Consider the following 140,812-nt stretch of genomic DNA (forward strand, 5'->3'; position numbering starts at 1 on the left):
TTTATTTATTTATTTATTGTTGTTTTTGGATTTGGTTTTTTCGCGACAGGGTTTCTCTGTATAGCCCTGGCTGTCCTGGAACTCACTCTGTAGACCAGGCTGGCCTCGAACTCAGAAATCCGCCTGTCTCTGCCTCCCAGCGTGCTGGGATTATAGGCATGCGCCACCACCGCCCGGCTAACTTTTTTGCTGTTGTTGTTGTTGTTGTTGCTTTGTTTTGTTTTTTTGTTTTTTGTTTTTTCGAGACAGAGTTTCTCTGTGTAGCCCTGGCTGTGCTGGAACTCACTTTGTAGACCAGGCTGGCCTCAAACTCAGAAATCCACCTGCCTCTGCCTCCCAAGTGCTGGGATTAAAGACGTGTGCCACCCGGAAGAACTATTTAAATCCAAAGGGAGGTGCTGACCAGCTCATAACGGTCTCACGGAACATCAGGTTTTACTCTTGGAAGGCTCAGCTGTTCAAATAAAAATCTACTTCCTTAACCCTGTTACCTTCCTCTGAGAAGAAGGTAAGTCCAAACATGAGGCTGGACAGATGGATCAGCAGGGTGAGAGTTTTTGTTGCTCTTGCAGAGGACCTGGGCACAGTGCCCAGCACCCCCTTGGTGGATCCCATCTGTCTATAACTCTAGTTCAGGATAGCCGGTGCCCTGTCTGATCTCCATGAGCACCAGGCACTCACAGCATGTTGTGCACATGCATATATGCAAGCAAAACTGTCATACACATAAAATAATAAATAAATTTATTATAACAAAGAAAGGAGGAAAGAAGGAAGAGAGAAAGAAAGAAAGAAGAAGAAAGGAAGGAAGGAAGGAAGAAGAAAAAAGAAAGATGGAGGGAGCGAGGGAGGAGGAAAGGAAGAGCAAGCCAGGCAGTAGCGCACACGCCTTTCTTTAATCCCAGCACTTGGGAGGCAAAGGTAGGCGCATCTCTAAGGTCAAGGCTGGCCTGGTCTACAGAATGAGTTCCAGAACAGCCAGGGCTACACAGAGAGACTGTCTTAACAACAAAACCACAAATAAGTAAGTAAGTAAATAATAAAATTTGAAAAAGAAATAAACACGCACACACATACACACACACAGACATGCAATCACACAAAACTAATAAATGCAAAAAAATAAAATAAAAAATTCAAAGTCCTGCTGGGCGGTGGTGGCACACGCCTTTAATCCCAGCACTCAGGAGGCAGAGGCAGGTGGATTTCTGAGTTCGAGGCCAGCCTGGTCTACAGAGTGAGTTCCAGGACAGCCGGGGCTATACAGAGAAACCCTGTCTCAAAAAACCTAAAAAAAAAAAGTTGTAGATGGAACTGTCACATTAGCTTGATTCTACAGATTGCTTCTTCCAGCCTCAGATAGATAGGAAAATGAACTTATTTAATGTGTGTGTTTTTGTGTCTGTGCACCGTGTACATGCAATTCCAGGAGAGGCCAGAAGAGGGCAGCAGATCCCAGGGACTAGAGTTATTGATAGTATTGAGCTACCAAGTTGGTGCTGGGAATCAAACCACAGTGCTCTTCACCACTGAGCCAAATCTTCTGCTCCAGAGGGAAAAAACAAAGGATCTTCCATTGGGCTTTTCATCTGGGCAAGGATGGGCGCATACAGTTTCCAAAAAGAGGATTTGTATTATGGAAGCCATCAACCAGATAGTGCTGGTAACATACCAGTAAATAATCCTGACACTGTGGCAGAGCTCTCCAAAATACAAAAGACAAGATTCCCCACCAACATGCCCTAAAGTTGGGACATCCACTTCCCCTCAGTGTGGGCAGACGCTGTCCCCTGTAGGACAGACAGAGAAGGTCTCTGAGGTAGTGTAAGCCTTTTGGTTTTTATAGATTATTTTATTTTATTAGGTATGGGGGTGTTTGACCTGCATTATATCGGTGTATTTTATACATGCAGTGCCCATAGAGGCCAAAAGAGGCCATTGGATCTCTGGAACTGGACTTGACAGTTGTGAGCTGCCAGGTGGGTGCTGGGAATTGAACCTGAGTCCCCTGGGAGAACAACCAGTGAGTGTTCTTAACCACTGAGCCAACTCTCTTGACTAGACAGAGATCCTCCTGTCTCTGCCTCCCAAGTGCTGGGATTAAAGTTGTACACCCACTATGCTCAGCCCATGGCACAGTCCAAATCTTAGTTCATAAAATTGTCCAGAAGTGTGTGAACTGCTTACAGAGCATTCAAAGTAATAATGGGTGGGCCTTCAAGGCCTCACTGATGGAAGAGGAGGTATCAATTGCCCTAGAAATTCAACTGAATCTCTGTGGTGTCTGGAGGGCAAGACAGAGGGAGGGAATAGCTCCTTTAATTTTAAATCAATCAATCAATCGAAGGATGCTATCTCAAGAAATTGGCCTCCTAAATTTCTTTTCCCCTGAATGTCTCTTTTTTCCTTGGCCTTGGTCTGAATTAGAAATGTTCCTTAATACCCAGTTCTCAAGTCTTACAGGATCCTCTATGGATCCCTTCCTTAGTAAAGACTTCACTTTAGACACAATTTATGTGCTGGGTTGTGGTAACGCATGCTTCTGATTCCAGGCAGGTAGATCTCTGAGTTAGAGGTCAACCTGGTCCTCATAGTGAGTTCCGGGACAGCCAGGGCTAGACAGAGAAACCCATCTTGGAAAAACAACAAACAAAAAGCAAAGCACAACAAAACCAAACCTATATCAACCCCACCCCACCCCCCAAAAAAGAATTTTTTTTCTTACCTGTCATCTTCACTACACTTCACAGCCTCGCCCAAGTCCCTCGGTCCACCCAGGCTCTCTATTCAGACTTCTGAAGCTCGACCTCTGAGCCTAAATGTGGTCCTTCCTGGCATAGGTCACTCAGTGACAAAAGGCGACATTAATCTTCTTCCTCAAAGGGTTGCAAAGGTCAGACAAAGTGGTCACTTCATTTGATGGACGCCCAACCCTCCCCTGCCACGTTTGTTTTCCCTCCATCGCCTGGGTCAGGAAGAAACCGTTGGAGAGGGGATGTTTCCCAGGGAGAGGTGCAGGTACACAGATCTCTAAACTCTGAAGTCACCGGGAAGGGAGGCTTGGGGTTTCAGATTGCCTTCCCCCAGGGCAAGGTCACCCCCAGATAACCCTTGAGGAATTCTTTGGCCTAGGGGTTGCAGGATAGAATAACAAACCCATTGCTGGGTTAAAGTAAAACTTGGCAGACTTCAGTTCAGGAGATTGTGACTTCTTTGAAGCTGGGGCCGAACCAGTCACACCCAGGCAATTCTGTCTTTGCTCAGTCTACCCCCTAAATGCCCAGGAGAGGGAGGATGTCAGGGAGGATGCAAAGATCTCAGCCCTGACTGTTGCTCCCATGCTGGGAGAGGCCTTGAAGTACTGAGAGAGCAAGAGTTGCACTCAGAACACGCAGGGCAGAGCCTAGGGTCCTACTTGTGGTTGGAAGTCAGCAGAAGAGAATGGACACCCCTCTTCTCCCCACAGCTGGTGCACTGGGGATCCTCCTCCCTATCACAGGCCTTCCCTCAGCCAGCCTGCTGAGTCTGGAATGAGAGGAATCTGAACTACAAACAGACCTCTTGGCGGCTTCCCCAACTTTTCTCCAGCCACTCCTAGGCTGCTGACTTCCAGGCAAGACTGAAAGGGGCCTAGGTGGGAAGACCCCACACAGAGACTCTAGAGGAACAGGGGTGCAGAAGTAAGACTCGGGAGGGCAGAGAGACAGGCGGTACAAGCTTTGTAGGTTGGGTCTCCCTTTAAGATCTAAACAGCCTGGAACTCACAATTCTTGGCAATCCTCCTGTCTCGGCTTTCCCAAGTCCTGGAGTTGTAGATGTGAACCAGCTTGAAGAAAGAATTCACATTTTCCAAACCAAAAATCAAAACCATTACAAGTCAACGTGCTGGAGTCATAGGATTAGGGATTTGAAACCAAGCCCACTCTAGAACGATTCAAGCTGTCAAGTCTCCATCCCAGGGTTGACAAGCAATTAGTATTACATCCTAGAAAGAAAGGACCTTTGTCCCAGATCTTGCCACCCCTCTGCCTGGCTCCTTTTCTCCCAAAGGCTGAGCTCTCCTGGTGCTATCTGGACAGCATTATGGCCTGCGAATACCCTGATAAGGATGGAAGAACCAGAAAAAGTGAAGATTGGTCTTTTAAAACCATAAAAGAGCCAGAGGCCGCTTCTGCCTGCTACTCATCCCCAGACCCCAGGGTCTTCCCACAGTCTCTGTTGTTTCCTCTCTGAACCACGTGGAACTTTGGTGCGATTTAGCCAGGGCTATCTGCGCCATGAGATGCCCAGGCATCGCACTAGAAGGGTGACCCTGGGGAGAGGACCCGGGAACAGAAGAGAGGCAGCCAGCCAGCCCGGAGCAGGAAGCCGCTAGAGGCAAGGTGACCTCTTTCCAAGGGCAGTTCTCTCCAGCTTGTATAACATAGCTCCTGCCAAGGGTGGTATAGAAAGGCTCAGAGCCCACAGCAGGCCGGGGAAGGCCATTGAAAAGGGAGCTTAAGGGCTTCCTGCTGCGTGAGATGGATTAGAGGCCTGCGGGGAGTGAGTCCAGCAGGGAGAAAAGGCACTGGCCAGATGCCAGAGCCCCTTGGCCAAAGACACTCTGAGACGGAAGAATCCCTGGGTTTCTGGCGGGCTGGAAGTCCGCATCTTCCACCTGGCAGAGGGGCCCAGACGGAGTGACATATGGTGATGAGGAGACCGACCAAAGGGCACCAAAATTGAGGAAGGAAAAGGAGCCCTGCTTGAGTGAACTAGTGGGCATCACACAGGAAAATAAACAACCTCCCCAGTGATTTAATCCCAGTCTCCCTGAGCAATTGAACTGCGTCTATTCTCCAGGGCTGGTTCCCTCCCGGCCTCTGCTTCTCTGGTCCATAGGATGGGAGCTGAGGCCGCACTGGGAGCAGGATAAGAGATGGAATCCTGTTTTGTATTATTTTGTTTGGAGACTGGGCTTCTCTATGTAGACCAGGCTGGCCTGAAACTCACTCTGCAGGCCAGGTCGGCTTTGAATTCACAAAGCTCCCCAGGGATTCTCCTAAAGCTGGACTTAAAGGGACGCGCCGCCATTCCTGACGCGCCGCCGTTCCTGGTTCTGTGTGGTGCTGGAGAGCAAACTTGGAGATTTATGAGTGCCGGGCAAGCACTGACCAACTGAGCTACACTGGCACCCTGTGTACCTTTCTATCTTCACAAGAGTCTCACTGGGTTGCCCTGGCTAACCTAGAACTCATGCAGACCATGCAAGCCATGAACTCACAGAGATCCTTCTGTCTCTACCTCCTGAGTTCCCGACTGCTACAGCTATGGACTATGATCTTAACAACGCATGGGGTAGGCTTCTAACAAGCAGATAAAGCAAGAGAATCAGAAATTAGAGGCTACACGGTGAGAACCTAACGCAGAACAAAAATTGAACCATCAATCATTTGGAAGGCTATATGGCCCCAGGGCCAGGGACCGGAAGCCTCAGTATCGCGGTTATTATTTTTTTGATTGTTATTTTTTAGTGAGACTAGGGTCTCACTAAGTTGCCTCGGCAGGCCTCTGTCTACTAGGCCAAAGGATCCTTTTGCTCCAGTCCTCCTAGTATCTGGGATTTATGTGTTTGCAGCTCAAGTCCAGTGTTTAGAGCAAAGATATCTCCTCTGATAAGCTGTTAGGAAGCCGGGCTAAAATCCTGTCCCCGCCCCATCTCCCGGGGACAAACAGGGAGAGTCTACTTCTCGGAGGAGAAAGACTCAGGCAACTAGATAACACGTGGGCGACCCCTGAGGACATCCTTCGGGGAGAAGGGGCTTCGGTGATGAATCCTCCAAGCGCAGGATGTCCCGGGATCAGAGCTGCCCTGTCTCCCAACTCACTGGGCCAGCCCCTTCCTTTGTGCTCAGTTCTTTCCCACAGTCCAGCAAGGGGGGTGCTAGGATCCCAGGCCCACCCCTCCTGCTGGGCAGCACCCCACCAACCCCCACATAAAAAAGCTTGAGGGGGGCGGGGAGGAGGGGGCGTCCTCACTCCGAGGAGGCCTCGGCACCCTTCTCCCTTTCTGGGGAACAAGAAACTTGCCAAAGGCTTGGGCCCCTTCCCCAGCCCCGGCCCCAGCTCTGCTTCCCCCAGACAAAAAGCTGCTTTACATGAGAAGAGCAGGCTGGCCGGGCCTTACCCGGGCACTCAAAGAGGCGGCAGGCCCGGACAGCCCGGGCTGCCCCTTCCCCCACGCCGAGGGCCTCGTTTAGTTGTAATTAGCAATTCTTTGCATACGCCCCTCAAGGCTGGAAGGGCGCGGGGTCCTCACCCCCTAATTCCAGCCTTCAACCTTCCGGAGTCTCTCTGGACCTCTCCTCTTCTCTTCCCTGCCCTGCTCTTTCATGGCGAGACACGGGTCTTCCTAGGAGTTCTCCAAAGAAGGGAGCACGCAGAGGAGTCAAATCGAGAACTGGGGTGAGGGGTGGGGAAGATGAGGGAGGGCCGGGCTGGCTCAAGCTGGAGGACCCCAAAGCAAACCCCACACTGCAGCAACCCTCCTCCCTCGTGAGGCCAATCCCCTCTCCAAATCAGCTTTTGGATGTGGTGGAAGAAACCACCCAAGGAAAAGAGGTTTTTAGTAAGAGACCCAGTGGGGAGGTGGTGGGGAGGAGGGAGGGTGGGGAGGAGGGAGGAGGCCGCCCGTGGGAGAAGCTGGGGACTCATCAGCTTTTCTCTCCTCCTTCTGTGCTTGAAAGACAGGGTAGGGTGGGCCAGGCTGGGAGGATGAAAGCAGACGATAGGATCCCGCATCCTTTTTAGGCTCACGCCCAATCTAGCGGGAGGAGAGCGAGGACGAGGGACTGTCTCGCTGGGTGGGTCTGCAAGCCTTGGACACACACCGCTGCCTCCCTTCTAGGTTTTTCCCCTCTTGCCCTCCAAGTCCCTGATCGGTTTCTCTTGTCTCCACTAGGGGGAGCCCGCGGCACGGTGGGAACTTCGCAGGCCTGCAGGAGGGCGTCCGTAGTCGCTGGGGCAGAGACGGTGTCCGCTGGGAGGGGGAATCCTTCCTGTGTTCTCAGGGAATTCTCAGGCCTTCAAGGTCTTTGTGAGGAGTGGAGCGAGGTATACAACACTCTGTGGTCCTGTTGGTCAGTTAAGGGGTGTGTCGGGACGGGACGGGGGGGGGGGCGGGCGGGGGCGGGGCTGAGCCTCCGTGAGTTCATATCAGCCTGCAGTACAGTTTTGTGGGAGAAGTCAGGGGTTCCTGGTTGAGGTCCTTCCAAAGGGTTCTTAGAATTTATAATAGGAATAAGGGCAGGGCTGACTTTGAGGCCCAGCAGGAACCCCATGGAGATGGGATGGCCTATTTTGGTGGGCATCGTGTAGGTTCAGGAAACAAAAAAGAGAGGTCTGGCTGCTTTGGGGAAGAGGGCTTTTTTTGTTTGTTTGTTTTTTTGTTTTTTGTTTTTTGTTTGTTTCGAGACAGGGTTTCTCTGTGTATCCCTGGCTGTCCTGGAACTCACTCTATAGACCAGACTGGCCTGGAACTCAGAGATCCGCCTGCCTCTGCCTCCTAAGTGCTGGGATTAAAGGCCTGCGCCACCACTACCCAGCATGCTGTCAAATTTGATGATTAGAAGTTGATCCAGCTGGGCAGTGGTGGCGCACACCTGTAATCCCAGCACTTGGGAGGCAGAGGCAGGCAGATTTCTGAGTTCGAGGCCAGCCTGGTCTACAGAGTGAGCTCCAGGACAGCCAGGGCTATACAAGCCAAAAAAAAAAAAAGAAGAAGTTGATCCCCTGAACCCACACAGTAGGAAAGAACCAGCTCCCACAAGTGTCCTTCAATCTCCATATGTGTGCAGTCGTACACACATGTACCACACATGCACACACACACAAACACACACACACACACACACAAGCCTTTGGGACCTGGTCTCCCATATCAGAAACAACACAACTGCAGCTCTACTCGCAGAGAAGAGGTGGGTGAGGCCCCAGGAAGCCCTTGGAATTCTTTCCTATGTGCTTTAAAGACTCCCTTTCTCTTCAGAAATTCCCAAGCATTGTCTGGGGAAAGAGCTGCGTTGGAAAAAGAAGGAAGATGAGCTCCTAAGAGGTTAGAGTGAGCAGGGGTGAGGGTGGGCAGGGGTGAGGATGGGCAGAGGTAGGGGTGGGCAGAGGTGAGGATGGGCAGAGGTAGGGGTGGGCAGAGGTGAGGGTGGGAAGAGGTGAGGGTGAGCAGGAGTGAGGGTGGGCAAGGGGTGAGGATGGGCAGGGGTGAGGGTGAGCAGAGGTGAGGGTGGGCAGAGGTAGGGGTGGGCAGGGGTGAGGATGGGCAGGCGTGAGGGTGGGCAGAGGTGAGGGTGGGCAGAGGTGAGGGTGGGCAGAGGTGAGGGTGGGCAGAGGTAGGGGTGGGCAGGGGTGAGGATGGGCAGGGGTGAGGGTGAGCAGAGGTGAGGGTGGGCAGAGGTAGGGGTGGGCAGGGGTGAGGATGGGCAGGGGTGAGGGTGGGCAGGGGTGAGGATGGGCAGAGGTAGGGGTGGGAAGAGGCGAGGGTGAGCAGGGGTGAGGGTGGGCAAGGGTGAGGGTGGGCAGGGGTGAGAGTGGGTAGGGGTGAGGATGGGCAGGGATGAGGGTGGGCAGAGGTAAGGGTGAGCAGAGGTGAGGGTGGGCAGAGGTAGGGGTGGGCAGGGGTGAGGATGGGCAGGGGTGAGGGTGGGCAGGGGTGAGGATGGGCAGAGGTAGGGGTGGGAAGAGGCGAGGGTGAGCAGGGGTGAGGGTGGGCAAGGGTGAGGGTGGGCAAGGGTGAGGGTGGGCAGGGGTGAGGATGGGCAGAGGTGAGGATGGGCAGAGGTAGGGGTGGGCAGGGGTGAGGGTGGGCATAGGTCAGGGGTGGTCAGAGGTGAGGAGGTGGAGGAGGAAACCTGTGGAATGGAAGGAAGGCATGCTGGGACTGACGCCCTCACCTTAGGGTGACGGTGAAGCTTCAGTTCCTTCCTTCACACCTGCCCGGGGAGCCCACAGATGTCAGTGCCCCCCTCAGAAGGCCTCGGGGCTTGGGAAACCTCCGTGGCCCCCTGACTCCCCAGAAAGGAGGGGATTTAACGGGGTCGAGCGTGGGGAGCTTTGGGCAGGAAGCAGCTGTAAGGCTACAGGAAGTGCTGTCTGGGGGCTGCTCTCGGGGCTCCTAGGACAGCGCACCCCTCAGCTGCAGTCCCTGCAGGCTGGAAGAAGGACCTGAGGCGGCAGGCCAGCGCTGTCATTCACTGACCTAGTGCGGTGGCCCAGCCTGTCGCTCCCCAGTCCGTGCTGCCAAGACCGGCTAAGGCTGTGTGGCCTCACCAAGTGCCCGGGCATCCAGCTGGCTTTGCTCCTCTCCTTCCTCTGATTCACCACTGCTCTTCTGCGCAGAGCCATATTTGGACTTCTAGAACACCGTGACCTTCGGACAGCGACAGTAGTGTCCTTCCCAGGAGTTCTCTGGTTTTAATATGACATCCTTTCTTTCCTGGTTATTACTCTGTGAACAGCAATGGTTATCTACACAGCACTTACAGGAAGGAGGCACTGACTGTCACTTTCCAAGATCTGCATAGGCTGTACAATAGCACATCGTTTTGATAGAAAGGATTTTAGCACTTGAAGATGTTGATACCCACTTAGTTGCTGGAAGCAGTGATTCTGGATTCCAAGGGATGCCCATATTTGAGTCATCCAGACCTACACTGAGCAGACAGCTCCCAGAGCAACGTTGACTCAGAGAGAAAGAATTCAAGTCACCCGGGACATCTAAAAGATTCTAGTAGCCACATATTCTAACAGAAAAAAGTTAAAACAAGTGAGATGAATCTTAATAATATTTAATCCAGCCGGGCGGTGGTGGCGCACGCCTTTAATCCCAGCACTTGGGAGGCAGAGGCAGGAGGATTTCTGAGTTCGAGGCCAGCCTGGTCTACAGAGTGAGTTCCAGGACAGCCAGGACTACACAGAAAAACTAAATAAATAAATAAATAGTGCTAAATTTGCTTCTTTTTCCCCCTTTTTCCTTCTTTAAACTGTCGTTGGAATTTGGGTTTGCCTCTACGGCACCTCTGTTTGGTCAGTTGTGAACTCATGACTCACATACGACAAGTGGGTAAGATACTGGGCAGCCACTGGTGAGGTGGTGCAGGCCTCTGGTCCCAGCACTGGGGAGGCAGAGGAGGCTTATGAGTTTGAGGTCAGCCTGATCTACATAGACAGTTCCAGGACAGCCAGGGCTACATGGTGGTACCCAATCTCAAAAACAAAACACTATAACAAACAAACAAACAAACAAACCCCTAAGATCTCGTCCAGGGCAACCAGGGCTCGGTGGGGGTGGGGCCGCACTTAGCATTACACAGCAAAGGACCAATCCTCAGCTCCGAGTAAAAGGAGGAGCTGATACAGGAAGCTGTCGGCTAACCTTTGCCCACGTGCTATGACATGTGCACACCTAAGCACATACATTACATATGCAAGGTAATAATAACGTTAAAAAGGGATATTGAGGGAGCTGGAGAGATGGCTCAGGGGTTAAGAGCACACTGACTGCTCTTCCAGAGGTCCTGAGTTCAAATCCCAGCAACCGACCATCCATAATGAGATCTGACTCCCTCTTCTGGAGTGCCTGAAGATAGCTACAGTGTCCTTACATATAATAAATAAATAAATCTTTAAAAAAAAAAAGGGATATTGAGCCAGGCAGTGGTGGCGCATGCCTGTAATCCCAGCACTCTGGGAAGCAGAGGCAGGCGGATTTCTGAGTTCGAGGCCAGCCTGGTCTACAGAGTGAGTTCCAGGACAGCCAGGGCTACACAGAGAAACCCTGTCTTGAAAAAAACAAAAACAAACAAACAAACAAAGGGATATTGAACAATGCGTAGGGCTCATTTGGGTCCGACAAGTCCAGGTACGGAAAATTGTGGGAGGAGCTGGAGAGATGGGTCAGCGGTAAAGAGCATTGGCTGCTCTTTTGAGTATCTGAGCTCACAACCGTCTGCCACTCCAGCTCCAGGGAATCCAATGCCTCTGGCCTCCAAAGATGCCTGCACTTGTGTGTGTGTGTGTGTGTGTGTGTGTGTGTGTGTGTGTGTGCCACATGCAGACACACACAAACACATAATTAAAACTAATAATAAATAAAATATTTTTATTATTGTTTTTTTGTTAGGCTGTGCATACGGTACACACCTTTGATCCCAGCACTTAGGAGGCAGACAGGCAGATCTCTATGATTCTAGGCAAACCTGGTCTAAATAACAAGTCCGGGCTGGCCAAGGCTACATAGTGTGACCCTGCGCCAATAAAATGAAATAACATCAAATCAATTGTTAGGGGCTAGAGAGCTGGTTGAGCAATGAGGAGCACTCTGGCTGCTCTTCCAGAGAACCTGGGCTCCATTCCCAGTATCCACACGGCGGCTCACACCTGTCTGTAACTCCAGTTCCAGAGAATTCGTGTCCTCTTCTGACTTCTGTGATCACTGCAAAAACACAGTACACAGACAAAAACTCACACACATAAAATACTTTTTTGTTGTTTTAAATTAGTGGGCTGGTGAGATGGTTCAGTAGGTAGAGATGTTTGACACCAAGCCTGATGACCTGCTTGCAATCCCTGAGACCCACACAGCAGCAGAAAAGCAATTTCTGGAAGTTGTCCTCTGACCTCCACGCATCCTCTATGGTGTGCATATTCCCCCGTCTCACAAGTAAATGTAATTAAAAAAGAAAAAACTTGTTGGGGGCTGGAGAGATGGCCCAGTGCTTAAGAGCACTGACTGCTCTTCCAGAGATCTTGAGTTCAATTCCCAGCAACCACATGGTGGCTCACAACCATCTGTAATGAGATCTGATGCTCTCTTCTGGTGTACAAAAAGACATGCAAAACACATTTGTACATAAAATACACAAATAAGCCGGGCGGTGGTGGCGCACGCCTGTAATCCCAGCAGTCTGGGAGGCAGAGGCAGACGGATTTCTGAGTTTGAGGCCAGCCTGATCTACAGAGTGTGTTCCAGGATAGCCAGGGCTACCCAGAGAAACCCTCTCTGGAAACAAACAAACAAACAAACAAACAAACAGAAAAACAAACAAATGTTATTGAAAAGCTGGGGCTATATCTTACTGGTATAGTATTTGCCTGAATTTAATCCACAATGCACACAGTGGAAGAAGAAATCGGGCCGTGCAGAACAGTGTTCTGAACATGATAGGCATTTGTGTGTGTGCAGTGCAACACAATAAATTAATTAATTTAAAACACTTAGTGCATATGTGTGTCCGTTGCTGAAGGAGGCCAGTGATGTGTTTTATAAAAAGAGAAAAAGAGCCGGGCAGTGTTGGCGCACACCTGTAATCTCAGCACTCTGGGAGGCAGAGGCAGACGGATTTCTGAGTTCGAGGCCAGCCTGGTTTACAGAGTGAATTTCAGGACAGCCAGGGCTACACAGAGAAACCCTGTCTCTCAAAAAAAAACAAAAACAAAAACAAAAAAAGGGGGGGGTATGGGGAGGGGAGTTTAGAGGGTAGTAGAGGCAGAGAAAGGCAGAGAAAGGCAGAGAGAGAGAGAATGGAAAAGAAGAACAGAGGCCGGGCCATGAGCATGTGGAGAGAGGTGGGGAGGGAGTGGGGAGAGGGGAAAAGCAAGAAAGGAGGAATGCGAGAGGGAGGAGGGGGCAAGCAGCCCTTTTTATAGTGGAGCCACACCTGGCTGTTGCCAGGTAACTGTGGGGCGGAGCTTACCTGGTTATTGCCAGGTAACGGGTGGGGGTGGAGTTTAGACAAGGCTGTAACAGCCAGAGGTGTGAAATCTTCTGTAAGCGATGTAAGGAAAGATATAAGGGGGGCTGGAGAGATGGCTTAGCGGTTAAGAGCACTGACTGCTTTTCCAAAGGTCATAAGTTCAAATACAAGCAACCACATGGTGGCTAACAACCATCTGTAATGAGATCTGATGCCCTCCTCTGGGGTGTCTAAAGATAGCTACAGTGTACTTATATATAATAAATAAATAAATCTTTAAAAAAAAAAAAAAAGGAAAGATATAAGGTAAGTATGGACAGATGTGAGTTGCCATGAGGGAGCTTGAGACCAAACCTGGCTCCTCTTGTAAAAGCAACCAGTACTCTTAACTGCTGAGCCATCTAATAATTAAAATTATTAAATTAAAATTATTAAATAATTTAAAAATTATTTAAAATTTTGTTTAAAAAAAAAAGACTCCACACTGCGTGGCGTTAGAATGTCCCTTAGCTACTCTGTGGCCTTGGAATTTTTTTTTTTTTTTTTGGTTTTTTCGAGACAGGGTTTCTCTGTATAACCCTGGCTATCCTGGAACTCACTCTGTAGACCAGGCTGGCCTCGAACTCAGAAATCCGCCTGCCTCTGCCTCCCGAGTGCTGGGATTACAGGCGTGCGCCACCACCGCCCAGCCTCTGCAGCCTTAACTATGTCGCTTATTAAATGGGCCAGAAACCTCTCAGAGTAATTGAGAGGATAATGTCAAGTGCTTGACGCACAGTATGCGCTCAATAAAGGTTAACTCTCTTCAACTCTGCACGATGGTAATCTCGGTCCCAAAGAACTGTTTGATGAAAGACTGGGAGAAGAGGCTCTTTGTCTTCCAGCAAAGTGAAACCGGAGTAGGCTGGAGGGTGAGCTTGTTCGGAGGAGGGGTAAAGATGGCTGCGCAGAAGGCTGAGACGGAGGTTGAGCCTTGGAAGTTGGAACAGACAGAGAGCAGCATAAGGCTGATGATTCACTGCTGGAATGAGGCTTCTGCGCTTACGAAGAAAGAAGAGAAGAGAAGAGAAGAGAAGAGAAAAGAAAAGAAAAGAAAAGAAAAAAGAAAAATCTAGAAAGCTGAAAACTCCAGCGATCCATCCCTTCACTAAGTGAGGGAGGTGATGTTCACTCCGTAGCAAGCTGCGCGGCGGGGGAAGTTGTTTGCTGAGTGCTTGGAGTAAGAAGTTGGTTGGGACAAAGCGTCTGAAGGGAACGCAGCCCAAGTGCCCCCTCCCCTGGGTTCCCGCCTTCCCTCTCCGCACGCCTCGGAAAAAGGCAGGCTGAGAACCGCATTTTGAGGCCACAGTGCCCTCTGCTGGACTGAGGTCCTAGAGGGCCCCAGCTAGAGCGACGTGGTGCGGGGTGATTCATTCGGGTCCTCATGTGGTCCTTCCCACCCCGCACTCTCTGGGACACCACGCACAATAAATGTGTGCTAAGTAACAGCGGGGCGTGGTGGTGCACGCCGGTGATTTCCTGTACTGGAAGGTGGAGGCAGGAGGCTATATTGGGAATGAGACTTTAAAACACACACACACACACAAAACAACTGAGGCTGGAGAGATGGCTTAGGGGTTAAGAGCGCTGACTGTTTGTCTAGAGGACCTGGATTCGATTCCTAGCAACCACACGGCGGCTCACAACTGTCTAACTCCAAGATCTGACATCCTCACACAGATGTACACACAAGCAAAACACCAACATATATAAAGTAAAAGTAAAGAAATTATTAAAAAAATTAGAAACGCAAGAAATTTGTTCAGCAGATGGTTATTTTTTTGTAATTACTCACAGTTGGTGTCTGTAAATGTAAGCTGTATGACATGCACTTTCCCTTACAGCCTCTTGGAGTTCTGGGGCTGTAGATTAAAGACAATTAGTGGGGCTGGAGAGATGGCTCAGTGGTTAAGAACACTGACTGCTCTGCCAGAGGTCCTGAGTTCAATTCAAGGATCCAAAGACAGCTTCTGAACCGGTGCTCCGGATTCGCCAGGAGCCAAAGCGGTGTGGCCCAAACTCACCGCTCCCTATACTCAATACCATTCTCTTCTACCTGAGGCTAAGTGAACGCTGATGTTCATGAATCTAAACTTTTTACTTCTGGTTCTGACTTTCAAACCATTGGTTTTTGTTGTTGCTGCTGTTGTTGTTGTTTTGGTTTTTTTTTTTTTTTTTTTTTTCTTCGAGACTGGGTTTCTCTGTGTAGCCCTGGATGCCCTGGAACTCACTCTGTACACCAGGCTGGCCTCGAACTCAGAAATCCGCCTGCCTCTGCCTCCCAGAGTGCTGGGATTACAGGCATGTGCCACCACCGCCCAGCTTTTTTTTTAAATGATTAATTAATTAATTAATTAATTTATTTATTTATTTAATGTGAGTAGCTTTAATGTCTGTAGCTGTCTTCAGACACCCCAGAAGAGGGCACCAGATCCCATTACAGATGATTGGGAGCCACCATGTGGTTGCTGGGAATTGAACTCAGGACCTTTGAAAGAACAGTCAGTGCTCTTAACCACTGAGCCATCTCTCCAGCCCTTTTTCTAATTTTTAGGGTTGTTTTTTTAATTATTATTACATTGCTACTGTGTGTGTGTGTGTGTGTGTTGGGGTGTGTGTGCTTGCCACAGCTTATCAGTGGGAGGTCAGAGGACAATTTGTAGGAGTCAGTTCTTTCCTCCCATCATGTGGGTTACAGGGATTAATATATATTAATATAAACAGGGATTACATATATATGTGTATATGTAATGAGTACATATATATAATAAATATATAATATACAATAATATATTATTAATATGTTATATATGTGAGTACATTGTAGCTGTCTTCACACACACCAAAAAAGGGCATCAGGCATCAGATCTCATTACAGATGGTTGTGAGTCACAATGTGGTTGCTGGGAATATGAACTTGGGACCTCTGGAAGAACAGTCAGTGCTTTTAACCCCCTGAGCCGTCTCTCCAGCCTTCCTTTAAACATATCTATGTACAGTATAATTTTGGAAAAAGGTTTCCTGGTCCCAATTACCTTGATGCTGGTGTACAAGAAAACTTATGGCGTGACCATATCGAAACTCTTGCAAAGTCCATGTGACATCTCCCCTGTGGGGGATTATTGACTGAAAAGCAATATTCAAGATGAAGAAGGTCTAGGGAGGAAAAAATTTGGAATAAACACAATAATGTAGGGTATTCGGGTGTGACTCTTCCCTATAGGTAGCAAAGAACGCCACGCTAGTGAACAACACCCACTCCAGCCTTCCGGAAAACAGAGACTCCCCTTCTGTAGAAGAGGCAAGCCTCCGTGCTGAACATTTCTGGTTTTCCTAGTGCCTATCCGTGAGCACAAGGACCTTGCATGCTCTACAAAATTTTATTTGTTTATTTATTTATTCATTCACTCCGTTATTATTATTATTATTTTTTTGAGGCAGCGTCTCACTTTGTACCCCCAGCTGATCTGGAACTCGGTGCAGACTAAACTAGCATCCAACTCAAAGGGAGACACCAGCGTCTGTGCCAGGATTAAAGGTGGGCATCACCACATCCATCTCGCACACACAAACAAAACGCAAGAACAAGAAAACAAAACAAAAACAAAGAACACAGACGCTGGCGGCTCGACTGCTGCGGTACTTGTTAGCGTGTTCTACGGCAGAAGAATTAGAACAGGAAATCCCTGTTTCACACATCAGCCGGGGCAGAAAAGGAGCCGCGAAGGTGACTACACTGCCTCTGGATGGCCAGCAGGAGGCAGCAGCGGGCCCCGGCAGGGCCCTGGGGTCGCGTTTTGGGGTCAGGCCAGAATGTGACTCCCCCAAGCAGAACCCTTTTGGTTCCCCACATCCGAAGCAGAACATGTGGAGGACCTCTCCAACCTTCTCCCTGCATGCAGCTGAGGCAGCAGGCACCTTGTCAAAGCCCAGTTTCCCATCCGGTGGAGCATCTCCAGGCCGCATTCCTTTACCACGGCGTACCAGATTTGAAAGGCCCTCTCAAGACAGTACGCTGGGCGCTTGTGGCTCAAAAATATTAAATTAGTAAAAGAAAACAATAATTTTAAAAAGGAGGCAGGATCTTAGTCTTACAATGACCATACTCCCCTAGGGTAGCCTGACACCCAGGGTGCTGGCCTTGAACTCTCAAGCACAACCCTGCCCCAGCCTCCCAAGCTACTGGGACTACAGGCGTGCGCCACCACGCCCGGCCGACTGGTGCTGCTTATAAGGCGTTCTTAAAGTTCAGACAGGCGCCATAACAGGCGCCAGTTACGTTGTCACGTCCAGATTGATCCTGGAATTGAGTTCTAGGCTGGCCGTGGCCCACATAGCCAGATTGCACAGTGGGTAAATGCTTGCTTCGAAGGTCAGATGACTCAAGAGTTCTGTCCTCCGAGTTCACCAAGGACTCTAGTTCGATCCCAGGGAGCTACATAGTGGTGTGAGAGACCTACAGACAACCACAGACTCCGTAACACCCCACTGTACCCCCACTCCACCCCTGCCCTGCAGGGGACACCCAACCTTAGGAGCGCCGAGATTTATCTCCGAGTTCGAGGCCAGCCTGCTTACAGGACAGCACTGTGCTAGTAAGGGAAACAGTCTCAAAATAAGTAAGAAAAGGGGGTTTTGTTTGTTTGTTTGGTTTTGTTTGGTTTTTCGAGACAGGCTTTCTCTGTATAGCCCTGAACTCAGATATATTCCTGCCTCTGCCTCCCAAGAGATGGGATTAAAGGCCACCACTGCCCAGCTGTTTTTTGTGGGGTTTTTTGTTTTTTTGTTTTTGTTTTTGGTTTTTTTGTTTTTTTTGTTTTTTGTTTTTTGTTTTTTTTTTTTTTTTTGGTTTTTGGATTTGGTTTTTTCGAGACAGGGTTTGTCTGTGTAGCCCTGGCTGTCCTGGAACTCACTCTGTAGACCAGGCTGGCCTCGAACTCAGAAATCCACCTGCCTCTGCCTCCCAGAGTGCTGGGATTACAGGTGTGTGCCACCACTGCCCAGCTTTTTTTTTAAAAAACTAAGAAAGAGGCCAGATGTGGTGTAGTGATGCATGCCTTTAATTTCAGCACTGAGGAGACTGAGGTAGGCAGATCGGATCTCTGTGAATTCAAGACCAGCGTAATCTACAAAGCGAGTTCAGGGACAGCCAGGGCTGTTACACAGAGAAACCCAGTTTTGGGGGTGGGAGGGGAATTATAAATAAATAAGTAGATAAATGAATGATGATGAATAAATAAATAAATAAAATTTATAAAAAATTTGGGGGGTGCAGCTGTTACACAGGAAACTGTCTCCGAAAAAAATGTTTAAGCAAACAAAAAAATTAATCTGGGCTGGAGAGATGGCTCAGCGTTTAAGAGCGGCTGCTTTTCCAGAGGTCCTGAGTTCAATTCCCAGCAACCACATGGCAGTTCACAACCATCTGTAATGGGATCTGATGCCCTCTTCTGGTGTGTCTGAAGACGGTGACAGTATACTCACATACATGAAATAAATAAGTAAAATTTTTTTAAATTAATCTTTTTGTGTTGTTTTGTTTTGTTTTTCAAGACAGGGTTTCTCTGTGTAGCCCTCGCTGTCCTGGAACTCACTCTATAGACCAGGCTGGCCTCGAACTCAGAAATCTGCCTGCCTCTGCCTCTCAAGTGCTGAGATTAAAGGTGTGTGCCACCATTGCCTGGCTCTAAAAAAATTTTTTGCGACAGAATTTCACTGGGGGTCCTGAGGTGTTAGTGTTGGGATCTAAACTCTAGCCCTCTGGAAGAAGAGCAAGCGAGTGCTCTTACCTCCTGAGCCTTCTCCCCAGCCTGAGGAGCTTTCTTAGCTTTTCCTCAGCTGCCAACATCTAATCTATTATCCTCTTGACAAGTTTTTACTGGATCTCCAAGGTAGTATGAATCCTTTAATCCAAGCACTCAGAGGCAGAGGCAGACAGATCTCTGAGGGTCCGAGGCCAGCCTAGTTTCCATAATGAGTTCCAGGGCAGCCAGAGCTACACAGTAAGATCCTGTCTTGAAACAAACAACAAGAACACAGGAGAGAGAGAATCCACACGAGGATTTCTGTGTGGTGGCGCCTTAAGTATATAAAGTGAGCGCAGGCGCTGCTGAGCACGTCACTCCTTCTGAAGGGCCAGGCCACAGTGGCTCTGCTGAGTCTCTGACTGGGAGCATTCAACCCCACTTTATACTCCTAGCTCTCAGTTCAAAATGGCACCTTCTCTGCAATGATCTGGCTGAATTTAAAGCAGGGTCATCTAGTCTTCATCACAAAGCCTGTGTCAGTCTGTCTGTCTGTCTGTCTCTCTCTCTGTGTTTTTTGTTTTTTGTTTTTTGTTTTTGTTTTTACTTTTCCAAGAAAGAATTTCTCTGTGTAGCACCAGCTGTCCTGGGCTCTGTAGACCAGGCTGGCTTTGAACTCACAGAGATCTGCCTCCCTCTGCCTCCCCAGAGCATGGGCCAATAGTAGTCAAGTACTTTTTTTTTTAAGATTTATTTTATTTATATGAGTACGCTGTAGCTGTCTTCAGACACAGCAGAAGAAGGCATTACAGAAGATCCCACTACAGATGGTTGTGAGCCATCATGTGGTTGCTAGGAATTGAACTCAAGACCTCTAGAAGAATAGTTAGTGCTCTTAACCACTGAGCTATCTCTCCAGCCCCCAGCCAAGTACTCTTAACAACTGAGCCATTTCTCTGGCCCCCAACTATCAGGTTAATTTGTCTTATAATATGTTGTTATTGTTGCTGTTATTCCTATTCCTATTCGTGTGTGTGTGTGTGTGTGTGTGTGTGTGTGTGTGTGTGTGTGTGTGTTTTGAGACCAGAAGAGGGTGCTAACTAGAGTTGCAGACATCTATGAGATGCTTCGCTTGTTATATAAATGCTGGGATTGGAACTTTGGTCCTCATGATTGTGCCGCAAGCTACTCTTAGCCACTAAGCCATCTCTCTAGACCTCTCTCCTTTGAGACAGGGTCTTACTATACAGTAAGGGTATAGTCCTGGGTAGCCTGGAACTATGTAAATTAAGATGACATCAAATTCACCAGAGATACACCTGCTTTTGACTTCTGAGATTAAAGCTATGTGCATTACACCCGGAAATGAAAAAATATACATTTTTTCTTTATTTTTCCCCTTCCTTTTTTTGGGGGGGGGGGAGGAGGGATCACAGGGGAGGAAGACTAACATGGAGGACTGGGAGGTGAGCAAGACCGGGTGCATGATGTAAGGTTCCCAAATAGTCAATAAATATAGATAGATGATAGATAGACAGACAGATAGAGATAGAGATAGATAGATAGATAGATAGATAGATAGATAGATAGATAGATAGATAGATCTGGCTGGGCAGTGGTAGTGTAGATTTTATCTCAGCACTCTAGAGACAGATCTTTGAGTGCACAGCCAGCCTGATCTATAGAGCAAGTCCAGGACAGCCAGGGCTACACAGAGAAACCCTGTCTTAAAAACCAAACAAACAAAAAAGATTTACTGGTTCTTTTTTCATGTCTGTCTGCCTGCCTGCCTGCCTGTCTGTCTGTCTGTTTGTGTGGTATATGTGTGCGCGTAAGTGCGGTTGTTTGTGGAGGCCAACAGGAGAGGACAACATATCCTCTGAACAATCATGGCGCTGTTAACCACAGAGCCATTTTATTGGGCCCCTGCCTTCTCTCTTTGGATAAGCGAGATTATTATGGGTAGTTCCAGAGGGTGCTTTTGACAGGATTATATTCTGACACAGTAAAACTGGGAGCCACTAGGTTAGTTCAAGGAGTTTAGGACACTGGTTTTGTTTTCTACAAAGGGGCTTTGGTGAGATTCTTAGAATACAGAAGGTTTACAGCTGAGAGAGGAGAAAGATATTAAGCAAGAAGTTTTAGTTTAGTTTTGGTTTTGAAAAAAGGTTTCTCTATGTAGCCCCAGCCACCCCGGAACCCTGGTCATCCTGGAACTCTCTATGTAGACCAGGCTGGCCTTGAACACTCAGAGATCCACCTGCCTTTGCCTCCCTAGGGCTAGGAGTAAACGCATGAGCCACCGTGCCTGGCTGGCATTAAGCAGATATTAATAAATAGGAATTCTTCATTCACAGTTTGCAAGAGGCTTCAATTAGACCATGAAGTACGGGACCAGGACTACTCTGCCTTTGCAAGCCCCCATAATTTTTTTCTAGTTCTTTTTGTTTTTTGATTTTTGGATTTGGGTTTTTGTTGTTGTTTGTTTGTTTGTTGCCTCCTTAAGACCACCCTGAAGGAGAGTGTACCACTCAGACAATGATAGCTTATTATGTATTAAAAAATGCGGAGGCCTTATGTTAGGCCACACCATGATCCTCAGTACTTTGTTACTTTGTTATATGCGCCTCTTGTCTTCTGTTTAAAGTGAAAGCCTGTCAGGACCCTGGAGACTAACTTCCAGCAGGTGCTGGAACTCTTTACTCCTTCATCTTCCAATGTGGCCACACTGAGTTAATCTTCCTTTTAACTGTGACTGTTTTCTTGACTCAGTGTCTTAATGACCAAACCTAGCTCGTTAGGGGTAGCAGGTCTCACAGTATAGCTGTCCTTATCAGAGGAAAGTTCCAGAGGAAGGTGTCTTCTTATTTTTACCTGGAGGAGTAATGAGAGGAGGCCACCAGAGGCGATGGGTCACCAGGACAGGACCTTCACACGGCTATCAATACTGGAACTGTGGGCTTTTCCACTCATGCCCCAATTCCAGGACTCGGAGGCTTATAATTTATTTAAAAAATGCCTAGGCCATAAGCTAGGCCTGTTCGCATAGCTTGTAACTCATATTAACCTCTGTATACTACTCTATGTCTGCCTCATGGCTGGTTACCTCTCCTCAGTTTCATATGTCTAACTTCCTCTGAGTCTGGGCAGGGAATCTCCATCTTTTCTTTTTAAAGATTGTATTTATTTATTATATGTAAGTACACTGTAGCTGTCTTCAGACACTCCAGAAGAGGGCATCAGATCTTATTACGGATAGTTGTGAGCCACCATGTGGTTGCTGGGATTTGAACTCAGGACCTTCGGAAGAGCAGGCTCTTAACCACTGAGCCATCTCTCCAGCCCCCAGGGGAATCTCCATCTTGACTCTTTCCCAGAATCCTCCTCTCTTGCTGGATATCCCACATTCTAATCCTGCCTCAGTTTATTGGCCATTAACCTTTTATTGACAGGTAATCCTTCCACACAGTACCCAAGAGACTCTCTACCAGGACTTTGCCTGAGGATCTTGGGCCAGTTAATTTTGTTTTTGTTTTGTTTTTCCATCTTGACTGTGGGAAGAAGGATTAACATCAAGGTCAAGGAGAGGATCCTCAATGGAGACCCTGCTTCCCTCACAGTTGTCCATAGGTAAGCAAGTGGGGCATTTCTTTTTTTGATTGATGATTGGTGGATCTGGGCAAGCGGTCCTGGGTTGTATAAGAAAGCAGGCTGAGCAAGCCACAGGCAGCAAGCCAGTAAGCAGCACCCCTCCAAGGCCTCTGTACCAGCCCCCGCCTCCAAGTTTTAGCCTTGAGTTCTTGCCCTGACTCCCTTGCTTGAAGTACGCTGTAAAATGAAATTAACTCTTTCTTCCCCGAGTTGCTTTGGTCGTGGTGTTTATCACAGCAATAGAGACCCAACTCAAAGAGAAGCCAAGGAACACTGCTGAATACACAGGGCCCTGGAAGACAGACAGAGCTTGGGTCCACCATCTCTTCCCTGCTCCCCATAATAAGAAAAAAACAAATGAAAGTTTGAGTCCATAGATATGCGAGACATTTCTACTCCTCTGTCTACAAAACAGTAAAAAAAAAAAAAAAAGTTACCCTTTTATTGTTTTGATTGTCTTTTAAATGTGCATTGGTGAGTTTGCCTGCACGTATGTCTGTGTGAGAGTGTCCCGTGCCCTGCAACTGAAATTATAGATGAGTGCGAGCTGCCTTGTGGGTGCTGGGAGTTGAACCTGGGTCCTCTGCAAGAGCAGCCAGTGCTTTTGACCACTGAGCCATCTATCTCTCCCAGCCACACAATTAAAAGAACTTTAAAAGTAATCTTGAGTTCTAAGTTTCTTCCCATACTTACTGGCCTTCAACTGTTTGGTTTGGTTTGGTTTTAGAGAAAGTCTTACTCTGTAGCCCAGGCTAGCCTGCCTGGAAGTCAGTACTTGTTTCAATGTACAGCGATCTTCCCGCCTCAGTGGGATGTGCTTGCCACAAGACTTGATTAATTCAAGTTCTACTCCCTTTCTTTCTTTTTCTTTTCTTTTTTCTTTCTTCTTTTTCTTTCTTTCTTCTTCTCTTTCTTTCTTTCTTTTCTTTTCTTTTTTTTTTCTTTTTTTGATTTCTTGAGACAGGGTTTCTCTGTGTAGCCCTGGCTGTCCTGGAACTCCCTCTGTAGACCAGGCTGGCCTCAAATTCAGAAATCTGCCTGCCTCTGCCTCCCAAGTGCTGGGATTAAAGGCGCGTGCCACCACTGCTCAGCTTTTTCTTTCTTTCTAAGACAAGGTCTCACCTATGTAGCTCTGGCTAGACTGAAACTTGTTATGTAGACCAGGCTGGACTTAAATTCACAGAGATATGTCTGCTTTTGCTTTCTGGCTGCTAAGACTAAAGCTGTGAGCTACCACAGGCTACAGGCTCTGTTTGTTTTTTTTTTTGTTTTGTTTTTTTTTTTTTTGTTTTTTTTTGTCACTAGCAAATTACTGAGTCCTATAAAATATTTCCTTATGTGGAAAATGTATGAAAACAATTGTTGTCCCTACCTCTGGGTGGCTGTCTTAGTTAGGGTTTTACTGCTGTGAGCAGACACCATGACCAAGGCAACTCTTATAAGCACATTTTTTTTCAGGTTTATTTATTTTTATTTATATTTGTACACTGTAGCCATCTCCAGGCACACTCCAGAAGAGTGCACTGGATCGTCGGATCTCATTACAGATGGTTGTGAGCCACCATGTGGTTGCTGGGATTTGAACTCAGGACCTCTGGAAGATCAGTCAGTGCTCTTAACCCCTGAGCCATCTCACCAGCCCCTAAGGGCAACATTTAATTGGGGCTGGCTTACAGGTTCACAGGTTCAGCCCAGTATCATCAAGGCAGGAACACGGCAGCATCCAGGCAGGCATGGTGCTGAAGGAGCTGAGAGTTCTACATCTTCAACTGAAGGCTGCTAGCAGAATACAGAGTTCTAGGCAGCTAGGGTGAGTCTTAAAGGCAAGGACCACAGTGACACACCTACTCCAACAAGGCCACAACTCCAAATAGTGCCACTCCCTGGGCCAAGCATATTCAAACCATGGCAGTGGCCATAGTCTTTGAGTAGGATAATTCAAGTAAAAAAGCATGAGGGCCAAAGTGATAGCTCAGTGGTTACCAACATCTGCTGCTTTTACAGAGGACTGGGGTTTGGTTCCCAGCACCGCCAATAGTGGCTTGCAATTGCCTGCACTTCCAGTTGCAGTAGATCAGAAGCCCTCTTCTGGCACCCTCCCATTCTACAGACATACGTACTTGGGGGCAAAAACTAACACACATAAAATAAAACAAATCTAACAAATGAGTAGTTGTCTTTCTTTCTTTCTTTCTTTCTTTCTTTCTTTCTTTCTTTCTTCTTAAGCATGGTATCTGGCATAGAGAATAGCGTAGGGGGGTTATTGTGGGGCTGAGTTCATGGTCATCCTTAGCTCCACACTTCCATGTTCTGAGCTGGAGCTTAGCCTGGGATATTCCGGACCCCATCTATACCGAGACAAAAACAAAGACAAAAAGCAAACAGTTAGGCCAGGCGTTGGTGGCGCACGCCTGTAATCCCAGCACTTGGGAGGCAGAGGCAGGTGGATTTCTGAGTTCGAGGCTAACCTGGTCTACAGAGTGATCTCCAGGACAGCCAGAGCTACACAGAGAAACCCTGTCTCGAAAAAAAACCAAATCCAAAAAACCAAAAAAAAAAAAAAAAAAAAAAAAAGTTTAACAGTTGTTCTTTCGGTCAAGTGTGGGGCAATCTGAGTATCAAAATGAATAATAGTGGTGGGTTTGGTTCTTCATTTGCTTGTTGTCTTGAGACAGGGTTTCGCTGAGTAAATCTGGCTGTCCTGGAACTCATTCTGTAGAGTGGGCTGCCCTCGATTTTCAGAGATGTGTTATCTGCCTCTGCCTCCCATGGGCTGGGACTAAAGGTGTGCACCACCACCATCTGGCTCAATGAAATGAGTTGAAATGGCTCTTTTAGTGCCAGCACTTGGAAGGCAGAAGCATAAGATCTCTGTGAGTTCGATGCCAGCTTGGTTTATGTAGTGAGTTCCAGAAGAGTCAAGGCTAGACAGTAAGACCCTATTTCAAAGAAAAACCAACCCCCCCCCCCAAAAAAAAAGATAAGGAAAGGGCCTGGGCATCTGGTGACGCATACCTATAATACCGGCATTGGGGAAGCCGAGAAATTTGAGGCCAGCTGGGGTTATTAGAGAGTACAAGACTAGTCTGGGCTACACAATAAGACTCTTGTCTCAAAAAAAACAAAACCAAACAAAAGCATACAGTGTACCAAAGCCAAACAAAAGAGGACTGGATATGAGCATCTGCAGGTCCACATGATACCCCCCCCCCTCCCCACGAGTTCCTACTGATGAATGTATCAGAATCAGAGTATCTATTTATTTACTGATTGAGATAAGGTCTCATTATGATGCTTCCAAGGCTTGACTGGAATTCCCAGTGTACCCCAGCCCAGCCTTGACTAGTTGTAATCCTCCTGTCTCAGCCTTCCAAAACCAACCAGATTAAAAAGGATAATGAAAGCGGGTCTGCTGATGCATGCCTGGCATCCTGGCATTGGGGAAGCAGAGGATTTGGAGGCCAGCTGGGTGGGGTTAGAGCTGGCTTCGACTCGACTCATCGCTTCATAAGCTTTGCTTATAGTAAATGGTTCATATGAAGGTCATCAATGAATAGCAAAAAACAGGGAGTGAAAAAAGCTGGAAGGGGCTGGGTACGCAGCTCAATCTGCACAGCGCTTGCCGGTGTGTGTGAACGCTTGGGTTTGATTTCCAGCACTACACAAAAGAGGTGTGGTGGGGCACACTCCCAGCTCCCGGGGGGAGATCAGAAGCTTAATATAAACTCACTACATAATGAATTGGAGGCTAGCCTGGGATAGAGGAAATCTTATCTTAAAACATAGCGGACATGAGAGAAGAGAGCACTGGTTCCTCTTCCAGAGGAGCCCAGGTTCAATTCCCAGTGCCCACACAGAGGCTTACAACTGTCTGGGATTCCAATTCCAGGGTATCTGATACCCTCTCTGGCCTCCTTTGGTACCAGGCATGAACGTGGTGCAGAGACATATGTAAGGCAAAACATCCACACACATAAAATAAACATTTTAACTTTTATTTATTTATTTTTTTGAGATAGGGTTTCTCTGTGTAACCTTGGCTGTCCTGGAACTCACTCTGTAGACCAGGCTGGCCTTGAACTCAGAAATCCACCTGCCTCTGCCTCCCAAGTGCTGGGATTAAAGTAACTTTTAAAATTTTTATTTATTTTATATATGTGAGTACACTGTCATCGGATCCCATTACAGATGGTTGTGAGCCACCATGTGGTTGCTGGGAACTGAACTCAGGACCTCAGGAAGAGTAGTCGGTGCTCTTAACCACTGAGCCATCTTTCCAGCCCCCAAATTTTATCTTTAAAATAAGCTGTCAGTGTTGGGGCAGGCATGGTGGTGCATGCCTGTGAGCCTAGCAATTGGACAGGAGGATTGTAGGGAATTCAAGGTCATTCTTGTCTACATAGTGACTTTGACATCAATCTAGGGTACAGGAGATCCTATTTCAAAACAAAACATTAACACCAGGAGAGGTAACCAAAGTGAATGGAATAAAATATTTTAATGCCAAAAGTTGTCTTTCTTTCTCTCTCTCTCTTTTTTTAAAGATTCATTTATTTTATTTTATGTCAGGAGGGCTGGAGAAATAGCTCAGCAGTTACAAGCACTGAGTGTTCTTCCAGAAGTCCTGAGTTCAATTCCCAGCAATCACATAGTGACTCACAATCGTCTATAATAGGATCTGATACCCTCTGATACCCTCTTCTGGTGTATGTGGAGACAGCTAATGTACTCATATAAATATTTTATGTCATGACGGCTTGCCTGTGTGCGTCTCTATGTACTTTTCCTCTTTTTTTTTTTTTTTTTTTTGGTTTTTTTTCGAGACAGAGTTTTTCTGTGTAGCCCTGACTGTCCTAGAACTCACTCTGTAGACCAGGCTGGCCTCGAACTCAGAAATCTGCCTGCCTCTGCCTCCCAGAGTGCTGGGATTACAGGCGTTCGTCACCACTGCCCAGCTTCTATATACTTTTGAATAGCAATTTCCTCTGAAAGCCTTCAACCCTTCAGGGAAGCTCCAACAGCTCATGTTGTGAACCGCTGATAAGCTTCAGGAAGTCCCTGAAATGGATGGGTTCACCTCTCTTCCTACAAGCATATATAAGCAGTCAGAACTGCTGAGCATGCTAAGACTGGACCAGATACCTCTTCAGATAGCTGGAAGAGTCCAGGCAAGGCAACCACGTAAATGAGGCTGGGACTGGCCGAGCTGCCTGCATATTATGCAGTGTGCTCCAGGTACCCAGCTTTTGTGACCTGTCAGCCTTACTGGGATAGGCTTGCTTTCAGTATTGCAGCTGTGTACAGTTACCCCTTACCCATACTCCAGTAACTAACCGCAATAAAAAAAAAATCTCATGTATTCACCAAGTTAGACTTGGGAGGTACCTGTACTTTGGTCTGTTCTTGGCTCCTTATCTGGAGTAAGATGCTTATTCATGTCTCCTGAGGAAAAGTGTCACACAGTATGTACAACATGCCTGCAGTCCCTATAGAGGCCAGAAGAGGGCGTCAGATTTCCCGGAACCAGAATCACAGGCTATGTGAGTGCTGGGAATCAAACCTCGGTCTTCTGCAAGAACAGAAAGCGCTCTTAACTGCTAAGCCTTCTTTGCATCCTCTAATATTTCTGTCTTAATCTTCAAATATTCTTTGTGAATGGGGCTACCAGAATGGCAACCTTTCCTATGGGGTATTTGGTCAGAACTGTGATTTTGTGTTGGGGTAATACTCCTTCCATCCCTTTGTGGATAAGGAAGACCTTGCTTCTGTAAGCCAGCTTCCCACTGAGGGCACCTATGATGGTTTGCAGGGAAAATCTGACTCTGACTAGAATACCGGTGTGGTGGTTTGAATAAGAATGGTCCCCATAGCTTTCTCATCGCCCTCGCCTCTTGGCACTCTCCCCTCTCTGCCCCTTGGGCTCTCCTCCCCTCCCCGCCTCCACGTGGTCATGGCCAGCCTCCACTCCTCCACTTCTCTACTCTCTCTCTCTCTTTCTCTCTCTCTCTGCCTTTCTCTCCCTCCACTACACCATTAATTTCCATCCTTTGCCCTGAATAAACTCTATTCTATACCAAAAAAAAAAAAAAAAAAAAAAAAAAAAAAAAAAGAATGGTCCCCATAGCCTCATATATTTGAATGCTTGGCTACCAGGGAGCTGAGCTGGTTGAAAGGATTAGAAGGATTAGGAGGTGTGGTCTTGTCAGAGGGAGTGTGTCACTGGAGGTGGTGTTGAGGTTTCAAAAGCCCAGGTCAGGTCCAGTCTTACCCCCATCTCCCGCCTCCTGCCGTGAGTCAGGATACTGACTCCAGCCTGCGTGGGTTCTCAGATACTGCTCCCGTGCCCACCACCTGCACTCTGTCATGCTTCCTGCCATGATAACAGACTAAACCTCCGCAATTGTAAGCCCCCAATTAAATGCTTTCTAAGAGTTGCCTTAGTTATGGTGTCTCTTCACAACACTAAAACAGTGACTAAGACAGTTGGTTTTCCACAGATCCTCTCATTTCAGTAAATTATCTTCTTCTTGATTAGAGCCGGCGCCTTTAAAATCCATGATCTGCTTGGTGAGCATTTCTAGAGAAAACCTCCAGCTGCTACCTGAGTGAAGAAAATGATTTAGGATCCGACTGCTGTCTCGACTGCCTTGTGACTAGTCCCTTGGACTTTTAGCTCTGTCCACACCTTCACCTTCTCTGGTGCCAGGTGCTAATCCCTGAGGCTTGCTGACTAGGGAGAGCTCCAGAGACCTCATCTTAAAATAAGGTGGAGGGCGCTAGAGTGACGGCTCAGTTGTTTAGATCTGATACATGTACACACACATTCATGCAGGCAAAGCAGTCTCACAAGTTAAACAAGCCCCGCCCGCCTGCCCGCCCCACCGCCCTGAGAAAACATTAAAGAAATAAGATCTGGAGAGATGGCTAAGCAGTTAAAAGCACTTGTTCACATGCAGAGCCCCTGGAATTGTTTCTAGCACGGACATGGTGGTTCTTCATTGTCAGTAACTCTGGTTTCAGGGGATCCAACGACTCCAAACGTTAACATATTTATGGGGGTGGGGGTGAGGAGGAAAACAGTAAGAAAAAATGTCAAGCTCTTGGTAGCCACGTGTTTAAGGTTCTCTCTTCTCCAAGGGTGTGGATCCTTTGTTATGCCTCGATTTATTGGTAGCATTAAGATAGGTCGTTCTTTTCATTAGTTTTCCCCCTCTTGTAGTTTCACTTAATTTTGTTGTTTGAAGCAAGGTCTTATTTAGCCCAGGCTAGCTTTGAACTCCCTATGTAGCCAAGGATAAGCTTGACTTAATCGTCCCTCAGCCTCAAGCAGGGCTATACCTAGGTTTAGACACTCGTTAATAGTTACAGTTACAACTATTAGGTCATTTTATTGGTCATCTGACTTCCTGCCTGAAATGGAAGCCTTTTGAGAAAAGAGATTTTTTTTTCTTTTCTTTTCTTTTTTGCTACCTCATAAGTAATGCTATTATGTTTCAATTTTTAAAATACCCTCCTTGGACTTCGGAGGCGATCCTCTACTACACAGAGAGCTACAGGAAACCCTGTCAACAAAACAAAAAGAAACAAAAAAGCCACTTAAAAGTACTCTCGTTGTAAAGTCACATCTCACGCTACTGTATAGTATTATACTGTATATTATTACAAGTACAGGATGGGCTTGACCGTAAATAAGAGCATAAGAAAGAAAGACTTCTAAACACTGTTAAGGGAGCAAGTGGACACTCCCCAGCTCCACACATGCCCTGCCCTGCAGATATTTCCCTCCGGAAGCGCTTGCAGTGCTCCAGCACAAGGGCGCATGCGCGGCCCGTTGGGGTCGCTCGGGGCCGGGCCTGAAACCGAGCGGTGAGGGGAAGGTTCCGCTTCCAGGCCTGCAAGGCGCCTGCGCCTTCGGGATTCCCGTCGCACGCATTCTTGTTCCCTCCTTCCCATCACCCCCGCTCCAACATCCTCATCCCCCCCCCCCCACTGCCAGCTGCGCGCGCCCGGTGGGCGTGGGAGGAGGCGTGGAAACAGGGAGGGGGCGGGTGTCGCGGGAGGGAAGGAGCGAACCGGAGAGCGTCGTCCTTAGGAGGAGTGAAGGCGGCAAAATGGCGGACCGCTTCTCCCGCTTCAACGAGGACAGAGACTTTCAGGTAAACACGGGCGTCGCCGAGGACCCCCCCACCCCCGGAGACCTCGCAGCGAGCCCGGGGCCGCCTCCCTCCGGTTCTCCCCGCTCTCTTTCCTTCTGCTCTGCGCTCCGCCTTGCAAGCCGGTTCTCTTTTCTGCCTCCCATTTCTCTAGGGGCCTCCCGGGCTGAGATGAGGCCGCGTCTCCGGCTTCATCCCTATTCACGTCGCCTCTTAAACTCGGGGTTCCTCCTAGTTGCCTCTGGCTTTCCGCTCCCCAGCCTGGCGCTTTGTGGGGGCTGCGCTTTGGTTGTCTCGGGGCCTGTGCAGGCGCAGGGCTGGCCCCCAGGGGAGAGGGCTAGGTTGGGAGGGCTTGGGCCAGCGGTTTTCTGGCCAGGGCTATGGAACCCTTGGATTTTGCTCGTCCCGATCATCCTGGGAATCTTCTCTCCGTTTTCTCATTGTGATGAACAAACCCTTTATCGCCAGTCTAGCCTAGTCTTCACCCTGGAAAAGGGTACCCATACTTATCAAAGACGCCTTTTTGTTGAGGCGAGCCATTGAGCTTTCTCTGTGCATAAATAACTGCTGTTGTTTACTGGCTGTTAATTGGGTTGGGAAACTGTAAGGTCTAGGTCTGTGGACTGGTGTAAACTTAACTTCGAGACCTACCGAGATTTATAAAGAAGCATAATCGTGGCCTTTCCTAGCCGGAGATAACATGTCCCTAAACCTTGATTATTTTCTTCATTTGCAAATGTTGATCTGGGATGTCCTTGGGATGGCGGGCATTAAAGAAAAAAAAAACAAACAACAGCAACAAAAACAAAAAACAACAAAGGCGGAATTAGAATAATTCGGCTTTTAGTCTTTGAAATTGTTACTGCAGAAATAGTTGGAGACAATAAAGGATTTAGTAGCCTTTGGCCATTTCTAGATAAAATACATCCTCTGTTGAAAATCACTGCATTACTACCGCATCTCCTGGCAACAGCAATTTAGGTCAAGGGATGAGGCTCAGAACTCAAGTTTTTATATTCCTTTGAGCTTACTCAAGGCAATTAGAAGGGTTTGAATTCTTGAAGATGATTGGGTTGATAAATAGACAAAGCAATTTCAACTGGTTTAAAATCAACACTATTTTTAATAATCTTATGTGTAAATGCTATGAGAAGTTTTGCAGCAGTAAGGGATTTGGGAGTTAAAAGCCTTGTGGTCATGTGTCTGCTGTGTATGTAAGCTGCAGCGCGACACAGCATCCCAAGGTGTTTTAAGGATTTACCTCAGGTCCACCCAAGTTTGAGGGTTTGGAGTTTCAGTTTGGACGTTTGATCCTGAGAAGGAAGGCTGTCTGTCTTTCTCTCTTTCCCTTTCTTCTTCCTTCCTTTTTCTTTCTGTTTTTTCTTTTTTCCTATAGCAAGCCCTATGAAGCACATATAAAGTATGTAAGCTTTTTTACTAATTTTTATTAATTTAAAATTATTTAGGAGAGATACTGATGATGAAAACCTTGGAATGCTTTTCAGAGAATTTCAAGGTGACCTAATAAAATTAAAAACAGACAGTTTTGAGGAAAAATGACCCTCAACTATTTCAGCAGGCTCAAATGGGATTTTGAATGAAGATATTGAAAAATGGCCATTAGGATGTGAGTGTTGTCTTTTGGAAACTAAGCAGGGAAACTCTTTGATGCTTTAGTTGAGGTAATATAAAATCTGATTTATACGCTAATGAAATGGCTCAGTGGGTAAAAAGCCTTTGGCCCACAAGCCTGAGAACCTCAGTTTGATCCCTGGAAGGTAGAAGAAAAGATCCAACTCCAAAAAGTTGTCTTCTGACCCCAATGTGTATGTCCCTCACATAATATACACAATAATAAAAAATTAAAAAAAAATAATAAAAGTAACATCCTTAGAGGTAGCTTAGGGAGTTTGCCATCAAATCTGACCTGAGTTAGCTCCTGGGGATCCACAAGGTGGAAGGAAAAAACCAAATCAGTTCCCCAGAGTTGGCCTCTGGCAGCCCCCATGAAGTAAATATAATAAAAAGTTTTTAAAACCAAAAATAGATCCTTTGAGCTCTTTGATGTTAGTGCGTGCATTTTAATTGCATTTTCTGCACTTGCTCTGACATAACCCACTTAAAATTCTGAATGCCCTAGTATTTTGCATAAAGGGCATTGGAAATGGAAAAATTGTTTTGAAAGCATGTCTTAATATATTCCATACTAGCTAGCACTAGCCTCAAGTCTGCAATATAGCCAGCGATGACTTTGAATGTCTGATTCCCTTCCTCAGCCTCCAAGGTCTGATTGCAGGTGTGGTCTTTCATAACCAGGAGTTTGCAGATGACACTATCTAGCACTCTTAACCCACTGAGTTAAATCACCAATTCAGAAGTGGAATTACTATATTTTGAATTATGTTCTATTTACTTATGTATTAATTTCTGTTTGTGTGTAGGTAGGTGTGTGGCAGGTTCTCAACTACTAGTTACGTTCCCAGTCCCTTTTATAAATTATTGTGTTATCGTTTCTAAAAAACATGCCTTTAAAAATATTTAAGATGGGCTGGAGAGATGGCTCAGTGGTTAAGAGCACTGACTGCTCTTCTAAAGATCCTGAGTTCAAATCCCAGCAACCACATGGTGGTTCACAACCATCTGTAATGAGATCTGATGCCCTCTTCTGGGGTTGTTTGAAGATAGCTACAGTGTACTTACATATAATAAATAAATAAATCTTTAAAAAAATTATTTAAGGGCTGAAGCTATAATATGTTCAGTGGTAGAGTAGTCCCCTAATATGTGAAGGATTTGATCCTTAGCATCATGGTAGTAATAATAGTAACAAAAAATAATAAAATGGGAATAGTTAATATATTTATCTCTAGATGGTTTAATTAAAGAAAAAGAAAATACTGATCAACTGTCAGAACTGTCCTTTGGTTTAGAGCCAGCCATTGACTAGGGAATGAAACTGGAAGATGCTCTTTGAGTAATATATCTGTATGTTTTCAAGTTTAGATTACTGAATTTAAATGTAGCGCATGCTTGCTACAGTGCATGTGTGAAGGTAAGGTCAGGTCCGGACTTTATAGTTAGTGATCTTCCACCTTTCTGAGAACTTTGGGGTTGAACTCAGGGAGTCTAGCTTGCCTGGCCAGTGCCTTTACCTGCTCAACTATCTTGCTGCCTGGTGGTTTTTGTTTGTTTGTTTGTTTGTTTGTTTTTGTTTTTTGTTTTTTTGACTCACTAGCAGTCATATCTGTTGTTTGTTTGTTTATTTATCGTGGCTTCAGACTCACTAGCTGAGTAGTATTGAACGTCTAATTCTTCTACCTGTCAAATGCTGGGATTATAGGCACGTGCCACTGTGGCCCCTTGTTCAGATTGAACCCTGGGCCTTGTTTGAGCAAGACTAACACTACCAGCTGAGCTGTATCTCTAGCCCGGATTTTATATTTTATACAAGTATAATTGAATCATGAATTATGAAGGGTAGATTTCTAGGCCACACAAATAAGTGGCCTTTTTGACAGGCAATACAATTACAATTTTTCTCTGTTCTGTTTTCCAGATCTGTATCTTGTTTTTCAAGGGCTTATGCACAGGCTTCTGACCAAGTTTCACTTATCATAAAGGATACATTGTTATGTTTCAGTTTTAGACATTTTCCCCTCTGCTCTCTTCCATTGACTGTGTTTCCCACCCCCCAGGATCAGGGCCTGGATCTCAAGTAGCAAAAACTGGCCTCAAATACACTGTAGCCCAGGATGGCCTTGAACTAATTCTGCCTATGCTGCCAGAGTGCTGGGATTACAGATGGCCAGCATGCGCCACTACCCCCAACCCTCTTTATTTTTTATTTTCAGACCGGGTCTTACCTAGGCTAGCCTTTAATTGTTCTGTTGTCTCAGCGGGTCCTGTTTGAATTTGCAGTCCTCCTGCCTCAGCCTCCAAATGACTGGGATTGCAGGCCCGCACTACAATCCTTGGTTTTAGGTGGGCAGTGTTGGGAACTGAGGCAAGTGCTGCACAACTGTAGCTTTTCACAGTGGCATTTTATCTTTGGAAGCCTTGGTGATCTAGACTGATATGTGTTTGTCTAATAGAACAACCTTTAATGACCTCACCTTCTTTTTCTTTTTTTTCTTTTTTTTTTTTTTGGTTTTTTGGTTTTTTGAAACAGGGTTTCTCTGTGTAGCCCTGGCTGTCCTGGAACTCACTCTGTAGTGAGGTCCAGTCTGGCTTCGAACTCAGAAATCCGCCTGCCTCTGCCTCCCAAGTGCAGGGACTAAAGGCTTGCACCACCACTGCCCAGCATGACCTTACTTTCTGAGTGAGACATCACCTCTTTCTGCATTTACAAAATAAGACATTTGTTCACAGATCCAAGTTTTACATAAATTAATGAAAAATATATAATTTAATTTACAATAAGATAACATTTTGGATTTAAGATTCATTAAAATTTTAGCTATACATGATATGCAGCTGTAAAGTGCTGTTAAGCTTAGCATTTTGTGGTTGTGCAACTTTTAATGGTGATGTGGCTAAATACTAGTGATCAAGTATTCTTTAGTATTTGTATCCAAGAAGACTAATGGTTCTTGTTATGTGCATTAGATTTTTAATGAAAAAAAGGTTACAGCAATAGATAGGAAGGTGAAAATAAAATACCTTTTTTTTTTTTTTTATTAAGTTTGGGGCCTTACTTTGTAGTCTACCCTTGCTTGAGACTCTTGGCATCTCCTCAAGTGCTGGGATTGTAGCAGGAGATGCCATATTTGGCTCATAAGATTTTATTTATTTTATGTATGTGAGTGCACTGTCTCTGTCTTCAGACACACCATGAGGCGGCATTGGATCACCATTACTGATGGTTGTGAGCCATTATGTGGTTGCTGGGAATTAAACTCAGGACCCCCTAGTCATATTTCTTAAAGATTAGAATCATTTATTTTTGAGTTTTTTTAGAGACAGGGTTTCACTTTGTAGCCTTGGCTGGACTGAAACTCAATAGAAATGTGCCTGCCTTCCTCTGCCTCAAGTGGTGAAATTAAAGGTATGTGGCAGGCCTCATAAGAATAATTTTTATTAAAAAATTTTTTTGTGTAAGATTACTGACTGGTCACAAATATCCTCCCCCCCCTTTTTTTTTTAAATCCAAATAGATCCTGGTTTCTCTACTTTGGATAAACTGATTATATAAGTGCATGTGTTTAGGGCGTGTGTGTGTGTGTGTGTGTGTGTGTGTGTGTGTGTAGGTCAGAAGTCAATTTGTTAGAGTTTAGTTCTCTCTACCACGCACGGTAATTAATGAAATCTTATTTGATTTCCTTGGTTTTTTAAGACTAGTAAGGACTTGTAGCCCTGGCTGACCTTGAACTTGCAGCTGTCCCTTGCCTCTGCCTTAGGAATGTGGGGTTACACATTCCTATGCCACATGAGACTTGTAGTGTCTTGAATTGTGGATCTGGTGTATATAGAGGTTTTTGTCTTCCCCCCCCTCCCCCCCCCCAGACAGGGTTTCTCTGTGTAGCCCTGGCTGTCCTGGAACTCACTCTGTAGACCAGGCTGGCCTCGAACTCAGAAATCCGCCTGCCTCTGCCTCCCGAGTGCTGGGATTACAGGCGTGCGCCACCACCACCCGGCTTGGTTTTTGTCTTTTTCTTGTGATTTAATCAATTCTAATATTACTAATGAAAATTGATTCTAGCCTGAGGTATATTTCTGTTTCTTGAGTTCTGCTACAGTTTCTTCCTGGAAACACTGAGGCACTTTTGCTTGTGTGTCTGCCCTACTGCCCTTACTGTGCCAGCATTGCCATTTAGAATTAAGTGACAGAGACTTATAGGGGTCACCAAAGGAATTATAAATGACTGTACAGATACTGAAAGAGGTCATTGAGATTACAGCGAATGCCAGTAGGTGTGGTGTTGATTTTTCCTCTGATAAAAAGCAAATTGACCGTTTGATTGTGGAACTGTAACCAAATATGCTCATTGCATATTGTATTAGAGTAGAAGGTTCAATATGCTCACGATAAAAAAACAGTGGCGCACACCTTTAGTTTCAGCATTCGCATTTGGTAGGCAGGCGAGTGGATCTTTTAGTTTGAGGCCAGCCTGGTCTATAGAGCAAGTTCCAGGACAGCCAGGGTTATACAGAGAAACACTGTCTTCAACATACACACACACACACACACACACACACACACACAGAAAAACGAAAAAATACAGTATACCGTATTTTACTAGTTTTGTTTGGTTCTGATGGTTTGTTTGTTTGTTTGGAGATTGGAGACAGGGTCTCAATGTATAGCCCCAGTTGTTCTGCAACTTGTTTTGTAGACCAGGCTGACCTAAAGTTTCCAGAGATCTGTCTGGGGCCTTCCAGGTGCTGGAATTAAAAGCAACACACTTGGCCTTTTTTTTTTTTAAATGACTTATTATTGTTGCTGTTGTTTGTTTATTTTGGTTTTCTGAGACAAGACCTCTCTGTGTAGTCCTGGCTGTCCTGGAACGTGCTCTGTAGACTATGGTGGCCTCAAACTCAGAGATCTCCCTACTTCTGCCTCTGGAATGATGGAAGTAAAGGCATGTGCCACTTCCTGGCTTCTGTTTGCTTTTTAAATTGCAATAGACTTTATACTCTAATACTCTTTATACTTTAATAACAATGCCATTAATATCCAGAATGTCTAGTTTCGTTTTTCTTTTTCTCTTTCTCTCACTTTCTTTCTTTCTTTTTTTATTTTTCTTTCTTTTTCCCCAGAAACAGTTTGTATAGCCCACCGTTGTTTGGCTTAGTTTTTTTAATTTTTATTTTAATTTTTTAAAGGTTTATTTATTTATTTTATGTGAGTACACTGATGCTGTCTTCAGACACACCAGAAGAGGGCATCAGATCCCATTACAGATCATTGTGAGCCACCATGTGGGTGCTGGGAATTGAACTCAGGAACTTTGGAAGAGCAGTCAGTGCTCTTAACCGCTGAGCCATCTCTCCAGCCCTGTTTTCTTCTTTTTGAGACATTCTTCCTCACTGTCTTAGTAGTAAAATGTATTTACTTAGAATGTGTAAAGAAGAGACAATCAGTAAAGCCTTACTTATTTGGTGACAAAGGAGGGGACCAGGTTTGTTCATAGCTTAAATATGAAGTTGCCTTGTGTGATTCTGTTTTGTGCCACTTTTTTAAAATTTGAGGTTTTAGCCAGCTGTGGCGGTACGTGTATTTAATCCTAACACTCAGGAAGCAGAGGCAGGTGGATCTTTTGGGGTTCAAGGCCAGCCTGGTCTATGTAATGATACTGGCTTTAAAAAAAAAAGACTTTTTAAAAAAGAAAATTGTTTTAGTATGGATGAATGTGGGCTTTGAGTGCCATGTGTGCTTACGGAGGTCAGAGGACTACTGGGGTAGGCCGTTCTCTGTTAGCTCATGGGTTATGAAAATCAAACTTGCTTTCTCTCCTGCTTTTTCTCCCCCCCCCCTTCCTTTTTTGTCTATGGAAAGCAGAATCAAAATCATTATATATATTTTTTCCTTCTTGAGACAGTCTCTAACCCTGACTGGCCTTGAACTTGCTGTGTAGCAAAGGATGATTTTGAATTTTCGATACTCCTGCCTCTGACTCCCAAGCGCTAAGATCTAAGATTACTGGTGTCTCCCACCACACTTATTCTGTGTGGTGTTGGAGATTGAGCCAGAGCTTTGTGCATATTTGGCAAACATTGCTTTCAACTGATCTGTGTCTCTACCCCTGATATCATTATATGGTTTAGATTTAGGAAGTCTAAATTAGGGTCAGCAAATAGTTCTGTGGGTAAAGATGCTTGCCACCAGCCTCACAACCCAAGTTAGATCTACAGGATGCGCATAGAGAAAACTGACTCACGCAAGTTGTCCTCTTACACACATATACATACCAATAAATGTAATAGTAATTTAAAAAGTTCAAATTATAGATCATTATGTTATTTGAATTATGAGGTAGTGCTACAGCTACTATGTTAGGTATTAGACAGTTTCTAAGCAGTGTTGCTAAATGGAGTAGGAAAGGCAAAGCTGGGTGTGACAGCCTTTGTCAGTGGCCCCAGCTCTTGAAAGAAACATGGGTACAGGAAGGTCAGAAGTTCAGCGTCACCCTCAGCTCCTTAGAGTGAGTGCAAGGACAGTGTGGGCTATAGGAGGCCTTCTCTCAAGAAGCAAACAAACAAACAAGAAATATTAGTTGGTGAGAGCAGAGAAAGACAGAGACATCTATGTAAATATATTTACTAGCCAGAGTCATGTCAAAGGTAGACTGAGGGATGTGTCAAAGATAAAATCACTTCAGACTTGGCATAGACCTCATCCAGATGGAGAAAGTCAGATGTTTACGGCTTTGTTAATGATTGATACGATCATTCATCAGAAACTTAGAATCTGGGCCAGCAACATGGTTTAGCCAGTGCATTGCACTTGCTGGGAAGCTTGACGGCCTGGCTTTGATTGCCAGAACCTACAGGGAGTGGAAAGAAAGACCCAGCTTCCCAGCGATCCTCCGACATGGTCCTCACATGAGGACCGTGGGTATTTTGCTCCTTGTCATACCTTGGAGTGAGTGCTCCTGCAAGCGCACACACAAATAAATAAAATGAACTAAAAATAAATTGCTAAAGCTTTAATTTAGTAATAAAAACTACATTGAGGGAGCTCGGTATTGGCTCAACTCTCTACTCAGAAGGCAGAGGCAGAGGCAGCTCTGGGAGTTGGAGGCCAACCTGGTCTACTGAGCTGCAACTGGTTAGCTCAGTAGCCTAAATAGAGAGACCCTGTCTCATAAAACAAAAACAAAACAAACCTACTTGAATCTTCTACCTTTGCTTATAAGCAACATTTTCATTACTGATTTTCATTTGTTTATTGTGTGAGGACACATGTGCCCCAGTGGGTACTCAGAAGTTAGGGTGACAACTTTTTGTCAGGTGGTTCTCATTTCACTGTATGTTCCTGGAAATGAAGTCAGGCTATCAGTGTTGTGCACCAAGTGCTTTTGCTTTATAAGCCAGCGGTTTTCAACCTTCCTAATGCTGTGACCCTTTAATACAGTTCCTCATGTTGTGGGGACCCTCCAACCATACAATTATTTTTGTTGTTACTTCATAACTGTAATTTTGCTGTTATAAGTTATGATATAAATATGTTTTCCAAAGGTCTTAGGTGACTTCACCCCTGTGAAAAAGTCATTTGACCCCCCTCCAAAAAAAAGGGTTGTGACCCACATGTTGAGAATACTGTTCTGAACCATCAAGACAGCCCTTATTAGTGTTTTTAGGGGTGTGTCTTGCTTAGAATTTAAAAGGCTCTGGGTTTAATTTCCTTAGAACCATGACAGAACATTCCTTCCTTCCTTCCTTCCTTCCTTCCTTCCTTCCTTCCTTCCTTCCTTCCTTTCTTTCTTTCTTTCTTTCTTTCTTTTCTTTTTTTTTTTTCTTTTTCCGAGACAGGGTTTCTCTGTGTAGCTCTGGCTGTCCTAGAACTCACTCTGTAGACCAGGCTGGCCTCAAACTCAGAAATCTGCCTGCCTCTGCCTCCCGAGTGCTGGGATTAAAGGCTTGTGCCACCACCGCCCGGCATTGTCTTGCCTTTTGAAAAGTGTTTTACTGTGTAACCCAGTCAAGGATGATGGGGTGGAATTATCAGTCCTTCTCTCTGCCTCCCAGAATTACAGGTATATTCCACCATATCTAAATATGACTTTCTACAGGGTAAAGACAAATGAAGTAGGACTAGAGAGACGGCTCCATGGTTAAGAGTGTGCTCTGCTCTTGCAGAACACTCAACAGAGTTCAGTTCCCACAGCCACATCAGGCAGCTCACAACTCTAAGAAGATTAAGTACCCCTGGCCTCCTTGGGCACCTATACTCACACACACATAATTAAAATAATAATAATAATAATACCACCCCCTTTCCCCCAGGGTATCACTGTGTATCTTGGCTGTCCTGGAACTCACTCTGTAATCCAGACTGGCCTTGAACTCAGTGCCTCTGCCCCTAAAATTAGAGGAGCATGCCCTCTCCCCATAATGATACATCTTAACAAAGAAAAAGCCAACACAATGGCTCTTGCAGACAGGCCTGATCACCTGAGTTTGATCCCTAGAACCCACATAGTGAAATAAAGACCCAACTCCTAGAAGTTGGCCTCTGACCTCCACACATGCAGCATGGCACATTCATCAATGCACAAGCACACGCATATGATAAGGAAACATAAAATTTTGTTTGAAAGAAATACTGTTTATGAAAGTAAAAGGGTGGGCTGGAGAGATGGCTAAGAGGTTAAGAGCACTGGCTACTCTTCCGCAGGTACCAGGTTCAGTTCCCAGCATCTGCATGACAGAGTAACTGTCTGTATGTCCAAGAACATACATGTAGACAAAACACTAATGCACATAAAATTGAAGAAGGAGGAGTAGGAGGAGGAAGAGAAGAAGGGAAGAAGGAGAAGGAGGAGAAGAGGAGGAAGGAGGAGGACACAAGTGAATCAGTTTAAGCACAGGTGTCACAAGTGGTTGATAATGGTTTTAGTTAACAATTAGGCAGTTGTTAAAAGAGGTTCAGAATTCTAGATTTAGTCTCTCTCTCTTTTTTTTTTTTTTTTTTTTTTAATTTCAGGACTTGTGATTGAATGTAGCACCTCCAGCATTCTGGGCAAATACTTAATCTCTGAGCAGCATCTCCAGACACAGACTCTTTTTAAGTTTTTATTGTATTTATTAAGTTTGTTTGAATATTTTTTCTGTCTATATGTATATGTACTGTGTACATGTCTAGTGCCTAAGGAGGCCAGAAGAGGATGCTGGATCCCTGGAACTGGGATTACAGATGTTTGTGAGCTGCCATGAGGGTGTTGGGAACTGAACACCTCTAGAAGAACAGCCAGTGCTCTTAACCATTGAGCCATCTATGTCTCCAGCCTAAGACAGACTCTTACAGTTTTTGTTTTATGTTACTTGCTTGCCTGCCTGCCTTTGACAGTTTCTTCCTTCCTTTTGGTTACTTTCCTGTCCGTGCTAGTGGTTGCACTTGGGGTCTTGTGTGTACTAGGCAACCTTTCCCCTGGAAACAGGTAGCTCTGGGTATCCTGGAACTAACTCACTTTGGCTTTGAAATCAGAGAACTGTCTCTTCTCTGCCTCCCGAGTGTTGGGATCAAAGGTGTGTGCCAGGCTTACTAGGCAGTCCTTTACATGGGTTCTGGGGATAAAACCGGGTCATCAGGCTTGTAACTTTGGGCAACAAGACTTACCTTCGGAGCCATCCTTCCTCTCCTCATCTGTTTTTGTGGGTGACTTTATACCTTCCATATCCCATGATTTATCTAGGACCTTTGTGCGCTGGTTACGAGATCTATCACTGAACTCCTCTGGTGGCAGTTTTTTAAGAAACTAATTTCTACTTATTTATTTGGCAGTATGTGTGGGGGGGTGTGTTTCGTGGCACACGTGTGTCAGAGGGCAGCTTGGTTGGAATAGGTTCTCTTTTTCCACCACGTGTGCTAGCAATCAAACTCAAGTTAAGCTTGGTGGCACATACCTTTGCAATGTTGAGCCATCTCACTGGGCCTTGTAGATTTTTAAAGAATGTCAATTTGTAGTATAATTTTGGTTTTATATCAAAAATAAAAATAACTTGTGGTTGGCTATCAGTTACTTCGATAATAATTACTTTTGAAAAATAACTGCAGTTTTTTTCCCCCAGGGCAATCACTTTGATCAGTATGAAGAAGGACACTTGGAGATTGAACAAGCGTCCCTCGACAAGCCTATAGAATCGGTAAGATGACCCGTGCTTATTGGGTCTTAGCCAGTTAGTTAGGCAGAGCTCGTGTGACACTTGATGTGAGTGAAGTTAAACTTATGTACAACTGATAGTACAGTTCGAGCTATTTTCTTGCATGCCCTAGTAATCAGGTGGACTTTTGGGTGTGATTTAATAATGTTAGAAAATCAGTGTAAAACATAGAGAAAAAGTTAGGATTTAATGAAAAAATATCATTTTTGGCCCATATTAAACCTTGATAAAAGATAGAAAGTTGGGTGTAGATTTTTTGTAAGTTGAATAAAGGAGTAAAATGTATTTTGATCCTTTAATACCATTCCCAGGCAACATAATCCTGTGTGAAATGTTCTAGTAGAAACAGTAACGAAGTAGCAAACTATTAGACCCTGTGAGGCATGGAGAGCCTGGTCTCTCATGGTAGTGTAAGAAATGACTGGTGGTTTTTGTTTTTTTGTTTTTCAGGTCAAAAGTTAGTTACTTTATCTTCCCTCTTGTTAGTCTATGATAGTAATGATACCAAGCCATAGAACAAGGAGATTTTCTCTGCCTCTTAATTTAAAAAAAGTGATGGTGGCTCACGCCTTTAATCCCAGCACTTGGGAAGCAGAGGCAGGTGAATCTATGAGTTTGAGGTCAACCTGGTCTACACAGTGAGTTCTAGGACAGCTAGGGCTACACAGAGAAAACTCTGTTTCTGTAAGGAAAGAAAAGTTCTAGGTTTTGGACATAAAACATAATGTTATTTTAGAACAACTGTCCATTGTTGAAGTGTCTAAGCCTGTTATGCTCAGTATTTAAATTTGTGCTTACATGTATATACTTACAAAGATTTCATTGAGGGACTGGTAAAACTTGAGTAAATACAAAGTCAAAAAGGGAATCCTAAGTTTTATATCCTTTAAGATAGAGGCCCCCCCTCTCCCTTTAAGAAACACTAGTTTCTTTTCCTTCTGTGAAATAACAGAGCAGTTGAGAAAGTATAGATATTTAGCTTTTGCTTTCAAAGCTATGACATAGTAAAGGATCAACATATATTTATGTTCCTAATTAGGTTGGTGTTGTGTGTGTTTGTGTGTGTGTTTAGATGTTTACAGAAATTTACACAACTTGGGGTGTTCGACATTTTTCTTCCACAGCAGTTGGCCCATATTAGCTAAGCAGCCATGATCTGGTTTGTATTGCACGGTCTGCCTTTTTTTTTTAAATTTCTTCTCTAGGGTTTCTTTCTCCCTACCTCCCCTTCTTATTTCTGTCTTTCTGGTCCAGTGAACACTGCATATAGTATTTTCTGTCTTAATGTGCTGGCATGATGCTAGACCAGGCATGGCAGTGAGTGATGGCGCATGTGATACTGCTGCAGAGGGAGAGGTCATATCTGATAATGTGCTGAAAGTCCCGGCTTCTAGTCAATGGAAGATTAAAATGCCAAGCCCACTTTGCTAATTAAAGCCCACCAAGGCTTGTGCCTTGTTCTGTATCAAAGATTATCTTCAGGCAGAATTTTATAATGAAATTCGTAGGCAAGATATATGGTTTATACTTAAATAATTTAGTTTTCCATTTTAATTTAAAAATATTTCTTTGCATCAGTTTTAAGGGTAAACCCCCAGTTGTTCCAGCTTCCCAGTTCCATGCCCTGTGAGGACATGTCCCAAGTGTCATAGATGCGCTGTTTCTATTGAGCACTTTGGCTTGTCAGTATCAGGAAGTTTAATTAGCCTAAAACTGTATTCTACTTCATTTGTAATGTACTTAATGAATGTTTCTTTTAAAGCATTTACATTTGGCCCTTTTGAATTCTGTGTTGGTCCACATTATAATTTTTTAAATCATTCCTATGACATGAGACTAATGATACTATTTCCTCACAGTGCCCAGGATTTCTTTTTCTTGGACATGTTGTATTAGTAAACAAAGCACTGTGACAAGACAGTCTGCTTGTGTAATCATTGCGGAGTGATCTCAGTGAGAGTAGAAGCAGCCCAAGTCTTGTTTGTCAGAGAATGTCAGCCTCCATTTAACATGGCAAAGGGCACTGTGCTCAGACTGGATCTTTACTTTCTAAAATAAAAGCGTGGTCAGAGATATATATGTTATAGTAAGTTATACTTCTGGTGAAAGATTATTTCTGGAGTCTATAAACATACACATTAATTGTGAATTGATAGTTTAAATAATAGTAGGAAGATCTTTTAGGATGCATGATGTTAAATAAATAGAAGGTAGGACTCAAAAAAAGAAAAATGGGACCCAGAAAACAAAGAGCTTTATTTTTGCTACCTAATCATTTGGAAATAAAATTTGAAGTTTTAAAAGAACATTTGCATGATTGATATCAAAATAGGTGGTGCTCTTCCTCCTCCTCCAGAGGCAAAGTCCTCTTTCTGAGTGCCCAGCAGGCACGTGCTTAGTTATGGGCTGGCTGGCTCTCTGAGCTGTTTTGTTCTCAGCGGGAATGTTAAAAAGCTTTTCACACAGAATGCCTCTGCTGGATTAAGATCTTTCTCTGCAGCAATATCTTGAGAGGTGCTGACTGTTTTGCTACAGCATGCAACTCAAAAGTGGCTGGGGTGCACAGCTTCGGGAGTCTACAGATCAGTGCAGGAGCTAGAGGGCAGTCGGTTAGATACATAAGCAGGGGAATCTGCAGCAGCTGATGACTGGAGTCTGCACAGGTTTGTGTCAAGAATATGCCTATATGAAGGGCTATTATGAGTATGAAATTAAGGCTGTTTGTTTCATAATAGAGCATATTTGATACAAATCAGCAAAATGTGAAATGAGATTCAAAGATATTAATGAATTATATATTAACCAAACTTCTGAAGTCTGGATTTGTTAGTGAGATGATGCAGTTATTCAGCTTCAGTAGGCAAATGTTAAGAACAAAATTCACAAAAGTACAAAATTCATAAAAAGACAAGAATCAGAAATGATAATGTTTGCTGTAAAGTTTTATTTTCCTTTATTTCAACTAATAAAATATCCTTTTGGTCAAGAGTAAAATATTTTCTAAGAAATTACAGTAGGATTTGCAGATAACTTGATTATCTGAATTGTAGTAAAAGGACAAAGTATAACAGTTTTTCTTACTACAAACAACTTTTTTAGTTTCAACTTTAAAAGTTGTTAGTTATGAGATTTTGACATACAAGCCACAATTATGACCTCTATACATTTAAAATATTGGGAAAACTAAATGAAATCTAAAACTATAGCCCAATCTTAGATTTTTTTGTAATTACAAGAATCGGTTAGTATGATTTAGGATATATGATTTTTTATGACTTTATCTTAGTTTGAAGATGATAAATCAGATGAGATAATGAAGTTAGACAAAAGAAAAAATTCCTGCAGCATAGACTTGAAAAAATGCTGCCACTGGTACAGCTTTCCACCAGATTAATTGCTTTTTTTATTGTAACTGACTGATAAAAATCCTGACTTTAGGAGTTGTCAGGTTTAGTGGCTTTTAAAAAGGGTAGTGTTAAGTTTTCCAAATGTCTAGTTGCCAATGTTTAGCTTCCTTACCTAGGGGTTTAGTGGTACAGTGTACCTGGAGCTTTGTTATGTTGCATATCTGTGTAGATCTGTGGACTCCACTAGTTCCAAAATGTAACTCTGTGAGACTGCTAATTTGACTCTAGCAGTGACCTTATGTGGACTGCACAATAAACAGTGCTTCTGGGAGCTGAGTGGTGTAGCAGCACTGTGCGGCTTCCTCTCCAGTCTTCACTGTCATCTGTAGTGAGCTATAGGTTTTTTTGTTTGGGGAATTTTTACAAATCTGTTGTTTGCATGGGTTCACCTGGTAGCATTGGTTCTTGCTTAGAGTCTCAATACACAATCAGCAAAGCTTACAACGCACTCAAGAGACTAACCACTTTTGTCCTGCTGAAATGGGCTAAATTATATAAATTAAATGCGGTTGCCAACTAAAAGAAAATTGAGTATGGGGTTAATTTCTACCTAGTCACTGATATGTGATGTGGTTTTCTTTGAGAATATGAGGTTCTGTTTTCTAGTATCAAAACTTGTCAGCTGTTGCAATAAAATACATTTTTATCTGTATTTTGGCCTGCACTATGGTGCTGTTGCCAAGTGGTCCTAGTTCCTGGAGTGCTGTATAGGTACCTGGAGCAGAGAGCAGTTCCTATGAAGGTTTTGTACTTCGAGTGTAATTTATAAATAGGAATATTGAGGACCATCTAAAATAGTTACTGAGGTTTTTTTTGTTTGCTTTTTTAACATTGGTATTATGTTTTCAAGGTATTGGTGGTAACTTATAAAACACTTACTGCATTTGAAGATCCTTCCATTTAAAAACTATGACATAATAGGAACACATGTTGGAAGTACAGAATTTTAATTTACTTTTTAATTTAGAAATAGAAAGCCAGTACAAGTCAGTTGAGGTAATCTTGCTCCCTTCCCCCAAAAAAGTTTTCAGTTGAGCTTCATTTGAACACACTAGTAGGACTTCATGTTCAGCTGAAGGTCATAAAGCTGCCATTTTGAACAACTCTGGAAACTCTGAATCAGATAGAAAATTGTCTTTCTGTATCCTCTTTAAGAAAATCCTCCATCATTTGCCTTATTTCTTAGTTTAAACTAGAAATATCCTTGTAATTATTTTTTTTAAGATTTATATATTTTACGTATAGAGTACGCTGTTGATGTCTTCAGACACACCAGAATAAGGCATGGTATCCCATTACAGCTGGTCGTGAGCCACCGCAAGGCCACTGCTCTCTGCCGCCTTCTTGTAATTCTCACATGTACATTTAAATTGTAAATAATTTGGCCCGCTACCACCACAAATCTTTGTTAATTGTACATTGTTTGAAAAGACTAAAAGATTAATTTTTGTTTCTATAAACAATTTAAAACTCAAATTATATCTTTATGTAGATGTAGATATCATTAACATTTTCTTTTTTTGGTGGGAGGGAATAGGGTCCAGTTGGCCTAGATGCCAGTATGTAACTTAACACAGCTTTGAGCACATGACAGTCCTGCTTTAACCTCTCGAGTGCTAGAATTTCAGGTGTGAACCACCACACCTGGCTGTTTTGTTGTTTGTTGAGACAGAGTGTCTTAGAGACATTACTGGTTTCAGACCCAGAGGATGACCCTGGATCTCTGATCTCCGGTCCTCCTTCCTCTTCCCTCTCTGTGCTGGGATTGTAGGCACATGACTTCCTTTTCTTTCCTCTCCTCCCCTCCCCTCCCCTCCCCTCCCCTTTTCTCTTCTCTTTTCTCTTGTCTTCTCTTCTTTTCTTTCTTTTTCTTTCTTTTTTTGAGATATCTCTCTATTATGTTGCTCTGGATGTTCTGAAATTCATTCTGTATGTAGACCAGGCTGATCTCAAACTCACAGAGATCTACCTGCTGGGATGGAAGGAGTGAGCCACCAGGCCTGACTTTCTTTTCCTCTTTTAAGTCTAACTCATACCGTGGCCCTGGAACTCATTGTGTACACAAGTTGGATTTTCTTTCTTAAGTTCTGGAATTGTAGACATGTGCCATTATGCCTGACCTTATATATTTTAATTTTATTACTTTAAAAAAAATAAAAATTTTCTTCTGGAGGTCTGAGTTCAAATCCCAGCAACAACATGGTGGCTCACAACCATCCATAGAATGAGAAAAAAATAAAAATTTGTAATTATTGTAGTGACAAAAATGGTAAAGAGTTGCTGATTTGCAAGATATTTTTTCTAATTGTTAATACTTTTAGAACTATATTTAGTGCACATTTCCTGTATTTGTCATGATTACCTGCTGGAGCTTTTAAGTTTTTAGTCAGTCAATCTACTATTATAAATAACCATGGGACTCTAATACAGAAAAACCACAAAATCACAATCCTAAATAAAGTAAATATATTACTGGTTTTCTGCAAGCCCCTTGTTTATTGTTGATGAAAATTTTTATAGTTCAGAGATTGGCAAGTGTCATTTTATTGTAAAAGTGTTTTTTTTCCTTGTATTAAAAGTATGTGCTGCTATACCTGTCCTCACCCCCTTTCTTCTCTTCTCTTCTCTTCTCTTCTCTTCTCTTCTCTCCTTTCTTTTCTTTTCTTTTCTTTTCTTTCTTCTTTTTTAACATATTCAGTGGGCTGGAGAAATGACTAAGTGCTTAAGAATGAGTGTTATTCTCACAAAGACCCAAACTGATTTTCAGTACTCAGAGAAGCTCATAGCTGCCTGTTAACTCCAGCTCCAGGGTATCAGACACTTCTGACCTCCTCAGGGACACACACACACACACACACACACACCCCAATTTTAAAAACTTAGTTTTTTGTTTTTATAGGTTTTTAACAAGTTGTTCAGGTATTCAGTATTTCTTCATCATAGTCACCACCACCTTTTTTTTTTCCTTTTTGGTAGGAGATCATACTGAATATTTTTGTGACAAGCCACACAGCAGCTTTTTCTGTCAAAACCAGGTAGTTTAAAACGATAGCAGAGGCTCAGGTTGTCTCTATTAGCTGTTGACTTACTTGAGGAGGCTGGTGGGGACGAGTGTGCTATGCTGCTGTCTGTTTTTGTCAGAAGGACTCAGCAGTGTGTTTGACAGTTTATAGTCTGGAACATTCCATTCTCTGCTCCTGCTTAGAAAAGTTGAGGAAAGAATATTTAGTAAAAGGACAGTTTAACATTCGGTTTTGGAAGAGTGGTGCCACTGTGATTCCATGTCAGTAGCTTTCCGAGGTGACAGCCAGCCTCTTGAGTGGTGTTGTACAAGTGCTGCTAATGTGTATGACCTAAAGTCTCCTTTGTTCTCCTTAACATTGGCTCTCCCTCCCACTGTTGTCAGTCACACACGCTGCTCTGAATCTCAGCTGCTCCTGACTGTGATTGTACTTATGCTCTCCGTCTTCTTTAATAAATACATTACTTGCAAGCAGTGAATTGAAAACAAGACAAAAAAAATAAAGCGACCATTAGTGACCGGACAGTTTCTTACTTTGTGTTACATTTAACTGTTCTTTTGACAGCCCCGTTTTTAAAGCCAGGTTCGTATGGAAATGCTTTCACTCCACTTGCACTGCTTCTGGAAATAGCATACTGCTTCATCTGTCTGTTTATTTCAGTGCATTCATAATATAACACAGAAGCATAATGTCTCATCTCTTGTGGCCAAAGATTGATTTGTTAAAGAAAACAACAACAAGAGCAGCAAAAAACAAAAACAAAAACAGATGATAACAAAATGGGGGAGAAACAACAATTTTTGTCAGCATTACTTAATACATAAATCTTTGTGCCATACTCAGAACATGCGTGTAGCAGGAGAGCAGACAATAACGAACTACAATTGTTAGTTATTTAATTTTTTTTTTGAGATAAGATCTCACTTTTTAATTCTGACCGTCATTGAACTCTAGGTGATCCTCCTGCCTTAGCCTCCTTGCTGCTGAGATTATAAGGAATGTGCCCCTATAACAAGCTCATATACTCTAAAAGTCGTTTTGCTATCCTTGTCATTTCCAAAGGTACTTATAAGTAGCTTTACTAAACTTGTTTGATAGTGGGGAAAATAAAGTATTTTGTTGTGCTCTGTTTTCATGTAATTTTATTTTTTAATTTAAAAATTTTGAGGTGGTATGGCTCAAATCCCGGCCTTACACATACTAGGCAAGTATCTGCACTTATCCTAGATCCCTGGGGCTTTTTGTTGTTTTGTGATTCATGAAACCCAGGTTGGTTTTGTTTGTTCTGTAGTCAAGCCTGGCCCTGAGCTCCTACTCCACTTGCCTTCTGCCTCCGCCTCCCCAGGTCTGGCTTACAGATGGGAGTCAGCATGATTGGACTGAATTGTTTATATAGTGAAGTTATTTATAGTGAGGCGTACTCAGGATTGGGTGAGGATGCTTTTCTTAGTAGTGCAGAGAGAGAGGAGGAGCAGCAGTAGTATCCAGTAAAGTTTCTGTGATCTTTAATACTGTGAGCATCATCACTGGGGATTGCACAGAGCCTTTTCTAGTTCTTTCCAGTTTTAGCAAAAATAATTTCTAGTGCCCTTTTACTGTACCCTGTATGTGTGTGAGTATATCATATATCACAGTAGTACCTTTTATTTTAAGAAAAAGCTTGTTTGCTTTCCCCTATCATATTTTTCAAAATACCTTGGAACCCCACACAATTATGTAATCCAAGCATTACTTAATTAGAAAGCCAAGGAGTGATGATCATAAGTTCCAGGCTAGTCGGATAGGCTACATAGAGACCTATCTGGAGAAAGCAAAACCATAAAAGTATCTTGGGGGTTGGGGATATTGACAATTCTGTCAATAGAGTGCTTGCCTAGCATGCCTGAAGCTTTAGGCTCAGTCTCCGGCACTGTAGAAACCAGGCATGGGTGTGCATATTTGTAATCTCAGCCCTAGGAAAGTAGAGGCAGGAGAATCAAATGTTTAAGGTCATCCTTGGGTGTGTAGCAAGTCTTAAGACCAGCCTATACTAATGAGATCCTGCCTGAGAGATCGTACTATGATTTCTCCACCAGTAGAATTGCAGCCGCTCAGGTGCATGCTGTTCTAAACTGTGGAAGAATATTGTTCTTTTAAAACAGGCTGGAAATGATTGCACAAGCCTTGAATCCCAGCACTCAGGCGGCAGAGGCAGGTTGATCTCTGTGGGCTGTAGGCTGGCCTGTTCTATAGAGTGTGTTTCAGGACAGCCAGGGCTACCCAGAACCCTATCTCAAAAAACAAAACAAATGCAAAAGGTAAAAAAGGAAGAAGGAAAGAATGAAAGAGAGAAAGAAAAGAACAGATAGATAATTTATGAGGCTTCATTATTTATTTGGTTTATTTTAATAGTGTGTGTGGTGCTGGGGATTGGACTCAGCCTGGTGAGTTGCTAGACAACTGCTCTTCTGAGCTGCAGCTGAGCTTCTCGCTCTGTTCTCATTGTAGCATTTCCCCTCAGTGTTGAGTAGTTCTTTAACTTGGTCCTGTTACCTCACAGTGGTCTTAAAAAGCAGAGCAGTAAGCAGGGGCTATGGAAGTTTCAATTGCCTGATTCTTCATACAGTAGCTGACATTTAATTGTTGTTTCTAGCATCTTTTCATACGATTTACATTGAAGTACCGTTTCCAGATGAGACATTATGTATGTCGACCCCACATGCACTAATGGTTCTTTACTGTTGACTTATTGCTAGGCCTGTTTCATTCTAACATCTTAGCGTTTTCGTTAGACTACACGTTGAAATGCATCACTCAGTCTGTGCTTGAGCTCATTTTATTTTTTGTTTACTCGATTTAACTTCTTGTTTTACTAACCTCAATGTTTTCAGTTTAATATTGGCTGCATGCTGGTTATATTTATATGCTATATATATTAAAGCCAATCAAGCCCAGCCTGGATTTGGTGGTTGTCTCCATTTCTCGTGCTGGGGTAGCCTTACACTCACAGCTTCCTTTAGGTCCTGACAGCCTGACACGTGAACAAAGTAACTAAACACAATGCAGAGTTTCTTTTCTTTAAAAAAGATCTTAAAATGGTGCTGTCTAGGTGGTGGATATGATTGTATAAATACCTTGATTTTATGTTTTTTAATGTTAGTTTTAAAACTTTATAAGTGGATTCTCCCCCTTTTTCTCCCCCCCTCTTCTTGCCTTAAAGTGTTCTGTACAGAAGTTGCCCAGCACACTATCAGAAAGAACCCTTTCCCCATGTGTCCTTCCCATATAAAATACTAGCCAGCATTTCTTTTTACATTAATGTCCCTTTTACTGGACACATTTATCCTTTTATTAGCACCTTTTTTGCATGCATATATGTAGATTTTTCTCTTGTTCATCACCTATTTTAATGTCACTAGGAAGGGAAGAATATATTATTGGAATATTTTTGGTTTGTCTCTCTGTTCTGTCTGTCAGGATAATATTGGACACCGCTTACTCCAGAAACATGGGTGGAAGCTGGGCCAGGGATTGGGAAAATCTCTTCAGGGTAAGTTTTTTAAGTTTACCAAAATGATGACGACGACGATGATAATAAAAACAGTAAAAAAATGTTTATGAAGCAAATCTTGTATTCAGATATGTTTGTTGTCTTTTTAAACAAGTATTTGGTTTTCTCCCATCTTCTCCCCTGCTAGAATAGCCTGTTTTCCTTTAGTTTTATCTTAAGTTATTGTATAGCCTCCTATTTGCCAATAATTGGTGAGAATAAGTTGCTGTGTCATTAAAACTTACAGGGCCGTACAGAGTATGGTGACCCAACCTGTTTGAATTTTGCATGTGGAGGAGACAGTGGTGGACAACAAGGAGCATAAGTTCTCTTTATGCTTTTCAGTGATATGTATGTGATTACTGTATCATGAAGAGAATCATTAAACAGCTAAGTTTAACTTTTGACCTTCTAAGTTCTCCCTGAAGCCAGTGATTTTCTTGTGGCTCTTTTGCTTTTGTGATCAGAATGGGTATGGTGGTAGGGAGGAAAGTTAATCTGTATAAAATGTGAACTGAAAGAAGACATTTCCTAGGACTGTCCAAACAGAGTCCATTTCTCAGATTTAGATCTGGTTCTGGAAAATACATGATTTAAAGTTTGTATTACACTTTTCCTTTTGACTAACTATACTTACTAGTCATTTGGGTATAATCTAAAATACTAACTTGTCTACTTCTACGCCCTTGCTAGTTGGAAAGCAACCAACTGTGTTTATTATTATAGTTCTTTCTGATTGGAAAACTACTGATAGTTGCAGATATGATATGATTACCAGACCAGGCTATTTTTGAACTCAGAGACCCTCCCTGCCTCTTCCCTTCTAGTGCTAGGACGAAAGGCATGTGCCACCATCCTGTCTTGTAGGTTCTTACAAAAACAAAAATAAAACTTTTTTTTCTCCTGTTATAATTGTTGTCTGGGAAGTTTACTGCCTCTGTCTGCTAACCTAGGACTAGTTAGTCCTGGAAGCTTCTAGCCTTTGTACAGTATAATCTAGGTCTATAATATTTTCAGCCTTGTAGACTTGCTGCTGAATAAGCTCACCATTCTAGTTATTTCTGAATTCTGGCTGGCTAGTTCAACTCAGCTGTTTGGCTCAAACTTCTCTCCCAGTTGATTTATTCAATCTGGCTTTTCTCTTGGCCTCTGAATTGCTCTGCTTGGCCTCAAACTACCTCTAGTAATCTTTTCTACTCTCCCGCTCCTTCTCATTCTGTGGCTCATTCTGTCTTTACCCGTGTCTAGCTTCTTCTCTTCAGTCTGTCTCTGTAAAACTGAGGTAACACTGCCTCCTCCTCCCTCCCTGCTGCTGCACTCTCCCTCTCAGCTCTACTCCACGAACTCTCCCGTGTTCCTGTGCTTCACTCTCTTCCTCCTGTGCTGTTTGCCTCTCCCTTAAGTAGATTCCCTTTCCCCTCTCTTCTGGTGAGAGTTGGACATATCCTAGTCTGCCAAATCTTTCTGCCGTTCAATTAGACATCGCCTTCAAGCATGGGTGCTTCCTTCTATAAACTAACTTTACCTTCATAGTTTGGGATTAAAGGTGTGTGCTAAAGGCTGAGCCATGCCCTAACTAGAAACAGGTTCAAATATCCTATAACACCCAAAATTTTCTTACAAATTGTTGTATTCAGGGATGGCACATAGGAGATAATCAGTAGATATATTTAAAAAAAAAAAACTCTTTCTGAATATTAACCTTTTCATTTGGAGAGATAATACAAACATTTGACTGCCAATAAACTTATTTTCAAGTGGCATAAAAATGTCCTGCAGAAATGCAAGAGTGCTGTATGACTTAGGGCAATTTGTGTGGTAGAGACCATAGGCTTTGTAAAGGTTCAAAATCAAAATTAAAGATAGGCTAAGAACATTTCTTTACTCTTAGCATTGTGGAGGCAGAGGCAGGTGGATCTCTGAGTTTCTGTTTGTAGCCCGCCTAAACTACATAGCAAGTTTTAGGCCAGTTAGGGCTATTTACCTGGATTAGTTAGGAAATACATTTGAATCCAAAAGTAATTCATATTGAGTGTCAGAAATTTTATAATTAGAGCATGGGGAGGTAAGTATGTTCTTTTCTCTTTGTGTTTTTTGTGTTTTGTTTTTTTTTCTTTTTGTGGTACCAGGGATCAACTCGTGTCTCATGCAAAATGGTCTGCAAATTTTCTGTCACTAAGCTGCACCCCCCAGACTGTGTGTATGCGTGCACACGCAGACAGGTAAATGGATACTTATACAGAACAGGGTGGCCTCAGGAATAGCTTACCTCTGCACTCAGTAAGTGCTGGGATCAAAGACAATCACTACCACTGCCCATCAATCTAAGTTTTTAAAAAAAGACTGTATTGAATTTTGATTCTCTTTACATTTTTACTTTCTTGAAAAGAAGGTTGTTTGTTGAGATAGATATTACTCCGTAGTTCAGCGGCCTCAAGCCATGGCTCTCTTGGCTCTGATTTCCCAGGTGTTGGGAATATAGCTCAGAGAGTAGTGCCACACCCAGTGAACTTTGGAGTCTGCTGCATCAGGCTTACTGATTAGCAGCTCTCCCCCTCCGTGGTGACTGGCACATAAATGAGCCCACAATAACCCAAATATGTTTTTTGAAAATTACAAGGGATACCAGCATGGTTTGGGCAGTTATGTTTAATCCCAGCACTCAGGAAACAGAGACAGGCAGATCTCTGAGTTTGAGGCCAACCTGGTCTACAGAATTAGTTCCAGGAAGACAAGAATACACAAAGAAACTCTGATGTGAATGAATATTGTTATTGTAAACAATAAACAAGGTTATTTGAAGTTTAATTTTGCTGGCCTCAGAACTCAGAAATTTACCTGCCTCTGCCTCCCAAGTGCTGGGATTAAAGGCGTGCATCACCACCGCCCCACTGGTATATTTTTTGAGACAGGATCTTGTAACATAGCCTTTGCTGGTCTAAAACTTGATGTGTAGACCAGACTGGTCTTTATTTTGTACCTGTCATCCTGCTTCTTGAATGCTGAGATTACAGCTTTTATTTTTTATTTTTTTTTCTTCTTTTTGGGTTGGGAGTAAGGCTGGAAGTTAGCCCAGGCTGGCCTCGAAGTCTCTGTGTAACTTGAGGTTAACCCTGATCTGTGATCCTGCAGCCTTAGCCTGTTAAGTACTAGAATTACATATTTTTGCCACTATGCCCAGCCTATTTTCTAGTCTAGTTGTGATAAAACATACAACTAATTTTTCTATCATAGCATCTTTCTTCCTCTCATTTTTTTTTTCTGTTCTTTTGTTTTTTGTTTCCTTAGTATCCAGCGAGGGATTTTGTATATCCTGTGTCCATACTCTATTACAGCGCCATACCCTAGGCTTTCTTGTTTTAATCTCTTGCTTTGTGTTTTGTTGTTGTTGTTTTCTTTTTATTTTATGTATATGAGCACACTGTAGCTGTCTTCAGACATCAGAAGAGGGCATCCAGTCCTGTTGTAGATGGTTGTGAGCAACCATGTGGTTTGTGGGAATTGAATTCAGGATTTCTGGAAGAGCAGTCACTGCTCTTAACCACTGAGCCATCTTCTCTAGCCTTTGTTTGTTCTTTTGAAACAGGGTCTCACTTATATAGCCCAGACTGACTCTGGACTCTGTTTTGTGATGGCTAGGATAGTGTCACTTGGCTATTTGATGTGTGTAGTTTAGTGTTGATAAATATGTTTACATTGTTGATCTTTTAAAAATAGTCAAAAATCTTTTAAAGATTAACGGTCAAGTTAATTTTTTAAATAGCCTTATTTCTTAGTGTCAGATTCAACATTGTGCAGATATTATTCCAGATATTGTCGTGTAACTTTCTCCAGTTGACAGAATTTGACCTAGAATAGATCATAGTAATGGCACATTTAAGTAATTTGTTGCAGATTCTTTTTCACTGTTCTAAATCTTTGCTATAAGTAATTATAAGAAGAAAGCCCTGCTACTCTAAAAAATGTAACTACCCTTTTGGTATTATACACTTTCAGTGTATGTTATTCTAGACTCACACATTTGTGGATTCTATACATTTATCAGCTTTAATTCTTATTTGAATTTACAACTCTTAACATATTGAACATGCAACCATTTACTAAAATTTAAACCTTGTCTCCAAGGTTTTTGTTTTTGTTTTTTTTTGGGGGGGGGCAAGAATTGGAATATTATTTCAGCCCAAGCAAGGCCTTTACAGGTGGCAGGCCATACTTCTTTCGGGGCTTCCCTGTTGATAGTGGGCACTGGCAAGGTTGAGAATGGAGAGTGTTGATTCCAGAATAAACTTCTTTATGTTGGGGTGTACTTTGTAATCTGGATTTGGTTTTGTATTTGAATTTTATTATTTGATGTTTCCTTTTTGTTAATTGTAATGTTTTAAGTGCCCTTACTATATATGGCACATACTAATTGTTACTGTTAAAAATAAAGATCTACAGAAAAGTTATCTGCCCTCTGAAGGAGAGAACCCAGCTTGTGAGAAACAGTTTGAACCATTATGTATTATAGAAGCAGAGGATATAATTAACTCAGAACAAAGCAAGAATGACTTACACTTGTATTTTGTGACCATTAGACTGGATGCATTTCAAAAAAAAAAATTTATAACATTTTTGCAGCTTTGAAATGGAAACCTTGTTTTGCTGTAAAATATCTTTCTTAGTAGGTTTAGCTCAGAAGTGGTACTGGAACCTCCTTTGCTACATTGTCTAAGCTATTTGTTGGTTTGGCTGTTTTGTATTAATGGCTGTCTTAGGGTTTTACTGCTGTGAAGAGACACCATGGCCAAGGCAACTCTTGTAAGGACAACATTTAATTAGGGCTGGCTTACAGGTTCAGAGGTTCAGCCCAGTATCATCAAGGCCGGAGCATGGCAGCATCCAGGCAGGCATGGTGCAGGAGGAGCTGAGAGTTCTACATCTTCATCTGAAGGCTGCTAGCAGAATACTGGCTTCCAGGCAGCTAGGACAAGGGTCTTTTTTTTTTTTCTTTTTTTTTTTTAATTTATTTATTTATTATATGTAAGTACACTGTAGCTGTCTTCAGACACTCCAGAAGAGGGTGTCGGATCTAGTTATGGATGGTTGTGAGCCACCATGTGGTTGCTGGGATTTGAACTTAGGACCTCTGGAAGAGCAGTCAGTGCTCTTAACCGCTAAGCCATCTCTCCAGCCCAGGACAAGGGTCTTATAGCCCACACCTACTCCAGCAGGGCCACACCTTCTAATCGAGCCACTCCTTGGATCGAACATATACAAACAATCTCAATGGCAAACTAAAAGTTGCAGTGCAGTCTTGGGAAGACTGAATGGGATCTGATACTGTCTCAGAGCTCATCCTGTCTAGAAAGGGAAACTGGCTGAGAGACAGCTTGCATATCACTGAGCTACTAGCTTATTTGCCTATGTGTGGTGGCCCATGCCTATAATCTCAGAACTCAGGAATCTGAAGCAGGTGGATTGCCTTGAGTTCAAAGTGAGACCCTATCTCAAAAGACATTGTTTCTGCTTTTTAATCTTATTTCCCAGACCTCCCCCCCCCCCCCCGCAAAAAAGAAATCTTGCTCCTTTAACCATTTGAGACCTTTGAAGTGTTTTTTGTTTTGTTTTTTGTTTGTTTTGTTTGTTTTAAGACCAGGGTTCATACCATGCCTTATATTTTTGTGACATCTTCTGTTATTAATTTTTATTTTATTATTTTATGTATTGGGTGTTTTGCCTACATGTCTGTCTGTCTGTGGTGCTTACTGAGGCCCAGAAAAGGCTTTGGATCCTGTGAGACTGTAGTTACAGATGGTTGGTCAAGGAATTGAACCTGTGTCTTCTAGAAGAGCAGCCAGTGCTCTTAACTGGGGAATGATCTCTTCAGTCTCCCCTGCCCCCCTTTTAATGTATATGAGTACATTGTAGCTATCTTTAGACACACCAGAAGAGGCTAACTGATCCCATTAAAGATGGTTGTGAACCACCATGTGGGTGCTGGGATTAAACTTGAGACCTCTTGAAGATGAGTCAGTGCTCTTAACCACTGAGTCATCTCTCCAACCCCCAGCCCCTTCTTTTTTTAAGCTTTGTTTTTATTTAAGTGTATAGCTGTGTGATTCTTTGGTGGTACATGTAAGAGTGAACGCCTGAAGGTTAGAGGACAGCTTTCAGGAGACTTTCACCATGTAGGTTTTAGGGATTGAACTCAGGTGGGGCAGTGGTGGTGCACGTTTTTAATCGGGGGGGGGGGGGGAGGGAGGGAGAGAGAGAGAAAGGAGGGAAGAAAGAAAGAACAGAACAAAAGAAAGAAAGAAGAAAGAAATTTTACTCAGGTCATAGGGCTTGGTGGCAAGTGCCTTTACCCACTGAGCCATGTCATGAGCCCCTTTGAAGGGTTGCAGAAGGAAGGGCTTCTTTACTAACTCATCAGTCTTGGTTCAGCCAGCCAAGCTATATGTTAATTGCAGGAGGTCCATTTCTTGAACAAAATTAAGAATGTGGTTGTCCTGAATATTCCTGTGGTCTTTTTTTTTTACATTAATATGTTCATTGCCAACGGTAGATTAATAGGGGGAAAGCTTTTTTCCCTTTCTTTCTTTGTTTCTTTCTTTCTTTTCATTTTTATATATGTGAGAACATTGTCACTGTCTTCAGACACACAGGAAGAGGGCATCAGATCCCCTTATAGATGGTTGTGAGTCACCATGGATTGCTCTGGAAGAGAGGCCAGTGCTCTTAACTGTTGATTCATTTCTCCAGTCCTGCTCTTCTTAAAAATATGGGTTTTCAGTTATTTTTGTGTAGAAGTGCTTCATTTGGGTCAGGAGCAGTGTCGTGTTGTGCTGTGTTTGCTTTGGTGATTGCATCTTGCTCTGTAGCTCAGGATGCTTTCATACCTGTCAGTCCTGCCATGGCCTTCAGAGTGTCTGGGCCATAGGTAGATATTTTAAATGTTTAAAGCTGTACATTTATTTGTTTATAGTTTATGTGTGGGTGCATATGCAAATGAAGTCGGAGGACAACTTGTGGGAGTTGGTTTTCTCTACATGTATGTCATTGGGAGCAGACTCAGCTTATAAGAGGCCTTGATGCCTTTCACTGGGCCATTTTGCTAGACACATACTTTTGTCAATCGTCTTTTCTTTTTTTAATTAGTGTGTATTGATGTGCTCTGCACACAGTCCACTCAGTTACATTGTGCCGTGATCGAATGTGGAGGTTAGAGTAGGTTATTTGCTTTTCCCTTTTTTTTTAATTTTTTTTTTTTTTTGGATTTGGTTTTTTCGAGACAGGGTTTCTCTGTGTAGCCCTGGCTGTCCTGGAACTCACTCTGTAGACCAGGCTGGCCTCGAACTCAGAAATCCGCCTGCCTCTGCCTCCTAAGTGCTGGGATTACAGGCGTGCGCCACCACAGCTCGGCTATGCTTCTCCCTTTTTAAGTCAGATCCCCCTCCCCCCTTTTCCTCCCCCTCCCCTTCCCTCCTCCAGATGTGCATGTACTCTAAACTAGCTGGCCCAAGAGTTTCTGAGTTATTCTTCTGTCTCCGCCTCTCATCCTGAAGAAGGAATGGCAGGGTTGTAGGTAGCCACCATTGTACCTGGCTTTTTATGTGGATCCAGAGGCTTAAACTCAGGTTGTCAGGCATGCACAGATAGTGTTCTTACCCAGCAAGCCATCTCCTAGCCCTCATTTGTTTTCTTTCCTTCCTTCCCTCCTGCTCTCCCTTCCTTCCTTTCTGTCTTCCTTCCCTCACTCCTCCCTTCACTCCCTCCCTCCCTTCCTTCTGCTTTTCTTTTTTCTTTTGGGCACTAGCAGGGGTGAGGTGGGGATAGTAGTACATGATACAGGCTGTCTTCCTATAGCTCTGGCTGTCCTGGGTTTCACAAAGTAGACCTGGCTTGTCTTTAATTCAAAGAGATCTGCCTGCATCTGCCTCACAAATGCTGTGATTAAAGACAAAGGCTGGAGATAAAAATGTGTGCCACCTGGCCTTTCTCCTTCTACTTTTTGAGACAAAGTCTCAAAAAATCTGGCATCCAGGGCATTAGGTAATCAAGGACGACCTTGAACTCTTGATCTTCCTACATCCAGAGTTCTGAGATGATGGGTGGTTATGTACTTGGCTTTATAGGTGCTAGAGATCGAACCCAGAACAACTGTTGTTGTTGTTGTTGTTGTTGTCTGGTTTTTTGTTTTGGTTTTGTGGGGTGGTTATTTATTTTTGAGACAGGGTTTCTCTGCGCAGCCCTGGCTGTCCTGGAGCTTGTTTTGTAGGCCTTGAATTTATAGACACACCCAGTAAACCTGGGACTTCTTGCACTTTGCCAATCGACCAAATCCCCAGCCATGTTGATCCGTTTTCTTTATATATTCTGTGACAGGTGAGTGGCATATTGTAAAAGTACAGCCTATTTTTCCCTGTGAAATTTAGAAAAATGAAAATAATATTAAGTACACATTATAGGCCAAATGTTGATCTAGGATCTGTGTTTCTCACATTCCTGTTTAATAAAATAGTAGTTTTTCAGGGGGATGAGTTGAGACAATGTCTCGCATACCTGATACTGGCCTCAGACTCAGGATAGCCAAAGCTGGCCTTGAACTCCTGATCCTTCTTGGATCAGCCTCCTGAATGCCGGGATCATAGGTGTGTATCAGTGTGTTTGCTTTGACCACTGTGTAGCCTGTGCTGGCCTTCAACTCTCAGTGATCCTCCTGCCCTTGTCTTTCTAGTGCTGGCATTATGAGTACCAGGCCAAGTTAAGTGTGGTCATTTTATAAATTGAAACAGTTTTAGAAAAGTCCCACAGCTACTGAGTATCTGCCATTTAAGTATAAGCATGATCTTAAATATACTTTATGCCCCTTTTCCTTTCAGAGAAAGCTGATACTGAAAATAGGAATGGATTGGGGGAGGTCAGGAAACATAGCTCCTCTGAATCACGAAGCAAGGTATGGATTGTCAGGAAGGCTTGTGCCTAGTGTGGCGGTTCCTCTGACCCAAGCTTCTGGAAGGTAAAGAGTCAAGAGTCCTGGTGTGAGGCCTATAGCTTGAGACCAGCTTGTTTCCGAAGCTTACTTTACACAGACCTTATATAGTTTCTTCCTGATGGATAAGTAGGCCTTAGTACATTTATCAAAGGCAAGCCTGGTCTTAGAAATCTCTGAGTTAGATTTAGTATTATATAAAAGTATAAATTTAACATTATATAAAATTAGTATTATAATATATTAAATCATATAAAGGTATTATTAAACTCATGTAACTAAAAGCATACACTTAGTATTATATAAAAATAGTATTATATAAAAGTATAGATTTAGTATTATTAAAAGTATAAATTACTTTTATAATTTTATAATAGTCAGCCTTTAACTTTATTTTAGATTTATTTAATTATTTTATGTGTATGAGTGTTTTACCTTCATGTGTGTCTGTGTATCACATTTGTGCTTGGTGTGGAAGCAGAAAGCTTCCATGTGAGTGGTGTGAATCGAACCCTAGTCCTTTGCAACAACAAATGCTCTTAACTACTGAGCCAACTCTCCAGCCAGCCTTTAACGTTTTTCTGCGCAAGATCCTACTATATAATCTAGACTAACATTGAATTTATAAACCAATACTAAGATTATAGATGAACAGAAACACATCTAGCTGTCTTTAGTTGATATAGATAAACTCAGATGGTAAATAATTAGAATTCAATCTTCAGTAAGATTTAATTTTTCAAAAAATATTTATCTGTAGAGTCAAGAAAGATGGCTCAGTGGTTAAGAGCACTTGTCGCTCTGTGGAGGACCTGGATTTACCTTCCAGCGTCCACATAGTGGTTCCAACCATCAGTAACTCCACTTTCAGGAGATCTAAAGCCATTAACCTTCAGGTACCAGGTACACATGTGCACATGCATACATGCAGCAGGTAAAACACCCACACATTAAAAAAATCTTAAATTTAAAAGATGTATTTAAGCCCGGCGGTAGTGGCACACGCCTGTAATCCCAGCACGTAGGAGGCAGAGGCAGGCGGATTTCTGAGTTCGAGGCCAGCCTGGTCTACAGAGTGAGTTCCAGGACAGCCAGGGCTACACAGAGAAACCCTGTCTCAAAAAAACCAAATCCAAAAACCAAATAAAAAAGATGTATTTATGTTTATGTATGTATTTCTTTGACACTCTATGCCACATGTTGGGGCTCCCTGTTAGGGCAGAAAAGGGGGTTGGATCCCTTGGAGCTGGAAGTATAGTTTCAAGCATCCTGAAGTAAGTGCTGGATTCTGAACTCCGTTCCTTATGAAGAATAGTGTGCATTTTTAGCCACTAAACCATCTTTTCAGCCCCAAGAGGTCTACTTTTTAGAGCTAAAATGATGGTGATAGGCGCTAGAGCTAGAGCCCAGCAGTTTAGAGCTTCTGTTGCTCATGCAGAGGACCAGGACTCAGTCCACAGCACCCACGTGACCATGTGCACCTCTAGTGCTAGGGCTCCAACACCCTCCTCTGACTCTGGACACCAGCCATGTACATGGTGCACATAGGCAAAACACTGGTCCGTGTAAAATCTTTTTTTTTTTTTTTTTTTTTTTTTTGGGTTTTTTGGATTTGGTTTTTTTTTCGAGACAGGGTTTCTCTGTGTAGCCCTGGCTGTCCTGGAACTCACTCTGTAGACCAGGCTGGCCTCGATCTCAGAGATCCGCCTGCCTCTGCTTCCCAGAGTGCTGGGATTACAGGCGTGAGCCACCACCACCCGGGGCTGCGGCTGCCTGTAAAATCTTAAAAGTACATACATTTAAAACAGAAAGGGTGGGCCTGGTGACGCATACCTTAAATCCCAGCACTCGGGGCTGATGCAAGTGTATTACTGTGAGCTCAAGGCCAGCCTGGTCCACACAGTGTGTTCCAGGACCTTCAAAGCAAAACTAGAAAGAAAGGCATCAGAGATCAGTAGCTGCAAGGAAGTGGGTGAACTACTGAGAGACAGAAGTAGTAATGGAAAAGATCACTTGGTTTTCATTATAGGGGTTGTCTGTTTGTTTCTCTGTTTGCTTGTTCTTTCTCTGTGTAGCTCTGGCTGTGCTAAGAATAAAAGCATCCCACCACTGCCTGGCTCATTAGAGGTTATCATATTAAAGAGTTTATCAAGGGGCTCTAGAGATGGCTTAGCAGTTAAGAGCCTATGTATACTGCTCTTGGCAGAAAACTGGAGTTTAGTTCCCAGAACTCCTCTATCAGGTGGCTCAAACTGTTTGTAACTCTAGTTCCAGGGGATTCAGACACTGCTGGCTTCATGTGCATGTACCCACACAAGAAATACACCCATATACATAATGAAAAATAATAAAAATTAAAATTTAAAGGATACGTAAAGAGACGTTAATTATAGTAAGTTCATAGTATAATAATAATTTCAAACTAAAATTAAAGGTAGAAAACAATTTTTGTTTTTATCATTCTACTTACTATTTTTTTAGTTATAAAGAAAAGAAGGTGGAGCTGGGACGATAGCTCAGTCAGCAAAGTGTTTGTCATGCAAGTGTGAAGATCTAAGTTTGATCCTTAGAGCCCATGAAAAAAAAGCCAGTTACTGTGGTGTACACTTGTGATCCCAGCTGGAGAGGCAGAAATGGGCAGCAGCCTCCAGGTCAAAGAGAGACCCAGACTGTCTCTAAAAACAAGGATGGCGCCTGAGGAACTGCGCCAGGGCCTACCTCTAACCCTGCATACACAGTGACTCAGTCGAGAAGCAGCAAGGTAAATTAATTTGGAAGAATAACTAAATAAAGGTTTTTTGTGTTTGTGAAGCAGGGTCTCATCTACCTCAGATTAGCCTCAAGCTTGCTGTAGATGAAGACCTTAAATTCCTGATCCTCAGGCCTCTGCCTCCCAGATGCCAAATTACAGGTGTACACTACCACTACCCTGCCTAACTAAATGCAAGACCACCTTTTCATTTGTTTGTTTGCTTGTTTTTAAAGGTAGGTCTCACTATGCAGGCCTGGCTGCCCTATGACTTACACTGTGTAGACCAGGCTGGCCTCAAACCGAAAGAGATCCACCCACCTTTGCCTCTCAAGTGCTGGGAGTAAAGACATGTCCCACAATGCTCAGCACAAATGAAACTTCTAGAGATCATTTTTATGGATTTATTTTTTTAAATCTTTGAGGAAAAAGATGGTAATGTCATGTGTGTGCATTGTGTGTGGAGGTCAGAGGTAATTTGCCTCTGCATTTGCTAGGCTAGCTGGCCTGCAAGGGTTACAGTATTCTCTTGGGAAATAAATTCTCATTTTTCAGATCAGGAAATTGACTCTTATTTTCTGAGACAAGATTCTTCTGTGGCTCTGTATTATTTAGGCAGCCCTGAACTTCTGCCTCCAGGAAGTTTCCATTTCAAATAGCAATTTGTCCAAGATTCCATAGCAAATAAGTAGCATCATGCTAAAACTTGTGCATTTTTTCTATTTTAATAGACTACTATGAGTAGGTTATTTCTATATTTATGGATTTATTTAGTGATTCTAGGTTTGTTTGGTTCTTTTGGATTTTTTTGTTTTTTGTTTGTTTGTTTGTTTTTGGGGTTTTTTAAAATTGGTTTTTTGAGATAGGGTTTCTCTGTATAGCCCTGGCTGTCCTGGAACTCACTCTGTAGACCAGGCTGGCCTCGAACTCAGAAATCCACCTGCCTCTCCCTCCCAAGTGCTGGGATTAAAGACGTGCGCCACCACTGCCCAGTTGTGATTCTAGGTATTAAGCCCAGGACTTTGTTTATGCTGGCCAAGTGTTTTATTCCTGAGCTCTTTCTGTGTGTGTGTGTGTGTGTGTGTGTGTGTGTGTGTGTGTATAAATCAGTGCCTTTAATCTAGTTCTAGTTCTTTAGGAAGCTAAATTAGGTAGTAGAAACCTTTCACAGATTTTTGTGGATTTTCTTTCTTTTGTTTTTGTTATAGTTTTGTTTTTCGAGATAGGGATTCTCTGTTTAGCCCTGGCTGTCTTGGTACTTGCTCTATAGACCAGGTTGGCCTCAAGCTCACAGAGATCTGCCTGCCTCTGCCTCCTGAGTACTGGGATTAAAGGTGTGTGCCATCATGCCTGGCGTATTTTGTTTGTTAAAAGATTTTCTAATCTCTCAAAAGGAAATACTAAAATTTTGGTCCCTTATAATTTTCTCCTTTTTATTTTTGCACCGTGCACACATGTGTGCATGCGTGCGTTCAGTTTACATGAGTTTATTTATCGGGGACAGAATACCATAGTATGTGTGGAGATTAGACAATACCTTTTGGGAGTTCCTAATATGCAGGTCCTATTGATCTAACTCAGGACTGTTAGATTGGTGGCACGTGTCTTTACCCATGAGCTGTCTTCACCACCTCTCCTTGGTATTTTTGTTTGTTTTGTTTTTGTTTTTCGAGGCAGGGTCTTGCCGTGTAAACAGGTAGGCTTCAAATTTGAGATGTTCTCCTTGCCATATCTTCTATGTGCTGAGATTACAGGAGTGAGCCACTGTGCTTCCTTGATGCTTTTTCGTATGTTTTCTTTTCCTTCTCTGTTCTACTTTAATTTTTATTATCTGTGTATTTCTTTTATCCTTCCTGAACTATAAGTTTCTAAAGACTTGTAATTGATATGTTTTTGCATGTTCTTTGTTGTTGCTTTGCATGATTTATTCTATGTATGTTTTCCGACTCCTTAGAATAACCCAAACATTAATCCTTGAAGACAGACTTCAGGCCAGGCAGGTGTCTCGGGAGGCGAGTGTGCTCGCTGTGAAGCTCAGCCAGTTGAGCTTAGAATCCCAGACCCACAGGGGGAGGAGAGAGACTCCTCCCAGTTGTCCTCTGACTTCTGGTGGCACATGCATGCCATGAGATTCACTACCACGTCCACGACCACGACCGCCGCCACCACCAGTAAATAAATGAGTGAGTGAATGAACGAATGTGTAAAAATACCAGTCCTCCCCCCCATAACTTAATTCCCAGAAATAACAACTCTGAGACTAATTATTTAATAAATACCTAGGCCATAAGGTTCAACTTGTTCTCTGATTTGTTCTTAACTTATTCCTTTTATTGTAACCTGAGTTCAGCTATGTGCTGATTTATATACGTCGTCTCAGCATTCTGGGGTGAATCTCTCTAGTCTGACTATTTCCCAGAATCCCTCTATTCCTGACAGATGTTCTACCTCCTATTTTCTGCCTCAGCTCCTTGGCCATAAGCTTTTTTATCGACAGATGAAGCTTGCAAGAGATTCTCTCTATATGTGTAAATTGGATGAGGAAGAGGGGTGGGGTGAATTAGGAGCTGAGCAGATGAGGTGTCCTGTAATCCCAGCGCTCCAGAGGCTGGGGCAGGAGAGTCATGCGCAGGCAGGCCTGAGCTACCTGACGTAACTGGGTGTGAGGAGAACAAACAGGTAAACTCATACCTACTTAGGACTTAGAGACGAACATATAACAAATACAATTTGAGTCTTATAATGGTGGTACTAGAAAAATTGAACAATTTAACTTAGAATTTCCGTTTATTTAACAATTTAGCAGACAGAAATGTTACCATTATGAGAATATTGAAGCAAGCAACTATTTCACATTTGACCAAATATATTTGCTAATAGATGTATGAAACAGATATCTATTGGTTGTTGGTATCTTTTCCATGAGAAACAATGGTTGCTATTAATTTTATTAAAATTTTTTTATTTTATTTTTTACTTATGCACTTTACATCCGATCACTGCCCCCCTTCCTGTCACCACCTCCCACAATCCTTCCCCATCCCTCTCCCCTTCTCCTCTAGGTCCCCCTGGGTACCCCTCCACCCTGGGACTTCCAAGTCTGGGAAGTGAGGTGCTTCCTCTCCCACTGAAGCCAGACACGGCAGCCCAGCTAGAAGAACAAATCCCACATACAGGCGACAGCTTTTGGGATAGCCTCTGTTCCAGTTGTTCAAGACCCACATGGAGACCAAGCTACACATCTGCTACATATGTGTGGAGAGGCCTAGATCCAGCCCATGTTTATTTAAAATTTGTATTACATTTATCTATATATATGGTGTGTGTGTATGGAGGTCAAAGAACAGTTTGAGGGGGTTGTCTCTCTCCTATCATGAGATTTGCAGATCCTGCACTCAGGCTTGGTGGTTAGCTCCTTTTCCTGCCGATCCATTTTGCTTGCTTACCCACCCCCTACCCACCCCCAACCTCGGCCCACATTCCACTTTGGTATTTTTTTCCCTCGATAGTTTCCATGTGGCCAAGGCTTCCTTGGGTCATACTCACTGTGTAGCTGAAGATTCCTCTGCTGTCACTCTGATTGACATTGATTACAGATTATGTGGTATTGGGATAAATGCCAGGGCTTTGTATGTGTTAGGCAAACACTACCAACTGAACCATACCCCCAAAGTTGGGAAGAATATAAGACTATCAAGTAAAAAGTATATTTTATTTAGAAGCAGTGTTATAAAGAAAAGAAAGAAGCTGAAAGCAAACCCACTCTCAGTGCTTGGGAAACTCAGGAGAATTAACAGCTCACAGCCAGCCTGGGTCTCATCACAAACCTGCTTCTAAAAACAAGAACAAAGAGATTGCCACCAACATAAATAGCAGGGTATATTATTTAGAAAAGAAAACATTTAATGTCTTCTAAGCACATAACCCCTCACCCCCACCAAGGTATGGATAGTGTCAGTATATACCCTGGAATAGCCTCAATCAAAATCCTCCTGCCCCAACTTCCGGAGTGTTGGGATTGTGGGTATATGCCAGAATGCCCTGCAAATCTGATTTTGTCTGTTGTTGTTGTTATTGTTGTTTTTCCTTTGAGACTTTTAATGAAGCCCTGGATGTCTTGAAACTCATTATGGAGACCAGGCTGGCCTTGAACTTAAAGGTGTCTGCCTGCCTCTACCTTTGCCTCCGTAATATTACCTAATTTTTTTTTTATTCCTCCCTGCCACAGACTCTTGCTTCTTCAGTCTCCTGAGTGCTGGGGTTAAAGGACTGTGCATGTCCATGAGTGTTATGTGTGTGTTTGAATGCCATGGCATGTGTGTGGTCACAGTACAACTTTGTGGAGTTCGTTTTCGCCCTTTCCCTTTCCATGGGTTCCAAGGATTGAGCTCAACTGCAGTCCAGCCTTACAGCAAGATCTTTCCTCTGCAGACACGTCACTTTAGATCAAAGCATTCCTCTCTGGTTCCTAAAGTCTCACTTTCATTTCATGATCAGAAACACATTTAGTCTATTTCTTATAAGTCCCCATAGTCTTTACAGTTTCACGACACAACCCAGGTTACAAAAAAAAAAAAATGGATGTGGCTCCTTTGTAATTCCAGTGTGGGGAAGACAGTGTGTGAGACAACAGATCCTTTGGAATGACTAGCTAGCCTAAGCTACATAGTAGGCTCCATGAGAGAGCTTTTCTCAAAAAACAAGCTGAATAGCACTTAAGGAATAATACCGGAAGTTGTCCTGTGGCCTTCTTAAATATGTGCACTTGCACATAGCACAAGCACCCTGGCACTTAGGCATACAGGGAGTTTGAATCCTTGTGATGACTGTCTTAGCATTCAGCAGCCTTCTGTATAGAGATTTGTTTATAAAACTTGCTTTATTTGTTACCTCTTTTGATCTATATGACCTCTTGAAAATAGAGGTGATAGTCATCTACTTAAACTAACTGTTGTAAAAACAGTTGTAAAACACATTGTTTGGTGATTGTCTTCTTTTGGAGAAATGGAATTTTACAGCCCAGCCTTTTAGAGGGACAACCCTAAAAATCTGTACTAAGGAATTCATGAAAGTGTGTGCTGGGGTGGGCAGCTGTGAAAAGTACAAGGAAAGTGGTTTACATGAAGATTACTGGAAATCTTTCGGGGTTTTAAAGTAATCCTGCAATAATATGCACTTCTCATTGTAGTTACAGAACACGTAACACTGCCAGTGGTACGAGATAGAACTGCAAGAAGCCATTTGCTTGTCAAGATTTTTGTCAAGATACTATTATCAGCTATGTAGCTCCCCAAATATTGTCTACCATTCAGACTTTAGAATTGAAGTGAAGCATACAGACTGTTATTAAATCTTCCTAATTTCTTTATTTTGTATGACCTAATAATGTCACTCAGTGAATGCTGAGGTAATTCCTCAACTGTACGTAGTCACTTTATAAGCACACTTAGTTGTGGTTGTGGTGGTCATTGTTTTTGTTTTTGTTTTTGAGACCAGATCGTCCTCTCCCTCTCCAGCTCTGCCTGGCTTAGAACTCACTGTATATTTAGCTCCTGCTAGCCTCGGATTTGCTGTAGTTCTCACCCTGAGCCTCCCAAGTGCTGGTCATTCCCAGTGTTAGTTACCAGGCCTGGCTGTTTTTGAATTCTTTGATTAAAACATATCCACATTGCCCATAGGTGGTGGCACATGCCTTTAATCCCAGCACTTAGGAGGCAGAGGCAGGCGGATTTCTGAGTTCGAGGCCAGCCTGGTCTATAGAGTGAGTTCCAGGTCAGCCAGGGCTACACAGAGAAACCCTGTCTTGAAAAACAAAAACAAAACAAAACAAAAAGATAGCCACATAAGGGTGGCTGGGAAGGTGAGTCAGAAAGTGCTTGTGTTGCAAGCATGTAGGTCTAAATTTGGGTTCCTAGTTCATGTCTATAAACATGGAAATAGTAAGACAGGAGAATCTTTCAGACTTGGTGGCCTGCTAGCCAGTCTGAGAACTCTAGGTTCACTGAGAGAACTTGTCTCAAAAAATAAGCTGAAAAGATAAAGAAGACACCTGAGGTTGAACTCTAGTGTCTATATGCCAGTGTACACACATGCAAGGTACAATCACACTCACATATATATATGAGCACATATATACAATAAAAATAAAGGAAAATATAGATCATTAGACCTGGGGTAGCTTAGTGACAGCATTTGAGAGTTCATGGATTCTATTCTCACCACTGCCAAAACAAAAGAATAAGTAGATATATAAACAAATTCCAGTTTATTAGCAAAACATCATTTATTTTTGTTTAGAAAATAAGGTTATCTGACCGATACGCTCATTCAGTAGGTATGGGTCTGAAGAGGAGTGGATTCTCTCCTTCCTCTCTGTGGATCCCAGAACTCAAGTTGTCAGCTGGAAGAGCAGGTTCCTTACCTACTGAGCCAGTTTATTTGCCACAGGTCATATTCTTAAAGTTGGGTCCAGTGAAAGAAACAGCAAAAATCTTCTCAATAATTTAATAGAAATTAAATAAAAATGTCCACACTTTGAAAATAAGGAACTAGAAGTTGACTATTCAAGAGAATATACACTTTTGCTATTACTGCTTGCTGTAAAAAAAAAAAAATTGATCACCTGGCTGGAGAGATGGTGCAGTAGTTAAGAGCTCTGGCTGCTGTTCCAGGAGACCTGGGTTCAATTTCCAGCATGCACGTGATAGGTGGTTCACAGATGGCTGTAACTCCAGGATTGGGCACCTTTACACAGACATACATACTGGTAAAACATCAGTGCAAATAAAGAAAAAGAGGAGGAGGAGAAGGAGGGTGGTGGTGGTACATGCTTTTAATCCCAAAACTTGGGAGGCAGCGGCAGGTGGATTTCTATGAGTTCAAGGCCAGCCTGGTCTACAGAGTGAGTTCCAGGACAGACAAGACTACCCAGAAACCTGCCTTTAAAAGTAAACAAACAAAAATAAAAAGATGATTGTTACAAATTGTTTATTGGTTATTCTAAGTGGTATTCTTCATGATAGGATCATTGATTGGAAATAAGTAAGGGGATTTTTTTTTTTTTAAATCTGGTAGAACCTCTTCCTGTTTATATTCTTTGGAATCTGTTTCCCACTGTGGTATTCCCTTAACCTGTGTATTCTCCTTAATAGCTGAATAATATAATTTAATAATGTAACCTACTTAATGCAAGCAGTAATTTCATCTTCAGGTTGTTTTGTAATTTGGATATTTTCTGTGAGTTAACTCTTGAGAAATTATAAATGATGGTTCTTTTGAGGCTCCCCACCCCACCCCCAGAGTTATTTTTTCTGGAGTTGGTTTTGTTAAGTTGTGGAAGGATAGAGTTGGTGAGTCTATGAAGTCTAAAGAGCTCATCAAAGATATGAGCTGAGCCACTTAGTTTTACTCATTGTTAACAGAACTCAGTTCTACACTAAAGATCTAAAGTTGTTTTCTAGCCTTCTAGTTATTATTATAAAGTAGTCTTGAAACCCTGTCTCCTCAGGCTCCTTATATAGTTCTTTTCGTGAAGGAAAAAAAAAAAAACAATTAATAGGTCAATGTTTGGTTGATTCCATCTAATTTTTACCGTGATTTATTTAAGGAGTCCCATCTTCGACCCTGAATACTGATTTGCCAGAATGAATCTGTTAAATGAAAGATTGGAAGCCAGAGTTAGTTTTCTCCCTTTAACAGACTGCCATACCGACCCATCCCCCCACCCCTGGGTTATCATTGAAGAGGAGATTGTTCGTGTTCTCAAGTAGCAGTAGAGAAATCTCACACCCCATCTGACCAGAACAGAAACAGCCGCTGTAGCACACAATGTCCTTCCTCTGTCCTCACTGAAATCGGGGAGGGACAAAAGCCCAGTTGGTACTTTACCCCTGTCCTGTCTGCCTGCTAGAAGGCCTGTTTCCTACCCTGATGGTTTCTGCCTAACAAACCGTGTTTCTTTTTTACAGCATTATGATCCTGGACTTGTTGTGGTGATGGTAAACTTAGCAGTGGTAATTTTTATTTTCAGACTGAATTACTCCTTTTGTCATCAGTGCACCAATATGTTAGGCTTACTCTCTCTGTTGTAGCCTCATCCTCCTGCTTGGTCTTTTCATTTTCCTTTCCTTTCCTTATGCAACTTGTCTGATCCTTGTTCATTAAAGGGTAATGTTAAGAAGGGATATATATGTTCAAACTGCCAAAAAGAATCAGTTAAAATATTAAATTCTAATAGTCAAAACCTTGATTCCCCCACCCCCAGTGTAATGGGCACTAGCACTTGCTACTGCAATTTATCAATAAGTTAAACAAACTTTGACTGCCTTAGAAGGCAAAAGTACTAATGCAGAATTTATAAACAGGGGTTTACAAAGGTAAACAATTTGGTACAGAGCCACCAAAACTTTGTTGAATCTTTCAAAATAAATTCTGACCAATCAAAAAAGATTCTAAAATAAATTTCTTTGATGTTTCTTTTTAATTGTTTCATTGGACTATTTGCTTCTACCAGTAAATCCCTGACTGAGACGTTATGAAAGTGATATTGCACCTAGGAAGTCATTTTTATAACCTGTCTTTACCTTGGTCCTTTTGCTAGCGATTGCAGTCACTGCTCACTTATTATACCATTGGGCAGAGGGGGTGAGCGCTGCGCTTGCGCTTGGTCTGACTGGCAGTCTTGGGCGTATCTACTAGAAAACTGTGTTCTAAAAGGGCTTGTTTTCCTGGCATGCCATTTTGTTACTTTAAAAAAAAAAAGACTATGATGATAATTGCTCATTTACTACCTATTTATTGTTTAAAAACAATAATGGGATCTCATTGATAAGCAGTTAAACTTCTGAGTGTCAATAATGGAATATTCCTGACAAGTAGTTAAATTTACAGATTTATTTTTTCTGTATGATTTAAAGACCAAAAAAATGGTAATTCCATAAATATACAGTGACCAGACACACGTGTTGCTGGTAATTTTCATTTTATACTTCAGGATTCAAACAAACCAATTTTTAAAAATTATTTTTTTATTTATAATACCCAAGATTTAGCCTGATAAAACTCAGATTTTTTTGCCCAAAGGTATAATACCTATATCTCTGTGTGTGTGTGTGTGTGTGTGTGTGTGTGTGTGTGTTTGTGTGTGTGTGTGTAAAACAACAAAAACAAAACAAAAACAACTGTTTACACCAGTCTGAGTGAAATGATGAGAGAAGTAAACATTGTGTTTTTTCACTGAAGGTGAACACTGGGTAAGGTAAGTCCTTTTCCATTACATCACAATGAACAGCGCAAGTTGTGATGTAAAACAGCTGTGGTAGTAAAGTGCTTGTCTGCCCCATTTTGCTTTGTTTGGCTGGTTATGAGTGGATTAAATATATATTTACTTCTTAAAAATCTCCAGCATAGATCAATTAGTTGAAAGTCAATTTTCTTCGCAACTAGTCCTTTTCACAGCTTACCACTTAGCATCCGCAACCAGCTGTAGAGAGTAAAACCAGTCTTGTCCTTAACGACAAGTAGCTGTCATTTTTCATTTAAAATTTTCTTTTGATTGGAAAGTGTCTTTTAAAAAACAAAATTTAAATATATACTGATTTATAATTTTTTCTGTAGTTTGAAATGCATTTCTCTCCTGTTCCCCCCCCCCCCAAGCATTTAAGATATTCATCACCAGTTTAAGGGCTAGACAAGGTGATTTCAGGAACAAAGTTGTGATTGCATACAGGAGGATCAGGAGTTCAAGGTCATCCTCACCTGCTTAATGAGTTTGAGGCCAACCTGGACTACACGAGACCCTGTCTTATTAAAAAAAGGAACTTGTAAAGTTTTTCATTGTAAATTTCTCATTGACATTTCCCACTCACGTAGCTTTGCCTCAGTAACCTGGAATTCTCTCCAGCTAGGCCAGCCAGAGTGGGTTCTTGGGTTTAATCCAGGAAAGGAAGGATCGGATGGAAGCTGTGAGAATGGCTTTTGTTTGGTTCACTGTAGCTTTCTGGTCTCTGCACTTCAGGCAAGATCTAACCACCCAGACCTAATGTTTAAGTGAACTATTAGCCTAGTTTTATGTCTCAACTTAATCCTGTGTTCCTTTTACAGGGAGAACAGACCCTATTCCAATTGTTGTCAAGTATGATGTCATGGGCATGGGTCGAATGGAAATGGAGGTAAATGGATCTCCTTAAGTCATTAATTTTATGGAAATATAAAATTGGCATTAACTTCCAACTTGAATGTCAGTGTAAGTGTATACTTACCAGATTAAGCATAATTGAACATTTTTTTGATCAATTAAAAGTATATTTGATGTTTTCATTTTGTGCTGTCTTTGAAGCACTGAGGATGTAAATAGTGCCCTGTAGAAGTTCTCTGGTGTTAGACAGAAAGATCAAGTGAGGCCCTGGCACTCATTTAGGGGACAGTGTTTCTCTGTGCTTAAAGCACTGCTGAGGTAGATGCTCTGCCAGTGCGGGCTTACCTGCATCCCTTTATTTTATTGTCTGAAATACTGTCTTCATTTCCTTCTAATTCCTTGGAAGTAAATGCTGAACTGAACTCTTGCAGTCAGCCGGTGGGTGTATGGGCGTGCATAGGTAGGAAAGATATGAAGGAACTTTGCTTCTGTTTTCTGTAGCATGGCAGAAAAGCAAGAACTAGCTGAGGAAAGTTTTGTGCTATCAAGCATTATGCTTGTGCAGATGACATTTTTATAGCTAGTCCTAGGGTACTTTAGGAAATAAGAATAAATTTATCTATTTTTGTGAAGCTGGATTATGCCGAAGATGCTACCGAACGGCGTCGTGTCCTAGAAGTAGAAAAAGAAGACACGGAAGAGCTGAGGCAGAAGTACAAGGTAACAAACAGTCCCTGCTGTTTGAGAGTGTTCAGGTAGAAGAGAAAGGAAACTCACTTTTGGTGAAGAGTCTCCTTTACTGACAGCATTTGTTCACACTTAACAGTGATTTGGGATAATCTTTTTATTGTCTCAGTAAAAACTGAAATACCTATTCCATATGTGTGTTGGGAAAATTGCATTAGTGTTTGAAAGTTATTAGTCCTGGGTAGTATACAGGAAGTCAGGCAGGAGCAGTGAAAAAATGGTGGAGTCCTTGGAGGCTTTCCTTTTTTTTTTTTTTTTTTATTCGAGACAGGGTTTCTCTGTGTAGCCCTGGCTGTCCTGGAACTTACTCTGTAGACCAGGCTGGCCTCAAACCCAGAAATCCGCCTGCCTCTGCCTCCCATAGTGCTGAGATGCGCCACCACTGCCCAGCAGGCTTTCCTTTTTAAAAAAGAAAGTGGATGATTTTTGGGAGGGGGAGAGGTGCATTAATTTTATGTGTAATGCCACAGTATGTATAGAAGTCAGAGAACAACTTCCACCCAGAGAGCAAACTCGGATCCTCTGGCTTGGTAGCAGGCAGCCTTCCCTGCTCTGCAGTCTCCCCAGGCCTGAGCAAAAATGTTTCTTTCATTGTAACAAACGAAGAATTTTCTTGTTCATTGTCAATTGCACTCAGCCCTAAAGCAGATGTTTGTCTCTCTGTCTCTCACTCCCCACACCCCCCATGTGGGTATCACAGTGAATTACTTTTCTCTTTAATGGGGTGGGTATGGAGGTGGTGCTTGCCACTGTTTATGTAAGGAAGATAAAGGACAACTTTGGAGAGTCAGTTCTTACCACACGAGACACGTGTGTATGGATATTTTACCTACAAATATGTATGTGCCACATGTGTACCTGGTGTTTTCAAAGTCTAGAAGTGGACTTCAAATCCCTTGGAACTTATATTACAAATTGGGAACCAAACCTAGACTCACTGCAAGAGTGACCAGTGCTTTTAAATACTGAGCCATCTCTCTAGTCCAGAATAGTTTCCTTTTTAAAGGACTATTCATAATAAACTGCAGCTTAGAACATGTAAGTTAAGCATTCAGAAATAAAATGGGCAAATTAGAAGATAAGAAATAGATCTCATAGCTGAGCAGTGGTGGCGCACACCTTTAGTCCCAGCACTTGGGAGACAGATGTAAGCAGATTTTTGAGTTCGAGGCCCAACCTGGTCTACAGAGTGAGTTCCAGGACAGCCAGGGCTACACAAAGAAACCCTGTCTTGAAAAACAAACAAAAAGGAAGGAAAAAAGAAAGAAATAGATCTCATTAAGATTATCCTATAGAACGAGGTCGAAGATGGCTCAGAGGTTAAGAGTCTGCTCTTTCAGAAGTCCTGAATTCAATTCCCAGAAACCATATGGTGGCTCACAACTATCTATAATGAGACCTGGTGCCCTCTTGCCAGGAGGCTGTATACATAATAAATAAATCTTAAAAAGAAAATAAAGATTATCCTAAAAAGCAGTTTTTTGGTTGTGATACTTAAGGTAAAAATTGAAAAAACAGAAGGGATTTGTTTTAAAACTATAAAAGTAAAATAAAAATACATTCTACTGTGTAAAGGAGAAGTCGAGTTGTAGCCTGCCTACTCAGTCAAACATCTGTTAAAGGTCCTTCAGAATCCCAGGACTTGAAAGTGCCTATAAATTTAGCCCAGGATCTAAACTTCCCTCAGAAGTATGGAATAGAAAAAGGGGTGATGTACTAGTTGGAGAACATAAGAATCTTTTGTCAATCTTTAAAACCAAAGATCTATTATTTCCTTTCATTGTTAAGATAGATAACAATAGAGTAAAAGTAAGATAATTATCATTTTACCGATTAAAAAAACAACCAAGACTGAAGTGATAGCACACATGAGGACTCCTGAAATCCAGGGTATTCAGGCATGGAGGTACATGCCTGTCTTCCTGGCATTAAAGAGGCAGAGAAGGTTCTAGACAATTTGTCACACACTTGTAATCCCAAGCACTTAGGGAGAGGAGGCATGAGAACTGCTGAAAATTTGAGAACAACAACTAGGATCACACAGTAAGACTGACTCGAAAAAGAAGAAAAACAAAAAGCAACACTTAGCAGATACCCCGTGTATAAAGCCCTTAGTACAGAAACCTGACAGCCTGAGCTCATGTCACACATCCCAGAGGATCAGCACACGCCTGTGATCCCAGTGCTCCTGTGGATAAGCAGGAGGCAGTGACAGGATGATTCCTGGGAGCTAGGGACCATCTAGCATGTCCATACAGTGATGAGAGACCTTGGCACCGTGTAGGAGGTGAGGATGGACACCCCGGGTTGTTCTCTGACCTCATTGCACTCACATACTTCAACACGCTTCATATATATTGAGCATATACAACAAAACACTTTTAATTTTTTTTTTAATGTCTAGAGAAATGGCTCAGCGGTTAAGCGCACTGGCTGCTATTCCAGAGGTCCCGAGTTCAATCCCCAGCACCCACATAGCAGCTCACAACCATCTGTGACTCCAGCCCTAGGGGTCTGTGCTATTTAGCCTCCGCAGGAACTTCATGCATGTGGACCTTGACACACTCAGCAAGCACTCATACATATGAAATAAAAACATGGAAGATGCTTGTTGCTATTTGGAGACTCTAATGATATCTAGGCCTATCTTTTTTTTTCCCCCCTTTTTTGGTAGTGGTGGCGGGGGTGCTTCAAGTCACGGTTTCTCTGCATAGCCTTGGCTGTCCTGGAACTCAACTTTATAGTCCTGACTGCCCTCAAACTCAGAGAGTGGCCTGGCCCTGCCTCCTAAGGGCTTAGATTAAAGATGTGTGCCACTAGCTGGTTTTTGAGGTTTTTTTTTTTTTTTTTTTTTTTGGTTTTGGTTTGTATTTTTTGGGGGGGTGGGGTGGGTTGTTTGTGGGGTTTTTTTTTTTTTTTTTTTTTTTTTTTGGATTTGGTTTTTTCAAGACAGGGTTTCTCTATATAGCCCTGGCTGTCCTGGAGCTCACTCTGTAGACGAGGCTGGCCTCGAACTCAGAAATCCACCTGCCTCTGCCTCCCAGAGTGCTGGGATTGCAGGTGTGCACCACTGCCGCCCAGCTGTGTGTCCTATGGGTGGGAGCCTAATAAACTATTGTCATAAATGTTAACACCACAGCTTAGCATGCCTTAGCATCTACTTTGCTACAGAAGGACTAGTAGAAAAAAATTAGCATCTTCAGGCTAATTGCCCTCTTTCAGTGTATCAGTGTATTGCCCAAAAAAAAAAAAAAAAAAAAAAAAAAATTCTCTAAGCAGAACAGGTGGCAAAAGAACAGATCCCCACCCCTGGGGTCAAGGGTTAAAGTCTTAAGCATTGTAGGCAAGACTTTTACCCCTGAGCTGCATACTCAGCTCTTGCTGTGCACAAAAAGGTAATTGATTTAGCAAAAATTGAATCCATGCCATTGTTTTTTCCTATGAGTTTAATACAAACAGGAAGGCTGAGCATGGTGTCACACATTTTAATCCCAGCATTCCAGAGGTCGTTGTTTCTCTCTGAGTTTGAGAAAACGTGATCTACAAAGAGTTCCAGGGCATCCAAGGGTGAATTCTATGAGTTCCAGGCAACACAGAGAAACCCTGTTTCAAAACAAAATAATAGAAAAAATAGAAACAGAAGAATTTTAAAAGTTAGGAAACATGAGCTGTAGAATAAAACCATTTCTATCTTGAAACTTTGTAGCCAGACTTTTGGCTACTTTGTGGGTTTTTTTTTTTCTTCCACCCTTTCAACCCCCAACAGTAGATAGGAAAGAGAAAAGGAGAGACAGAAAAAGGGGGTGTTTAAAAACCTTTCGGGACATTGAGTTCCTTGGGACAGATTTGATCTTTGCAGTCAGGATATCTAATTTTTTTTTTTTTTTTTTTTGATTTGGTTTTTTTCAAGACAGGGCTTCTCTGTATAGCCCTGTCTGTCCTGGAATTCACTCTGTAGACCAGGCTGTCCTAGAACTCAGAAATCTGCCTGCCTCTGCCTCCCAGAGAGCTGGGATTACAGACGTGCACCACCACCACCTGGCTATCTAATTTTTATTTTTTCCTCTTTGCACACAACTACTTAGCAAACCACAGCCAGCAGCATCTAACCAACAGCGCACTCGGCTTCTTGGGGCTCAAGGATTTATATGCCCTCTGCAGAGTCCCCAGAATCCCACACAGCACAGTCACAGAGACTATCATTAGGGTGGAAGCAAGTCATCCTCAGCTGCTGGAAGCAGCCCCACACCCCACACCTGGGGTGAAAATGACAACACAGAAACCCTGTCTCAAAAACCAAAAAAAGAAAAGGAAAGAAAGAAAAAAACCAAAATTTTCACTACAAAACAAATTTTACAAGAAAAAGAAAGAGAAAAGGTAGGCCTAGAATTTTTCTTCAATTGGAGGGAGGTGGGTAAAATCAAAATTGGCATGATAGTGTACATCTTTTATCCCCGTACTCTGGAAGCTGGTGGATCTCTGTGAATTCAAGGCAAGCCTGTTCTGCACAGTCCAGAACAGCCAAAGACATATCTCTGTGTCTTTGTTTTTTGAGACAACGGGGCTGGAGAGTTAGCTCAGAGGTTAAGAGCACTGACTGCTCTTCCAGATGTCTATGTTCAATTCCCTGCAACCACATGGTGGCTCATGACTATCTCCAATGGGATCTGATGCCCTCTTCTAACATGTCGTTGTACATGCAGGCAGAATGCTGTATATATAATAAATAAATAAGTCTTTTTAAAAATAACAGCAACAACAAAATCAGTAACAAAATAAACAGCTGATTGTCAGCTTGAGTTTGAAGCCAGTAAATTGCAGACTGGCCTGGATTATGGTGGGGTTGTGGATGTTGTACTAGGAAAACCCAAGGACTTCCAAGCTGAGTACTTTTGTATCTAGACACACCCTTCTAAAAGCTACACCAGGATCAAAGATCTTGAAAGCCTAAAGACAGTTCCAGTGTACTTACATATAATAATAAATAAATCTTTAATAAAAAAAAAAAAAACTAAAAAAAAACCGGAGGTATAATGGGGCTGGAGAGATGGCTTAACAGTAAAAGGCACCCACTCTTCTCCAAGAGGACCTGGATTCAGTTCCCAAGACCTGCATGGCAGCTCACAACTGCCTATAACTCCATTCCATGGGGCGTAAACACCTTCTCTTGGCTTCTGTGGGCCTCAACACATATGTATTATATAGACTTAAATGCAAACAAGCACTCAAAATAACAGTATCTTTTAAAGATGAAGAAAATAGAGGGACATGATGACACAGATATTTGCTTTATCACCTTGTCTAATTCAGTAATCTCTATATACTAGGGATAGCTTTGAACTCAAAAGCACTCTTGTCAGCCTGGAGTGTCTTGAACAAGTAACAACACTGTGCCTAATTAAATTGTGTCTTATATTCTGGTCAGGGTCAAAATAGGGAATGCTATAGAATCTTGTCTACAGTATTGCCAAAAGGGAAGTAAAGTTCCACTGTCTAGAACACTTGTTAGTGCATACACATTGTCACCTACAAATTCCCCTTACGATTTATCAGGCATTTACTGGCACCTTTGAATTTTATGGAAATGTTTTTTTCTCTGTGCTTGGGTAGCAGCTATCTAAATTCTACTGAGTTGTTTTGTTTTTATTTTGTTTTGTTTTGTTTTTATTTTGTGGTTCTTAACAGGATTATGTTGACAAAGAAAAGGCAATTGCAAAAGCCCTAGAAGATCTCAGAGCCAACTTTTACTGTGAACTTTGTGATAAACAGTATCAGAAACATCAGGAATTTGACAACCATATCAACTCTTACGATCACGCACACAAGCAGGTAAGGAATAATTATTTGGTACCAAGGAAAAAGACGCTTCATTGATAACAATCATAGATGTTTATGAGTGTGCCTGACTTCTTCCATCAGCCAGTCTTTAGTTTTGTTCCTGATACTCTTGATTTGTTTTCCATGGGCGCTGTCCTAACATAGATAACTTCCCTGCTACTCCATCATCATTTTAAGTAGCATGATGAGTTGTGAATTTCTTAAACCTGAAGTAATGCTTGTAGCTTTTAAGTAGTTTCTAATTTTTTTTCAATTTGGCGATTGATCTGGGAAAGCTTAATGTCAGTTTCTCCCTTCCTCAACATGTTAAATTTTTGAAGAGTTCGTTATTCTAGACTTTGTTCTTCTGAACTTCTGCATAGTTCCAATTCAAGTTTTAGTGGCTACTTCCTATCAGTAAGTCTTTTTGTTACTCCTTATGCCTTGAAAAGTAACTAAATCCTGAAGAAAAATAAAATTAGACACACTGTATCTTAACGACAAGGCACTTTGTCTTACTAAGTCTCTGCCTGAAGTAAATGTGAAACACCTTGACCAACTTAGAGAGGGAAGGTTTTATGTCCTAGATAACAGTTCATCACTGCTGGAAGTAAGGGCAGGAACTGAGAAGCAGGAGTTTATGCAGAGGCTTCAGAGGAGTGTTGCTTATTGGCTTGTTCCCCATGGATTGCCTGGCTTGCTTTTTTATAGTACCCAGGACCAAACTCTTAGGCTCTTGATAGTCTTTTCAGTTAAATTGCTTTCAAACAAACAAGTACAGTCTTTAAATGCCCCAGAAGTCGCCATGTAGACCAAGCTGGTCTTCAGCTTCTGGTGGCTCTCCACAGATAGCCAGCCAGTGTCAGGATTTCAGGGTTATGCCACCATACCAAACAAGATGGCTGGGCTAGCCCCCCAGCCTCCAAGTTGCTTTTTAAGAGGAAAGAATTTCTTTCAAAGCATAATATTTAAGAAAGTACAAAAGTAATAAAATTCATATTGATCTTAATACTTCAGTGATACAGTTCTCAAGTGTAATAGAAGTTGTTGCAGCTTGATTTTTTATTTTATTTATTTATTTATTTATTTATTCATTTATTTATTGCCATTCTCATTTGTTTTCCTGTATATGTTGACTGATTTGTTTCACTACTCGATTACAGTAGCTTCCAGCCTGGAAAGAACCCGTTCCCCAGGGGCTCTTCAGAGCTTTTGTCTGGGTACACTTCAGCTTACTTTAACAAAACAGTAGTGTTACTGAGGTCAGGTGGGTGGGGTCCAAAGATACTGTTCAATATTCTACAGTATACAACAAGTACCTCAAAATAAAGAATTACCTGGCCTAGAATTACAATCTCTGGTACTGAGGTTAACTATTGAAAACCATGAATAGATGATGTTAATTGTTTCATGTTTGTTTAGCAAAGGTCATTTTTACATCTCTGATTATATCACAAACATTTATAAAGAACTTATCTAGATCCAAAATGTTTACTTAAACTGTTTTAGGTAATCAAAATAAAAATATAAAATTAAGAATTCAGAGATCCAAGGAGATGATTCAGATGGTAAAGTACTTGCTGTACGGGTGTGAGGACTGGATCAGATCTCTTAGATGGGTGTGATAGCTTATGTGGGATCCCAGGAGCAAGTTGACTATCCAGACTAGCCAAAATGGTAAGAGCTGAGTGAGAGACCCTGCCTCAGTCTATAAGGGGAAGGTGCTTAACGAAAGCACCCTCCATCCACTCTGAGCCCCACAGACATAGAAGCCGTAGACACAGAACTCTCCTCCCCAGTTTTTCCTGGTGCTTGGTACTTTACAAAGTGCTTGTGGTACAAGTGTGATTCTGTAAATTCTGATCCCTAGCACCCATGCACAGAGCAGGCTGCAGCCTGCACCTATAATTTCTGTGCTGGAGAGAGAGGTAGAGACATGGATATCACAGAGACTCTACCCAGCCTAACTAATTACCAGGGTCAGTGAGAGATCATGTCTCAAGAAACAAGGTGGAAGGTGATAAAGACAACTGACAGCCAACCTATAGTTTCCATATGCACAAGCACAAACATGCGCGCGCGCACACGTACAATAGATAAAATCATGAATTTCTTACAGAGAACTCAAAAATACTGTCCAGTAATACAGAATATGTTTAAGAGCCATGACTTGAAAGATCTTTAGCTGTATCATTCACAAATGCATGCTAGTTCATTCCTTCACCTGAATCACAAGTACACTTTATTTATTAGAAGACTTAGGTGTCGTGGCATGATCCTGAGTCTCCGTTTTTAGTAGGTGAAGGCAGGAGGATTTGTAATGTAAAGCCAGCCGGGGCTATATAGGAAAAAGTTTCTGTCTCTAAATACAGAGCAAAACAAAAAAACACAAAAAAACAGTTGTAGTATGTATGACTTTGGATTTTTTGTTTTGTTTTTGCTGAAAAGTAGACTATATCATCTTTCTTCAAATTCTTGTCTTTCTACAAATTGTAGAATCTCAGGACAGCATGTATATCAACAAAAGAGTCTTCAATGGCGTTTATAATTCCAGCTCTTGTCTCCACTCTTTCATTCCTTCCTTTTGTCTTTTCTCTTTACAAGAGAGGGCATTCGCTCTTGTTCCTCTCTTGGTCTCTTACTTTCTTTCTCCTCCTCTGTCCCCTCGCCCCTCCCCTATTCCCTCCCTCCCCACGTGCTCATGGTTGGCCTCCACTACCCTCTTGACTCCCCTCCCCATGCCCTGAATAAATTCTATTTAATAATAATAATAATAATAATAATAATAGAATTGGAAGAAGAGCGGGCATTCGCCGTAAACCGTGCTGGCCTCTAGAATCCTCGCCCACTTCTGTCACCTTGCCTGGCCTCTATTCAAAATTGTAAGGAACTCTGAGTTGACTTTACTACAGCACAACTAGATAGTACCTCATAGGAGATAGGATCACATATTTTATCCTCTTCTGTGGACATGAACTTACATCTGGGCCTGCCATTTTTCAAATTGGTGCTCTAAAATCACAAAGGCACCTTCTGCTGCCTTCAAGCAAGACACAGGATTGTTATGACTCTGAGGTCGAAGGTGAGTACTTTACTCCATGGTAGTCCTAGCTTGCATCTTCCATCAGATTTTCACCATTAAAACTTCAGAGAACAGTTTTGTTACTGGTAAACTAATGTAGGTAGGTCCTAGGAAATACTGTTACCTTTCTTTTTTTTTTTTTTTTTTCTTTTCTTTTTTCTTTTTTGTTTTGTTTTGTTTCGAGACAGGGTTTCTCTGTGTAGCCCTGGCTGTCCTGGAATTCACTCTGTAGACCAGGCTGGCCTTGAACTCAGAAATCCCCCTGCTTCTGCCTCCCAAGTGCTGGGATTACAGGCGTGCACCACCACCACCCAGCTTACTGTTACCTTTCTTAAGGTCCAGTTTCTAAAACAGCAGCAGCATGGTTCTTCTCATTTGTGGTCTTTTTTAGAGAAGAAGAAAGGAGGCTTTTTAAAAAAATATATCACTTTTTTTTTTTTGAAGATTTATTTATTTATTATATGTAAGTACACTGTGGCTGTCTTCAGACACTCCAGAAGAGGGCATCAGATCTCTTTACAGGTGGTTGTGAGCCACCATGTGGTTGCTGGGATTTGAACTCAGGACCTTCGGAGGAGCAGTCAATACTCTTAACCTTAAAATCCTAATTTAAATGCCTCTATTTGCTTTTCTCAAATCTTCTAAGATTTTTATGTAGTCATTAATACAAAATAATTGATACTTGGCTTAAACTTTTTAAGTGTAAAAGTATAGGCACTGTGATTCTAATTCCTGTACTCTGTTTTATTACCTTTGAAATCTCCAGTGATGAAGCCAGCTGTGCTTAAAGAAATAACGCACATATGATTACTTACTAAGTTCTGACATGCCTGAGTGCTCAATAAAACATTGATTGTGTCCTAGCCATTTTGGCATAGTTGTAAGTTACTATGAAGCTTAAGGTCTACCCATTCCCACTTCCATGGCCTTTTAATTATCTTACATAACTTTAAAAAAAAAATGTTTGTCTGCCGATAGATGTAAAAGCCTCAAATTCAGACTGCAAGGAATCTTTTTCCCAGAGTGAATCTGAGGCATCGTTTACTAGTAAATATTGGGGCTTGAGGGTTAGTTCAAAGTGAATGTTTGTGTTCAAAGCCTGGTTTGCTCTTCCGGACTGCAAAAAAATAAGACAAAAGTATAGCACTTTGCTGTCACACTTCTATCTGTGACACCTATTTGTGTCACAGCTCACCTCAACAAATCCATTTGGCTTTGTCTTTATGATGTTGGTTTTTCCATTTAATTTTAATTGGTTCCCACCTTAAAAAAAATCTGAGTCATATACAGTGACATTCACTTGTAGTTACTGAGGCAGAAACTCGGAGCTAGCTTCTGCAGCGTGTGCGGCAGGCTAGTGTCTCCTGCGTTTCTGTGTGATTTACTGATTTTGGTTTGTTTTCTTATTGCTGCTGTTTAATTAGACAGTTGTGGTAATGTAGTTGAACTTCTGATCCCTCTGCTGGGATTACAGATATGAACCCACCATGCTTTGAGACCCATCTCTAAAACAAAACACCTAAAACTTCTCAGTAAGTCACCTTTGACTCATCGTGGACTGTCTGATGACATTGGGACTATACTCCAACAAGCCAGTTGCTGTCTCTCACTCATTCTCTGAACAAACAGTTGCATGCTCCACATCATCCTTTACAATCTCTGAGTCATTAGTTCCTTGCCAGATTCCTTTACACACTTGAGTTGTCACTTAGACCTATTCGATGTTCCTCCCCACGTTCTGACTGACACTGGGCACACTGAGGCTATCTCCGACCCTCCAGTGTTGGCTTACTTCCTTGCAGTCTCAGTGTGTGATCATCTGCTCTGACTGCTATAATTTGACATTCTAAATCAGCTTCCAGTATTTCCTATTATTTTTTCCTCTCAGAGGAAAGAATGCTTTCAGCATTCCTCTTTTTTATAAAATGACTTGAGTATCAAAACTTCTGCACTTTTTACATGTTCTGAAAACACCTAATTAATCCTAAGGCTGAATTAATAATAGAAATATCTGTTTCATCTGTGAATAGTAGTAGTTTTCTGAACTTTGAAACAGCATGCACAGCCAGTAGTGATTTCACTGATTGAATTACACAGAATAGAGGCTACTAATGCATGGTTTCCCTAACACTGTCTACTGTCTGGCTGGGTCTTGAACAGTGATACCTACTCATAGTTGGTTGTTTTCATACTTAGTATTGCCAGAGAGCTGAAGTGTTTGGGATTCTCTCCGCACTCAAAAAGTAATTGGCCTCTGAATTATGTTCTGAGAAATAGTGAGTTTGCAGTGGCCACTTTGTTCTTGAAGCTTCATTGTTTGCTGACTTTATTGTTTTGTTTTTGTTTTTTGTTAGTTTGTTTAACTCCAATTTGTTTTTCTCATTCAGTTCTCTATGGAGAGAGAGAGAGAGAGAGAGAGAGAGAGAGTGTGTGTGTGTGTGTGTGTGTGTATCACGAGGGATCAGAACAGTCATATAACCAGTTGGATGAGGGAAGATAATCCTAAGGCTGAATTTAAATGAAAATAGCAAACTATCTAGATCATATACCTGTGTACATATTCCATATCTGTGTTTTGTTTATATTGTTTGTCCTTAGAAAACCATTAAATAGGGTGGTGGTGGCGCATGCCTGTAATCCCAGCACTCTGGGAGGCAGAGGCAGGCGGATGTCTGAGTTCGAGGCCAGCCTGGTCTACAGAGTGAGTTCCAGGACAGCCAGGGCTACACAGAGAAACCCTGTCTCGAAAACACCAAATCCAAAAAAAAAAAAAAAAAATCTCTGATTCCTAAAGCTTCATAAATATTGACTTAACACAGTTCCCCTCTCAAGTTGTTAAGCTATTGAAACAGAAGTGTGAAGGGAAGAATGCATCTTGGAGCCTTTGTCCATCCGTGCAGAGGGAGCTGTGCTGGGTGCCATTTTCTTTGAGACTGCTTTACTTAATAGTGAATGGAGTCATTTGGTCAGTCTCTAAAGCTTGAGCATGTTTTGATCTTCTCACCTACTAAGTAGATTACTTGCCCAGTAATTGCAACCTAATTAACTTTGGAAAAGTGTCTACTTAGGAAAGCTATCTGTTTTAACAGAAAGTTGATGACAAACCTCTCAGGAACTAGTATTGTAGGTAAACTGTATACTCTCTTATTATGTATTTCTAATCGTTTTTCATCTTAGCACACAACCCCAATTTAAATAGAAACCAGACTACCGTGTTCATGTTGTACTGTTTCGACTTGTTTTTCTTTATAAATTTAAATTCATCTCAGTCATACACTATGATAGTAATTCTAAGATGTGTGCGTTCTGTTCTGAGAGGTTAAAACAACCCAACTAAAAACGTAAGTGTCAGTGCTGTGAGGAGAGCATTGAACCAGGTGCTGGTGCAGACCTACCAAGTCCAACCCTGCGAAACGAAGGCCAGGGTTCAAGGCCAGGCTAAGCTACCGTGGATCTGTGTAGAGTGCTTCTGGCCTGTGTAGGTCCTGGGTCAAGTCTCCATTGGGTGGAGGATGTAAAGGTGCTGTTCTCTTGGAGCTGGGAAGCCACTGCTCTTGCTTGTCCAGTTAAACTAACGCTCTGCATTTTTTTCCCTGTCACCACTGAGTAATATCCTGATGGGCTTTTCCACAAACATCAATCCCTGAAGCTTGAATTGTATGCACTGGCCAAATAATTGAGGGGTTGCTTCAGTTTGGCAGAAGGTGGTCACTGTTATATATATATAACACTGTGTTATAGGAAAGGGAGACATAAAACAGTAGGGAGAAGAGGCCTAGAGTTTTGGTATATAGGATTGTTGACATGAGAGGAAAAGGAGTGTTTACAGGTCGAAGAAGGTCAGAGCATAGATATCCAGAAAGATAAAGCGTAAGAACCACCCCTACGTTTTCTTTCTGGCTGTGCTCAACACAAAATGCATAAAAAGTATCTATTATCTGTCTTCATTCAGTTCACTGATTTCAAAAAGAAAAGCAACCAGGCGGTCTGTGCTCTATAGACTAGTCTCAAACTTGGACCTTCCTCTGCCTGCCCCAAGTACTGACGGTGTGTCTCACCATTACCAGGACAGGAATTTTTTATTTAAAAAGAGACTTCCTTTAAATGGTAGTTAACGTTAGTATGTGATTTTTTTTAATTTATTTTCAAGTTTTTTTTTAATACAATAAAGTTTATTTTAAAAATAGTAACTGGGTGATGGTGCACGCCTTTAATCCCAGCACAAGGGAGGCAGAGGCAGGCGGATCTCTTGGTTTGAGGCCAGCCTGATCTACAGTGAGTTCTAGGACAGCCAGGGCTACATAGTGAAACTATGGATGTTTTGGAAAAAAAAAAAAGAAAGAAAAGCAGTTGAGCAGTTGTGCCCTGCTAGGTGCTTTGCTGTGACTGACAATAACTTGAGAGCCAACAAGTGGAAAGAGGGCTACGGATGGTTTAGTTGTGCAGCACTTGCCATGAGTACGGAAGGCTAGGCTGAAATAATGAAGGAAAGGGGGTTAGTTTGGCAAGTAATCTCATAAACCTATTAATATCTCATTCTAATTTTACAGTGAGGACAGCTGAGGCTGTGAGGTGCAGACTTGGGTGACTGGTGATGAGTGGCTTGACCTAGGTCTTTCTGACTGAAGTTTTGCACTTGCACCTTTCTGAAAGACAGGAGCAGCTGTATTGAGAACAGAATCTGACAGTCATAGATGAGAAAGGTGCTGACAGTGGAGACGGCTATTCTGGGTTCTTAGGAGGGGCAGGGGCAGGGATGGCAGAGTTTTGGTGAAGGGAATTCTTTGACCTCAAGTGGGAAAGAAATTTGGAGTCAGATAAGGAAAATAGAATCTTAACCTGTGTCTTGGGGCCCATGAGATGGCTCAGTAGATGTGGAAGGGTCAGCCGCTCACTCAACTCTATGACACAAGCCATTCTCAGGGACCTCATGGCGGGTGGGGGTGGGGGACAGTGCCAAGTCCTGCCAAAGCTTATACACACAAAGGCACAATAAATAAATGCATAAATAAATGATCCTCTTTTTTATCTATTTGGTTTTTTCAAGACAGGGTTTCTCTGTGTAGCCCTGGCTGTCCTGGAACTCACTCTGTAGACCAGGCTGGCCTCGAACTCAGAAATCCGCCTGCCTCTGCCTCTCAGAGTGCTGGGAATACAGGCGTGCGCCACCACCGCCTGGCTATAAATGATCCTTTTAAAGAAAAGGCATGTTTTTCCATTTCCATCAGAATATCACTGTCTTGACTTATTTTGGTGATGAACAGCAGTGTGGAAGTGTAAGCTGAATAAACCCTTTCCTCCCCAACTTGCTTCTTGGTCATGATGTTTTGTGCAGGAATAGAAACCCTGACTAAGACAAATTGGTACCAGCATAGTGGGGTATTCTTGTGACAACCTGAACGTGTTTTGGGGAGGACTGTGGAAGGACTTTGGAACTTTGGGCTAGAAGAGCCATTGGGATGTTAAGAGCTCAATGGGATGTTGTGTATGAGCTTGGAAGATAATGTGAACAGTGCGGAAGATGGAGGCCTGCCTTGTGAAGTTTCAGAGGGAAGATTAAAGACTCTTATTAGGGCCGTTGCTATTTTGATTGTGAAGATTCTGTGGTTTTGGTCAATTGGGGCTGAAGAATCAGCTGTGATTAACAACATACCAGAACTACTAAAGCAAAACCTTTGCATTATTGGGACTATTGATGCTGGTTAGCTGGAGCTAAGAAATTAGTGGTGATTAAGAAGAGACGTCATTGAGGTGACATCTTCTGGGAAGTTTTCTGAGAGCACAAAGAAGCTGTGTTCCAGAAATAGCCAAGGTTGTAGCTCTTGCTGCAGCACGACTTGGTAATGTGTAAGAGTCATCCAGATGGTACTGGTTTTGAAGGCATGAAGGGGTCATGAAGAGCAACTGAGGCTTAGCACTGAGAGAGGCCATGGAAGGCCATTAATGAAGGTGCAGCCTCAGTTGCAGTTGATAGCTCAGGACTGAAGGGGTCATGCCAAGGAGTTGAGGCCTGTCACCATGAAGAGAGCCTGTGAGCAGCTATTGGTGAAGCCTAGTTACAGTGGAAGACAGCAGTGTTTTGGAGATGCCAGTACCATGAGATGACCACCAAGAAAAGCAACAGCAGTGGAGTACAGGCAGCTGGAGCCTAGAAGACAAGCTGTGTGCTACAAAGGGCAGAGCTGGAGAAGTGACCCAAGCCCTTGGAGAAGCCCAGAAGATCATGAGTGGAACCCAGACATTGGACATTTAGAGTTTGATTTTGCTTTTTGATTGTGACTGTGCCCTGATATTTTTCCCTTCTGAAGGAAGAAAGTATTTTGGTAGAGTCCACAGTTAAGAGACTTCGAGTTGTGAAACGACTGAATTTTAAGAGAGATTGGATATTTTAAAGGTATTGAATTTTTAACATATAAGAATTTGCAAAGACTGTGGTACTTTTAAAATTATTTAGATTGTGGGGATGAATTAAGAATGTAAGCACTGTGGCTTAATAGTGATGTGTTTGTGTGTCAAGTTGACACAGACTGGAGTTAATCACAGAGAAAGGAGCTTCAGTTGAGGAAGTGCCTCCATGAGACCCAGCTGTAAGGCATTTTCTCAATGTTCAAGGGGGGAGGGCCCCTTGTGGGTGGTACCATCCCTGGGCTGGTAGTCTTGGGTTCTATAAGAAAGCAAGATGAGCAAGCCAGGGAAAGAAAGCCAGTAAGTAACATCCCTCCATGGCCTCTGCATCAGCTCTTGCTTCCTGTCCTGCTTAAGTTCTAGTCCTGACTTCCTTTGATGAACAGCAGTGTGGGCGTTTAAGCTGAATAAACCCTTTCCTCCCCAACTTGCGTCTTAGTGGTGATGTTTGTGCAGGAATAGAAACCCTGACTAAGACAGTCACCATCTGAAAGGCAGCTGTGTCTGTGCTGGCTTTGGGGAGGTTTCTACTCTCTCACTCAGACTATGCTAGACCTGGGAGTTCTCATTCCACCCGGAGACTCCTGGCTTGACTGTGAAGTTTGTGAGGGTGTTGAAGGAATATTTGCTGGACTTGATAGAGCACTCATCTACTCTGCAAGGAAGCTTGACACTTAAGATTTGTCCCCTTGACAACATTCTGTTTCCTGTCTCTGTGTACTTGTGGCAGGACTTTTGGGTAGAATGTGTTTAGAATGCTGTGACCTTGGTCCTGTTCCTTCATCTTCCAAACTGAATAGAGCCAGGTGTGGTGGCTCACCCATTTAATCCCTGTACTCAGGAGGAAGAGCCAAGTAGTTCTTTCTTAGTTCTAGACCAACCAAGGGCTACACAATGAGACCTTGTTTCAAAGACCAACAAAAGAAAGGAGAGGAATCCTTGTCTGACACAATCTGGAGGCTCCAGGCTTTGATGAAAAATATTATTTTTTGAACAGTGTTCTATAGTTCAACAAATGCCTACTTTGAAAGAGATGCACATAGAAGAACTTCATGAGGTGTATAGGAAGATAGGAGAAAAACAGTGCATTCTATTTAAATTTTGATAAGAGAGCCTATTAAGTGTTTAGGAAGGAGAAAAAAGATCCGTAAAAAATGGCATAATAGTCATAGTGGATTCTTTCTGCCCCATTCCTCTCAGAAAAACATTGAAATTCATACTACTTAAGATAGTTGATCCTCCCTGAGCCTGGTGGTGCAGATGTGTAATCCCAGCTACTTGGAAGGTTGTGGCAGGAGTTCAAGTAAATCTCTATGGGACCTATACCAGCACCAGCTTTGTTAGCTGTTGATGAATTGAAGTTCTCCAAACTAAAGATGAATGAGTTCAGCCTCACTCACTGCTTGTAGACAGCAGCCTTTCCTGAAGTTCTCTTACCATTTCTCTTGAGAAAATAGAACTTATTATAGAAAAAGGGTAGTTTCATTTATCTAGATGTGATTAGGGTGTGTGTGTGTGTGTGTGTGTACACGTGTGTTTTCTACTCTTACCTCTCCCCAGCCCTGTTGACTGGCTGCTTTTGTCCAATTGTTGAGTGTATTGTTTGTAGGTTCACTGAGAGCTCATGTAGTAATGCTTGCCTTATTTTTTCTCTTCCACTCTTGTTTTATTTTTTACTTTTTTTCTCTTTGTGATGTGACGTTTTCAGCTGATGTTTTGAGAGCAAATCCTTCTAATTTGGGAGCCCAGATCACAAGAGTGAGTTTTTCTATAGTGTCTTTAGCTGTATATCTTTTGTGTGTGTGTGTCTTTCTTCCCTTCCCTTTCCGAATTCCAAAAGATTTGAAATACATTTCATAAATAGTAGGTAAGAAAATGCCTCTGTCTGTTGAACACCATGCCTTTCTAAAGCAATGTCCACTTTATATTGGGTCAGTTTCCTTTTCCTGAGCCGTCGGGCGAGCAGAGGCTCATGGGTAGGCCTTGCTTCACTTTCCAGAGTGTATGGCACTGTCTTCATTGCAGATGGGTATGTCGGACTCTGTCACCAGCCTGTCTCATGACACTTCTTCGGTTTTTGTTTTCTTTTGTTGTGAGGAAAATTACACAGTAGCTTCTGAAAACAAAAGGCCCATTCTGTTACTTGAATTTAAGTCACAGAATCTTCAACTTTCCTGCGTTCTCCTTCTTCCCTGGTGTTCCTCTCAGGGCTGTGAAGGAGTGGAAAGCTACCTAATTATTTCCATGTTAGCAGACAGGCTGGATGAAAGTGGTCAGGCTGAGTTCTGAATATGCCAGGGTTGGAAGACCTCTAGACTTTAATAATTATAAGAAACCTCTGTTATCACTAAAGCCAGACAACCCCCCCCCACTCTTTTATGGTGGAGAAAGAAAGTATTTCTGTTTGCTCTGATTCTGATAACCTCCCATGTAAGCTGTACATTGCTTTTTTAGATCTTACACCTTGGGTGATTTTCTGTACCAGCCTAACCCCTTTCTGTTCACTTTGGCCTGTGTTACTACAATTTATCTCACATTTGTTTGTCTGGTTCTGCATCCTGGAAGAGCAGGTGATTGGTCTCTTTCTTCCCAATAGTCTAAAATTTGCGTGTTGCTTCTGAAATCATTTTGTTTTGTTCAGTAAGGCAAATGACTTGCTGTCCTGATTACAATTGCCCATAATCCAAGTGTCATGCTCACAGTGGTCAGCTATTGTGTTTCTTAGAACCATATAAGTAAACAGTATACTCCATGCCAGTGTTAGAACATGGGTTCAGGGTCAATTGTACAAAGGCTTTGCCTTCACATCTGTGTGCTGATTAAAATTGCTCACCTTCTGTTTCTTTCTTCTATTAACTCAGAGATTAAAAGATCTCAAGCAGAGAGAGTTTGCCCGAAATGTCTCTTCAAGATCCCGAAAAGACGAGAAGAAACAAGAAAAAGCGCTTCGGCGACTCCATGAGTTGGCAGAGCAAAGAAAACAAGCTGAATGGTAGGAGTTCCATGCCGGGAATGTCCTGTGGGTGAATAGAGTCCTTAAGGGGTAATTTATAGATTTATAATTCAAACACTGAATGTAGTAGCTCATGCCTATAGATAGCCCTAGCAGTTGGGAGTGTGAGGCAAGAGAATTGCTATAAGATTAAAGCCAACCTGCCTGATGAGATCTGATCTCAAAAAATATAAATCTTAGAAATATTTAAATTGGGTGGAGGGACTGTGGAGAGATGGCTCAGCAGTTATGAGCACTGACTGCTCTTCCATAGGTCCCATTCCGTTCCTAGCACCACATGCTGCCTCACAACCATCTATAAAGGAATCTGATGCCCTCTTCTGATATTCAGGTGTACATGCAGAGTACTCATATGTAAAAATAAAGTAGGAGCTCTAAAACAAGTTTTTTAATTGGGCCAGGTATCTATCTCAGTGCTTTACATAAGGATACATAAAGCCCTCTGCTTGATTCCACAGTACCACATAAGCATATTGGCACATAGCTATAATCCCAGCACTCAGGAAGTAGATGCAGGTAGACCAGAAGTACAGTGCTATGCTTGGTTGTGTAATAAGACTGAGGTCATCTTGTCTGAAAAGAGAAAGGAGAAGGGACTGAGCAAATGATGCCCTTATTTCTGTTACTCGTTCTCCAGCACACCCCTGCAGAGAAGCACAGCACCCCAGTTTACCATTACGACATCCTAGCACGTGTCTGAGTCAAGTATTATCCTGCGTTTGGAAAACTATATAGTCAGCCAGTGTGATTGTGTATGCCCTAATCTCAGGACTCAGGAAGTAAAGACAGGTCGATCTCTGAATATGAAGCTGGATTGATCTATATAATGAGTTCATCATCTCAAAACAAAATCTTAAAAATAAAAAAAGTTTTTATTATTTTGTCTTTTTTTTTTTTTTTAACAGAGCTGAGGACCGAACCCAGGGCTGAGCTAAATCCCCAACCCCAAAAGTTTTTATTATTAAAAAGGTGTATTGAGTGTTGGTCAGGATAGAGTACCTCTTCACAGATCTGAGTTCCATCTTTACCACTGGGGAAATAAAAGACAAATATTGAAAGGGAGGAGAGGGGGGCCAGGCGTGGTGGTACATGCCTTTAATCCCAGCACTTGAGAGGCAGAGACAGGCAAATCTCTAGGGGTTTGAAGCCATGCTGGTCTTCTGAGTGAGCTCCAGGACAGCCAGGACTATACAGGAAAACAGAAGTAGAGGAGGAGGAGGAGGAGGATGGGACAGAGCCTTGGCTTCTGAATGTTGAGAAATCTTTCTATTCTGCCTGCAAAAGCATAACACTCTGGCATGTGAAATATGTATTTCGGTCACTCTCCAGAGGACCATTCCCCTCATATTTCTTGGTTTGGTCTTAGCCTATACTCCAGATTTCCATTTTGTGTTTAATTTGTTTGGTGTATAGACCAGGCTGGCCTCAAACTCAGAGATCCTCCTGCCTCTGCCTCCAGAGTGCTGGGATCAGAGGCGTGTGCCTCTGAATCAAATGAAACTTTGCCCTCTGTTCAACAAGTTCTGTTCGTCAACACATTGTTAGAGACAGCAACTCTGCTTCTTTGAGACCGACCTGTGATGAGTAGAAGGACAGAAAAGACGAATGTTTTATAAGATCTATGATCGAATTCTCTCTCTTGTTTTCTCACTTTCTCACCCACTGTGTAGTGCACCAGGAAGTGGGCCCATGTTCCGACCAACCACAGTGGCTGTAGACGAAGATGGAGGAGAGGAGGAGAAAGACGAGTCAGCAACCAACAGTGGCACAAGTGCCGTTTCTTCTTGTGGCTTTGGAGCTGACTTCTCCACAGATAAAGGGGGCCCCTTCATGTCAGTACAGATCACTAATACCACTGGGTTGTCACAGACTCCTGGGTTAGCCTCCCAAGGTATCAGCTTTGGCATTAAGAATAATCTGGGACCCCCACTGCAGAAATTGGGAGTATCATTTTCCTTTGCCAAGAAAGCTCCCGTCAAACTTGAATCAATAGCATCCGTGTTCAAGGACCATGCAGAGGAAGGAAGCTCAGAAGACGGAACAAAGGCTGAGGAGAAGAGTTCTGACCAAGGGGTGCAGAAGGTGGGAGACACTGATGGCACTGGGAATCTCGATGGGAAGAAGGAAGATGAAGACCCTCATGATGGAGGGTCCCTCGCCTCTACACTGTCCAAGTTGAAAAGGATGAAGCGGGAAGAAGGAACAGGGGCTACAGAGCCAGAATATTACCACTACATCCCCCCAGCACACTGCAAAGTCAAACCTAATTTCCCCTTCTTACTCTTTATGAGAGCCAGTGAGCAAATGGACGGTGATCATAGTACACACTCAAAGAATGCCCCAGAGAGCAGAAAAAGCAGTTCTCCCAAGCCTAAAGGTTGTAGTAAGGTGGCAGCAAGCCAAGGAACAGAGAAAACAGTTGGTGGCGTTTCTGAGCTGCAAAAGGAAGCCACCATAGCTGGGCCTTCAGAGCCTGGAAACAAAACTGAAACAAAGAAAGGCTCGGGAGAAGGCAAAGGTGGGCAGAGTGCAGAGAGTAAGGAGACTGCAGAGAGCCAGGCGTGTGCGTCCAATCCTAAAGAAAGGTCTCAGGCCACCCCAGCAACAAAAGCAGGCCAGGGACCCAAGCATCCCACTGGTCCATTCTTTCCAGTCTTAAGCAAGGATGAAAGCACTGCCCTCCAGTGGCCGTCAGAACTACTCATTTTCACCAAAGCAGAGCCCTCCATTTCCTACAGTTGTAATCCTTTATACTTTGACTTTAAACTTTCAAGAAACAAAGATGCTAAAGCTAAAGGGACAGAAAAGCCGAAAGATGTCGAAGGCTCCTCAAAGGATCATCTCCAGAGCCTTGATCCTAGAGAACCGAATAAAAGCAAGGAGGGGGAACAGAATGTAGTACTCTCTTCAGAAGACAGAGTGAATGAACCTGCTTCAGAAGCTGCCTGTAGCAGCCTGAACAAGCAGGAGCCTGGGGATAGCCATACATCAGAAGCTGAAGACACTGAAAGAAACCATCCTAGCAAGAAAGAACCATCAGGCAAGTCTCACAGACACAAAAAGAAAAAGAAACACAAAAAATCCAGTAAGCACAAACGTAAACACAAGGCTGACATGGAAGAGAAGAGTTGTAAGGCAGAGTCTGGGGAGAGATCTAAGAAGCGCAAGAAACGAAAACGGAAGAAGAACAAATCATCAGTCCCAGCTGATACTGAAAGAGGACCCAAACCAGAACCTCCTGGAAGTGGCAGCCCTGCACCGTCAAGAAGACGGCGCCGAGCTCAAGATGATTCCCAGCGGAAATCCCTTCCTGCTGAAGAAGGAAACAGTGGCAAGAAGGATGATGGTGGGGCTGGTAGCAGTTGCCAAGACCATGGTGGGAGGAAACACAAAGGCGAACCCCCAGCTTCCTCCTGCCAGCGGAGAGCTAGCACCAAGCACAGCAGCCGGTCCAGCCATCGGAGCCAGCGCAGCAGTGGAGAGGAGGAGAGTGACGATGCTTCTTCACACCGGCCACACCAGAAGTCTCCATCCCAGTACAGTGAGGAGGAAGAGGAGGATGAGGAGGAGGAAGAGGAGGAGGAAGAAGAGGAGGAGGAAGATGAAGACTCAGGTAGTGAGCATTCTCGTAGCCGCTCTCGATCTGGCCACCGCCATTCCTCACATCGTTCCTCCCGGCGTTCTTACTCAAGCAGCTCTGATGCGTCTTCAGACCAGAGCTGCTACAGTAGACAGCACAGTTACTCTGATGATAGCTATAGTGACTACAGTGACCGATCGCGGAGGCACTCGAAGCGCTCTCATGACTCAGATGATTCAGACTCTGCCAGCTCCAAACACAGGTCCAAACGACATAAGTACTCGTCATCTGATGATGATTACAGCCTCAGCTGCAGCCAGTCCCGAAGCCGGTCTCGGAGCCATACAAGAGAGCGATCAAGATCCCGGGGTCGAAGCCGCAGTAGCAGCTGTAGTCGCAGTCGAAGCAAGAGGAGAAGTCGTAGCACCACAGCCCACAGCTGGCAGCGAAGCCGAAGCTATAGCCGAGACCGGAGCCGCAGCACCAGGAGCCCTTCTCAGAGGTCAGGCTCCAGAAAGGGGTCCTGGGGTCACGAAAGCCCAGAGGAAAGGCGCTCTGGCCGCCGGGATTTCATTCGTTCAAAGATCTACCGCTCTCAATCTCCCCACTATTTCCGATCAGGTCGGGGAGAAGGGCCTGGAAAGAAAGAAGATGGCAGAGGAGATGACAGTAAGGGAGCAGGCCTGCCGTCTCAGAATAGTAGTGCCGGCCCAGGAGTGGGCTCAGAAAGTGACTGCAGTCCTGAAGATAAGAATTCTATTACTGCCAGACTGCTGCTAGAGAAGGTCCAGTCCAGGAAAGTGGAGAGGAAACCTAGTGTGTGTGAGGAGGTGCTGGCCACCCCTAATAAGGCTGGGCTCAAGTACAAGAACCCCCCACAAGGTTACTTCGGGCCTAAGCTCCCCCCGTCTCTTGGTAATAAGCCTGTTCTTCCAATGATAGGGAAGCTTCCAGCTACCCGGAAGTCCAATAAGAAATGTGAAGAGTCTGGCTTAGAAAGGGGTGAAGAGCAGGAACATTCAGAGCCAGAAGAAGGGTCTCCAAGGAATAGTGATGCTCCGTTTGGGCATCAGTTTTCCTCGGAGGAAACAGCTGGTCCCTTAACAGACCCTCCCCCAGAAGAGCCAAGGTCTGAAGAAGCTACTGCTGACCACTCTGTGGCTCTAGGCACCCCAGCACACACTGACTGCTACCCTGGGGATCCAGCCATGTCCCATAACTACCTCGCTGACCCCAGTGATGGGGATACTCTGGAGTCTCTGGATAGTGGCAGTCAGCCAGGCCCTGTGGAATCCAGCTTGCTGCCTATAGCCCCAGACCTTGAGCACTTCCCCAGCTATGCACCTCCCAGCGGGGAGCCTAGCATTGAGTCAACAGATGGGACTGAGGATGCTTCCTTGGCTCCTCTAGAGAGCCAGCCCATCACCTTCACCCCTGAGGAGATGGAGAAGTACAGCAAGCTCCAGCAGGCCGCACAGCAGCACATCCAGCAGCAGCTTCTGGCCAAACAAGTAAAGGCCTTTCCAGCCTCGACCGCCCTAGCTCCAGCCACGCCAGCCCTGCAGCCCATCCATATTCAGCAGCCAGCCACGGCCTCTGCGACCTCCATCACAACCGTTCAGCACGCCATCCTACAGCATCATGCTGCAGCCGCCGCCGCTGCCATCGGCATTCACCCTCACCCTCACCCTCAGCCGCTGGCCCAAGTCCATCACATCCCCCAGCCCCATCTCACCCCCATCTCCCTGTCCCATCTCACTCACTCGATTATCCCGGGCCACCCGGCCACCTTCCTTGCTAGCCACCCTATCCATATAATTCCTGCCTCGGCCATCCATCCTGGTCCGTTTGCCTTCCATCCTGTCCCACACGCTGCCCTCTACCCTACCCTGCTTGCTCCCCGGCCCGCTGCGGCAGCTGCCACCGCCCTCCATCTTCACCCACTGCTGCACCCCATCTTCTCAGGTCAGGACCTGCAGCACCCTCCCAGCCATGGGACTTGAGTTGGGGGTCAGAAGCCTATGTTGAGCCAGGGAAGGAGACCTACTCTTCACTTGGGGGTGTTGAGCCATTTACACCAGCAAGTAAAAGCTGGAACGGGCAGTGTCTCGACCGCCAAAGAAAGGAGTTTTGGCTTGCAGGGATGGATTTAGAGTTGAGGTTTGCTTTGGGTTTACTATCAGGGATATTTACCCCTTTTCTATTAGTCCCTCCCTCCTGTGTTTCTAAGCTAAGGAACACCAGTAAGTGCTACCCACACACCTCTGCAGCAACATCTCCAGACTGTCGAGTAATCCTCCTTCCTCCCTCTACTCTCTGATCCTCTGCACTTCCCCGCTGTAAGTTCAAAACATTTCCTCCTCTAATGGGTTGTCACCAAAGCACTTGCCATGGGCCCATCTGGTCCTGCCTCCTCAGTGCCGCGAGGAAGGCCAGGCTCTCTCCAGTGGTGAAAACTCCACTTTTCGGCAGTGTCTGTGACTATCCCTTTGTGACACACTATCCCAGGTGAGGTGGAAGAGGGAGTCTAACCTGGAACCAAAAGCAACTCAGGCTGCGATTTGACCCACTCTCCTTACGAACAGCCATGCATTTGGCTCTCCTCATGCCCCTCCTCCCACAAGAGGCATCTACATATCCCAGAAAAGAAGATCCTGTCTGTCGGGAGTGGAAGCTGCGCCAAACCTAGGCTCACCCGTGTGCTTCCCAGAAGGAGCTCGTGTTGGAAGGGTATATTTTCTTCTGTTATGTTGATGTTTTCTTAATTTATAGGATTTTTTTTAATGTAAAATTGCACTGAACTCTATAAACATAAATGCTGCTTTTTGTAGCTCATATTAAAAAGGTTCCGTATTTGTAGTATACTGCAATAATATTTTTTACATCCAGCTCTTTAAGTGATCCTTGTTCTGGTGGCTTTCTGTAAATATGTTTGCCCTAGTTGACTTAAGAAACTTTAAAGGTTATAAAATAAAAGAAAAAAATAAAGTATTTGTTTTCTGCTAGATGCAAAAATGACTAAGCATGTATATTTTATCAACCCCTGTATTTTTTAAAGTTATGAACTATAAAAATGTTAACACATTTTTTTTCCTGGGACAAGTGTTAAATACTGTGCAGTAGTTGGTCCGTCCTGCACCAGGATTCTTGAGCAGCTGAGCAGCAGGCAGCTGTGGTGTCGGGAGCGTGCTCTGTTGCAGTGCTCTCCCTGAGGTTCCTACTTTGTTATATAGAGAGACAGTGGGCTTGGTGGGGGAGGGGAGGATTGGTTCAACAGCTTTATTCTCTGGAAGCAGTGACACTCAGTGATTGTCTGGAAGAGGGACCCTGTGGTTTCTCTGGGTACCTTGTTCCGGGCAGTCTTATTTGCCTTCCTAGTATTTAGCCCTCTCTGACAATTTTTTAAAATGTGCCTTTTGGGTTGGCTAGACACTAAAATAGAAGTAGTCCAGAGGATAATAGAGTTGGGACAGTTCTCTCTTCTTTGTTGGGAGGTGAGCACGTTTATAGGTAGGTAGGTCAAGATTTTTGACTTTGCAGTTCTGTGCCGTCTGCCCAGCTTGATTTCAATTTCAGCAGTAGAGGTTCCTTTTTTCTTTTCTCCCGTGACAATGACCAGAAGTCCTTCCATCCCTCTCCCCTTTGGCCTTCCCCCCAGGCTCTCAGTCCTCCTTAACACTGACCCAAAGGTGCTTGTAATACAGGTCTCATCTCCTTTGTTAGTGCTCTTCCTGTGGCTAGAACTGGCTAAGCAGTCAACTGACATAAACCCTACCTGCCTAGACCAAGGTTCTCTTCCTGCCTTCTCAAGTCCCCAAAGGAATGGGCTTTGTTAGGGAAGCAAGTGCTGGGCAAATCGAGGCCCGTCCTCCGCTGGCCCCTCCTACCTTCTCCTGCTCCTTGTCCTAACGAGTATCACTGTTTGGATAACTAGCCCTGGAAAAATGGCATCTATATGAAATGAAGGGACTGGTTCTTCTTGCTTTCATCCCGTGTAAATATTTAAATAAAACAGTATTAACATTTTGTGCTGCTTCCCATTAGGTTGTATCGAGCTATGCTCTGCTGCCTCTGCCTTCAGGGAGGCAGTTTTCTTTAACTTCCAGAATAGTGATTTTAAAACTTCAAAAAAATTAAAAAAAAAAAAAAAAAAAAGGAAAAACAAAATAACCTATCCTTACATACAAGCATAACAGATTGTATTTAACTTTATCATATATGATAGAGATATATATGCTGTAAAGTGAGGGAAAGGAACTTTCTAATAAACCAATGCTTTGTGGAAACTTAGTGGAGTCTCTTGTGATTACTGCTGCCTAGGCCTGGGCAGGTGGGGGTGGGTTGTAAACAGTGTCTTATTGGACAGTCAGATCATGGACCCTCCAGGCATGCTTGAAATGTTGGGAAGGGTTCTGAGAGCTCCAGCTGCCCAAGCATCAGGATTAATTACCTTAAGAGAAAGTCTGTATTACCAGGCTTTAGTTACCATCTTCATCTCTGACTAACACTGTAATGTCGGAGTGCTTCTGCCTGGCCCGTAAGCCTGAAGCCAGCAAGTCTTCATCCACACCAGGGAGTCCGTCCCATCAGGAGAGGCAGAGAGCTGACACAGAAGGGGTCCAGTGAGTGAGAGCTTCCCTCTTCCTCAGCCTTTCAGAGCTGTGTGTCTGTCTCTCCTTCTGATGCAGTTGTTTACTCTCTGGCTACCAAAGCTGAGTGCCCAGAACTGTGCTTAAAATACCAAACGTCTGTCTTCAAACAGTGACGGAAAGGGAAAGGTGTGTTTCGGAGGGCAAGGAAGGTGGCAAGCAAAAAAGACAGGGCTGCATAGCCTGTGCTCTGTGAAGTCGGTTGTTCTGTTCTGATAAGGGCTCAGCCATCTAGTCTTAAAACATGAATGTACTCCATCCTGAACCCTTGAGAACTAATCCAGGACTATTTCTATTCTTGTTGCCACAGAAGGCTCTACCTCACCCGTAGCAGCTCATCTGATCACTGCAGCTTTTTCCTAGCTGGCATCCCCGGCTAGAATCGGACCCCCTGCCCCACGTAAGCTTAGCAGCTTTTCAGAACCCAAGTGCCATTCGAGTAAAACGGTAAGCTCTGAGAGGACATTTTTCTTAATATAGGGATGCTCTTGTCTGCGCATACACCCACATGCCAAAAGAGGGCATCAGATCCTATTATAGATAGTCATGCATCCCTGGGTGGTTGCTGGGAATTGAACTCAGGACCTCAGAACAACCAATGTTCTTTACCACTGAGCCATCTTACCAGTCGTAAGCTAATTCTTAGATCTCCTTTAAAAAGACCAAAATAAATAAATGAAGCCCCCTCTAGGCATTCCGTTACCTCATTTAGTGCCAAGCTATAATAGAAGCTTGATGGTTGTCAATTAAATGACGCCTTGAGAGATTCTGTGCCCACAGACCAATGGGGTCAGAAAGCTGGGGTAGTGCCAGTCCTCAACCCGCGCTTTCAGCAGCAAGATAACCCAGTTCTGTCACCAAAGCAATGCAGTCCTCCCGCCTCAGGCTGCTGGGTTTAGTTAGTGGTAGCACCCCATCAGCCAGCCAGGGACCAGGCCTTGGCCACATCCAGCTACTGATTTTGTACTCAGCTGGTGTTTCTCTCGGTTTTTGTCACCTTGGATAGCCTTGGTGGGTTGGTATAAGGCTCAGGCTAACTGAAGCTTGATGTGTCATCTTCTTCCCAATTGCTGGGTTACAGTCGTGTGTCGCTGTGCCCATCTCTGCTGTCTCATTCTTAGCCACCAGTACCTGGTTCAGACATCACCTTTAACCCAGAATTCTGCCCTACCCAGCTGGTCTTAACACAAGATTCTTCCTTCCTTCCTTCCTTCCTTCCTTCCTTCCTTCCTTCCTTCCTTCCTTCCTTCCTTCCTTCCTTCCTTCTCCATTCCTTGTAGCCACAAGCAGCCAGTGTCGTGGTCTAAACTGGAACACAGTTCATTGAATCTCTCTTAGGGTGTCTACTGCTGCGATAAATGCCGTGACCAAAGCAGGTTAGAAGGGAAGGGTTTCCAGCTTACACTTCCAAATCACGTTCCATCATCAAAGGAAGTCAGAACTACTCACTCGGCAGGAACCTGGAGGCAGAAGCCATGGAGAGTGCTGCTTACTGGCTTGCTCCTCATGGCTTGCTCACCCTGCCTTCTTACAGAATCCAGGACCGCCAGCCCAGGGATGGCCCCACCCACAATGGGCCCCTAGAAATTGTTTTCTAAAACTCCAGTACTTGGAGCTGGAGAAACAGCACTTATGAGTACTCACCAGAAGCTGGAGTGATGGCTCAGTGGTTAAGAGCACTGACTGCTCTTCCGAAGGTCCTGAGTTCAAATCCCAGCAACCACATGATAGCTTACCATCCGTAACGAGATCTGACTCCCTTTTCTGGTACTGTCTGAATGAAGACAGGTACAGTGTACTTTCATATAACAATAAATAAATCTTTCTATTTTTTTTTTTTTAAGTATATCCTGTTCTTGCAGAGGACCAGGATTCGGGGTTCTGCATCCACACATCAGGTCTACAAAGTGTCAGGACAGCCAGGGCTACACAGAGCAATCTTGTCTTGAAAAACAAAACATAAAAGGACTCCAGTGCATTAACCAGGGTTAGTGGTGGCATCTCTGGAATCTCAGCACTCCAGCAGAGCTGAAGGAGGAAATATCTGAAGTTTAAGGCCAGCCTGGGCTAAATGAGACCCTGATTCAAAAAGAGGTCTCAAGGGATGGGGACGAAAGAACAAGGACAGGGACAAAGCTCAGTGAGTTAAAGCAACTGGTGCCAAGCCTAAATAACTGGAGTTCAACCCCTGAGACCCACATGGTAGAAGAAAACCAATTTTTGAAAGTTGCGACTCCATACTTATGCCTTGACACACATGCCCATACATACATACATACATACATACACAAAATGGACTTAAACTGTGGTTAAAAAATTCTAAGTCAGGGCCCTGGAGAGGTGGCTCCACGGTTTAGAGCACTGACTGCTCTTCCAGAGGTCCTGAGTTCAATTCCCAGCAACCACATGGTGGCTCACAACCATCTGTAATGGACTCCAACGCCCTCTTCTGGTGTGTGTGAAGACAGCTACAGTGTACTCACATACCTAAATAAATCATTTTTTTTTAATTGTAAAAGAAACTACCAGGTGATATGAATTCATATTGGGCTACACAGAATAGAGCAGCCATGCAGGAAGCACTCACTGGGAACAGTGGGGAGGCAGAGGCCCAGACACTGGTATGTGACTGCAGACCTGTCATGAACTTGGCACTGGGAACACACCAGCAAAGAAAGCCCTGAATAAAATCCAAGGAACTTTTTGCTTAGTGAGGAGTAAAATGTGTGCTGAGGTGAGGTATGAGAGGAAGGTAGGAGGAAGGAGTTCTTCAAAATCAGATAGGGTGGTAAAGTGGAATAAGGCAGCAGTTAATCAGAAACAAAGGTGGAGCTTGGGGGACATGGCTCGGTGGTAGAGCATTTGTCCTGCGTTCATGAGGCTATCCCTAGCACTGCAGAAAAGGAAAGGAAAAAAAAAAAAGATGTAAAGGAAGTTGTGGCTATATTCTTATATCCCTTTGCCTTGGGGCAAAAGGTGTGCAAAACCAGCAGGGCACGGTGTTCTTCTGCTCCCCTACTCCCTCATCCATAGAGAAGAATCTTTCTCCTCGGAATCTGACCCATCTCACTTTGTTCCTTCCATCCTTTACGAAGACTTCAGATTCAGCCTTTCAACAACACTACATGCTGAGCTGTGGGCTAGGCCCGGGGACAGCAGAAGAGACCCTTGCTCTCAAAGGATTCTGGTACTCAGTCCAGTAAAAAGTTCCATTGGGTACTGTGCCCATGTGTGTGTATGCCTAGGTGCCAACCTGAGGACTCAGGAGGAGGTTTCTCCTAGACAGTGACTTTGTCCAGAATCAATTCTGGAAGGTTCTGTCTATCTATCTATCTACCTACCTATTTTTATTATTTTATTTATTTACTTAGATACTGTCAACTAAAAAGGAGCAAAGCTGTTCACTTGAACAGCTGGTGCTCAATCTCAAGAACTGTGAACCTCAGAATGATGTCATTTTAGCTCCATCTCCCCCCACTTAGACCAAGATCCACTCATGACCCCTCTGCCCGGCTTGAAGGCTCCCATGTAACCACACTAAAACTTGGCTCAAGATGGAGATGTGGGGAATGCAATCGCCAAATACTGCTGGCTGAGGCTGACCAAAGGCTCATGGAGGAGGAAGTGGGTAAATGTCTTACTCAAACCGATCCCAGCCTCCGGTCTTATCCAGCGAGAGCAGCTTCCTTACTCCTTCCTCTCCGTCTGGCCAAGTCACAGTGCTCAAGAGCAGAGTGGTCAGCGACGTGGGGGAGGCAAGAGCTGACCAACTATGGCCGTGCTGAAGTAAGCCAGGCCAGAGAGTCCCAGGCAGAAAGGGTTGGTGGCTGGACTCTCACGGTGACAGAGGAGGAGAAAGGGAATTTCAGGGCATGTGGCTGAGAAACAGAAACAACCGGACTTGGAAAGAAGGGCGGAGCAATGTCTTCCAGCCATCAGCATCCATCCCGGGTGGACCCTCCCCCTTCCTCGCAGTCCTAGAGAGCATGTGGTCTAGAGGCTGTTGCCCTCTGCCCGCTGCTCAGACACGAGTTCCAGTGTGATAAGCTGAAGCTTCCGGTGGTGGGAACTTCAGGGAAAGGGAAAGAGCTGGCGCATTCCTGTTTAGGACGTTTGGGGAGAAGGAAGATGGTCTGGGGAGAAAGAAGATGGACATGGCATCCCCTGTGGCTTCTGCAGTGGACACCACTGTTCTTGGGACCTAGTGCTGTTCCTCCAGCCTGGGCCTTGAACCTGGACCCTGTGAAGTTCTCCGTCTATACCGGCCCGAGTGGCAGCCACTTTGGCTTCTCGGTGGACTTTCATAAGGACAACCACGGGAGGTGAGCGCTAAAGGAAATAAGGGTGTTAAGAGAGGTCTGCCCCTCCCCCCAGCATTGCTCCTGCGGCCTCTGCGGCCTCTCCAGCCTCTCCGGCCTCTCCGTACCTAACTGAGCAAGGTCGATTCTCTGGTCTGTGAGTGGAGCTCCTGTCAGGAGTGCTGTGGAGTCCAGGGAGGGTGCTATGGAGGGATAGTGATGGAGATGGGCACAGAGCACAAAAGGTAAAGGCTGGTGTCTTCTTTTTTCTTTATCCCCAAGCGCCAATGATGTGGCTCGCTTTACCTCCACCACCACCACCCCCCCGCCCCTCACCCTAAACTGACTTGCAAAGCTATAAGCACCTACACCCCTACGCCGTATGCCTTGCTTCCCTCCGTTCCACACCATCTCCTTCCAAATCCCAAATCGCAGACGTTTGAAAAGAAGTAATAGATTACTAACAGTCAGTATGGATCGGGCTTCGTCGTGGTCAGACTGCCAAGATTAGAGTCCTGGCTCATCTACATAGCTGTGTTTATCCTGGGTGACTTATGGTGATAAACACTGGAATGCCCAGGTCTGGGGAATAGTAATGACTATTCTCAGACAGCTGCAAGAAATTATTTCTTCTGAGTCAGAGAGTCACTTCATCAAAAATCAGGTCCCCTTCCTAAGATGACTTGCCTCCAGAGACTCTGTGAGGGGGAAGGACCTAGGATTGCCTTCCTGCTGATGACTGTAAGGGGTGCTTCTCTAGCTCAGTGTGGTAGCACGTGCTTGTATACCCAGGACTTGGAAGCTGAGGCAGGAGAACTACCACAAGTCAAATACCCAGAGCTACATAACAAGACTCCATCGGAATAAATAGAACTCCCGAGCTGGGTGTCATGCCAAACCCCTTTAATCTACCTTAATGGAAAGCAAAGGTAGTGCCCTGTGAGTTCGAGGCCAGCCTGTTAGTCTAAATAGTGAGTTCCGGGACAGCCAGAGGTACATAGGGAGAGCCTGTCTCAAAAAACAAGTAAAACCAACCTAAGGAAACCCTCCTGGCTTCAGAGCTCTAGAGTGTTTAGTCCAATTCTGTTTCCTACTTCTTTCCCCAAGCTTTGGTCACACGGACACAAGTTCATAAGCATCCTGTGTGCTTATATTAACACATACACACACACACACTTACAAAAGCATGATGCCAAATACCTCTCACATGTTTATTGTATTGACTCTTCCAACAGCAGAACCTCCATTTTACATATGGAAGGCCTGGTTTAAACAGATCTGCTAGGCTCCTCAACCCTGTTCATGCCACACACCCCAGTTAGCTCCGCCCATCTGGCTCCCTTCCAACCAGTTCTCACCAAGGGATCTCTAAAAGTTTGACAGGCAGACATTTTGTCTGGTTCTTGTTGGGAGGGGGGTGGGAGCGCGGGAGATCAGTGTACGAAGCACAACAGGTCTTTTCAGTAAGGGTTATTAAAGCCTTCCTATCCAAACCAAACCAACTGGCTTCGTCTCGGGCTAATTTCCTTTTTTTGTTTTTAATTTTTTTGTTTGTTTGTTTGTTTTCAAGGCAGGGTTTCTCTTTGTAGCCCTGGCTATCCTGGAACTCACTCTGTAGACCAGGCTGGCCTCGAACTCAGAAATCCTCCTGTCTCTGCCTCCCAAAGTGCTGGGAGTACAGGCGTGCGCCACCACCGCCTGGCTCGGACTAATTTCCTAACAGTTAAAAGGAAGAGGTTGGCCTTAATGGACTGTGAGGAAAGATGGTCCAGTTTTTCCTATGCCACACCTCCTTCCGGGCACTGCTGGGGTAGTGGGCAGTGGGCAGGACTAAGACCATAGCCTGTGCTCACCCGGCTCTCCTACACAGCGTGTCCATCGTGGTAGGCGCCCCCAGAGCCCTAAACACAAGTCAAGAGGAGACTGGAGGCGTGTTCCTGTGCCCCTGGAAGGCCGACGGCGGCAAGTGCACCTCGCTGCTCTTCGACCTCAGTGAGTCTCAAGCATGGAGGGAAAGCGGGAGCCAGGTGAAAATGGATGGCCGTCTCCAGAGCTCCACCTTTTCTTGCGCCCTCCAGGGGATGAGACGCGAAACCTAAGCTTCCAAACTTTCCAAACCTTCAAGACCGGGCAAGGACTTGGGGCATCGGTCGTCAGCTGGAATGACGTCATTGTGGTGGGCACTGAGGACAGGTCAAAGGGAGGGAATCCAGGGCAGGGACACGCTGGGAGAAGTCCGAATAAGCTCCCTTCCCCACTCTCCTGTGGCTCTGCTCTAGGCCTGTGCCCCCTGGCAGCACTGGAATGTCCTAGAAAAGTACGATGAGGCAGAGAAGACTCCGGTAGGAGGCTGCTTCGTGGCTCAGCTCCAAAGCGGGGGCCGCGCAGAGTACTCGCCCTGTCGTGCCAACACCATGAGCTCGGTTTACGCAGAGGGTTTTAGTAAGCACGGGTCCACCATTCGCTCCGCCCACTGGTCACTGCAAACCCCGCCCCACCACCAACCTCTTGCCCCGGGAGCCCCGCCCCCTCCACTACACCACGCCCCTGGCCCCGCCTCCATGTCCTCCCTGCTCTGCACAGTTCTGCCTGCCCACTTGGGACTATTGGCTTAAGCCCTCGTCCGAGGGGACCACCCCTTGACTGATTCCCGCTTGCCTCTTGTAGGCGTAGACAAGCGATACTGTGAAGCAGGCTTCAGCTTGGCGGTGACCCAGGCAAGTCACATGCAAAAGCAAATAAGAGAGTTCAGCTTGGTGGTTGAGGCAGGGGGGTGGTGAGTTTGGGGTCAGCCTGGGCTATATAGCAAGTTTAAGGCAAGCCTGGGCTTCAAAGTAAGACTGCTCTTAAAAGGAGAAGGGGTGAGCTGGGCGGCGGTGGTGGCACACACCATTAATCCCAGCACTTGGGAGGCAGAGGTAGGCGGATTTCTGAGTACGAGGCCAGCCTGATCTACAGAGTGAGTTCCAGGACAGCCAGGGCTACACAGAGAAACCCTGTCTCAGAGAGAGAGGGAGAGAGGGGAGAGAGAGAGAGAGAGAGAGAGAGAGAGAGAGAGAGAGAGAGGGGCAAGGCGGTTTAGGATTGTTCCAGAATAGGAGAGAACCTCTCACGACCAGGACTTCTTTTTCAGGCTGGGGAGCTAGTGCTTGGGGCCCCTGGAGGCTACTTTTTTTTAGGTATGTGCCCAGCAATCCAACCCACCCCCATCTCGCAGTTTGGGGAGACTCATGTTTCTGGGCTCCCATAGTCCTGTCCCTGTGCCCTTCCTAGGTCTCCTGGCTCGCGTTCCAATTGGGAATATCATCTCTAGCTACCGCCCGGGTACCCTTTTGTGGCACGTTCCCAACCAGCGCTTCACCTACGACTCCAACAACCCAGTGTATTTCGACGGTTACCGGGGTAACGCTGGCAGCTAGCTCCCTTCCAGGCTTCCCAAAACCCTGAGTCAGGTCCTGCCTCTGTGCGAGCCTCTATGGCAACCTTAGCTAGTCAACCCCAGCACAAAGGCACCCCGCCCTCTGTTCCTGCCTCTTCCCCCACACACGTCCACTTCCCATCCACGCTGGCTCGCCCTTCTCGCTGTGGATTCTAGTGAGATCTCTGGCACGCCTCAGTTTTCCTAGTTACACAAGACAGTTTGTACTAATGAGCTCGGTCCTCATGACCCTTGAACTCTTCCTCTTTGCTTTACTGTTCTTCTCTGTCTTCAGGATATTCGGTAGCCGTGGGCGAGTTCGATGGAGATCCGAGCACTACAGGCAAGGAATGCAGTTATGGGGGCGGAGAGGGGGAGGGGCTTAGGGGCTGGGGGCGGGGCCCTGGGCAAGAGCAACCTCCGCACAATTTCCCCTGGGTCCTGGTGCGGGAATTGAGTAGGTGGATACTATGAGTCTGATTTACTGAGCCTTGCTCTCCCCAGAATACGTATTCGGTGCCCCCACTTGGAGCTGGACCTTGGGAGCGGTGAGTAGCGGCTCTCTCTCTCTCCCGGCTTGGCTTTCAGAACCCGCTGATCTTAGTCCTCTTGTTTACGCCCCCATGCTTGCCAATGCCCTGCCCTTTCTCAGGGAGAGAGGCCAAAGAGGGAGCATGAAAGAAACATTTTGCTGTGTCCCTCCATGCAGGTGGAAATTTTGGACTCTTACTACCAGACCCTGCACCGGCTGCATGGAGAACAGGTGGGGGCGGTGACCCTATGGGCGTGGCCAAAGTCAGGGAATTGAACCGTGCACACCCAAGCTATCTCATGGGATATGAGGGTGATGGCTAGCAGAGGATGCTGAGCACAGAAACACAGACTGAAACGCTAGTCCTCTTGTAGATGGCTTCATATTTCGGGCACTCGGTGGCAGTCGCTGACGTCAACGGGGACGGGTGAGAAAACGGAATGTCCCACCCCTAACCTAGCTGGGTCTTCAATGGCCAGAAGCAAGAGTTACTATCTTCTCCCAAGGGTGCCCAAGAATTGCCCTCATCCCCAGCATCTCCCTAGCTCAGTTGCACCTAACCTTGCCCATCCGGTCCACAGGAGACATGACCTACTGGTGGGGGCTCCACTGTACATGGACAGCAGAGCAGACCGCAAGCTGGCCGAGGTGGGCCGAGTATACTTGTTTCTGCAGCCCAAGGGTGCCCAAGCTCTGAGCACACCCACTCTCCTGCTGACTGGCTCTCAGCTCTATGGGAGATTTGGGTCTGCCATTGCACCCCTGGGTGACCTCAACCGAGATGGCTACAATGGTGAGTGGAGGAGTTACATTTGGTCATAAGAGAGCTAGCAGCCCTCAGAAAAAGATGGACTTACACCACATATGATGGGGTATACCAGCAATCCAGTGTGAGGGAGGCTGAGACACAGGGACACCTTGGACACCTGGAACTAGAAAAGACTTGACTCCTGAGTGGAACGTGGGTACCAGAGTTCAAGAAATCCAGTTGAGACAGTTTGTCTAGACCCCAGCATGCAGTGACCTTACATATATTTAGGGCTTGGACTTTGGACTATTAGTGCTGGATGGGAAATGGAATATGGAGTCAGAAAGAACGGGGAGTGGGGAAGGAGTGAACAGGGAACTCTGTAGTTCAGTTCTGGACTAGCTGCGTTGAAAGGGCTTGGGGACATTAAGTGTAAATAATACTAGGAACTGCTGTCATTGGTTTTCCCCACTTCCACGAGGGAGAACCCAGGGCAAGATGGAGAATTCAGGAGAGTGGATGGGATCTGGAGGCTGTGAAATAGGAAGAGGCCCAGCGTAGAACCCGGAGAAGAAAAAGCTAATTTAGGGCACACCCAGAGGTGATGTTGGGAAACAAATGGAATGTTCAGATGGGTGGGAGAGAGACCAGGAGATCAGTGGCCCAAAACTCAAATAGAGTAGTTTGAATAGAGTACTCGAATAGAGTAGGAGGAAGAAATGGTCCAAGGAGTCGCTTCAGTCCTGAAAGGTCCAGTTAGACGGGACTGGATCAACATCCTGGTGTCAGCAAGAAGGAGCTCATTCATGACAAGAACCAACCAAGACCAGGGATGGTGGTGCATACCAGCAATCCTGGCACTCAAGAAGTGGAGGCAGGAGGATCAGAAGTCCAAGGTTATCATCCTCTGCTACATATGAACTTGGAGACCAGTCCAAGATATGTTAAACGCTCTCTCAAACAAACGCCTGTAATCCCAGCACTCTGGGAGGCAGAGGCAGGTGGATTTCTAAGTTCGAGGCCAGCCTAGTCTACAGAGTGAGTTCCAGGACAGCCAGGGCTACACAGAGAAACCCTGTCTCGAAAAAAAACAAATCCAAAAAACCAAAAGCAAACAAACAAACAAACAAACAAACAAACAAACAAGCAAAAAAAACCCAACCAGTGAAGGGCAGCCTAGAAGCATAAACCAGAGGACCTCAGGGGATGGGAGCAGGGTAGGCCGAGTCTGTGAAACACTCGTGGGCGAGGCAGACTGCTCTTTTCCCAATCTGACTAAGAAAGGAAAAGCAGAGCCATCCTGGAACAGGGATGGGACCTGTGGGAAAGTCGGCTTCAATCACAAAGGAAAATAGTGTTTCAAGGGCCTGGAGGGGTCAGTCAGAGCAGGGTCCTTGCGATGCCTGTGGATGCAGAGACCCCATCCAGGGGCAGGAGAGACCCCATCCAGGGGCAGGAGATGCTAATTCAAAGGTCACACCGGGAAAGCAGGAAGAAAGCAAACCACGGGCTCCCTTACTGATGGAGGGGCGCTGGTAGCCTGGAAGAAGGGAGATCACTAGAAATAAGTTCTATGAGGAGGTCCCCAAGGGTCCCGTCTGCTCTGTGTCTCCTGCAACCCTGGGCTGAATTAGCTCCACACAGAGTCTAGCCAGGCTGACTCAAAACTGACCATGAGGACAAGAAGGCTGGAGAAATGAACAGTGAACAGAATGGTTGGGAAATTCATGAAGACCAAGTGAGACAAAGACCAAGACAGAGAGGAGGCCAAAAGACTACCATTATAGTCAGAGGTCTGTCAGTTGTGGTTTTTGAGACAAGATCTCCCTGTATAGCTTTAGCTGGCCTGGAACCCTCTGTGTAGACCAGCTGACCTTGAACTCACAGAGATCCACCTGCCTCTGCATCCTGAAGACTGGGATGAAATACTTTTATTTGAATTATGTATGCAGTGATCTAGAAAATAACAAGATATGTTGTAAACAAAATCAGAAAACCACGGGGAGGCAGTTAAGATACACAGACATGGATATAAATCAGTGTTATGCTAAGAGCTCATACAATCATATAATGAGGTTATGCTAAAAGACACACTTTCAGGGAAGGTCTTAAAGTCCTTGGTGTCAATGAGCCTATGATGTATGTGTGAGTGGTGTCAATGAGTCTGTAGTGTGGCCGTGAGTTGTATCAATGAACCTATGATGTGGCTGTGAAAGTTTGCACAGTGAAGATGAAACAGTTAACATCTGGATTAGCAAGTTCAGCTTGTTTTAATTCATTTATTTCTTGGTTTTGTTTTGTGTTTTAAAACAGGGCCTCACTATGTAACCTGAGCGGGCCTGGAACTCACAGAGATCCACCTGCCTCTGCCCCCTGAGTGCTGGGAGCTAGCACACCAGGCCTGCCTCCTCCCCTTACTCTGGACCGAATGTAGGACCTCACCTGTACTAGGAAGTCCTTTACCTCAGCCGAGGCTCCGTTATTTAATCATCTGGGGCTCAGCGTTTTCTTCTAAAATGGAAATGATAGGACAGGGATATCACCGAGCTAATAGAGGGCTTGCCTGACATGCACTAATGCTTTGAGCTTTGTGCATGGACCAGGCGTGACGGTGCCCACAGCGGCCCTCCTAGACACGGGAGGCGAAGGCAGGAGGACCAGAAGTTCAACATCATAACAAATGGCCCAGCTGCATAAAGAATTAGAGGTCAGTGTGTGAGACATAGGCCAACATGTTCCAGGAGCATGGTGGCACACACTTTTAATGCCAGCACTAAGGAGGCAGAGGCAGGAAGATCTCTTGAGAATTTGAGGCCAGCCTGGTCTACATAGCAAATTCCAGAACAGTCAGGGATCCATAGAGAGACCTTTTCTCAGAAAAACAAAACCAAAAACCTCAAATTAACAATAACAGGAACCAGGCAGGATAACAACACCCAATTATCAGGATGAAATGGAATAGTTTGTTTGTTTGTTGAGACAAGGGTGTGTGTGTGTGTGTGTGTGTGTGTGTGTGTGTGTAGCCCTGGCTGTCCTGGAACTCACTCTGGACCAGGCTGGCCTTGAACTCACCTGCTAATAATGCTTCTGGATTGCTAAAATCAAAGGCGTGCGCCACCCTGGGGCTGAGTAAACAGAATCTTATCCCTTGAGCCCTTGCATTTCCCTAGATAGACAGTGAAGACTAAGACTATCGTTGGAACTTCTATAACAATCTGTTAATACCTGACCGATTTCCCACCCCCTCCTTGATACAGACTTGGCATCCTTCTCCTGGTCTCCCGGGACCTGGAGAACAGGCCTAGAGAAGCAGCTCTGGAGAGACTCAACCACAGCCACACACTTTCTCTTTCCTTCCAGACGTGGCTGTGGCGGCCCCCTACGGGGGTTCCAGGGGTCAGGGCCAAGTGCTGATATTCCTGGGTCAGAGCGAAGGGCTGAGTCCACGCCCCTCCCAGGTCCTGGACAGCCCCTTCCCCGCTGGCTCCGGTTTTGGCTTCTCCCTTCGCGGTACTATAGACGTCGATGACAATGGATACCCAGGTGACTGCGGGTTGCAGCCAGCCTGTCAAGACAGGCCTTTGAGCACTTGCTGGAAACAAGTGTGGAGAAACACACAGTTGGCAGTTCATGTCTGACCTGGTGCCAGCTGTGGGTTCTAACTTGTGTATATGGCTGGGATGCTTGGGTTTGGCTTCAGGACAACTTGAACATCCAGGGGGTTGGATGGTATGGAGAATTTTTTGGAAGATAAGGACTCTGCCCCCACGCTAACGGCACTTTTGACCCTTCTATATGTCTATAGACCTGATCGTGGGAGCGTATGGGGCTAGCAAGGTGGCTGTGTACAGGTGAGCGTGGGCTTGGGGGAGGGGCCATAGCATCAGAGGACGCTGGGGGGGGGGGGGGACGGGAGACAGAGTGAGAGCCTCTTCCAATTCCATCAGAGCTCAGCCTGTGGTAATGACCACTGTCCACCTGATGGTTCAAGACTCCCTGAATCCCACACTGAAGAACTGTGTCCTGAAACAGACCAAGACACCAGTCAGCTGGTAAGGAGGTGGAGGTCACAGACATGGCAGGGTTAGGGACCTTAGGAGGCCCTAACCCTAACCCACAAGCCTGTCCTCATCTTTGCAGCTTCAACATCCAGATGTGTGTGGGAGCCAAGGGACACAATATTCCTCAGAAGTTGCGTGAGTGGCCTGAGGGAGGGGTTGAAGGAAGGGAGGTCTGGGTGTCCCCGCTAGAGGGAGACTTGGATCCCTCCTGCTTGCCCTGCAGATCTAAAGGCAGAGCTGCAGCTGGACCTACAGAAGCCCCGTCAGGGCCGCCGGGTGCTCCTGCTGGCTTCTCAACAGGCGAGCCTCACCCTGAGCCTGGACCTGGGCGGAAGAAACAGGCCCATCTGCCACACCACGGAAGCCTTCCTTCGAGTATGCTCAGGCTAGGGTGGGAGGAGCTGGGTGTGCAGGCCGAGGACTCCAGCACGGCAACAGATAGCCAGACTCTCGCCCTGTGCTAGGATGAGGCCGACTTCCGGGACAAGCTGAGCCCGATTGTGCTAAGCCTCAACGTGTCGCTGCCCCCACAAGAGACTGGAGTGGCCCCTGCTGTGGTGTTGCATGGGGAAACCCACGTCCTGGAGCAGGTACGATCAGCAAGATCCCCGATAGGGAAGGACTTAAAACCATGCACCCCAAACCTTGGAGTCATCCCAAATTCTGACGGAATTCCCCAAATTTCAGTGTCCCTCCCAAACACTATTGTAACTCATGAGCCAACTCTCACCAGAACTTTGGCATCATCCCAAACCATTACATAAACTCCAGCCCTTCCTCTCCAAAGTCTGAAGAGCGCCCCCTGGAGCTGTGGTCATTCTCTGAGCTCTGATGTGACCCCCTAAACCCCATAAGCCCTCAGCTCACCCACACATCCTCTTGCGTCCCCTAGACACGGATCATCCTGGATTGTGGGGAAGACGACGTGTGCGTGCCACAGCTCCGGCTCACAGCTACTGCGTGAGAGAACCTTCCACTCTTCCTGTCCTGTACCTCCATGCCCCGGGGAGACCCACTCCTTACCTGAGCCCTCTGTCACGCCCCTGGCCTCTAAGCCTAAAGCAAGCTCTCCCCATACAGGGGGGACTCCCCACTCCTAATTGGTGCTGACAATGTGTTGGAGCTGAAGATTGATGCAGCCAATGACGGCGAGGGGGCCTATGAGGCGGAGCTGGCCGTGCACCTGCCTCCGGGTGCCCACTACATGCGGGCTCTCAGCAACATTGAGGTGAGGTGTCACCGTGGGGCACAGGCAGCAGGCAGCAGGCTTGAGAGCCTTGACTCTGGCCTCCCACCCAAAGATCCACTGCTCTGATGCTTTGTCTATAAAGATGTATGAACGTCTCAGCTTCCGGATGCAGCATAGATAGGGGCAATGGACGCAGGAGAACCACCGGCTAGCCGGGCGGTGGGTGCTCGCCTGGAATCCCAGCACCTGGGAGGCAGAGGCAGGTGGATTTCTGAGTTCGAGACCAGCCTGGTCTATAGAGTGAGTACCAGGACAGCCAGGGCTACACAGAGAAACCCTGTCTCAAAAAAAAAAAAAAACCCAAAAAACCAAAAAAAAAAAACACAAAAAACAAAAAAACAAAACAAAACAAAAAAAAACAAGAGAGAGAGAGAGAGAGAGAGAGAGAGAGAGAGAGAGAGAGAAGCACTCACTAATGGTTTAAATGTCTAGAACCCTGTCTGTTTTAAAATCATCAAAAGGCTCAGGAAGCAAATGGGTTGTTTTTTTTTTAAATATAAATGTATTTATCTTATGTATATGTATAAAGATACTTCTAGCTGTCTTCAGACACAGCAGAAGAGGGCATTGGGTCCCATTACAGATGGTTGTGAGCCTCCATGTGGTTGCTGGGATTTGAACTCAGGACCTCTGGAAGAGCAGTCAGTGCTCTTAACTGCTGAGCCATCTCTCCAGGCCCCCATCCCCGCCTCACCCCCTTTTGGAGATAAGGTTTCTCTGTGTAGCCCTGGCTATCCTGGAACTCTCTCTGTAGACCAGGCTGGCCTCCAATTCAGAGATCCATCTACCTGCCTCTGCCTCCCGAGTGCTGGAATTAAAGGCGTGCACCACCACATCTTTCTTTATTTTGTTGTTATAATTTATAGCAACTAGGTCACTCTGGGTAATTTTTTTTAATTTCCAGAATGAAAATCCTTTAAAAATAGTAAAAATGAGCCGAGCAGTGGTGATGGCGCACGCCTTTAATCCCAGCACTTGGGAGGCAGAGGCAGGCAGATTTCTGAGTTTGAGGCCAGCCTGGTCTACAGAGTGAGTTCCAGGACAGCCAGGGCTACACAGAGAAACCCTGTCTCAAAAAAAAAAAAAAATCCAAAAAAACAAAACAAAAACAAAAAAAGAAAGAAAGAAAAAAGAAAGTTGCAGTCTTGAAATCCCCCAGGGCCCTCCCCCATGACTGTCTGGAAAGTCTTCTGCAGACACACAGGGCACCCCACGCCCACACTGCTCTGTCCCACCTGTCTGTGCACCTCCAGGGTTTTGAGAGGCTCGTCTGCACCCAGAAGAAGGAGAATGAGTCCAGGGTGGCCCTCTGTGAGCTGGGCAACCCCATGAAAAAAGACACCCGGGTAAGGGCTCTGCGAGGAGCCTCTAGCTCCATCCATCCCAGGGTGGATAAGGCCCTGGGGGGTGAAGGTGGATGACAATAATGGTGGCTTTGGAGCAGGGGGACTGGGCCCAGAGTGGACACTGGGGTGGCGACTTTGGATTTTCCCTCTTCCAGATAGGAATCACGATGTTGGTGAGTGTGGAGAACCTGGAGGAAGCTGGGACATCCGTGTCCTTCCAGCTGCAGCTCAGGAGGTACTGAGCTAGGCAGCCCTGCTGCCCACCACCCTGCCGCCATCAGAAACCCTTCCACACCGGAAGGCCTGCCCACCAGCCCTGTGGCCTTTCCTCCTCCGTGACTTGTTTCTGAGTCTTGGGGTCCGGGAAGACATCCTTTCTTGGGTCTAACGGACCTGATATGCTCTTTGTGGTGGGATGAACTCCCCGAGCCATCTACAGTTCCGCCCTCCCTCCTCTCCTCACTCCTCACCTTCCCCCCTCCAGCAAGAACAGCCAGAATCCGAACAGCAAGGCTCTGCTGTTGCCTGTGGCAATCCAAGCTGAAGCCACAGTGGAGCTTCGAGGGTGAGAGACAAGGCTCGGGAAGGGAAAATGGCGGAAGAGCCTTTGGTTTGGAGAAGGAGGTGGGCCTGTAGCTTGCTACAACGCATGGTTAGCATGTGTGTGTGTGTAGGGGGGGGTGGTGTCCCCGTCCCCAGGATCTCATCAAAGGGTAAAGTTTGAGGGGTCCTGGAGGGTCCACCTGGGAGTCAGGTGCACTCTGGGGGTGGGGACACTTGCAGGAATTCCTTCCCTGCCTCCCTGGTGGTGGCAGCAGAAGAAGGTGACGGGGAACAGGATGACTTGGACAGCTGGGTCTCCAGGCTGGAACACACCTATGAGGTAGGGAGGAGCCTCTGGGTAAGATGGGGGTGGGGAGAGGGAGGGGGAGAAGGTCCTCCGAGGTACAGCCTGGCAGCTGAGCCACCAGCCCTCCACCCCCAGCTCCACAACAATGGCCCTGGCACTGTGAACGGCCTCAGACTCGTCATCCACCTTCCTGGCCAGTCCCAGCCCTCGGACCTGCTCCATATACTGGATGTGCAGCCGCAAGGGGGTCTCCTTTGCTCCACACAGCCGTCCCCCAAGCTCCTCAAGGTAAGGGTCTGGGAGAGAGAAGGGGCTGTGAGAGACACCAGACCGACAGCCAGAGCAGGGTGTGGGTGTGCACCCTGGAAGCGCGTTGACTGCGCCCTTGTCCCCCCAGGTGGACCGGAGGCCAACCACGCCCAGCCCTTCTTCCATCATCCGCCCCATCCATCACAAGCGCGAGCGCAGACAGGCTTTGCGGCAGGGGCCCAACCGGCCGGGGCCGCAGGACCCAGTTCTGGTGGTGAGAAGGCTCGACCGCTCCAGCTAGGGCCCTTGCAGCACAGAGGAGGTGGGAGGCAGGGGCAGAGGGGACACATGGGGTTCGTGTCCCTCTCCCTCTCCCTCTCCCCTCCCCTTCCTTTTCCCCCTCCCCTCCCCCTCTCCCTGTGTGTGTGTGTGTGTGTGTGTGTGTGTGTATGTGTGTGTGTGTGTGTATATTTCTCCTTTGAACCCAAAGTGAGCCGAGCCAGCTAGTGCTAGTAGTAGGGCATGCAGTCGGGAGGCAGAGGCAATTAGATCGCTGAGTTCGAGGCTAGCCTGGTCTACAGAGTTAGTTCCAGGATACCCAGAGGCTAAACAGAGAAACCCTGTCTCGAAAACTAGAAAGAAAAAAAGCCAAACCAATGTCACAAAAACATCGAGTACTGCAGGCTCCGGATGACCCCTGCCTCTGGGCCTCACCCCTGTATCTCTGGACTGTTGAGCAGTCCTGAGCTCTCCTGGCTCTCCGTGTTGGGTCTTTGATTGATGGGGGACGATTGGCAGGGGGGCCTGTGAACTTACCACACATCCCCCTCAGAGCTGCGACGGCTCAGCGCCCTGTACGGTGGTGGAGTGTGAGCTGCAGGAGATGGTGCGCGGGCAGCGGGCCATGGTCACGGTGCATGCCATGCTGGGACTGTCCAGCCTCCGGCAGGTGTGGCGGGACGCGGGTGGACGAGGAGGGGCGGGGCCGGTGGGCGGAGCAAGAGTTTACTCTGGGTTTGGGCGGGTTCACACAAGCCTAGGGAAGATTTGCCCTGGGGCGGGGGTGAGGTAAAACCCAGGCGGAATTCAAAAACTGGGAGTCCAGAGCTTGGATTGCGGCCATCTCCAGGCCTCGAGTGGCTGCGGTAAGCGACTGTCACCCCCGCCCCCCACAGAGGCCGCAGGAGCAGTTTGTGCTTCAGTCGCACGCCTGGTTCAACGTCTCCTCCCTACCTTACTCTGTGCCGGTGGTCAGCTTGCCCAGTGGGCAAGCTCGGGTAAGAGACCCTAGTTTTCCCCGCTGTCAGCGCAGCGCCCAGCCAGCGTGGGATGGGACCCCGCCAGGGCTGAGGGGTGGGGCCTCCCTGGATTGAAGGACAAAGTCTGAGAAAGAGGGGCGGGGTCTCTGTGGGACTGAGGTATGGTTGCTAGGAGATGGTGTGGCTGAGCATCCTCATCCCCGGTCACAGGCCCCCTGAAGTGACATCTAGTTTGCCCTCAGGTGCAGACACAGCTGCTTCGGGCCTTGGAGGAGAGGGCCATTCCTGTCTGGTGGGTGCTGGTGGGCGTGCTGGGCGGTCTGCTGCTGCTGACCCTTCTAGTTTTGGCCATGTGGAAGGTGAGGTTGAAAGGGAGACACAGACAGACAGACTTCCACAGAATTCCCAGGTGGTCATAGGCCAGCAGACGGAGTGGGGGTGGGGGTGTACAGGACCTATCTCATCTCCATATCCGCGATTAGAATGCCATTTTCCCGAAGACTTGTGCTGGGCATGTACCATCCCTCCCAACCCCCCAAGCAGGATGCCTGAAATCCTCAGGCCTTCAGATTCCTCCCACACCCCCACCCCCCACCCCCGCCCCCCACCCCACCCCGCTGCCAGGAAGTCAGAGGAAACTGAGACCTGCCCTCAGAGTTTCCTGACTGCTATGAGCAGGGCTCACCTCCGGTCCTAGTTAGGTTTCTGTTGCAGCGATAAAATACCATGAATAAAAGAAACTTGAAGGAAAAGATTTATTTCATTTTACACTTTACAGTAAGAGCGGTAGGTCAAAGCAGGAACTTGGAGGCAGGAACTGAAGTAGATGGAGACCTTGAAGAGCAGCTGTTCAGAGGCTTGCTTCCTTTCTTGGTTTCTTATATAGCTCAGGCCCAACTGCCCAGGGAGGGCCCCACCCACAGAGAGCTGGGTCCCTTACATCAATTAGCAATTAAGAAAATGTCTCAGCCAGGCGTTGGTGGTGCATGCCTTTGATCCCAGCACTTCGGAAGCAGAGGCAGGCAGATTTCAGAGTTCGAGGCTAGAGGCAGGCAGATTTCGGAGTTCGAGGCTACCCTGGTCTACAGAGTGAGTTCCGGGACATACAGAGAAACCCTGTCTCAAAAAAACCAAAAAAAGAAGAAGAAGAAGAAGAAGAAGAAGAAGAAGAAGAAGAAGAAGAAGAAGAAGAAGAAGAAGAAGAAGAAGAAAGAACGAAAGAAAGAAAGAAAGAAAGAAAGAAAGAAAGAAAGAAAGAAAGAAAGAAAGAAAGGGAAAGGAAAGAAAAGGAAAGGAAAGGAAAGGAAAGGAAAGAAAAGAAAAAAAGAAAATGTCTCATGGGTTTGTAAATGTAAGGATGACCTAAGAGCACTGGCTGCTCTTCCAGAGGATGAGTGTTCTGTCCCAGTGCCCACATAGTGGCTCACAACCCTATGTAACTCCAGTCCCTGGGGATCTGACCGCTGCCAGCCTCTTCAGGATTCTTTAGCACCAGGCAAGCATGTAGTACACAGACACACATGCAGGCAAAATGAAAATGTCCCTACACATAAGATAAAATTTAAATTGCATTTTCATAAAAAGAGAATGCCTCAAAGACACATGGCTACTGGCTGATCCGGGGGTAATTTTGTTTGTTTCTTTGTTTGGTTTTCTGAGTCAGGCTTTCTCTGTGTATCCCTGGCTGTCTTGGAACTTGCTCTGTAGACCAGGCTAGCCTGGAACTCAGAAATCCCCCTGCCTCTGTCTCCCAACTACTGGGATAAAAGGTGTGCACCATCATGCCTGACTGACCTGGGTGATTTTTAAGGTTCCCTCTCCCCAGGTGACTTTATGTTTGTGTCATACAACTAAAGCAGATGATGACATTATTCGGAACTATCCTTCGCCTTAGCGAGATGGGAAGCTGGAAGATCTAGGCCAGTGGTTCTCACCCTTCCTAACCCTGCAACCCTTTAATACAGTGCCCTGTGTCGTGATCCAAACCATAACATTTATTTTGTTGCTATTTCATAACTGTAATTTGCCATGGTTGTGGATTGTAATGTAAGTGTCCTATGTTTTCCAATGGACTTCTGTGAAAGGGTTTTCAACTTCCAAAGGGGTCTGGACCCATAGGTTGAGAACTTTCTATATAGACCCTGCCCCTGGTTCCTGAGAGGGTCATTCATTTCTGTGTGCTGGGGGACATAGAGATGAGTTATGTAGAAAGGGGAAAAATTAAAGCCAAGCATCATGACAAAAACAATCCTAAATGTCTGAAGTACAAGCTGCACAGCAAGTCCTCGGATAGCCTGGGCTGCATGAGATCCTGTCTCAAAAAACAAAACAGAGGCTGCAGATGGCTCAGGGGATAACGGTCTTGCCACCAAGGCTAATGGCTTGAGTTCTAACCCTGGGACCCACATAATAAGAGAGAACCTTTTTCTGGTTTTCGAGACAGGGTTTCTCTGTGTATCCCTGGCTATCCTGGAACTCACTCTTTAGACCAGGCTGGCCTCAAACTCAGAGATCTGCCTGCCTCTGCCTCCCTGAGTGCTGGGACTAAAGGTGTGCACCACCACTGCCCAGCTAAGAGAACCAATACTTAAAAACTGTCCTCTGATCTTCAAGCATGCACACACATAAATAAATATAATGTATTTTTTTCTTTAATCTATGAAAGAAGCATCTCCCAATTTAAAAAAAAAATCCCACTCTCAGATACTAGGGATGCAGCTTCATTGCACGGGTTTTGAGGCAACTTGTGGAGCGTGTACCCTGTCCCTGTGCTCTGACCCCAGCTCCTGTACCCTCCCCCCTCCAGGCTGGCTTCTTCAAGCGGAATCGACCACCTCTGGAGGAAGATGAAGAGGAAGAATGATAGCAGAGGGGGCGGGGCTGAGTGCCTGCTTCCTGTTTCCAGCCAGTTGCCTCTGCTCAGAACTCCATGGGTTCTTCCCTTCCCAGGAGACTGTGTGCATCCCTTTTCCTACTGCCTAATAAAGACTTTGATGTCACTACCCACCATGCTGCCTTAGGGTCTGAGAATAAGTGGTGACTAAGGAAGCAGCTTGAGCAGAGTCAGTGCTGACAGGGCAGCAAATGGCTGCCCCAGGGCAGGCCGGCAGGGATGAGGGAGCAGGGCTGCAGGGATGAGGGAGCAGGGCTGCAGGGATGAGGGGGCAGGGCTGCAGGGATGAGGGAGCAGGGCTGCAAGGAGGAGGGTGCAGGGATGAGGGAGCAGGGCTGCAGGGATAAAGGAGCAGGGCTGCAGGGATGAGGGAGCAGGGCTGCAGGGATGAGGGAGCGGGGCAGGAATTGAAAGGGCCTCCCATGAGACTCAGTGGACAGTAAGTTGGGGATTAGGAGCACTAGAGAAGGAATGCTGGGTCCCTAGTAGCAGCTTTGTATCTGCTCTGTTTTGAGGCAGAATCTCACTATGTAGCCCTAGCTGACCAAACATTCACTGTGTAGACCAGGCTGGCTTCAAACTCAGAGAGATCCATCTGCCTCAACTTCCCAGATACTGGAATTAAAGACCTGAGCCATCGTGCCTGACTCTCTGGTGTGCAACTTTAAGCTATGTGCTTTGCATAGTTTTGGAAGGACAAACCTCAAAATAGTCCAAGACTTGGGAAATTAACCTTCCCCTCTTTCCTCTGTTTCCCGCTGCAAAGACCTTTAGAGTGCTGTTCTGAAGGAAGAGAGGCGGAAGAAACCGGCTGCGCTAAGCGTGAGGAAAGCAGTGCCACACCAGGGAGGGGATGTCATCCTGTGCAGCCTCCTAATGCTGATCCTTCTGAGGAGCCAGATCTTCCACTTTAAAAGTGGCTGAGGTGTAGACGGCAGATTTCCAGCTGTGGGGATCAGGGTCAGGTGGTGGGGTAGACCAGGCTATCCTCTGGGCCCTGTGGCGTTTGTTGGTTCACATGTGCCAGAAATGATTTCTGACCACCTAACGTGTGCTTAGACTATTCCAAAGCTGGGCTAAGCAGTGAATAAAGCCAGTCTCTATCCCAAGGGATCTCTGTTCAAAAAGATGAATGAAGTAAACCAAGAAACGGGAGAATCACAAGTTCTCAGCCTGCCTGGGCTACAGAGTGAGTTCAGGGCCAGCCTGGGCTACAGAGTAAGTTCAGGGCCAGCCTGGGCTAATGAGTGAATTCAGGGCCAGCCTGGGCTACAGAGTGAGTTCAGAGCCAGCCTGGGCTACAGAGTGAGTTCAGGGCCAACCTGGGCTGCAGAGTAAATTCAGGGCCAGCCTGGGCTACAGAGTAAGTTCAGGGCCAGCCTGGGCTACAGAGTGAATTCAAGGCTGCTAGCCTAGGCAACTTAATTTGAGGTCATATCTCAAAAAGTAATTATATACAAATATATAATTAATATATATATTATACATACATAAATATATGTGGCTAGAGGTATGGCTCTGTTAGGGTATTTACCTAGCATACAGGAAACTCTGGTCAGGTTTGGTCCATGACACTGTGTAAACCAGGAGTGGTAGCACATACATGTTAAACCAGAATTCATGCAGTGGAGAGAGCAGGATCAGAAGTCTGATTGAGTTAAGAGTTTGAGGCTAGCCTGGACTACGTTAGACTCTGTCTCAAAAGAAAGGGCTTTGAGTGTATGACTGTACCAGCTGCGATTGCATGTCAACTTGAGACAAGCTAGAGTCCTCAGACAGGAAGGAGCCTCGGTTGAGAATGCCTCCATGACATCCAGCTGTAAGACATTGTCTCAGTTCTAGCACACTAGTGATCAATGGGGGGGGGGGGGGGCAGCCATTGTGGGCGGTGCCAACCCTGGCCTGGTGCCCTTGGGTTCTATAAGAAAGCAAGCTGAGCAAGCCAGGGGAAACAACCCAGTAAGAAACATCCCTCCATGGCCTCTGCTTCAGCTCCTGCTTCCTGACCTGCTTGAGTTCCAGTCCTGACTTCCTTTGGTGATGAACAGCAATGTGGAAGTGAAAACCAAATAAACCCTTTCCTCCCCAACTTGTTTCTTGGTCATGATGTTTGTGTAGGAATAGAAACCCTGACTAAGACAATCAGCTCCTGCCTCCAGATTCCAGCCCTGCTTGAGTTCCTGTCCTGACTTCCTCCAGTGATGATGAGCTGTGATCTGGAAGTATAAGCCAAATAAACTCTTTCCTTCCCAACTTGCTTTTTAGTCATGGTATTTTCATCAAAGCAACAGAAACCCTAAGGCAATGCCCTTTCCCAGCGTACTCCCATTCTTTCTTATTTCTATCACATTTTTTTAAAAGTAAGAAAAAAAGAAAGCTGAGACGTCGTTCAGTGGGAGAGCGTCCAAGATCCTGAGTTCAATCGTCAGTACTGAGGGTGGGGAGAGAGACAGAGAAGGAAGGGATGGATGAGGAGAAGAGAGAGGAGAGGCAGAGGGAGCTCGCTCGGGCAGAGGGAGCAGCTGTGGCCGCAGCTGGGTGGCAGGGCCCTGGGTACATGTCTGTCAGAGAGGCAGGGGTGGCGGCTGAGCAGACAGACACACCTTCAACACTGAACTCAAGGCTACGTATCCGGGACAGGATAGGTGCACAGATTCACCTCACCAGAGCTGGTACTTGATTGTACCCAGAGGGGTAAATGGTAAATTCTGATAGCAATGATTTGACATCCATGCATGGCAAGTTCCAGAACAGGTTTCTAGCTGGGTGAATATTTAAGTAAAGATTAAGCCATGATCCTTGAACACCAGCCAGATTTTCTCTCAACTCAGTCAGTCATTGCAACTGAATGGCCCAGACCACCTATCTCGATCCCAGCAAAGCACTCTAGCGCTGGTCCTCACAGACAAGAGAAATATGAGTGGGATTGTAGTGGCTGGGATTTAGATCTGAATGATTTTAATAAAACTGGGGTGTGGTGGGGGTCTCTCTGGGTGTCTGAGCTCCATGCCAACTCCATGCTGCCTAGAGACATCAGGGGAGCCTTGAATGGAGGTGACAGAAGCCTCTCTGCCCCACAGGTAGCTTCTGGCTGCGGCGGTCACAGGGATGATACAGCGGGCAGGCGAGGCAGATTCGTAGGAGCCCTGACAGATTGTGAAATCGGCTTGAAACCAACACGATGAAATTTACCAAGGATGAGCGCTAAAGCCTGTGCTTAGGTTCCAAAAAAAAAAAAAATGGTTACATAAGCACAGGACTGGGAAATATGGTTACATGGAAATTTCTATTAAAAAGGAGGAGATCCGTGCAATCCCCTCTACTCTCTTGACTGACTGCTCCAGGGTCTGAAGTAGGGGAAGCAGGGAACGCATAGTGAGACCCTGCCAAAAAGGAGGAGGAAGAGGAAGCAGATAGAAGGGAGGGGAAGGGAAAGGAAGGAAACAAGGCAAAGAAGGAAGGAAGGGACGATGGGAAAGACCTGGTGGCTTTGCCTCCTTAGAGAGATCTAGTCAGAGGGAAGCCTGCTGACTCCTCTGGGGGAAGCCGTCCTTGTCCTGGGTCTCCTCCTGGGAAGGAGGCTGCCCCGAAGAAGGGGACTCCGCAGAGAGAACCGTGCAAAACCGTAGCTAAGGGGTGGTGACAGCCAGAGATGATAAGGAGAGAAAGATTGTTTGGGGAGCTAGTCTTCAAACGTGGGGTGCAGCGAAGGAAGATCCAGTTTGTCAGTCATGATGCCAGAACCAATGGGATTCTCTTGTGGGGGAGGTGTCTGCTTCTGCCTCTCCAAAACCTCCCTAGCCAGATGTCCCTTGCAGAAGAAGGGGGTCTTATTACTCCAAGGGAGGCAAGCCCCTCTCCCGGCCCACAATAGCACCATTTATTGCACTGGTGCTCCTGTCAGACTTGTGTTAGAGTACCAGGAAGTGGCTGTGTACATCAAGGTGGCCTTGAACTCAGAGCTCTTCCCGTTGGGATTAAAGGTGCCTAGAATCCCACCCCACCACACACACACACACACACACCTGAGCATCTCAACCATGCTTCTAGGGAGAGATTATTTTAATTGTCACTTTAAAGGATAAGTGAGACTGAATCTAGCGGCCCTCATTTGAAATCCCAACACTTCTGGAGAAGCACCGTGAGTTCGAGGCCAGTCTAGGCTCTCTAGTGAACTTCAGACCACCCTGTCTAAAGCAAGAGAGAGGCCAGGGAGGCTGTAAGGAACTTGCCTTGCCTAGCCTGTTTCTGAATGGAAGTCCTGGGGGGGGGGGGCGGAAGGGGACATGACCACAGGTCAGCTTCCTTATGTTGGACGGAGATCGCAGCCTCTTTAACACTGTAGCTCTCCATGTGGGAAGAGGATTCTCACTCTTTCCAACTACAGCCTTAGAAGTAGGCAATAGCCACTCTCCTACCCCTCAATTTTACACCACATCTCAAGAGCTCTCCAACCCCAACTCGGGTAATTGCCCCCTAATCGCTGCACTCCTTTGCTGTCTGGAGTCTTGGGTTACCGGGTGGGGGCTGCCGGGTGGGCTATAGGCAGAGCCGGGCCTCGAGGGGGCGGTGCCCGCTGGCGCGCCGTGCCGGGTGCCGACTGCAGGGGGCGCTGGCGGCCGCTCCGGGCGGAGACAATCGCGCCGAGCGGGCTCCGCAGCCGGAGCGGGAGCCCAACCCGGAGCTGCACAGAGCGGTGCAGAGCTGGGGCTGAGCGGGGCCGGCCGAGCAGGGCCGGGCGGCAGCGATGGACCGCTAGGGCCCGGCCGAGCCCCGCGATGCCGCCGCCGAGTGGCCCCGGCGTCCTCGCGCGGCTGCTGCCGCTGCTGGGGCTGCTGCTCGGCGGCGCCTCCCGGGCTCCCGGCAAGTCTCCGCCGGAGCCCCCCAGCCCGCAGGGTAAGTCTCGGCCTCGAGGGGCGGCGATCGTGGGCCTGTACCCCCGTGATCGGCTGCCATCGCTGGCCCCCTCTTCACGGTGCTAGTGACTTGGGGTGCATTTTGCTCCCAGGATGGGGGGAAGGCGACCTGAGATCGGTGCTTCTGGGGGAGAGATTGGGGGATTGTTTGCTGAGGGGGTCTTGGGGAGACACAATGGAGAGGGCGAGGGTCTCCAGGCTCGGCGCCGCCGCCTCCTCCGACTTGTTTTTCTCCCTCCTGGTCCGCGAGGCACTGCAGCCAGAGCTATTGTCTGCAGAAGACACCCGCCCAGGGGCGGGCTGGGGCGGGCGCCGGCTCCGCAGCCCCCCGCGGGTCCCTAGCTGCGACCCAGGCTGGGTGGGGGCGCAGACATCGGCTGCCACCCTGGCCGGACTGGGGCTGGGAGCTCAGAGCTGTGCTGCAAGGGGGGAGGGGAGAGGGGGAGTGGGTGAGGCTGTGGGCGGGATTGACTGCTCGAGTGGGGTTTTCACCCAGGAGCCTGACAGCTTCCAGCCAACCCCCCAGATTTAGAATTCGGGGCGCACCAAATAAACACTGATCAGCTCGTGCTAGAGGGAGGGCATGCATTGGAAGGGGACTGAGAACGGGCGTTATTGTGATTCCCAGCTCAAAGCGCATGGCAGGGCTGTGGTCACGGAGCCATGCTGAGCTGGCTGGCTAGCTGTGGGCAGTACCAGCTGAGAGGGCAGGTGTCTGGGTCCCTGTCCAGCCGGTCTCTTGCTACTGCTGTCCCTCCTCTACCAGCTTCCAGACCTGCCCCCTCTTCGTTTCACTCATCCCCCTCCCCGCCCCCAACGGAGACCCTGACCCTCCTAACGCCTAACCCGGCCCACACGGGTGTGCGAGGTGAGGGTTGAGCCCGCCCCTGCGGTGGGAGCTGGACACCCTGACTCCACAGCTCACTCGTGGTGCGCTGGGCCTCTCCCCTCCTCATCCCTGCTTCCCCTCTCCCACCTTTCTGGTTCCTGAGCCACCACCCCACGTTTGCTGTTCCTTCCCGGCCTGTGGCTCCATCCTGAAACAGTTTTCTTTGCTCCTTAAGCCCCCCCCCCCCACACACACACACCAGAAGCTAGCAGGAAAGGCGGAAGGGGGGGGGTTCTGGTTGAGGGAAGTAGGGTCCGGATGAAGGGAGGAGGTCGGATTTCCTCCTGGAATGAGGCAGGGCTAAGCGGGGAGATGCAGATACTGTATGGAATGCCAAGCTCTGAGGGTGGGGAGGGAAATCTTCCTGTGCCTCAGTCTCCCCTGATTTCCCAGAGAAGAGGCCCAAGCTCTTCGGAAGCTCCTCCCCCAAGGCTCTGCCCCCCAGGGGAGGGAGGGCCCAGGGAATTGGCTGGAATAGAGCCAGAATAGGGGGCTCTCTCGGGCAAGCTGGCTGGGAGCCCAGGCTGTGGGGAAGAGGGAAGGACTCTGCGAGACACCTGCCCCCCCTCCGGCTTGGCACTGGTGCGCCCTCGGGCCCTACCTGCCCACCTCTGTTTTTTTTTTTTTTTTCAGCTCCCTCCACTCTTTTGAGGCTTTGGCCCTTGAGCCAAAAGGCTTCCCTCAAGTGACAAAATTTCAGACCCCTGGACCCTCTCTTCCCAGCTGCTCTCTCCAGCTGTTCCTAGCCTAGGATGGGGCTGGAAGCAGTCCGACTCTTTTAGCTTCTCAGAATTCCTACTGGGGCAGGAGACTGCCACTCCTTGGAGAGGCAGCGTGGGAGTGGGCAGAGTGAGTGCCCCACCCTGAAAAGCTAGACTCTGGCCTATCCTGGAGAGGGAGGTGGGCTCTGGGAAGAGCTGGATGGGATGCCAGGACCAGGCGTGGCATCCTGCGTTGGAAGCCTGAGAAGAGACACCTGTCACTGTTGAGTGTCAAGTCAGTGGAAGGCCCCGAGGTTCCGTGGCTGCCCACGCCCCCTAACCCCGCCCCTTCCGCTCTCAGCTCCAGGCTCCAGGCCCCCTTCTCTACCTGGGATTTCCCCCAGCATCCAGCGCACCCTCCACTTGCCTCCTGGGCACCTTAACCTCCCCATCCGTGAAGCTCATTAGGAAGGCAGGGGCGGGGCCTAGTCTTGAGGGAGAAGCTGGCGCTGAGTGGAAAGGGTGAGATGGCAGAGGCGGCCGGTGGAAATCCACGGGAGTAACTCAAATCCTCATCACCCATACAACCCCGAGCAAGCACTTCCCCTTCGGGGCCAGCGTGGCCAGGTTACCCTGGAGGCGGGGAGGGGGAGGGGCGGGGTCACCGATAGCCTGGGAATCTAGCCGGCAGTGCTTCCCAGTCCCTGCACACGCCATCCCCTGGGCCTGGGTCTGCTTTCCGTGTCGCCCTTTCTCCTCAGGGCTCCAGCTCGTTTGCCGGATCTCCTGGGAGGAATGAGGGCGTTGCCATGGTGACTGACTGTAGCTGACCAGCTATAGACCTGAAGGGAGGGATCATGATACTCCTTTGGTCTTAGGAGCTGGGGCAGGTCCCTGAATTTGAAGGGTTTTGGAAAGGATCCTGGAAAGAGGGTGTGTGCAAGAAGTGACGGGTTCCTTCGTGGCTTGATTTGATTTGATTTTTTTTTCTTTCTTGAGAACTCAAGCGGGGACCCAGCTTCCATCCTTCCTCTAAGTTACTTGATCTTGCCCTCTCCCCCTCCACTAGAGGCGCCCTATTCTCCCCTGATTCTTTCTTGGTCTCTTTTCTCCTCTCCTCTTAGGGTCGACTGGCTAACATTTTATGTTCTAGTAGTAGATTACTAGGTTCAGAGCTTAGTTTTCTCACTTAACTGCAGTGCGAGGACTTAACAACACCTTCTAAGCCTCACTCTCTTTATCTGTAAAATGGGCTGAGGGCTTTTTTTTTTCAAATATAGCATTTCACTGGTTGTAAGGTATATTCTTTTTTTTTTTTTAAGATTTATTTTATTCATATGAGTACACTATAGCTGTCTTCAGACACCAGAAGAGGGCATCAGATTCTCCTGTAGATGGTTGTGAGCCACCATGTGGTTGCTGGGAATTGAACTCATGACCTCTGGAAGAGCAGTCAGTGCTCTTAACCGCTGAGCCATCTCTCCAGCCCGTAAGGTATATTCTTATTTTGTGAACCAGTGAGAACAGAGGCCGGGTGGAGAATGCTGTCATGTTCTAGATGTTGTGACGATGACGTCACCCCTCAGAGGCATTGCCCGAGTTTGGAAATGTGAAAGTGTGCATGGGCTAGCGCTGGCAAAAGGGGATAGCCCTCTCTCCTGCTCTGCCGGATTTGGCAGACAGCACAACCCATTGACAGAGGCCCTGGATTTGATCCCCAGCACCGCGCTGGAGTCAGCCCCCAAACCTCTCTCACAGCCCCCCCGCTACAGCCCCCCTCTCACTCCTCACTCCGTCTTCCCACAGAGATCCTGATCAAAGTACAGGTATATGTGAGCGGGGAGCTGGTGCCCCTGGCCCGGGCCTCAGTAGACGTGTTTGGGAACCGTACTCTACTGGCTGCCGGTACCACGGACTCAGAGGGCGTGGCCACACTACCCCTCAGTTACCGCCTGGGTACTTGGGTGTTGGTCACTGCTGCTCGCCCGGGTTTCCTCACCAACTCAGTGCCGTGGCGTGTTGACAAGCTGCCGTGTGAGTGCAGGGGCAGGTGAAGGGGTGGGGGGTGGGGGTTGGACAGCAGCTGAGACCCACCCTCAGACCCTTCCCAAAATAGTCCTTGGGGGTGGAGGGGCAGTTTCCCAGCAGCTGCTGCCTGGGCTGGGGCATACTGGGCTGTGGGAGGATGAAGCCTCTGGGACGTAAGAGGGGGATACCTAGGGAATGCTGCTTCTAGAACTGACAGGCCACCCGTCTTGCAGTGTATGCGTCCGTCAGCCTCTACCTGCTCCCAGAGCGGCCAGCCACCCTCATCCTCTATGAGGACCTTGTGCACATCCTCCTAGGCTCTCCAGGTAAGCCCCACCCCGCCCTTCATTCCGTAGCTCCTCCCCCTTTCTAGGCCTAAGTGCAGAAACCTCTGCTTCTTCACACAGCAGCTGGGTGTCCTTGGGCAAGTCACTTAACCTCTCTGTGCCATACTTAACACATGTATAAGATGTGGAAGGGTAATATTCACTTCATCAAATTAAAGAAAAAAATGTATCAAATGCACCAAGAGGAAAAAAAGCAGGTATTTAATAACTATTTATAGTTTCCTTAGGGCTTTCGTGAGTTCTCTTCTCTCCTGCTTCCCACCTCCCTGACCTGTTTATCGTCAGTGGATCCGCGTGCATTTGCTGTGCACCTACTGGGTGCCTGGCTGTTCTGAAGCCATGGGGGCTTTCCAGGGCAACTGGACATCTCTCCAGTGGCCCGGAGCATCCTCGGTGGTCCTTCTGCACGTACTTCAGTCTCGTACTCTGCTCCTGCTCTGTGCCGTGCACATGGCTGGTGCTGGGGGTGAGAAAAATAGACCCAGAGCCTGCCTCGTGGTGATGGGCAAATAGGAAGACAGACGAACACCACTGCAAATCCCGGGAGCGTTATAGGCATTACAGCATTACAGGGCAGTGGTGGAAGTGTCCTTCACCTTTGGGGGGAGTCCTGTAGAGCTGACAGAGGAGCTGGGTGGTCTGGGAGTGGAGGGTGAACTGAGGCCCCTGGCTGGAGAGCGAGTGGGGTGGAGTTGGCAGGGCAGTGAGGGCTCAGGGTACCTTCTGGCCTGGACTTCTAAGTTGATTGGCCAACACTCCAGAGCCCTCCCCAGTTCAATTCTTATCGAGTTGTTGACAGATTGATTGTTTACTATCTGCATCTGGATGACCCCCATATCAGAGGCCTCCAATGCTCCCCAGGGACTCTAAAATGCCTAATGGATCTTTGTTGCCTACTGGCCTCTCATGGCTTCCACTGCTCTCCATGTGACGTGCAGAGAGTTGACAATACTGTCAGAATGCTCAAATCGCTACACCATTGTAGCCTGTGGCCTCTGGGCCTCTCTCCTGCATGTCCAGAGAGGCAACTCCCACTTTCTTTCTCTCTTACCCTACAACACCCCACATTTAGTAATAAAACAAGACAAGAGTTGTGTGGAGGGGTGTAGGGTGACAGGGACAGGCTCCAGGATGGTGGTCCTGGTGTGTTGCAGAAGTTCTGGTTTCATTTCCGCATCTATAAAATGGAGTTGATACCTCAGGGGCCGTTAGGCTAATTAAGAGGTTACTATACATAGCCTGCTTAGGACAGCATCCAGCATATTTTGAAGCTTAATAAATGTTACCTATGACCACACAGGATTGGAATTCTGTTTATATGTCTGCTCCTGCAGCCCCAACACCACACACACACACACACACACAGCATTGTAAGCTAATGTGTGTCTATTTGGGGCTGGAGAGATGGTTCAGTGCTAGAAAGCACTTGTTGCTTTTCCAAGTACTTGGGTCCTATTGGATTCCCAGCACCCACATGGTAGGTACTTCACAGACTTTCCCCAGGGAATCTCACGCCCTCTTCTGGCTGCTAAGAGCACAGACATACATACAGACAAAACACTCATACTCATAAAAATAAAGAAAAAATAATTTTAAAAAGGTAAATACTGTTTGTTGGCCACTTTTCTCTTTTTCTCTAATTTTTGAAACAGTATCTCAGAACTCTCTTGTTCAGAGTTCTGTCCTGAGAACCCTGGCCCAAGGCTCAGATCCTGCCGCAGACCCTCCTAGGTGACACTACACGGGCGCCACCAGGCCAGGCTCACTTGCCACATGCATTCAGTGAGTGCTAAATAGCAGTCCACACAAAACACTTCTTTGAATCATGGCAGAAGGTTCTAGAGAAACTGTAAAAAAAAAAACAGCACATACGACCCAACAGTGGCAGTGCATGCTTTTGATGCCGGCACTCAGGAGGCAGAGGCGTCGGATCTCTGTAAGCTCCAGGACAGCCTGGTCTACAGCGTGAGTGTCAGGAGAGCCTGGACTACAGCGTGAGTGTCAGGAGAGCCTGGACTACATAGTGACACTCTGTATCAAAAAAACAAAACAAAAACAAAACCATAAAACCAAAATGAATAAATAATCAGACAGACAGACAGACAGACGCCTGAGCACAAAGACAAGGGAATCTTAGTTCTGCATCCATGACTTAACTCAGTGCCTGCCACCCAGATGTTGGTAGCAGGACATGACTGTGCAGAAAAGATATTGCGTTCCCTGGAACTAGAACTATAGGTGGTTGTGAGCTGCCACGCAGGTGCTGGGAACAGAACCCAGAGCCTCTGTGTGAGCAGTGACCTTCTAAACCACAGTGCCTTCCCTTCCACCCCACGACCCTCATCATTTCTATGTTTATAAGGAAACTTCAGAGGAAGCGAGTAATTTGTGGAAGGTCCCACAGTCACCAGGACTGGCGGTTTTGGTATCACATCCCTTCACAGTCAACAATCTGCGGCTGTCCAGCTCTCTCTCTATTCCCACCCTCCCTCGTCTTTTCCATCAGCCCTAAACCGTGGTCCTCTCGTTTGGGATACTTGCTCTCTGCGTCTGTCTGGGTCAGGCTATCACAGTGCCTGCTTTCCGTCCAGGTGCCCGCTCCCAGCCCTGGGTGCAGTTCCAGCGGAGAGCTGCGCGCCTGCCCGTCAGCGCCACCTACAGCCAGCTTTGGGCTTCGCTCACACCTGCCAGCACCCAGCAGGAAATGCGGGCTTTCCCTGCCTTCCTGGGGACTGAGGCCTCCAGCTCAGGTAAGCCAAGTACTTAATGTAGAGGAGAGACACCTTCCTTCCTTAAGGACATAGCCTTTGGTACCAGTGTCCTCTTCCCTCAGGCAATGGCTCCTGGCTGGAGCTGATACCCCTGGCTGCTGTGAGCGTCCACCTGCTGACAGGCAACGGGACAGAGGTGCCTCTCTCCGGACCCATTCACCTGTCCCTGCCAGTGCCCTCAGAGCCTCGTGCCCTTGCTGTGGGCACCAGCATTCCAGCCTGGAGGTTTGACTCCAAGAGTGGTAAGTGTTAGGGCAGGCAGGGTGCCTGTGCTAGAGGCTGGGGCTTCTGTTAGAGGAGGCAGAACATTGAGTTTCATGAACTCTTCTGGCCTCTTTCCAGGACTGTGGGTACGAAATGGCACTGGTGTGATTCGGAAGGAAGGCCGACAGCTCTACTGGACTTTTGTCTCCCCGCAGCTAGGGTACTGGGTAGCTGCCATGGCCTCCCCTACATCTGGTGAGATTGGGGGTGGGGGTGGTGGGGGAGGGGCGGTGGGGGAGGGGTTATGCGGGAAGGGCAGTGGGGAGAGCTCAGGCTGGGAGAGTTTAGGCCTTGTGAAAGCCACGAAGGGCATCCTAAGCCCTTGCCTGGCACAGGGCTGGTTACCATCACCTCAGGCATTCAGGATATCAGCACCTACCACACCATCTTCCTGCTGACCATCCTGGCGGCCCTGGCTCTGCTGGTGCTTATTCTGCTGTGTCTACTGATCTACTACTGCCGGTGAGTATAGCCTGGGGCCCGCCCCGCCTTCTCTCTCCAGATCCCTAGGCCTACTGCTGCTTCTGCTCTGCATTCGGATTCCCAAAGATGCTTCTAGATGATTCTCAAAGTACTCCCAGGAAAGAATGGCGATTCGAGAGCTAAGACTCCAGGGACTGGTGGCTTTAGAGAAAGGGGTGACAGATGGCAGGATTTGCAGGTCTTGCCTCTGTAGAGAGGCCATCTACAGCGGCTCCAAGCAGCCCAGCTCTCACACCCAGGGGACCCCCAGAGCAGGCACCCCTAGTTGGTGAACGTGCCAAGCATTCATGAAGCCGAACGGGTACAGCTCCTGGTTGAATAAACGATCCTCTTTCTACAAACAGCTTCTAGGCATCATTCGGGTCCCCACCCCCACCCCACCCCCCCGTCATTCCTCTAGAACGTTCCAGGCTTCCTCCATCTCCACTCCAGTGCTGTCTTCATCCCTTGTGTTGGCAGCTGTGGGGATGGGTTTACGGAGATACCTTCACTTTGAGCATTCCTGAGCACCTTTCTCTTTCCTCCTCTGCAGAAGACGCTGCTTGAAGCCAAGACAACAGCACCGCAAGCTGCAGCTCTCTGGCCCCTCGGACAACAAACGAGATCAGGCTACGTCGATGTCTCAACTCCATCTCATCTGCGGGGGACCCCTGGAGCCTACGTCGTCCGGAGACCCCGAGGCCCCTCCCCCAGGCTCCCTACACTCGGCCTTCTCCAGCTCCCGAGACTTAGCATCCTCCCGGGATGACTTCTTCCGTGCCAAACCGCGCTCCGCCAGCCGACCGGCCGCCGAGCCTCCTGGTGCCCGCAGCGTTGAGGGTGCCGGGCTCAAGAGCGCCCGCTCCGTCGAGGGTCCTGGCGGGCTGGAGCCCAGCCTGGACGAATACCGGCGGGGTCCAGCGGGGGCCGCGGCCTTCCTGCATGAGCCTCCCTCGCCGCCGCCGTCCTTCGACCATTATCTGGGCCACAAGGGGGCAGCCGAGAGCAAGACCCCCGACTTTCTGCTGTCACAGTCGGTGGACCAGCTGGCGCGGCCGCCGTCCCTCAGCCAGCCGGGCCAGCTCATTTTCTGCGGTTCCATCGACCACCTCAAGGACAACGTGTACCGCAATGTCATGCCCACCCTGGTGATCCCTGCACACTATGTGCGCCTGGGCGGAGAGGCGGGCGCCGCGGGAGTGGGCGACGAGGCCACCCCGCAGGAGGGCTCGGCCGCCGGCCCCGCGCGCCCCTTCCCCCAACCCGACCCCCAGCGCCCGCTGATGCAGGGCCACGCGGGTGCGGGAGGCGACGGCGGTGGCGGCGAGGGCTGGGGCGGCGGGCGCTCCGCACCGGTCAGCGGCTCGGTCACCATTCCGGTGCTGTTCAACGAGTCGACCATGGCGCAGCTCAACGGCGAGCTGCAGGCTCTGACCGAGAAGAAGCTGCTGGAATTGGGCGTGAAGCCTCACCCGCGCGCCTGGTTCGTGTCCCTGGACGGACGTTCCAATTCGCAAGTGCGCCACTCCTACATCGACCTGCAGGCGGGCGGCGGCGGCCGCAGCACCGATGCCAGCCTGGACTCGGGCGTAGACGTGCACGAGGCTCGACCTGCGCGCCGCCGGCCCCCGAGGGAGGAGCGGGAGCGCGCGCAGCTGCCCGCGCCCCCGCCGCCTGCGCCCCCGCGCCTGGCGCTCAGCGAAGACACAGAGCCCAGCAGCAGCGAGAGCCGCACCGGCCTCTGCTCGCCGGAGGACAACTCGCTAACGCCCCTGCTGGACGAGGTGGTGGCACCCGAAGGCCGGGCAGCCACCGTACCCAGGGGTCGGGGCCGCAGCCGAGGGGACAGTTCCCGCAGCAGTGCCAGCGAGCTGCGGCGCGATTCGCTCACCAGCCCGGAGGACGAGCTGGGGGCGGAGGTGGGCGACGAGGCTGGGGACAAGAAGAGCCCGTGGCAGCGGCGGGAGGAGCGGCCGCTGATGGTGTTCAACGTCAAGTAGTGCGGCCCGGGGGGGTCGCCCACCGCTCCTGCGGCCCCTGCAGGTTCCCAGGGTGCGCGCCCCCGGATCCTGCGGTGGAGGGATGGGCGCGTGCTCTTAGCCGGGAGAAGAGCTCAGGGGTCTGCTGAGCTTATCCGTGGTATGTGCTGGGGGAGTGTCTTGGGAAGGGACCCTGGATTGGCCTCCAAGCAGAGGGAGGTGGGAGGGACTCGGTCCCCCATGGGAGGGGCTGGGGAGGAGGGCTGGGGTGGGGGAGCAGTGCCTGTATAAATGTGGCTGTACATAGAAAGATCTATTGTGGGAGAGCAGGAGGGGCGAGCCAGCCTCAGCTGCTAGGGTGAGGGCTGGGAAGGGAGGGGCAATCTCTGTGGACCCTTGGGAGGGGAGGGGTGCTGCTTGGATGTCACAGGGCTGGTGGCTGGGGCGGTCCTGGGGACTAGAGGATAATGTGATGATAACACTCTGGACAACAACAACAAAAATACAAAGCTGGTGAGGTTAAAGCTATGTGTGTGTGTGTGTGTGTGTGTGTGTGTGTGTTGTTTTTTCTGTGGGGAAAGCTGGTATCAGAGAACTCTGGCGCACCAAATTAGACACTGTTAAGAAAGTGTACAAACTTTATTGGAGCAACACGCGCGCTCGCACACACACACACAAGCAAGCTCACTCAACACCTGTGGATCGGGAAGAGCACCTGGTCCACAAGGGCCACAGAAACCGGAAGAAATGGCAGTTTGATACGGAGCTTTTGCCATAGCCTTCTTTCCACCAAAGGAGGTCTTAGTTTGAGGCCCTACCTCCCATGGTGATGGGATGACTCTAGGAGAAGAGGTGCTACAGAGGCCTGAGTGGGGGACACCCTCGGGACAGGGTTCCCAGGACTGTGGAGTTCTTTAGTCTGTAGCCCCTCCTTACAGTAGTGGTCTTTGGACTGGATCCCTCAAAAACATGTCCCAGCGAGGGGTTTTCTTTCTCAAACACTTGGTTCCCTTGGTTGAACAGTAGAAGCCAACAGGACAACAGTGACGTCCATCGATACAGCAGACACCCTGGATGGTCAAAGGAGTAAGCCTTAGACAAGGCAGAGCACAGCCTGTGGCCACACCCAGCTCCAGGGTCAGGGATGGCACTGACCTTTAAGTAGGGACAGCAGGCCCAGCCTCCTTGGCTGTCTTTACAACAGGTCTGGTTATCGTGGCAAAAATGCCCCGCTCCGCACTCCACATTTCCAACCTTAGGACCGAGGGTCAGGTGCACGGAAGGCTGGACGGAGGCCATATCCTTCTCACAGGTCCTTGCCTTCACGTTGCAGGTGTATCCAGCGGGGCAACAGTGCTGCCGGTCCTCACAGCACACAGCCTGTGGAGCGAGGGAATGGCACACTCCCATCCCAAGAACACAGCTCCCCTCTCCCAGGGCAGTGGGTGGGTGGAGACTCACGTGGGGCAACTGGCAGCAGGCCCAACCTCCCTTCAGGCTTGGGCAGCAGGTTTGCCCTACTGGGCAGCTGGTATGCTGGTCACAACCGATATCTCCAATTTGGAGCACGGCCGACTGGCGGGCGGGCACCTTCTCCAGGCCAGCCACCATCCTGTCTCCCTTCTGACAGTACCCTTCACCCACGCACGTGAAGCCCTGAGGGCAGCAATGCTGGTGGTCTAAGCAGCAGACAGCCTAGAATGAGGAGAGAAGAATGTTCCTACAGAGGACATGGGAGTCCACCTCTCCTGCTCATGGCTTCTCCAGCTGGGCACAAGTCATAGCACTGGGTGCCACCCTGGACTAGACAGGGTACAGAAGAATAAGGGTGGCACAGGACTCTTGCCACCCACCTGCCCAGGCCAAGATGCTCTCTATCTCCACCCCCTCAGGGCTGTTCCCCTTCCCTTGTTACCTCTGGGATGGGACAGCAGCCCCAGTCCCCAGAACTGAGTCTGCAGCAGGTATGGTCTGTAGGACAGCTTGTGAAGTCATCACAGGGGACATCACTCTTCAAGACTTGTGGGTCCGGCAGGCTGACGGGGGCCGTGACCTTCTTCATCCAGGGTATCTGGAGGACACCCAGTTCACAGGTTCCTTTCTCTGTGTGACATTGGAACCCTGCTGGGCAGCAGTGAATGTGGTCCTCGCAACATACTGCCTGAGGTGGACAGACAGACGCCCATAAGCACTGGAGCCAATCTAGCTGCCCCTTTCTGCTTGGACCACGGTGGCCACTCCTCCCAAGTACCTTGGTAAAGGGACAGCAGCCCCAGGCCCCAGTGCTGAGGCGGCAGCAGGTGTCTCCCTCAGGGCAGCTCACCTCCATGTCACATTTGACCTCCTTCACTGTGAGGTGGGTAGAGACCAGGTCATCAAAGGCAACGGGACCGGGTGTGGAGAACGGAGTATATAGCTACCCCCCAGCCACAGTGAACCTCATGCAAGGCCAGTGTAGAGGGTCCCTCCACGCAGCCATCAAAACCCACCCGATAGCCGTTCCATCACTGAGGAGAACCCCTCTTGACTGAGTGGATGAAATGGTCCGGTACCTGGGAATCCAGGCAGCTTGGTCAGGAGATCAGTGGTGTAGTCCTTGGACAGGCACTTACTCTGGATCAGGTCACACACAGTGTCCTGAGGGCAGCAGTGCAGGTGATCGGAACAGCAGATGGCCTAGGTCGGGACAAGTGTAAATCTCTGAACTGTCTTTAGTAAGCACAGGGAGCAAGTCAGCAAGATAGCGTACACTGCTCCAAACCGCCACTAGGGGGCAGCATGAGCCTTAAGGCTGTCTGTGCCTGGAGCCCCCTTATAAGGATATGTCCAGACCCAGGGGGAATCCAGCCATTGACTCACGTTGGGCATTGGACAGCAGCCATACTTCCCAGTGGGTAGCTCACAGCAGGTAGAATCATCAGGGCACTGGGTCTGAGCATCGGGGCACACCACGGAAAAAGGTAAAGCCACTGAAAGATCAATGAGGCATGAGGGAGGGCTGCCAGGATGGTGGGAACTTTTTCCCCAGCCAGGAGTTAAATGTGGCTTCACCCGTGGCCTCCTCACCTGCCCTGTTGGTCTTCTGTGCCGGGAACTTCTTTAGTAGGGTGTGGGTGCCCGTGGGTGAGACGCATCGTGTGTGAACCAGATCACAGGCGGATCCGTGAGGACAGCAATGCACTCTGTCTTCACAGCAAGAGGCCTGAGAAGAGACAGATGGTCCTAAATCCATCTGCGTCAGCCCCAGCTCCGCTAGTCACCACCATTCTCCCACACCTGTACCTGGGGCATAGGGCAGCATCCCCAGGACCCGTCAACCATGATGCAGCAGGTGGCAGAGTCGGGACATTCGTACTGGCTACCAGGACACTGGACAGCACCCAAGAGGTGATCTGCAGATAGAAGAGTGGAGAATTCCATTAATCCAGTCTGTAGACATCACTCCCACTCTGAAGGAACTGCAGGTCCAGCTGCAGGAGGTTTCGTGGCTGGTCCCAGGACGTAGGTGATCTTCCAGGATCCCATCAGCTAGACCCTGCTGCAGAAAGAGAACTAAGACATCCAGTGAAGCTGAGCTGGTGTTAAATCACTCCAGCATGGCCTTCCCTGTCCTTTAAAACCCCTGGAGTCTGTCACCTTCTTCTTTCAGAACTGCCCCTCTGTTCAGAAATCAGGGCTACCCAGGCAGTTGGGATGCTGGGCACGTCAGGTACCACCCGATGTCCCTCCCCACAGGTCCCCCTCCCCTGTGCCCCACAGCACCTGACATCCGGATGCACAACTTCCCGTTCTCACTACACTGGTGGCCCTGAGGGCAGCAGTGGTGGCCATCACCGCAAGATACACCCTATGGACACAGAGAAGCCTGTGTGAACAAGACCCCTTTGCCTGGGATTGTTAGCATGAAGGAAAGGGGTAAACACAGATTTTAAGCAGCCCCCCCCCAATTCCTCAAGCCAATGGCGCCGTCACCTTAGGGAACGGGCAGCACCTGGAGGTCCCAGACTCATCCTGAAGACAAGAGAAGCCAGCAGGACAGCGGCCACCATTCTGGCAGAAGCCATTTAGAGGTTGGCTCGTTATTATAGACCCTGTGTCCTGGAAAGAAGAGATGACATCACCCAAAGGATCTGTGCCAGTCCTCCTCTGGCCAATCCAAGGTAGCCAGTCCTTCAGAAGGCCTGGGCTGCCAACTGGGGCATGAGACACTCACCAGCAGAGGGTTACAGCAGCTGTAGTTAGCTCCTTCCTGGTCAAGGCAGCAGGCAACAGGGCAGAACTGACCATCT

At 46.2% G+C, this 140,812-nt stretch overlaps 4 protein-coding genes across 8 annotated transcripts in view; 3 read left to right on the plus strand and 1 right to left on the minus strand.

The window, feature by feature from the left end:
- Window positions 1-30,035: 30,035 nt before the first annotated feature.
- Window positions 30,036-99,629, plus strand: Gpatch8 (G-patch domain containing 8). Of its 3 annotated transcripts, XM_052196340.1 has the most exons (8): window positions 30,036-30,333; window positions 42,061-42,135; window positions 52,040-52,112; window positions 73,937-74,004; window positions 74,604-74,690; window positions 80,403-80,546; window positions 92,883-93,013; window positions 94,705-99,629. In XM_052196340.1, exons 1-8 carry the CDS (start codon window positions 30,289-30,291, stop codon window positions 98,615-98,617), a joined length of 4,536 nt encoding a protein of 1,511 aa, XP_052052300.1. In that variant the 5' UTR covers window positions 30,036-30,288; the 3' UTR covers window positions 98,618-99,629. The 3 variants fall into 3 exon arrangements, with proteins under 3 accessions (XP_052052300.1, XP_052052301.1, XP_052052302.1); XM_052196341.1 differs by lacking the exons at window positions 30,036-30,333; window positions 42,061-42,135 and adding an exon at window positions 71,803-71,847 and having other exon boundaries at window positions 52,037-52,112; XM_052196342.1 differs by lacking the exons at window positions 30,036-30,333; window positions 42,061-42,135; window positions 52,040-52,112 and adding an exon at window positions 61,028-61,050.
- A 5,408-nt stretch (window positions 99,630-105,037) lies between these two features.
- Window positions 105,038-122,282, plus strand: Itga2b (integrin subunit alpha 2b). Of its 2 annotated transcripts, XM_052196343.1 has the most exons (30): window positions 105,038-105,585; window positions 107,432-107,553; window positions 107,640-107,737; window positions 107,841-108,003; window positions 108,229-108,278; window positions 108,695-108,740; window positions 108,835-108,963; window positions 109,275-109,322; window positions 109,484-109,527; window positions 109,689-109,742; window positions 109,886-109,938; window positions 110,093-110,304; window positions 113,620-113,802; window positions 114,065-114,110; window positions 114,207-114,311; window positions 114,400-114,455; window positions 114,544-114,695; window positions 114,785-114,910; window positions 115,213-115,280; window positions 115,401-115,548; window positions 116,823-116,915; window positions 117,071-117,150; window positions 117,400-117,480; window positions 117,699-117,798; window positions 117,901-118,053; window positions 118,163-118,288; window positions 118,847-118,963; window positions 119,190-119,291; window positions 119,516-119,632; window positions 122,080-122,282. In XM_052196343.1, exons 1-30 carry the CDS (start codon window positions 105,392-105,394, stop codon window positions 122,134-122,136), a joined length of 3,123 nt encoding a protein of 1,040 aa, XP_052052303.1. In that variant the 5' UTR covers window positions 105,038-105,391; the 3' UTR covers window positions 122,137-122,282. The 2 variants fall into 2 exon arrangements, with proteins under 2 accessions (XP_052052303.1, XP_052052304.1); XM_052196344.1 differs by lacking the exons at window positions 108,229-108,278; window positions 108,695-108,740 and having other exon boundaries at window positions 105,039-105,585.
- A 4,526-nt stretch (window positions 122,283-126,808) lies between these two features.
- Window positions 126,809-136,775, plus strand: Fam171a2 (family with sequence similarity 171 member A2). 2 transcript variants are annotated; one of them, XM_052196351.1, is made up of 8 exons: window positions 126,809-127,062; window positions 130,479-130,706; window positions 130,934-131,026; window positions 133,639-133,797; window positions 133,881-134,060; window positions 134,161-134,277; window positions 134,439-134,544; window positions 135,098-136,775. In XM_052196351.1, exons 1-8 carry the CDS (start codon window positions 126,945-126,947, stop codon window positions 136,542-136,544), a joined length of 2,448 nt encoding a protein of 815 aa, XP_052052311.1. In that variant the 5' UTR covers window positions 126,809-126,944; the 3' UTR covers window positions 136,545-136,775. The 2 variants fall into 2 exon arrangements, with proteins under 2 accessions (XP_052052311.1, XP_052052310.1); XM_052196350.1 differs by having other exon boundaries at window positions 134,418-134,544; window positions 135,098-136,774.
- Window positions 136,776-137,147: 372 nt separating this feature from the next.
- Window positions 137,148-140,812, minus strand: part of Grn (granulin precursor) — a 6,138-nt gene continuing 2,473 nt past the window's right edge. The window contains exons 2-13 of the mRNA XM_052196354.1: window positions 140,737-140,812; window positions 140,496-140,621; window positions 140,286-140,370; window positions 139,806-139,915; window positions 139,590-139,725; window positions 139,383-139,492; window positions 139,076-139,199; window positions 138,775-138,872; window positions 138,439-138,684; window positions 137,985-138,218; window positions 137,679-137,903; window positions 137,148-137,593 (exon numbers count right to left, since the gene is read on the minus strand). The exon at window positions 140,737-140,812 is cut by the window's right edge and continues 69 nt beyond it. Of these exons, the coding sequence (XP_052052314.1) occupies window positions 137,456-137,593; window positions 137,679-137,903; window positions 137,985-138,218; window positions 138,439-138,684; window positions 138,775-138,872; window positions 139,076-139,199; window positions 139,383-139,492; window positions 139,590-139,725; window positions 139,806-139,915; window positions 140,286-140,370; window positions 140,496-140,621; window positions 140,737-140,812 (1,708 nt within the window). The 3' untranslated portion in view covers window positions 137,148-137,455. The remainder of the gene's footprint in view (window positions 137,594-137,678; window positions 137,904-137,984; window positions 138,219-138,438; window positions 138,685-138,774; window positions 138,873-139,075; window positions 139,200-139,382; window positions 139,493-139,589; window positions 139,726-139,805; window positions 139,916-140,285; window positions 140,371-140,495; window positions 140,622-140,736) is intronic.

This window comes from Apodemus sylvaticus, chromosome 10 (assembly GCF_947179515.1).
Source record: "Apodemus sylvaticus chromosome 10, mApoSyl1.1, whole genome shotgun sequence".
Lineage (NCBI taxonomy): Eukaryota > Metazoa > Chordata > Mammalia > Rodentia > Muridae > Apodemus > Apodemus sylvaticus.

Bases quoted from the DNA above. Each gene is read 5' to 3' on its own strand.
- Gpatch8 (XM_052196340.1), top strand. From the start codon at position 30,289: ATGGCGGACCGCTTCTCCCGCTTCAACGAGGACAGAGACTTTCAG. The intron at 30,334-42,060 runs GTAAACACGGGC...TTTTTCCCCCAG, and splicing joins ACGAGGACAGAGACTTTCAG to GGCAATCACTTTGATCAGTA. The intron at 74,691-80,402 runs GTAACAAACAGT...GGTTCTTAACAG, and splicing joins AGCTGAGGCAGAAGTACAAG to GATTATGTTGACAAAGAAAA.
- Itga2b (XM_052196343.1), top strand. From the start codon at position 105,392: ATGGTCTGGGGAGAAAGAAGATGGACATGGCATCCCCTGTGGCTTCTG. The intron at 107,554-107,639 runs GTGAGTCTCAAG...TGCGCCCTCCAG, and splicing joins CTCGCTGCTCTTCGACCTCA to GGGATGAGACGCGAAACCTA. The intron at 115,281-115,400 runs GTGAGAGAACCT...CTCCCCATACAG, and splicing joins CTCCGGCTCACAGCTACTGC to GGGGGACTCCCCACTCCTAA.
- Fam171a2 (XM_052196350.1), top strand. From the start codon at position 126,945: ATGCCGCCGCCGAGTGGCCCCGGCGTCCTCGCGCGGCTGCTGCCGCTG. The intron at 131,027-133,638 runs GTAAGCCCCACC...CTTTCCGTCCAG, and splicing joins CATCCTCCTAGGCTCTCCAG to GTGCCCGCTCCCAGCCCTGG. The intron at 134,061-134,160 runs GTAAGTGTTAGG...GCCTCTTTCCAG, and splicing joins GAGGTTTGACTCCAAGAGTG to GACTGTGGGTACGAAATGGC.